At 60.6% G+C, this 125,091-nt stretch overlaps 32 protein-coding genes across 32 annotated transcripts; 13 read left to right on the plus strand and 19 right to left on the minus strand.

Annotated features, from left to right (window-relative positions):
• Positions 1 to 1,964: 1,964 nt before the first annotated feature.
• BXZ73DRAFT_107040 (uncharacterized protein) lies at positions 1,965 to 2,474 on the minus strand (the record flags this gene model as incomplete). The annotated part of the gene is made up of 4 exons (XM_048016810.1): positions 1,965 to 2,098; positions 2,158 to 2,234; positions 2,287 to 2,360; positions 2,421 to 2,474. The coding sequence occupies 4 exons, from the start codon at positions 2,472 to 2,474 to the stop codon at positions 1,965 to 1,967; spliced, it is 339 nt and encodes a 112-aa protein (XP_047872095.1).
• Positions 2,475 to 7,867: 5,393 nt separating this feature from the next.
• On the minus strand, positions 7,868 to 8,645 carry BXZ73DRAFT_55691 (uncharacterized protein; the record flags this gene model as incomplete). Its single annotated transcript, XM_048021385.1, has 2 exons — positions 7,868 to 8,458; positions 8,514 to 8,645. Coding segments are annotated over 2 exons (723 nt in total), but the record flags the coding sequence as incomplete, so codon positions are not given.
• A 3,963-nt stretch (positions 8,646 to 12,608) lies between these two features.
• On the minus strand, positions 12,609 to 13,297 carry BXZ73DRAFT_107042 (uncharacterized protein; the record flags this gene model as incomplete). The annotated part of the gene is made up of 4 exons (XM_048016811.1): positions 12,609 to 12,895; positions 12,958 to 13,072; positions 13,131 to 13,180; positions 13,261 to 13,297. 4 exons carry the CDS (start codon positions 13,295 to 13,297, stop codon positions 12,609 to 12,611), a joined length of 489 nt encoding a protein of 162 aa, XP_047872097.1.
• Positions 13,298 to 15,447: 2,150 nt separating this feature from the next.
• Positions 15,448 to 16,908, plus strand: BXZ73DRAFT_107043 (uncharacterized protein; the record flags this gene model as incomplete). Its single annotated transcript, XM_048016812.1, has 7 exons — positions 15,448 to 15,545; positions 15,599 to 15,699; positions 15,758 to 15,789; positions 15,947 to 15,994; positions 16,046 to 16,234; positions 16,384 to 16,485; positions 16,546 to 16,908. 7 exons carry the CDS (start codon positions 15,448 to 15,450, stop codon positions 16,906 to 16,908), a joined length of 933 nt encoding a protein of 310 aa, XP_047872098.1.
• An 844-nt stretch (positions 16,909 to 17,752) lies between these two features.
• Positions 17,753 to 18,045, minus strand: BXZ73DRAFT_20336 (kinase-like domain-containing protein; the record flags this gene model as incomplete). The annotated part of the gene is made up of 2 exons (XM_048017598.1): positions 17,753 to 17,863; positions 17,914 to 18,045. Coding segments are annotated over 2 exons (243 nt in total), but the record flags the coding sequence as incomplete, so codon positions are not given.
• Positions 18,046 to 20,672: 2,627 nt separating this feature from the next.
• On the plus strand, positions 20,673 to 23,524 carry BXZ73DRAFT_107045 (uncharacterized protein; the record flags this gene model as incomplete). The annotated part of the gene is made up of 7 exons (XM_048016813.1): positions 20,673 to 20,815; positions 21,415 to 21,757; positions 22,977 to 23,057; positions 23,108 to 23,133; positions 23,190 to 23,256; positions 23,315 to 23,402; positions 23,457 to 23,524. 7 exons carry the CDS (start codon positions 20,673 to 20,675, stop codon positions 23,522 to 23,524), a joined length of 816 nt encoding a protein of 271 aa, XP_047872100.1.
• Positions 23,525 to 27,420: 3,896 nt separating this feature from the next.
• On the minus strand, positions 27,421 to 28,225 carry BXZ73DRAFT_23173 (uncharacterized protein; the record flags this gene model as incomplete). The annotated part of the gene is made up of 2 exons (XM_048017671.1): positions 27,421 to 28,059; positions 28,112 to 28,225. Coding segments are annotated over 2 exons (753 nt in total), but the record flags the coding sequence as incomplete, so codon positions are not given.
• A 1,835-nt stretch (positions 28,226 to 30,060) lies between these two features.
• On the plus strand, positions 30,061 to 30,591 carry BXZ73DRAFT_107047 (uncharacterized protein; the record flags this gene model as incomplete). The annotated part of the gene is made up of 2 exons (XM_048016814.1): positions 30,061 to 30,270; positions 30,313 to 30,591. 2 exons carry the CDS (start codon positions 30,061 to 30,063, stop codon positions 30,589 to 30,591), a joined length of 489 nt encoding a protein of 162 aa, XP_047872102.1.
• An 862-nt stretch (positions 30,592 to 31,453) lies between these two features.
• BXZ73DRAFT_107048 (uncharacterized protein) lies at positions 31,454 to 35,524 on the minus strand (the record flags this gene model as incomplete). The annotated part of the gene is made up of 10 exons (XM_048016815.1): positions 31,454 to 31,807; positions 31,866 to 32,365; positions 32,428 to 32,543; positions 32,584 to 32,694; positions 32,815 to 32,915; positions 32,989 to 33,257; positions 34,130 to 34,154; positions 34,210 to 34,545; positions 34,618 to 35,227; positions 35,277 to 35,524. 10 exons carry the CDS (start codon positions 35,522 to 35,524, stop codon positions 31,454 to 31,456), a joined length of 2,670 nt encoding a protein of 889 aa, XP_047872103.1.
• A 698-nt stretch (positions 35,525 to 36,222) lies between these two features.
• Positions 36,223 to 37,935, minus strand: BXZ73DRAFT_82009 (uncharacterized protein; the record flags this gene model as incomplete). Its single annotated transcript, XM_048023625.1, has 9 exons — positions 36,223 to 36,576; positions 36,599 to 36,714; positions 36,891 to 37,037; positions 37,092 to 37,093; positions 37,150 to 37,235; positions 37,291 to 37,388; positions 37,443 to 37,504; positions 37,559 to 37,721; positions 37,896 to 37,935. 9 exons carry the CDS (start codon positions 37,933 to 37,935, stop codon positions 36,223 to 36,225), a joined length of 1,068 nt encoding a protein of 355 aa, XP_047872104.1.
• A 516-nt stretch (positions 37,936 to 38,451) lies between these two features.
• Positions 38,452 to 39,719, plus strand: BXZ73DRAFT_93006 (ATP synthase; the record flags this gene model as incomplete). Its single annotated transcript, XM_048026561.1, has 6 exons — positions 38,452 to 38,491; positions 38,547 to 38,598; positions 38,679 to 38,895; positions 39,071 to 39,241; positions 39,407 to 39,629; positions 39,694 to 39,719. 6 exons carry the CDS (start codon positions 38,452 to 38,454, stop codon positions 39,717 to 39,719), a joined length of 729 nt encoding a protein of 242 aa, XP_047872105.1.
• A 1,745-nt stretch (positions 39,720 to 41,464) lies between these two features.
• BXZ73DRAFT_107052 (kinase-like protein) lies at positions 41,465 to 44,142 on the plus strand (the record flags this gene model as incomplete). The annotated part of the gene is made up of 11 exons (XM_048016816.1): positions 41,465 to 41,681; positions 41,745 to 41,803; positions 41,892 to 41,997; positions 42,060 to 42,479; positions 42,533 to 42,601; positions 42,655 to 42,704; positions 42,756 to 42,890; positions 42,941 to 43,062; positions 43,121 to 43,236; positions 43,287 to 43,470; positions 43,527 to 44,142. The coding sequence occupies 11 exons, from the start codon at positions 41,465 to 41,467 to the stop codon at positions 44,140 to 44,142; spliced, it is 2,094 nt and encodes a 697-aa protein (XP_047872106.1).
• A 1,850-nt stretch (positions 44,143 to 45,992) lies between these two features.
• Positions 45,993 to 46,966, minus strand: BXZ73DRAFT_107053 (uncharacterized protein; the record flags this gene model as incomplete). The annotated part of the gene is made up of 3 exons (XM_048016817.1): positions 45,993 to 46,109; positions 46,181 to 46,649; positions 46,716 to 46,966. The coding sequence occupies 3 exons, from the start codon at positions 46,964 to 46,966 to the stop codon at positions 45,993 to 45,995; spliced, it is 837 nt and encodes a 278-aa protein (XP_047872107.1).
• A 233-nt stretch (positions 46,967 to 47,199) lies between these two features.
• Positions 47,200 to 48,175, minus strand: BXZ73DRAFT_107054 (uncharacterized protein; the record flags this gene model as incomplete). Its single annotated transcript, XM_048016818.1, has 3 exons — positions 47,200 to 47,334; positions 47,388 to 47,898; positions 47,964 to 48,175. 3 exons carry the CDS (start codon positions 48,173 to 48,175, stop codon positions 47,200 to 47,202), a joined length of 858 nt encoding a protein of 285 aa, XP_047872108.1.
• Positions 48,176 to 48,679: 504 nt separating this feature from the next.
• Positions 48,680 to 51,466, minus strand: BXZ73DRAFT_55657 (dynamin protein dnm1; the record flags this gene model as incomplete). The annotated part of the gene is made up of 9 exons (XM_048021381.1): positions 48,680 to 49,003; positions 49,059 to 49,553; positions 49,602 to 49,811; positions 49,860 to 50,691; positions 50,738 to 50,817; positions 50,892 to 51,189; positions 51,236 to 51,276; positions 51,330 to 51,361; positions 51,409 to 51,466. 9 exons carry the CDS (start codon positions 51,464 to 51,466, stop codon positions 48,680 to 48,682), a joined length of 2,370 nt encoding a protein of 789 aa, XP_047872109.1.
• A 766-nt stretch (positions 51,467 to 52,232) lies between these two features.
• On the plus strand, positions 52,233 to 55,702 carry BXZ73DRAFT_55675 (dipeptidyl aminopeptidase; the record flags this gene model as incomplete). The annotated part of the gene is made up of 12 exons (XM_048021383.1): positions 52,233 to 52,463; positions 52,515 to 52,713; positions 52,985 to 53,088; positions 53,143 to 53,402; positions 53,452 to 54,049; positions 54,105 to 54,307; positions 54,363 to 54,583; positions 54,630 to 54,731; positions 54,790 to 55,190; positions 55,244 to 55,268; positions 55,321 to 55,540; positions 55,597 to 55,702. The coding sequence occupies 12 exons, from the start codon at positions 52,233 to 52,235 to the stop codon at positions 55,700 to 55,702; spliced, it is 2,670 nt and encodes an 889-aa protein (XP_047872110.1).
• A 389-nt stretch (positions 55,703 to 56,091) lies between these two features.
• BXZ73DRAFT_93009 (uncharacterized protein) lies at positions 56,092 to 56,963 on the minus strand (the record flags this gene model as incomplete). The annotated part of the gene is made up of 3 exons (XM_048026562.1): positions 56,092 to 56,106; positions 56,161 to 56,498; positions 56,561 to 56,963. The coding sequence occupies 3 exons, from the start codon at positions 56,961 to 56,963 to the stop codon at positions 56,092 to 56,094; spliced, it is 756 nt and encodes a 251-aa protein (XP_047872111.1).
• Positions 56,964 to 58,200: 1,237 nt separating this feature from the next.
• On the plus strand, positions 58,201 to 59,256 carry BXZ73DRAFT_107058 (uncharacterized protein; the record flags this gene model as incomplete). The annotated part of the gene is made up of 3 exons (XM_048016819.1): positions 58,201 to 58,454; positions 58,521 to 59,019; positions 59,083 to 59,256. The coding sequence occupies 3 exons, from the start codon at positions 58,201 to 58,203 to the stop codon at positions 59,254 to 59,256; spliced, it is 927 nt and encodes a 308-aa protein (XP_047872112.1).
• Positions 59,257 to 60,496: 1,240 nt separating this feature from the next.
• Positions 60,497 to 61,625, minus strand: BXZ73DRAFT_107059 (uncharacterized protein; the record flags this gene model as incomplete). The annotated part of the gene is made up of 3 exons (XM_048016820.1): positions 60,497 to 60,709; positions 60,763 to 60,870; positions 60,897 to 61,625. The coding sequence occupies 3 exons, from the start codon at positions 61,623 to 61,625 to the stop codon at positions 60,497 to 60,499; spliced, it is 1,050 nt and encodes a 349-aa protein (XP_047872113.1).
• Positions 61,626 to 61,845: 220 nt separating this feature from the next.
• BXZ73DRAFT_82017 (integral membrane protein S linking to the trans Golgi network-domain-containing protein) lies at positions 61,846 to 62,623 on the plus strand (the record flags this gene model as incomplete). Its single annotated transcript, XM_048023626.1, has 3 exons — positions 61,846 to 62,005; positions 62,074 to 62,278; positions 62,344 to 62,623. 3 exons carry the CDS (start codon positions 61,846 to 61,848, stop codon positions 62,621 to 62,623), a joined length of 645 nt encoding a protein of 214 aa, XP_047872114.1.
• A 1,930-nt stretch (positions 62,624 to 64,553) lies between these two features.
• Positions 64,554 to 68,481, minus strand: BXZ73DRAFT_107061 (uncharacterized protein; the record flags this gene model as incomplete). Its single annotated transcript, XM_048016821.1, has 22 exons — positions 64,554 to 64,901; positions 64,980 to 65,009; positions 65,070 to 65,093; positions 65,165 to 65,212; positions 65,284 to 65,335; positions 65,396 to 65,469; positions 65,593 to 65,947; positions 66,353 to 66,568; positions 66,690 to 66,737; positions 66,773 to 66,868; positions 66,928 to 66,973; positions 67,043 to 67,056; positions 67,132 to 67,257; positions 67,332 to 67,436; positions 67,502 to 67,557; positions 67,671 to 67,711; positions 67,766 to 67,786; positions 67,876 to 68,020; positions 68,077 to 68,098; positions 68,168 to 68,216; positions 68,275 to 68,350; positions 68,416 to 68,481. 22 exons carry the CDS (start codon positions 68,479 to 68,481, stop codon positions 64,554 to 64,556), a joined length of 2,058 nt encoding a protein of 685 aa, XP_047872115.1.
• A 3,243-nt stretch (positions 68,482 to 71,724) lies between these two features.
• BXZ73DRAFT_82019 (integral membrane protein S linking to the trans Golgi network-domain-containing protein) lies at positions 71,725 to 72,508 on the minus strand (the record flags this gene model as incomplete). Its single annotated transcript, XM_048023627.1, has 3 exons — positions 71,725 to 72,004; positions 72,070 to 72,274; positions 72,349 to 72,508. 3 exons carry the CDS (start codon positions 72,506 to 72,508, stop codon positions 71,725 to 71,727), a joined length of 645 nt encoding a protein of 214 aa, XP_047872116.1.
• Positions 72,509 to 72,826: 318 nt separating this feature from the next.
• On the minus strand, positions 72,827 to 74,204 carry BXZ73DRAFT_82020 (uncharacterized protein; the record flags this gene model as incomplete). Its single annotated transcript, XM_048023628.1, has 4 exons — positions 72,827 to 72,842; positions 72,933 to 73,261; positions 73,322 to 73,898; positions 73,951 to 74,204. 4 exons carry the CDS (start codon positions 74,202 to 74,204, stop codon positions 72,827 to 72,829), a joined length of 1,176 nt encoding a protein of 391 aa, XP_047872117.1.
• Positions 74,205 to 76,061: 1,857 nt separating this feature from the next.
• BXZ73DRAFT_55687 (uncharacterized protein) lies at positions 76,062 to 76,973 on the plus strand (the record flags this gene model as incomplete). Its single annotated transcript, XM_048021384.1, has 5 exons — positions 76,062 to 76,278; positions 76,350 to 76,407; positions 76,526 to 76,627; positions 76,709 to 76,778; positions 76,860 to 76,973. 5 exons carry the CDS (start codon positions 76,062 to 76,064, stop codon positions 76,971 to 76,973), a joined length of 561 nt encoding a protein of 186 aa, XP_047872118.1.
• Positions 76,974 to 80,725: 3,752 nt separating this feature from the next.
• On the minus strand, positions 80,726 to 81,628 carry BXZ73DRAFT_55655 (uncharacterized protein; the record flags this gene model as incomplete). Its single annotated transcript, XM_048021380.1, has 2 exons — positions 80,726 to 81,073; positions 81,137 to 81,628. The coding sequence occupies 2 exons, from the start codon at positions 81,626 to 81,628 to the stop codon at positions 80,726 to 80,728; spliced, it is 840 nt and encodes a 279-aa protein (XP_047872119.1).
• Positions 81,629 to 82,450: 822 nt separating this feature from the next.
• BXZ73DRAFT_107066 (uncharacterized protein) lies at positions 82,451 to 86,442 on the minus strand (the record flags this gene model as incomplete). Its single annotated transcript, XM_048016822.1, has 6 exons — positions 82,451 to 82,507; positions 82,567 to 82,860; positions 82,966 to 83,402; positions 84,270 to 84,363; positions 84,749 to 85,156; positions 85,216 to 86,442. The coding sequence occupies 6 exons, from the start codon at positions 86,440 to 86,442 to the stop codon at positions 82,451 to 82,453; spliced, it is 2,517 nt and encodes an 838-aa protein (XP_047872120.1).
• A 1,140-nt stretch (positions 86,443 to 87,582) lies between these two features.
• BXZ73DRAFT_107067 (microtubule binding protein) lies at positions 87,583 to 89,973 on the minus strand (the record flags this gene model as incomplete). Its single annotated transcript, XM_048016823.1, has 8 exons — positions 87,583 to 87,750; positions 87,806 to 88,123; positions 88,622 to 88,817; positions 88,867 to 89,060; positions 89,162 to 89,353; positions 89,440 to 89,742; positions 89,793 to 89,889; positions 89,942 to 89,973. 8 exons carry the CDS (start codon positions 89,971 to 89,973, stop codon positions 87,583 to 87,585), a joined length of 1,500 nt encoding a protein of 499 aa, XP_047872121.1.
• Positions 89,974 to 91,236: 1,263 nt separating this feature from the next.
• BXZ73DRAFT_82024 (uncharacterized protein) lies at positions 91,237 to 92,106 on the plus strand (the record flags this gene model as incomplete). The annotated part of the gene is made up of 5 exons (XM_048023629.1): positions 91,237 to 91,437; positions 91,493 to 91,544; positions 91,611 to 91,711; positions 91,775 to 91,884; positions 91,953 to 92,106. The coding sequence occupies 5 exons, from the start codon at positions 91,237 to 91,239 to the stop codon at positions 92,104 to 92,106; spliced, it is 618 nt and encodes a 205-aa protein (XP_047872122.1).
• Positions 92,107 to 96,281: 4,175 nt separating this feature from the next.
• On the plus strand, positions 96,282 to 97,346 carry BXZ73DRAFT_107069 (Nitroreductase-like protein; the record flags this gene model as incomplete). The annotated part of the gene is made up of 3 exons (XM_048016824.1): positions 96,282 to 96,653; positions 96,709 to 96,942; positions 97,038 to 97,346. 3 exons carry the CDS (start codon positions 96,282 to 96,284, stop codon positions 97,344 to 97,346), a joined length of 915 nt encoding a protein of 304 aa, XP_047872123.1.
• A 77-nt stretch (positions 97,347 to 97,423) lies between these two features.
• On the minus strand, positions 97,424 to 99,963 carry BXZ73DRAFT_107070 (uncharacterized protein; the record flags this gene model as incomplete). The annotated part of the gene is made up of 14 exons (XM_048016825.1): positions 97,424 to 97,449; positions 97,505 to 97,629; positions 97,685 to 97,840; positions 97,918 to 98,036; positions 98,095 to 98,127; positions 98,181 to 98,297; positions 98,355 to 98,522; positions 98,572 to 98,760; positions 98,790 to 98,989; positions 99,052 to 99,154; positions 99,216 to 99,455; positions 99,507 to 99,647; positions 99,698 to 99,734; positions 99,785 to 99,963. The coding sequence occupies 14 exons, from the start codon at positions 99,961 to 99,963 to the stop codon at positions 97,424 to 97,426; spliced, it is 1,833 nt and encodes a 610-aa protein (XP_047872124.1).
• A 225-nt stretch (positions 99,964 to 100,188) lies between these two features.
• On the plus strand, positions 100,189 to 101,458 carry BXZ73DRAFT_93016 (mitochondrial carrier; the record flags this gene model as incomplete). The annotated part of the gene is made up of 7 exons (XM_048026563.1): positions 100,189 to 100,219; positions 100,279 to 100,320; positions 100,385 to 100,423; positions 100,477 to 100,598; positions 100,651 to 100,787; positions 100,848 to 101,345; positions 101,395 to 101,458. The coding sequence occupies 7 exons, from the start codon at positions 100,189 to 100,191 to the stop codon at positions 101,456 to 101,458; spliced, it is 933 nt and encodes a 310-aa protein (XP_047872125.1).
• A 284-nt stretch (positions 101,459 to 101,742) lies between these two features.
• BXZ73DRAFT_55659 (P-loop containing nucleoside triphosphate hydrolase protein) lies at positions 101,743 to 104,799 on the plus strand (the record flags this gene model as incomplete). Its single annotated transcript, XM_048021382.1, has 11 exons — positions 101,743 to 101,994; positions 102,134 to 102,218; positions 102,266 to 102,297; positions 102,353 to 102,452; positions 102,489 to 102,638; positions 102,687 to 102,788; positions 102,842 to 103,599; positions 103,652 to 103,857; positions 103,910 to 104,037; positions 104,089 to 104,602; positions 104,658 to 104,799. 11 exons carry the CDS (start codon positions 101,743 to 101,745, stop codon positions 104,797 to 104,799), a joined length of 2,469 nt encoding a protein of 822 aa, XP_047872126.1.
• Between the last annotated feature and the right edge of the window lie 20,292 nt (positions 104,800 to 125,091).

Here is a 125,091-nt window from a genome sequence, read left to right on the forward strand (position 1 = left end):
GGGACAGTTCAGTGCGCCCATACCCTTTCTATGGCGGGTGGATTGCAGCCGATGTCGGATGGGTGATCTGGGGGCGCCGCGCCAGGTGCGCACCAATGTAAATTCTGGTCAAGGTTGTGGGGGCGCTGGACGGAGGTGGAGGAGGGACGGGAAGGCATTGCGGGCTGGTAAACCATCTGGCAACGTCGAGCAGCCCGTCCGCGGAGCAAGCGTACAGCAATAACTGCGTATTTCCGCACCGCCGCTAGATGCAGCGAGATCCCCGCGCAGACGGCGCCAAAGCACGCAGGCGGAGCGGAGGGACGTGGGGGCGAACGCGGGGGCGCGCGCGACGCCGTAGCCGGCAAGGGTGGGTGCAACATCGCCGAGAGCGGTCGCCGTCGCCGAGCGCGGTCGCGGACGCTGGAACGCGATCTCCTTGACTGCGCCGGTCGAGCGTCGAGTAGGGGCCGGAGGAGGAAGTGTATCCTTTGAGCGACCGGTCCGCGAACCCGAGGTATGGACGAGTTTGCAGCAACGAGCGGTACCGCACGCGAGTGGTCGCTGCCGTGGATCGAGGCAAGTGTGGGCCGCACGCCAGTGGCCGACCTTCGCGAAGGGCGCATGAGATGTTCGCGATGCCGCGTGCGCGGCCGTAGCGAGGTCGCGCTCGTGTTCGGAGGTATAAACGACAACGTCACCCCGCTAGTGCGGCCGCATCAACTTCTTCCACCCGTTCAGAGTCGCGGCCGACGCTGGGCTGCTGGGAGTAGGTGTCCGGCCGAAGTCGTCGCATACAGAGCCACAGGTTCTGTCGGAGGTGTTGCTCCGCATACGGTGGCCCGATCTGAGGCTCTGTGGGATTGAGGGCTGCCGCGCTTGCCTCGGTTGACACCCGGCTTCGCACGAAGTTGACGCCCTCGTCGCGGCTGTCGCACACGCGCGCCCGAGCGCACAATGTCACTGCATCGGAGCTGCGCTGCCTGCAACTGACGAGATGCTCCTGCGCTCTTCTGCCAGAGAGGGCCGCCCAAGCATCGCGGTCGGCAAGAGGATGGCCCTCGATCTTGGGGACTCGTTAGCTCCGGCAAACCAAGCTGAAGATGCAGCACACACCTGAAGGCTTGATGGCTCACAGCGCAGGCCATGTTCCTCCCCGACTTCTTCCGCTCTTCGCGACCTTCGCTGACGCCTCTCCGCCAGCGGATGCGGCCACGGCGCCCTCGTTTGCCCTCGCTCAGTCGGTCGAACGGTCAGCTATCGGCTGTCGTCAGCGTGACGGGGATGCAGTCTCGCAGAGTAGAACGTACAGCGTGCAAGGGCCAGGAAATGTAGGGCGCTGACAAGGCGTAGGCAGTGCGAGCGCAGAGAGCGGATGCATAGTTGTGCTGTGCTCGTGCAAAATCCACTGCGCGTGCGTGTCCAAACTTGCGCGCGGCGCGACCTCCATGGTGTGTCTTGTGTCTGTGGAACACCGTCAGCACCGCCGCCACGACTACTGGAACCTCCCTGACACGGATCGTCCTTGCACGGGTATTCGGAACGAAACCCAGTCATCTCTGCGTCCCCACTGGAATTCGGACGCCAGACACCTGCCGCCCAATCCCCAGAACACGAATCCAGCACTGTCTGACCCCGTGGTTTGCCTGCGGTCGTGGATGCTTTCCCGCTACGGCACCACAGCAAAAGACATCGCGGCCGTGGGGAGATCGAAAGGGACGCAGGACGGGAGGCACGCACGGGAAGAAGACAAGAGCGAGGGCAGTGCGAAACGTACCTGGAGGCCCGATCTCATCCTCCGCTTGTGTGCGGCGATGTGCGTGCGGGCTTGCATCCGTCCGCAGGCGAGTGTGCAGAGGGGACGAGCTAGACCAGATAAAAAGTGGGCAGACAGAGTCGCAGAGGGTCGGCCGCCGGGGATGTTTTGCAGTTCCGGTCGGTGCGCGACCTGTGCTTCAACATCATGCTTGATCTGGAGGGCGTCGTCAGCGGGCGGTGTGGCGCGGCGCGCGGGGAGATCGCATGCTCGCGAGCGTTCCGTTCACCGAATTGACCGCGGGCCACGCGGGGCGTGGTACACAGTGGTCCCCGTCCCACTCGATCGAGCAGTGCGTCCCGCCTACGGGCGGCCGCGTCAGTCAGCGGGGCAGGCGCACGGAGGAGCGGGCGCGGACGCACTAATCGCCCGCGCGCCTGTGTCGAGCACGACGTCTTTGAGACGGGGCTTGCGCCCGAGCCGGTACGTACGCGATACGCTTGAGCCTTGATGCGTGCGTTCGCGGCGTTGCATGGGATAGCCACGCCCACAAGTCGTCGTCGGCTGGGTGTTCGATCTGGGACACGAGCTGCGTCGCGGTCTGGGTTTTGAGGGGCTGTGTTTCCTTTACCGTGGGTAGGTAAGTACCTGTGCGGGACGGTATCAGCGATAGGCGAGCGCATACAGCGGGAGAGGCGTACACGAGTGGCTCTACTGGTGTCTTGTTGAGGTCTGGCATCGTCGCCGTGACACGTCGGGAACTGCTCAGTGCACCGAACATCCTGTTCATACGGCGGGTCGATTGCAGCCGAGCTCGAGTCGATGGTTTGGGGGCGACGCACCAGGAATGCACCAGAGTAAACTCTGGCCATGGTTATGGGAGCGTTGCACATGGAGGAGGAGGAGGGACGAGAAGGCGAGAGTAGCGCTCGAGCCCTTGGCGCACTGCCTGCTGCTCAGCACGCCGGGGCTCTCGCGGCATGGATGACGCTGGACGAGGTCCACACGTCGCGTACAGGCTCAGGCTGCGCACGCGCACACGGCGGTTTGTCTTGCGTGTGCCGGGCCCGGACGATGCGCAGGAGGTCGACGTGTCCTGCATACGACTGCGACACCCCCTCGCGGACACGCGGCTGGCGGTGCTGGAACTCGTGGTGCGCAAGGAGTGGTGCGCGACGGGGGCGGCGCTCCGGGAGGCGTTCACGGAGGAGAGGTGCTGGGAGAGCGTCAGAGAGCTCTCACTCGAGCTGGAATTTGACGGGACGCTCGAGCGGGCGGCGTGCGCCGTCCTGGTGCATGGCTCTGGCTCTTGCCCTGGCGGGCCTGCTCCCCGTTGTCCCGCTGTGTGCGTATGCGTCGTAGAGAGTGCAGGGAATGTCCAATCGTAGGCTTGAGTGAGACTGTGATTAGGAGTGTGACGGGAAGTGTGCTGGCACCGACTGCGAGGAAGTAGGGCGCGCGTGCCCCGCGGAAGCGAACGAGCAGGTGTTCTATCGGGACGATGGCACGGGTGTACACTGTGTCTCGCGTTCTGCGAGAACGAATGGTCCCTCTCGAGCGCGAGCGTAGGCCAGCCATTCTCTGCTTGCACGGGATGTGAGTGTGGAATTGTGGTCTAGGAGCGTTGGGTACCTACCTCATATTCAACAGCCTGGCGCGTTGAGGGTTAGGTGCGGCCAAGGTACAGATGATTGAACGGCGACGGCGCCGTCTGGCGCGTTCTGTGCGAACACGGACGTGGTTGGGCGAAGGACGGAGTCAGTGGGGCACAGACGCTGTAGAACGATGGGGTGAGGACGGCGGGAGAGTCGGAGGGGGGAGTATTGGCTGGGAGAAGGCCTGGGAGGACGAGCGTCGAGAAGATAGATGGGCACGTACGAATATTAGGTGGCAGCAAGCAGGCTCTCATCTGCATCGTTGACCGCCCGCTCCGGGCCAGGTGACAACGACGGCCATTCGCCATTGGGGGTAGAGATACGCGTGTGGTTGGTTTGCACCCGCTAGCTGACGGGTTCTTGGGTGATATCTGGCGGCGGGGAGTGCTTCGAGGGTGTGGGGACGGTGGTCGGACGGCAGATCTGTGCGCGTTCGTTGCGAGAGTACAATGAAGGGTGGAGAGCGAAGGGTGGTCACACACGGACGTGACAGCCAATTGAGAGGCGTGCGGGAGCGGAGCGTCGATGGTCGATGGTCGACGGGTCGAATTAAGGCATCGGCGGGACGCTGGGGATGGCGGAACGTTGTCTCGATCGCTGTACGCCCTGGGACGCAACGGCGTGTAGGCGAGTGTGTTGGGCGAGGTCGTGACGCGTTGAGGGGCGGTACGCCGATGACGCGTTCTGCCGACTGCGGTGCGCCCTGCTCAAGCGCTCAAGTCCAAGGCTGGTCAGCAAGCGCCAAGCGCTGGGCGAAAGAGGCGTCACCGCAGGCGCTCGATTGCGTCATGCGAGCGAGGTGCACTCCGCGTCAAGCGAGTTCGCGCCTTCCTCGCCCTCTCGACCGCCCCGCCCTCTCTCAGCCCATCTCGTACTTGCAAGCGTCTGGGCGTCGAGAAGAACACCGAGTCCCGCCCTCTGCGTTCCAGCTCTCCGTGATCAAGGTCCGTGCCTCTTCCTTTGCACCCGACGATGTCTAACGTGAACCCGACAGGACACAGTAGCTGCACATTGGCACAGTTCGTCTACCTCCAGAACAAGCTATCACCAATGCGCTCAACGAGGTCCACGCGAGACGCGTCTTGCACCCGTCGGCCTGTGCACACGCTCTTCGTCTTCGCGGAAGTACAGCAGGGCAAGGTGCGGCACGGAGATGGATGTCTGTGGTACAAAGATCGGTGAGTCTGTCTCGCACTGGGTGGATCTACGACTACCTTCTCTGCGTCTTCCGTCCCTTTGGATCCGAGGTCATCCTCGCCAAGATCAATTCCTCGGATGAGGACGGTGTCCGACGTCCGTCTATTCCGCCTTGTTCTCGCGCCCCGAAGCTCTCGCGCGTAGTCACTGTCGAATTTTTGACGACATCTACGTCCCCCTTGTCTACCTCCCGGAACCCTGAGCCTTGTACGTGCTCCTCTCTCTGTCCTGTCTTCCCCGAAACCCATGCCGTCCCCCCAGCGACCCGAAAGACTGAGCACATTTCTGGCTGCCGGGATCGGAAACAACCTCGTCTCACGAGCTCCTCGAATCGCCCCTGACGGACCGGGTATACATCGACGCCGGCGATATCCTCCGGGCGCGGGCCGAGGCAGACGAGTTCCTTGACGATGAGCTCGGACCGCCGAAGACGCGTGAGGTTGTTCAGCAGGCTCGTGAGATGCGCCGTTCCCCGTATACCATCACCGTGAGTGCCTTCCCTGCTTCCCCCCGTCGGTGGAAAATTGCTTATGTCTTATTCTGATTCCAGGCCCGATGTCAGAACAGCGACTTGGGCAGTGGAGGAACGCTGGCGTCGAAACAACGGAGGATGGCTTCGGACATGTAATCAGACCGGACCGCGTACTTCTTGTTTGCTCGTATCCTTCGGAGACATGTTGTAACCCGTTCACTTCAACCAGGACCAGCATTTCTAACTCGAGAGGAAGCGGAGCTGGAGGATGAAATTTCGCATCTGATTGCCATCACAAGCTATTCTGTAGAATATGTTCTCTGTTCTCGCCATGTAGACGTACACGAAATAATAAAGCCCAGGACCAGTCACCCCACGTCCTCCCGTAGCCCTGCACATGCAACACCATCGCATGAAGACGCGCACGACGAAAATCTAAGGTGTGCGCGGTGTATCCGTGGGTGCTGCTGGCGAAGTGGCAGAAGCTACGTGGGCGCCACGGGCATTTCGTGTGGAGTGGCAGCGGCGTCCACCACGGGGGAATCCGCAGGGCTGTGAGACGGGGTCAGCGTCGGGAATCGCACGAATGAAGGACGGATACGAGCTTGGGTTCCGCAGCTTGGTCGTTCTGTTTATCTGATTGAGGACCTGCGGCGGAAGACGACGGGTCCAGTGGAGGGGCCCGGCACGGCGGGACCTTCGACGTGAGATCGAGGAGGCGATCTTTGCACTCGTTCACCCAGGGAATCCACGGGTTCATGTGACGGCGCCAGTCCTCCGTTCCAACGAGCTGTATGAACACGCGCTCGAGCGCTGCAACAAGCGACGGTGTGACCAGACTGCAGATGCCGTCTGAGGAATGGGAGTGGAATTGGAGTATGTCGTACAGGATCCACCGGAACCAGTAGGAGGCCTCCGGCGATACAGGCAACGACCAGTCAATTGTGTTGAGGAGCATTTCGAGGGAGGAGAGCGCGTGTGCGACGAACGGCTGGATCGCAGCGATGCCGTCGCACTCGCGGATCCTGGGCGCCGAGTCCTCGACGAGTTCCCAGATGGGGCGGATATGCTTCTGCATGAACTTGAACTCGCCGGTGAGGACGTCTTGAGAAGGCGCGTCTGCGCGTCGGAGGCCACGGTCACTGACGAGTGTTTGGATCCGGTGAGCTGCCGCGAAGGCAGCTGCGGTCACGGTGAGTGCTCTGACTTGGACGGCGTTGAAGGTGAAGTCGCAGACGCACCGAGTTGCAACGTTCCGGCGTCACGGATATTCTGGAACACGTTGTCGTACCACAATCTGTCCCATTCTGACTCTGCGCTCACGGGTTCGACAGTTCTTAGCATACTGACGAGCAGTCGGGTCCCGGTCGCTGCGTCGGGCGCCGTGGACATTTCGTGTGGAGTGGCAGCGGCGTCCGCCTCCACGCCGGGGGAATACGCAGGCCTGTGAGACGGGGTCAGCGTCGGGAATCGCACAAATGAAGGACGGATACGAGCTCGAGTTCCGCAGCTTGGTCGTTCTGTTTCTCCGATTGAGGACCTGCGGCGGAAGACGACGCGTCCGGTGGAGGCTAGGGGCCCGGCACGGCGGGACCTTCGACATGAGATCGAGGAGTCGATCTTTGCACTCGTCCACCCAGTGACTCTGCGGTCCATGTGACGCCAGTCCTCCGTTCCAACGAGCTGTATGAACACGCGCTCGAGCGTTGCAACAAGCGACGGTGTGACCAGATAGCGGATGCCGTCTGAGGAATGGGAGTGGAATCCGAGTATGTCGTACAGGATAGCACCGAACTGGCAGCAGCAGGCGTAGTCCGGTGATACAGGCAGGGACCAGTCAATCGTGCTGAGGAACTTTCAAAGGAGGAGAACGCGTGCGCGACGAACGGCTGGATCGCAGCGATGCCGTCGCACTCGCGGATCCTGGGCGCCGAGTACTCGATGAGTTGCCGGATGGGGCGGATATGCTTCCGCATGAACAAGAACTCCCCGGCGAGGACGTCTTGAGAAGGCAGGTCTGCGTGTCGGAGGCCACGGTCGCTGACGAGCGTTTGCATCCGGTGAGCTGCCACAAAGGCAGCTGCGGTCACGATCAGTGCTCTGACTTGGACAGGGTTGAAGTTGAAGTCGCAGGCGCACCAAGTTGCAACATTCTGATGTCACGGATCTCCAGGAACGTCCTGCTGAGCCACAGTTGTCCCATTCTGAGTCTGTGCTCGCAGGTTCGACCATTCTTTGCATGCTGAGGAAGAGCAGTTGGGTCCCAGTCTCGATATACTCAGATGAAGCGGGTGTGCTCGCCGGGGGGATAGCGCCTTTGTCTCCTCCACTCTCGAGCATTTCAACAGAGAATCCGCCGTACGCATGCAAGACGGGGATCGTAAACATCTTCTTCATAAAGTCTGGCCATTGAAGCTGAGACCCGTAGAGGTCCGAGAGGCGTCCAAAGGTCCATTCCCGATACGACTTGGCAACCTGTGGGTCGCTGGATAGGCACATCGCAGCCGTGTGTGCCATGCCTGTGTTTTGAGAGCTGATCAACGCCCAGTGGACTGTCTGGGCGTCCAGATCGGGTGCGCTTCGTGAGACAATGGCCTCTTCGTCGCCTTTCCATACAGTGTTGGGCTCTGGACACCTCAACGAGGATGAAAAGATCCAGAAGGCCCGTTTGCGCCTCCAGGTGACAGTTTCAAGGTAGCCCTGGCAATCGCTCTGGAGGAGGGTGAGAGAAAAAGAGCGGAGGGCGCGGATTATTGAACGATAAACGAGCGAGTAGAAACTGAGAATGACACTCCAGAGAGGGAGGAAGGCCCTGGATTGAGGCGAGAAGTAACACATCGAGGGGTTGATCGACGGGACAATGGTTGTGACGATGATGAAAAGCATGAGCATCCCAACGAACGTCGCAGTGGCGGAGAAGACATGGACGTCTGAGTGGAAGAGGAGGATGAGGAGGCCGGCGAAGAATAGAATGACGGCGACGATGAGAAGAAGTGGCACAAGCGAGATGATAGCAGGGATGTGCGCCTTGTTGAGGTTCGAGAGCCGGTAGATGCGACGTCGTGTGATTGGTGCGGAGAACCCGTACAGCCCGGTGTTGTACTCTTTGAGCCATTGCTTCACCATGATCCCGATCGTCGCTGATGACACGCTGAAAGTAAGACTGGTGAACCAGAGCGCATTCACCCAAACGGCCCAGGTCTCGGGACGAAAGGGGGTCGGCACGATGTCCCCGAACGCCAAGGCGGTAGAGTTGACGAATGAGGGATTGAGCGCAAAGCTTTTCAGCTGGGCAGAGACCTGAGTCAAGATCGCGTTGGTTTGATCGCTTGATTGAGGCTGGAGCATGGCAAAGGCGATGGTGTTGAACGCGGTGAGAGCGGCGGAGAATAGACCGTCCTGAGCAGTGGTCGCGGGTGAGGGTCGCTGCAGAGGCACGAACGTCGAGACGTACAAATGTCAAGAGGCCATCGATTTCCTTGTTCCACTGGTCGACGAGCTCGTCGCTGTACTTCTCCACCGTCTTTCTGGTCTCGTTCCACGCCGCATCAATATCCGCCTGCTTGAAATTCTTAGTAGGCAGCATCTATCGTTCAGATTATTCAGCATGTATCAATGCAAACGAGTGAGATGCGGGACGTACTATCACATCGTCGTGAATATCCGGCAGTTTCTTATCTCCTGCTGCTAGCGATGGTTCGATACGAGTCTGCGCACCCCATGAATGTCTATCTGGCTGCGGGTGAATGATGTACTCACAGGTTCGATCCCAGCAGTGTTCCGTTCCGTTCCAATCCCCTCGTTTTCCGCTTGTGGGGGCTGATCGATAGTGGGCATACGAGAGGGAAGTGGAAGCGTTTGAAATATACCTTCTTGAATTCGTGAAGAATCTCCTTCAGCAGGGCGCATATATTGTCAAGAGACGCGTTCACCTGATCGAACTTCGTGAGTCATTGTAGGGTCTGAAAAGAGTGACACACGTACTGGGGTGGTCCCGGTGGAGCGCGTATCCTCGGGGAGACGAGCGGTCTCTGAGTCTCGATGATCATCTGCGCTCGAGGTTCGTTGAAGGACGATTGCGCCGAGGTCTGGGTGTGAGTGCATCAGCCGTCGTTCGCATCATTGGGTGATTCAAGTTTGTGCGTACCGGAGCGCGGGTGAATCTTGGCAGAGACGGTCGGCGAGGGAGGCATAGTGACTGGTGAGGCTGACTGGGATGGAATTTTCCTGAGCGCTGGATCTGCGAGACGGGATGTGGGTGGGGACGTGGGCGGGGACTAGGACGAGTGAGCGGTAGGTGAGCTGAAGAGAACGACGGTCTACCCATGTTGGACGCATGGCTGACCGCGCGAACTCGGCGAGGCGACGGAGATTGAGCCCAGCATCCAGGGAGGATCATCTCAGATAGCGTTATATGAATGCTTCGTCCACGACGTGAAGTGCGAGGCGCTCCGTGCGGCGTATTCAATGCGTGCCTTGACCATGCCACCTACTCGCTGTCACAATCCAAGTCGGCGGTGTCAGCAGCTATCCCAAACCCAAGAAAGACGGTATGTACTCGAAGTCGAAGGCGGACCGGTCGATCGTGCTTCTGAGCTGCCTTGGAAAGCTCTGTGAGAAGGCGCTGGCGGTGCGACTCCACTAGTACTTCAACGAGGGTGGCACTTGTCGCAGTTCGGCGAGACGTGACGAAGCAGAGGCCTATGGTCGACGTCCGACGCTGGCCTCTGCTCGTGCATCAAATTCGCCGGCGTGGGCGCGCGGGATGGTCCGACACGAGTCCGTTTTCGCGTTCGACGTCGCACAGTTCCGCCCCCGAGGGCGCCAGAGATACGCGCCAGTGGAGACGCGCCCAGGTGGGCGGCAACGGAGCGGGAACGCGAGCGGTGCGCACCCCCGTCTGTCTCGTTTTCACGCTTTGCGCCCCGTTCAGGCGTCCACTGCCGCTTGGTGCCAGCCATCTCCTTTGCCGAATCTGCTAGTGGCGCCCACGACACGCACGACACGCGAGGATGGGATCCGGACGTGAAGAAGCTCGTCCATCCGCCTCACCCGCTTCACGCCCTCCACCGCGCACCCCGCCTCGGCCGAGCACCTGCAATCGCGGGTGCCCGGTGCTCGGTGCCGCCTTCCCCTCCTGCTTCGCCCGCCCGGCCTACCACACGTACGGTGGACACCTGCGGACGTCCACATGGGCGTCCTCTACTCGGAGATGACGATGTTGGGGTCGCCGTGAGTTCCGGCGACCACTAGCTCGGTGAGTACACCCCGTTTTGTGCTCTCCACCTTGCTCTCCTCCGCTCTTGCGCACCTCCTGCTTGTTCGCGCGAGCACGTCCGACTCCTCGTGGGTGTGGCACGGCGTCGCTGCCGGTGTCACTTGTCCCCACTCTCCGCCTCACCCTCCGCCCCCGCACACGTCCCGCTCGTGCATGCAAGCACGACCTAGCCGTGCTCTGTGCGTTTGTCCGACTCGCGGGCGCGCAGCACCACGTCTCCGTGAAGATCATCGGCAAGGCTCACAGGGAATCGATGGTCATCGAGGAGGTTGACAAGCACTTCGGCTGTTTCGAGTGCGTAGACGTTGCTGTACTCATCCAGGGATCTCCCTCATCACCTCTTAAGCCATACACGCCAGTAACGGCACCTCTTACCTGTTGAAAGCTGGTCTTGCATGTTTACCACAGCATCTCGCCGAACCCCAGCACCCGAATCCCAGCACCCGAATCGACTTCGCGGGTTCATCGTTCCCTACCCCTATCTTCCCCTCGCGCGCATCTCCGACAAGCTCACTCCAGGCCAGCTCGTGATGCTCGACCTCCGTCTCGGGTGGCAGTAATACCTCAAGCGAAGGCACGACACCATCCAGATGGACCGGCTCGGGCTCCCCTCGCACTCGGCGGACGGGCTATACAGCTGGCAAGACGCGTTCACCTCGTTCGGTGAGGGCCACGGAGGCGGCGAGCGTCACGCTAATGTACGTGGACCTGCGCACATGCTCGTCACGCGCGATCGCTTCCCCCTCGACGACTCCCGTCCCTCGTCACCTTCACCGGCGATGACACGACGACGCTCGTCGACTTCGATTCCGATCCGCCCCCCCCCGTTCCGCACGCCAGTGGACGGTCCTGAGCCACGGCGGCGGTACCGCTCTCCGTGCGTGTCTCAAACGCCAGCAGGCGCGCCCCGCCGCGGGGTTCTGGGGCGACAAAGCGTATGGGTGGAACGCTACGCACTGCAGGTCCGCATGCTCCAGTTTCTCGCCCCGCGGTCGCTGACACCGTGCGGTCTCTTTTTCCCGACAGCACTGCGATGCCGGCACGGCCTTCGAGCGTGTCTCGGGCACGGGCACGGACGTTGACGTCGAGGTGAAGCCCGCGACCTTGATCGGTCCCGCTCTGGCCCTCCAGCTTGGGGCACCAGAGCGCGGCCTAAACGAAACGCGCCACGATCATAGCGAACGCGCGCTGCTGCCTTGTGCCGTGCCGCTGCTCGTGCGCGCGGCGCGGTGTATGTCCACGGCCCCGACACCATCGCAAACGATCCTGCGGGCCTGCGTGTCAGGAGGAGTGGAGCTTAGACTCGTCAGAGGAGTTTGCAGTTAGCACATGATAGCTCGCGGCCGTGCAAGCGATGTTTTATAGTAGTATCGTGTAATGCCATGGTGTTGGGCGCACGAACCTCCACGGGTTGGATGAGCCGTACCCGAGGTAACCGTACCTGTGGTGATGCCTACGGGGTGCAGGCTACATATGTATGATCCTCGTTCGCGCACGCCCCTCCTTCTGCGCACGCGTCGGCCTTCAGAACAAGAACCGCTAACGAAGGCTGAAGCACGTGCAAATATCGAACTCCAGTGAGTATCCGGGAGAACGTTCGCGCATGTACTTATGGGTATGTGCATTTTATAGTGTATGATAAGACAGAACACGGGAAGTATCGACATGAAAGCACAGCAACAATGTACACATCTAGCATTGCTGTGTGTCGCCGACGCAATTAGTCCGCACCCTCCACTTCTGCGATAGACATCTCTGACGGCTCCGTCCGCGGCCCCACACGCGGTGACTCCTGCGTCTGCGTCTGTGAATTCTTCGTCGACATTCTACTCCGGTAGTGGCTTGCGTTTCACCCCCTTGCACATCGGCGACCTCCCGACCCGTGTGCCGTCTTCAAGCTTCTTGTTTTCTCGCATCGGCGTGGCCTTCTTCATCGCGTGACGGGCTGATAAACGGGCTCCTTCACAGGCCTCCCACCGACCTCGACCAGAGCCTCCCCGCCCATGTACGCACGTCCTGCGACGGCGCCGGGAGTTCCTCGCACACCCGCTGCCCCCGCGACAGCACCTCCGACAGCCACCGAAGCTTGCCGCGCTCGCTCCCCTCGCTTGCGGCAGACCGCGGACCCGAGAGCACGTGACCGTCCTTGAGCCTGTCGTCGGCGTCGGCGGGGTCGGCGGGCGCTCAGGGCGACGGCGGGTGTACGGCGAGCATGAGGCTCGGGGCGTCGAGGGACATGCGCGAGCCCGCCGCGGAGCGCATCCATGCGTCCTACTCGCTGTCCATGCGAAGCAGCGACGCCATCCCGGGCAGTCCCATCAGCGGGGCGGCGAGCGGAGGGGTGTGCTCGAGCGTCGCCGCCGGCGCGCCGTCTGCGATGGAGGGGGCGGAGGGGAGCGACTGGAGCGACGCGGTGCGAAGCGCGGGGGGAGTCGCGGGGAGCGGCCGGGGCGCGCCTTCGAGCTCGGCCTCGGTCGCGAGCCACGGGTGGTACAGCGCACCGAGCGACATGCGCTTGCTCGGGGAAGACGCGAGGAGCGCGCGGATGAGCTGCTCGGCTGTGGGTGTGTGCGGGGCCGAGGTCAGCTCGCGCGGCTGGGAAGAAGGAGGGCACATGCACTCTGCTCGCTCACGCCGCACTCGTACAGGAGCGTCCACCGCACCCGGCGGGTCGTGATGTTGGTATGGATGTCCGTGTTCGGCGGGTCTGCGTCGAACGGGGTGCCCTGCATGAGCTTGAGAGGAGAAAATGGTCAGCACACCCGGACAGACGCACATGGCAATGGCAATCACGCCGACGCTCCAGCTGTCGACCAGGTTCGAGTACCCGTCCGGTGTGGGCCCTGAGGAACGCGGTTGTGCGCCACGATGCCTTGAGGTGCAAACGAGGAAGAGTCCTCGAGTCGAAAGAGCGAAGTCGGACGGCGATTGCAGGCGGTTTGTTGGACGTTGGCGGGCATGGCGAGCGCGGGTGGTACCGTCAATTGGGCGCGTCCTCCGTTATCGAAAACACGCACGCCTGCGTGTCCGCCGCGGAAGGCTTGTTGGTTGGGACATCGGCTGGAATGGTGTCCGTGAACGTGTGCAGGCGCACGGGGAGGGGAATCATAGGCAGCGGGCCAGAGATCGCTATGAGGAGGTCTCGGCACCGTGCGTACGTATGTGTCGTCGTTAGCGCAGGGAGCGTCCAGTCGTAGGCCTCAGTGAGACTGCGAGTGCACTGGCACCGACTGCGAGGAAGCTGGGTACGTGTACCCTGCAGAGGCGAGTGAGCTGGGGGTAGGACGGAACGGCAGGCGTCCGATAGGGACCACGCTACGAGTGTTATGCGTCGCGTTCTGCGAGAACGAATGGTCACGCTCGAGCGCGAGCGTGTGCTGCACATTCTCTGATTGCACGAGATGTAAGCGTAGGATCTTAGTGTAGGGATGTTGTGCACCTACCTCGCACAGGGTTACATACGGCCTGGGGCGTTCAGAGTTAGGTGAGGCCGTGGTACGGATGATTGAGATGTCGTCTGGCGCGTTCCTGCGCGAACAAGGCCGATGGTAGGACATGGTTGGCGCGGAGGGCGGGCGTCGGTAGGGCACCGACGCGGTGGAATGAAGGGGTGCGGACGATGGAAGAGACAGAGGAGAAGTGTGGGCCGGGAGAAGGGCTCGGAGGATGAGAAGGCACGTACGAGTGGTCAGTCGCAAGCACGCTCTGATCTCCATCGCCGAACTCCCGCTCTGGGCCAGCTGACACCAACGGGCATTGGGAGTAGCGGCGCGTGTCTGGTTGGTTTGAACACGCTCGTTGAGGGATTCTTGGATGATGTCCGGCGGCGCCGGGGAGTGTGTCGAGGGTGTGGGGACCGTCAGACGGCCGATCTGTGCACGTTCGTTGAGAGAGCACAGCGATGCGCGGGAACTCAAGTACTCACGGACGGGACAGCCAAAGAGGCGTGCAGGAGCGGGGCGCCGATGGTCGATGGTCGACGGGTCAAGAGGCTTCGGGACGCTGGGGGTGGCAGGTTGTGTCGACCGCGGCACGCCCTGGGACGCAACGGCGTGGGGGCGCTAGTGTGTTGGGCGAGGTCTTGACGTGTCTACGGGATCCGCCGATACGTCGTGGATGAGGCGTTGTGTCGACCGCGGTGCGCCCTGCATTTGAGTCAGTCAAAGGCTGGGAGTCGGCGTGCGCCAACCGCAGGCGCTCGATTGCGTCATGCGCGCGACTCAGAATCCAGGTGCGTTCCTAAAGTCACCCTCCTCCTCCTCCTCCTCCTCCTCCTCCTCCACGCGTCGCAGTTCGGCGGGACGAGGCAGGGTCACAGCCTTCTGTGGTTGAAGCTGGCCTCGTTCTCGTGTATCACATTCGTCAAGCGTGGATGCGCGGGATGGCCCAGCGCATCTGTCCTCGCATTCGACCGGTACTACCTCGCACAGTTCTACGTACCCCCTACTATCTCTGCCGCCGCCTCGCGAACATCGACCGTGCCCTAGTGAAGACGCGCAGGGGTGAGCGGCAAGTGGGGACGTCAGAGCTGAGAGCGGTGCGCACCGTCTTCCTCTTCCTCTCCCTCCTCCATCCGCCTCACCCGCTTCCCGCCCTCCACTCGCGGGCGCCCGGTGCCCGGTGCCGTACTCTCCACCTGCTTCGCCCACCCTGCGGGGGATGTCCACCAGGGGCTCGGAGATGAGGATGTTGGGGTCCCCAGTGGCCTGAGTTACGGCGACCCCTAGCTCGGTGAGTGCGCCCCATTTTGTGCTCTCCACCTCTGCTTTGCCCCCGTCCACCTTGCCTTCCTCCCCTTTTGCGCGCGTCCTGCTCGTTCGCGCGGGCGCGTCCAGTTCGTGGATGCGGCACGCCGTCGCTGCCGGTCTTGTCCCCACCCTAGGCGGATGAGGTGTATTGCATTAGACCCGCGTCGTCCGCGGAGAGCTACGTGAGTTCTTTCCTTACTGTATGCGCATGTTGTCCTCAAGAGATGGACTTTAATCGCTGCGCATAGACACGATCGTGGAAGTGTGCGGCCGAAGCCGTGCGCAGGTACGTGTTCGCAATTTTTGAGCGCATAATACCTACCTTGAGTATGTATACCGTACACCCAGGTTACGGCTTTCTGATGAGCGAGAACGCGGACTTGGCGGAGCGATTCGCGCTGGAGGGGATCGCGTTTATTGGGCCTCCGGCGAGTGCCATCGTGAGCATGGGCTCGAACAGGTGTGTGGTTCTTCTGCGAGTAGCCGTAGCGGCGAGGCTAAGTGCGGAGACAGCGTGTCGAAGAATATCATGTCTGCTGCAGGTGTTCTGGTCGTCTCTGGCCATCACGGGAACCAGGACCTCGACTTCTTGCAGCAAGAGGCTTTGCGCATAGGTACGAAGGTCTTCATCTTCTCCTGCGCTCGCCTCCCCGCATGAGACTTGCCACATAGACTACCCTGTTCTCATCAAACCCGTCCCAAGAGTGCGCATCGTACATGCACAAGGCGAGTTCCCACAAGGCGCTTTCTTCTGCTCAACGCAAGGCGACGAAGTCGTTCGGCAACGCAGAGTGTTGGGCGGCTCCACGTTCGGCGTCGGTTTCCGCTGATTGAGACCGTTGAGGAACACTTGCTTGCAAGTCGAACACCCTGATCACCGAACTTGATGTCATCCAGCGGCAACTAGAGGTGAGCATTCGACTATTTGTACCCTTGCATTTGCTCATGACTTTTGCGCAGGTGGCAGCTGGAGATGCGCTTCTTCTCGACCAGTCCTCAATACCACTCGTCGGGCGTGCTTTCGAATCGCGCCTATACGCCGAGAACCCACGCAACTTCCTCCTCGACTCTGGCCAACTCGCCTACCTATCCACACCCACACCCACTCACATATTCACGGCTCCGCCGGGTGCATACCTCTGGGAGAACGTAGCTCTCCCTTCATGCTCGTCGCGAACACATCTGCTGTCATCGCGCCATCACTTCGTGTCGAGCAAGGATTCGAGCAAGGCACACAAATTGGCTTCTTCCAATCGTCCATGGGCACGATCGCACGGAGGCTATGAGGAAGCCGCGAGGTGCGCTGGAAGAGTACAGAGGTCGAGAACATCAAGTTCTCGAGGGCCCTCGGGGGAAACCAGGCGTTTATAGACGGAGACGTCGAGACAGGTTTCATTCCGGTAAGCCTCACCGCTCATTGCGAGGTCTGTATCGGCTGACGTTTACTCGTATTCCACGAGCTCTTCCCACCCACACCTGAACCTCCCGATGAAGCTCTCGCACAAGCCATGTCGTCCTGCGCGACGAGCCAATTCCTGCTTCCTCCAACCCTGAGACGACACTCACTTCTCGTGCTTCAACGCGACGTTTACAAGAACCATCACCCTCCAACACAGATCCCTCTCCCACCTTCTCCGTCACTCGCGCTCACCGTGGCCGCCTCCCTCCCGGACAGTTTCTCGCCCACCTTCGCTGCCGTATCCGCCGTGCTTGAGTCCCCCCTCACCTTCGCCGGCGCACGTGCCCGCACGACCATGGTCCCACCGCCCGCCCGCCGCCTCGCCCTCGCGCGCGTCCCGCTCGTCCATGCAAGCACCACCTAGCCGTGCTCTACGCGCTGCTCCGACTCCGGGCGCGCAGCACCACGTCCCCGCTTCCCCGCTGCGTTGTCCTCGCCCTCCGCCTCCGCCTCCGCCTCCGCCTCGCCCTCCACGTTGTAGTAGCATACTAATAAATATATCTTCATCTCTCACAATACCGCCTGCCGCGCCCGCGACAGCACCTCCGACCGCCGCTGGAGCTTGCCGCGCGGGCTCGAGAGCACGTGGCCGTCCTTGAGCCCGTCGGCGGCGTCGCGCACCGGCCGCGCGCTCGGGCGACGGCGGGTACACGGCGAGGATGATGCTCGGGTCGTCGAGGGACATGCACGAGCCCGCCACGGAGCGCATCGACGCGTCCTGCTCGCCGTCCATGCGGAGCAGCGACGCCGTCCCGGGAAGCCTTCGCAGGCTCATCAGCGGGGCGGCGGGCGGAGGGGTGTGCGCGGGCTCCGCCGCGGCCGCCGCGCCGTCCGAGACAGAGGGAGGGTGTGGAGCGCGGGCGGGGTCGCGGGGAGCCGCCGGGGCGCGCCTTCGACCTCGACCTCGATCGCGAGCCATGGGTGGTCCAGCGCGCTAGTAAGCGACATGTGCTTGGTCGGCGAGGATGAAGCGCTCCGCTGTGTGTGCGCCCAGCTCGCGTGACGGAGAAGAGGGAGAGGGCACGCACCCTGCTCGCTCACGTTGCACTCGTACAGGAGCTTCCACTGCACCTGGCGGGTCATGATGATCGTATGGATGTCCCCGTTCGGCGGGTCTGCGTTGAATGGGGTGCCCTGCGTGAGCCTGAGAAAAGAGAGCGGTCAGCACGCGGCCGTCGATCGCGTCTCCCGGCGGACGCACATGGCGAAATCACGCCGACGCTCCAGCTGTCGACCAGGTTCGAGTATCCGTCCGGTGTCGGGAACGCGTCGTGCACGGCCACTTCCAGCGCGAGGTATATGGGGGTGCCGGAGAACGTCTGGATGCGCGTGTTAGCAACGAGGAACTTTGCCTCACATAAATACGCACCTTGAAGATCGTCTGGGAATCCATCGGCTTCGCTAGCCCAAAGTCGGAAATCTTCACGTTGGGCGGATACTGGTCCGTCGGAAGAAATTTCTCCGGCTCCAGGTCACGGTGAACGATCCTTTGATCGTGTACGTGCTGCAGACCGTGATCAGAGGGCGATAGGTGGTAAGGTGAGACGTGCTTACCGACAGGGCGTCGCAGATCTGGTACGTGATCCGCGTCCGCTGTGATGACAGTAAGCGCATATACCAAGGCAATAAATGAGCGGAGGCGCACGCAGCCCGCGGTCTGTATTGGTGAAATACTTGAGCAAGTCTCCGCCAGAGACGAGTTCCATCACTAGACTTGCATACCAGTAGTCAGAGCTGATCTGGGGGCGTCGTCAGCGAGCGGTGCAGTGCGGCGCCGGGAGATCACATACTCGCGAACTTCCTGCTCATCGAAAAGTCGGCAACCTTGGCCGCGGCCCGGCGGAGTGGTCCCTGTCCCACTCGATAGAACAGTGTGTGCTGCCTGCGGGCGGGCGTGTTGGTCAGATGGGCGGGCGCACGAGGGAGCGGGCGCGGACGCACTGATGGCCGCGAGTCTTTGTCGAGCACGGTCATGAGCGGCCTGCGCCAGCCGGTACGTGCGCTGCACTTGAAGAGTGGATGCGCTTGATGTTCCGGTTCGCGGTGTTGCAAGTGATGGGCACGCCCCGCAAGTCGTCGTCGTCTGTTGGGTGTTCGGTCTGGGACACGAGCAGGGTCGCGCCTGTGTCTCAGGCGCTATCGCTCCGTCGTGGGGGGGACTATCGGGACGAGATCAGCGAGAGGCGAGCGCATACAGCGGCAGAGCGTACGCGGGAGGTGAGTCTGGCGATGACGTCGCCGTGACACGTCAGGGACAGTCAGTGCGCCATACCCTTTCTATGCGGGTGGATTCAGCCGATGCGGATGGATGATCTGGGGGCGCCGCGCCGGTGGCACCAAGGTAAATTCTGGTCAAGGTTGTGGGGGCCTGGACGAGGTGGAGGAGGGACGGGAAGGATGCGGGCTGGTAAACCATTGGCAACGTCGAGCGCCCGTCCGCGGAGCAAGGCGTACAGCAATAACGCGTATTTCCGCACCGCGCTAGATGCAGCGAGATCCCCGCGCCGACGGCGCCAAAGCACGCAGCGGAGGGGGAGACGCGGGGCGAACGCGGGGGCGCGCGACGCCGTAGCCGGCAAGAGGCGATGAGCAGGGGGGTCGCCATCGCCGAGCGCGTCGCGGACACTGGAAGCGATCTCACTTGACTGCGCCGGTCGAGCGTCGAGTAGGGGCCGGAGGAGGAAGGTGTAATCGCTTTGAGCGACCGGTCCACGGAACCCGAGGTTGGCAGTAACGAGCGGTGCGTACGCGAGTCGTCGCTGCCGTGGATCGAGGCAAGTGTGGGCCGCACGCCAGTGGCCGACCTTCGCGAAGGGCGCACGAGATGTTCGCGATGCCGCGTGCGCGGCCGTAGCTAGGCCGCGCTCGTGTTCGGAGTACGAACGACAACGTCAGGCCGCTGTGCGCCGCATCAACTTCTTCCACCCGCCCAGAGTCGCGGCCGACGCTGGCTGCTGGGAGTAGGTGTCGGCCGAAGTCGTCGCATACAGAGCCACGGCTTCTGTCGGAGGTGTTGCTCCGCATGCGGTGGCCCGATCTGAGGCTCTGTGGGATTGAGGGCGGCGCGCTTGCCTCTGTCGACACGGCTTACGCACCAAGTCGACGTCCTCGATTCGCGGCCGTCGCACACGCGCGCCCGAGCGCACAATGCTGCATCGGAGCTGCAGTGCCGCGACTGAAGAGACGCTCCTGCGCTCTCTGCTAGACGGGCCGCCACGCATCGCGGTCGGCAAGAGGATGGCCCTCGATCTTGGGGACTCGTTAGCTCCGGCAAACCAAGCTGAAGATGCAGCACACACCTGAAGGCTCACGGCGCAGGCCATATTCCTCCCCCGACTTCTTCCGCTCTTCGCGACCTTCGCTGACGCCTCTCCGCCAGCGTATGCGGCCACGGCGCCCTCGTTTGCCCTCGCTCAGTTGTCGAACGGCCAGCTATCGGCTGTCGTCAGCGTGGCGGGGATGCAGTCTCGCAGAGTGGAACGTACGGCGCGCAAGGGCCAGGAAATGTGGGGCGCTGGCAAGGCGTGGGCGGTGCGAGCGCGGAGGGCGGGTGCATAGTCGTGCTGTGCTCCTGCAAAATCCACAGCGCACGCGTCCGAACTTGCGCGCGGCGCGGCCTCCATGGTGTGTCTTGTGTCTGTGGAACACCGTCACACGTCGCACGACTACTGGAACCTCCCTGACACGGATCGTCCTCGCAAGAGTATTCGGCACGAAACCCAGTCATCTCTGCGTCCCCACTGGAATCCGGACGCCAGACGCCTGCCCGCCCAATCCCCAGAACACGGATCCAGCACTGTCTGACCTCCATGATTTGCCTGCGGTCGTAGATGCCTTCCCGCTACGGCACCACAGCAAAAGACATCGCGGCCGTGGGGAGATCGAAAGGACGCAGGACGGGAGGCACGCACGGGAAGAAGATAAGAGCGAGGGTGCGAAACGTACCTGGAGGCCGATCTCATCCTCCGCCTGTGTGCGGCGACGTGCGTGCGGGCTTGCATCCGGCCGCGGGCGAGTGTGCAGAGGGGACGAGCTAGACCAGATAAAAGAGGCAGACGGAGTCGCAGAGGGTCGGCCGCCGGCCATGTTTTGCAGTTCCGGTCGGTGCGCGACCTGTGCTTCAACATCATGCTTGATCTGGAGGGCGTCGTCAGCGGGCGGTGTGGCGCGGCGCGAGGAGATGGCATGCTCGCGAGCGTTCCGTTCACCGAATTGACCGCGGGCCACGCGGAGCGTAGTACACAGTGGTCCCCGTCCCACTCGATCGAGCAGTGCGTCCACCTGCGAGCAGCCGCGTCAGTCATCGGGGCAGGCGCACGAAGGGGCGGCGTGGACGCACTAATCGCCCGCGCGCCTTTGTCGAGCACGACGTCTTTGAGGCGGGGCTTGCGTCCGAGCCGGTACATGCGCGATACGCTTGAGCCGTGATGTGTGGGGGATGAGCACGCCCCGCAAGTCGTCGTCGGCCAGGTGTTCGGTCTGGGACACGAGCTGGGTCGCCGCCTGTGCCTCGAGGGGCTGTGTTTCCTCCACCGTGGGTGGGTAAGTACCTGTGCGGGACGGTATCAGCGATAGGCGAGCGCATACAGCGGAGAGGCGTACACGAGTGGCTCGAGTGTTGAGGTCTGAGGTCTAGCACCGATGACGTCGTCGTGACACGTCGGGGACAGTTCAGTGGACGGAACATCCTGTTCATACGGCGGGTCGATTGCAGCCGAGCTCGAGTGGATGGTCTGGGGGCGACGCACCAGGCATGCACCAGAGTAAATCGGCTATGGTTGCGGGAGCGCTGCACATGGAGGTGGCCAGGAGGGACGGGAAGGCGAGAGTAGCGCTCGAGCTCTGGGCCGCACTGCCTGAGGCTGCTCAGTACGCCGGGGCTTCGCGGTGTGGATGCGCTGGACGAGGTCCGCGCGTCGCTCGACGACGTGTACCGGCTCGGGCTGCGCACGCGCACACGGCGGTTCGTCTTGCGTGTGCCGGGCCCGGACGATGCGCAGGAGGTCGACGTGTCCTGCATACGACTGCGACACCCCCTCGCGGACACGCGGCTGGCGGTGCTGGAACTCGTGGTGCGCAAGGAGTGGTGCGCGACGGGGGCGGCGCTCCGGGAGGCGTTCACGGAGGAGGAGAGGTGCTGGGAGAGCGTCAGGGAGCTCTCACTCGAGCTGGAATTTGACGGGACGCTCGAGCGGGCGGCGTGCGCCGTCCTGGTGCATGGCTCTGGCTCTTGCCCTGGCGGGCCTGCTCCCCGTTGTCCCGCTGTGTGCGTATGCGTCGTAGAGAGTGCAGGGAATGTCCAATCGTAGGCTTGAGTGAGACTGTGATTAGGAGTGTGACGGGAAGTGTGCTGGCACCGACTGCGAGGAAGTAGGGCGCGCGTGCCCCGCGGAAGCGAACGAGCAGGTGTTCTATCGGGACGATGGCACGGGTGTACACTGTGTCTCGCGTTCTGCGAGAACGAATGGTCCCTCTCGAGCGCGAGCGTAGGCCAGCCATTCTCTGCTTGCACGGGATGTGAGCGTGGAATTGTGGTCTAGGAGCGTTGGGTACCTACCTCATATTCAACAGCCTGGCGCGTTGAGGGTTAGGTGCGGCCAAGGTACAGATGATTGAACGGCGACGGCGCCGTCTGGCGCGTTCTGTGCGAACACGGACGTGGTTGGGCGAAGGACGGAGTCAGTGGGGCACAGACGCTGTAGAACGATGGGGTGAGGACGGCGGGAGAGTCGGAGGGGGGAGTATTGGCTGGGAGAAGGCCTGGGAGGACGAGCGTCGAGAAGATAGATGGGCACGTACGAATATTAGGTGGCAGCAAGCAGGCTCTCATCTGCATCGTTGACCGCCCGCTCCGGGCCAGGTGACAACGACGGCCATTCGCCATTGGGGGTAGAGATACGCGTGTGGTTGGTTTGCACCCGCTAGCTGACGGGTTCTTGGGTGATATCTGGCGGCGGGGAGTGCTTCGAGGGTGTGGGGACGGTGGTCGGACGGCAGATCTGTGCGCGTTCGTTGCGAGAGTACAATGAAGGGTGGAGAGCGAAGGGTGGTCACACACGGACGTGACAGCCAATTGAGAGGCGTGCGGGAGCGGAGCGTCGATGGTCGATGGTCGACGGGTCGAATTAAGGCATCGGCGGGACGCTGGGGATGGCGGAACGTTGTCTCGATCGCTGTACGCCCTGGGACGCAACGGCGTGTAGGCGAGTGTGTTGGGCGAGGTCGTGACGCGTTGAGGGGCGGTACGCCGATGACGCGTTCTGCCGACTGCCGGTGCGCCCTGCTCAAGTCCAAGGCTGGTCAGCAAGCGCCAAGCGCTGGGCGAAAGAGGCGTCACCGCAGGCGCTCGATTGCGTCATGCGAGCGAGGTGCACTCCGCGTCAAGCGAGTTCGCGCCTTCCTCGCCCTCTCGACCGCCCCGCCCTCTCTCAGCCCATCTCGTACATGCAAGCGTCTGGGCGTCGAGAAGAACACCGAGTCCCGCCCTCTGCGTTCCAGCTCTCCGTGATCAAGGTCCGTGCCTCTTCCTTTGCACCCGACGATGTCTAACGTGAACCCGACAGGACGCAGTAGCTGTACATCCGGCACAGTTCGTCTACCTCCAGAACAAGCTATCACCAATGCGCTCAACGAGGTCCACGCGAGACGCGTCTTGCACACCGTCGGCCTGTGCACACGCGGCTTCGACCTCGCGGAGGTACGGCAGGGCAAGGTGCGGCTCTGAGATGGATGTCTGTGGTACAAAGATCGGTGAGTCTGTCTCGCACTAGGTGGAGGTACGACTACCAATTCTCTGCGTCTTCCGTCCCTCTGGATCCGAGGTCATTCTCGCCAAGATCAAGTCCTCGGATGAGGACGGTGTCCGACGTAATTCGGCCTCGTTCTCGCGCCTCGAAGCTCACTCACGCGTAGTCACTGTCGGATTCTTTAGCGACGTATACGTCCCCCTCGTTTACCTGCCGGATCCACGCACCTTGTAAGTGCCCCCCTCTCTAGCATGTCTTCCCCGACACCCATCTCCGTCCGCCCCCAGCGACCCAGAAGAGCGAGCACATTTTTCCGGCTTCCAGGATCGGAAGCAACTTGCTTGTCTCACGAGCCCCTCGGCTCACCCCTGGCGGACCGGATATACATCGACGCCGGCGATGTCCTCCGGGTGCGCTTCGAGGGAGACGAGTTCCATGAGGATGAGCCTGGACCGCCGGAGGCACATCAGGGCGTTCAACAGGCTCGTCAAGTGCGCCGTTCCCCGTATACCATCACCGTGAGTACCTTCCCTGCTTCCCCCCGTTGGTGGAAAATTGCTTATGTTTGTTCTGATTCCAGTGCCGGATGTCAGAACAGCGACTTGGCCAGTGGAGGAACGCTGGCGTCGAAACAACGGAGGATGCTACATGTAATCAGCCGGATCGCGTACTTGTTTGCTCGTATCCTTCGAGACATGTTGTAACCTCGTTCACTTCAACCAGGACAGCATTTCTAACTCGAGAGGAAGCGGAGCTGGAGGATGAAATTTCGCATCTGATTGCCATCACAAGCTATTCTGTAGAATATGTTCTCTGTTCTCGCCATATAGACGTACACGAAATAATAAGCCCAGGACCAGTCACCCCACGTCCTCCCGTAGCCCTGCACATGCAACACTATCGCATAAAGACGCGCACGACGAAAATCTAAGGTGTGCGCGGTATATCCGTGGGTGCTGCTGGCGAAGTGGCAGAAGCTGCATCGGGCGTCATGGGCATTTCGTGTGGAGTGGCAGCGGCGTCCACCACGGGGGAATCCGCAGGGCTGTGAGACGGGGTCAGCGTCGGGAATCGCACAGATGAAGGACGGATACGAGCTCGGGTTCCGCAGCTTGGTCGTTCTGTTTCTCCGATTGAGGATCTCCGGCGGAAGACGACGCGTCTGGTGGAGGGGCCCGGCACGGAGGGACCTTCGAGTGAGATCGAGGAGACGATCTTTGCACGTCTCCACCCACGAACTTCTCCGCAGGTCCATGTGACGCCATCCTCCGTTCTGACGAGCCGTATTAACACATGCTCGAGCGCTGCAACGAGCGACGGTGTGACCAGACAGCGGATGCCGTCTGAGGAATGGGAGTGGAATTCGAGTATGTCGTCCAGGATCCCGGCGTAGAACCAGGAGCAGGCGTCGTCCGGTGATACAGGCAGCGACCAGTCGATTGTGTTGAGGAGCTTTTCAAAGGAGGAGAACGCGTGCGCGACGAACGGCCGGATCGCAGCGATGCCGTCGCACTCGCGGATCCTGGGCGCCGAGTGCTGGACGAGTTCCCAGATGGAGTTGATGTGCCTGTACATGAACTTGAACTCCCCGATGAGGACGTCTTGAGAACGCAGGTCTGCGCGTCGGAGGCCACGGTCGCTGATGAGCGTTTGCATCCGGTGAGCTGCCGCGAAGGCAGCTACGGTCACGATGAGCGCTTCGACGGAGTTGAAGGTGAAGTCGCAGACGCACCGAGTCGCAACGTTCCGGTGTCACAGATATTCTGGAACGCGTCATTTTTCCACAGTTTGTCCCATTCTGAGTCTGCGCTCGCGGGTTCGACCGTTCTTAGTATACTGACGAGCAGTCGGGTCCCGGTCGCTGCGTCGGGCGCCGTGGACATTTCGTGTGGAGTGGCAGCAGCGTCCACCCCCACGGGGGAATATGCAGGGCTGTGCGAAGTTGGTGCGAAGACGCAGTGGTCAGCGTCGGGAGTCCCACAGATGGCAAGGATGGATACGAACTCGCGTTTCGGAGCTTGGTCGCTGTGTTCCCCTGATTGAGAATCTCTAGTGGAAGACAGCGCATCGGGCGGAGGGCACGGCGGGACCTTCGACCTGAGATCGAGGAGGAGATCTTGGCACCTGCGCACAGGCGTGAAACCATGCGCCTCCACTCGACTCCAGTCGTCCGTTCCAACGAGCTGTGTGAACGCGTGCTCCAGCGCTGTAACGAGCGACGGTGTGACCAGACGGCGGATGCCGTCTGAGGGATGGGAGTGCAATTCGAGTATGTTGTTCAGGATACAGCAGAAGTGGGAGGTGTTGTCCGGTGATACGGGCAACGACGAGTCAACGAGGAGTGTTTCGAAGGAGGAGAACGCGTGCGCGACGACCGGCTGGATCACAGCAATACCGTCGCACTTGCGGATCCTGGGCGCCGAGCACTTGACGAGTTCCCAGATGGAGTCGATATTCTTGTACATGGATTCGAACTCCTCGGTGAGCACGCCTTGAGAAGGCAGGTCTGCGTGTCGGAGACCACGGTCGCTGAGGAGCGTTTGCATCCGGTGAGATACTGCGAAGGCAGCTGCGGTCGCGGTGAGTGCTCTGACTTCAACGGCTTCGAAGGTGGAGTCGCAGACGCACCGAGGTGCAACGTTCCGGCGTCACTGATCTTCTGGAACGCGTCGTTTTCCCACAGTTTGTCCCATTCTGAGTCTGCGCTCGCGGGTTCGACCGTTCTTAGTATACTGACGAGCAGTCGGGTCCCGGTCGCTGCGTCGGGCGCCGTGGACATTTCGTGTGGAGTGGCAGCAGCGTCCACCCCCACGGGGGAATATGCAGGGCTGTGAGACGGGGTCAGCGTCGGGAATCGCACAAATGAAGGACGGATACGAGCTCGGGGTCCGTAGCTTGGTCGTTCTGTTTCTCCGAGTGAGGACCTGCGGCGGAAGACGACGCGTCTGGTGGAGGGGCCCGGCACGGCGGGACCTTCGACGTGAGATCGAGGAGCCGATCTTTGCACTCGTCCACCCAGCGACTCCGCGGGTCCATGTGACGCCAGTCCTCCGTTCCAACGAGCTGCATAAACACGCGCTCGAGCGCTGCAACAAGCGATGGTGTGACCAGATAGCGGATGCCGTCTGAGGAATGGGAGTGGAATTGGAGCATGTCGTCCAGGATATCATCGAACCAGTAGCAGGTGTCGTGCAGTGATACAGGCAGCGACCAGCCAATCGTGCTGAGGAACATTTCGAAGGAGGAGAACGCGTGCGCGACGAACGGCTGGATCGCAGCGACGCCATCGCACTCGCGGATCCTGGGCGCCGAGTCCTTGACGAGTTCCCGGATGGGGCGGATGTGCTTCCACATGAACTTGAACTCCCCGATGAGGACGTCTTGAGAAGGCGGGTCTGCGCGTCGGAGGCGACGGTCGCTGACGAGCTTTTGGATCCGGTGAGCTGCCACGAAGGCAGCTGCGGTCACGGTGAGCGTTCTTCGGACTTCGACGGGGTTGAAGGTGAAGTCGCGGACGCACCAAGTTGCAACGTTCCGGCGTCACTGATCTCCTGGAACGCGTCCCGTATCCACAGTTTGTCCCATTCTGAGTCTGCGTTTGCGGGTTCAACCGTTCTTTGCATGCTGAAGAGCAGTTGGGCCGCAGTCTTGTTATGCTCTGATGAAGCGGGCGTTCTAGGAAAGCTGGTGTCCTCGTCTCCTCCGCCCTCGAGCACTTCTTGAAAAGAGAACCCGCCGGCCACGTTCAAGAGGGGGGTCGTAAACATCTTCACCATAAAGTCTGGCCAATGAAGCACGGACCCGTATAGGGCCGAGAGGCGTCCGAAGGTCCATTCCCGATACGACTTTGCAACCCGTGGGTCGCTGGATAGGCAGATCGCAGACGTGTGCGCCATGCTGACGTTTTGAGAGCTGATCATCGCCCAGTGGACCGTCTGGGCGTCGAGATCGGTTGCGCTTTGTGAAAGAATGGCCTCCTCGTCGCCTTTCCATATTGAAAGAGGCTCCGGAAGCCTTCTCGAGGACAAAATGTCGCGGAAGGCCTTCCATCTGTGCTCCCAGACACTGTCCTCTGAGCACCTCAAGTAACGGGTGTGGGAAAAAGAGTGGAGGGCATATATTATTGAACCATAAACGGGCGAGTAGAAGCTGAGAATGACACTCCAGAGAGGATGGAAGGCCCTGGACTGAGGCGAAAAGTAACACATCGAGGGATAGATCGAGGGGACGATGGTTGTGACAATGATGAAAAGCAGGAGCATCCCAACGAACACCGCAGTGGCGGAGAAGACGCGGACGTCGGAGTGGAAGAGGAGGATGAGGAGGCCAGCGAAGAAGAGAACGACGGCGGCGATCAGAAAGAGAGGTACGAGCGAGATGATGAAAGGGATGTGCGCTTTATTGAGGTTCGAGAGCCGGTAGATGCGACGTCGTGTGATTGGTGCGGAGAACCCGTAGAGCCCGGTGTTGTACTCTTTGAGCCACTGCTTCACCATGATCCCAATCGTTGCCGACGACAAGCTGAACGTGAGACTAGTGAACCAGAGCGCATTCACCCAAACGGCCCAGGTCTCGGGGCGAAACGGGGTCGGCACGATGTCCTGGAACGCCAAGGCGGTGGAGTTGACAAATGAGGGATTGAGCGTGAAGCTTTTCAGCTGGGCAGAGACCTGAGTCAAGATCGCGTTGGTTTGATCGCTCGATTGAGGCTGGAGCATTGCGAAGGCAATGGTGTTGAATGCGGTAAGAGCGGCAGAGAACAGACCGTCCTGAGTGGTCGCAGGTGAGGGTCACCGCCGAGGCATGAACATCGACACGTACAAAGGTCAAGAGACCGTCGATCTCCTTGTTCCACTGGTCGACGAGCTCGTCGCTGTACTTCTCCACCGTCTTTCTCGTCTCATCCCATGCCGCATCGATCTCCGTTTGCTTGTACTTGTTAGACCGTGGCGAGATCTATGATTCAGAACGTTCAGCATATCTTGATGCAACCGAGTGAGATGCAGGACGTACTATCACATCCTCGTGTATATCCGACAGTTCTGTATCTGCTGCTGCTAGTGATGGTTCGATACGAGTCTGCGCACCCCATGAATCTCCAGTATCTGGCAGAAAGTGAACGATATACTCACGGGTTCAATCCCACCAACGTTCCTTTCCGTTCCAATACCCTCTTCTGCCGCTTGCGGGCGCTGATCAATGGTGAGCATACGAGAGGGACGTGGAAACGATCACACGACACCTTCTTGAATTCATCAAGAATCTCCTTCAGCAGGACACAGAATTTGTCAAGGGACACGTTCGCCTGATCGAACTGCATGAGCAAATTTTAGCTTCCGAAAGAGAAAAACAGTCATACTGGCAGCGTCATGGAGGAGGGTGTATCTTCAGAGAGACGAGCCGTGTTTGAGGTTTGTTGAATGGACAAATGCGCCGAGGTCTGAGTGTGAGTGTATTAGCTGCCAGTCGTTCGCCTCATTGGGTGATTCAAGTCTGTGCGTACCGGAGCGTGGGGTGAATCATTGGCAGCCTCGACGATCGGCGAGGGCGGCATAGTGAGGCTGACTGGGATGGAGGTTCCCTGAGCGCCAAATCTCGCGAGACGGGATGTGAGCAAGGACGTGGGTGGGGAGGAGGACGGGGAGTGAGCGGTAGGCGAGCTGAAGAGAACATACAGCCTACCCGTGTTAATAGACGCATGCGCTGACCGCGCAAACTCCGCCTGGCAGTTCCGCGGGACTAAGGAGAGGGCTACGGTCGACGTTGGACTCATGCTCGTGCACCACACTCGCCAAACGTGGGCGTGCCGGATGGCCCTGCACGTCCGTCTTCGCGTTCGACACTGCAGAGTTCTACCCCTCGGTCACCCACACGATGCTCGCGAGCATGGCACCAGAGATAGGCGCCAGTGGAGGGTCGGCGGGAATTGGGCGGCAAGCGGGAACGCGAGCCACCATTTTCCTCTCCCTCTCCCTCCTCTGTCTCGTTTCACGCGTCGCACCCCGTTCAGGCGTCCGGCGGCACCTGGTGCCAGCCATCTCCTTCGCCCACCCTCCTGGCGGCGCCCACGACATGCACAACATGCGAGGACATCCTTAAGCTCGTCCATCCGCCTCCCCCGCTTCGCGCCCGCCACGCACCCCCAATCGCGGGTGCCCGGTGCCCGGTGCCGTACTCCCTGGCCTGCCTCCCTGCAGGTGGACACTGGACACCTGCGACGTGTGGGTGGCGTTCAGCCGGGCGTTCTCCACTCGGAGATGAGGATGTTGGGGGCGCGATGAGTTACGGCGACCGCTAGCTCGGTGCGTACACCCCGTTTTGTGCTCTCCACCTCTGCTTGACCCCCGTCCACCTTGCTCTCCTCCGCTCTTGCGCGGGCCCTGTTCGCTCGCGCGGGCAGTGGGGCACGTCTGACTCGCGGGTGCGACACGGCGTCCCCATCACCCCGTTGCCGGTCTCCCCGCCCTCCGCCCCGCCCTCCTCCGCTCTTGCGCGCGTTTCGCTCGTCCATGCGAACCCGACCTCGCCGCGCTCTGCGCGCTCGTTCAACTCGCCGGCGCGCAGCACCACGTCCCCACCAACATCGTCGACAAGGCTCGCAGGGAATCGGTGATCATCGCGGAGGTCGAGCACAAGCACCTTGGCGGTTTCGAGTGAGTCCCGAGACCTTTAGCAGATGTTGCTGTACTCACCCAGAGACCACCCTCGTGACATCTTACGCCCTACACGCCAGCAACGGCATCTCTTGCCTGCTGAAAGCTGCACGTTGAATGGTGACCGCAGCGACCGCGAGCCGTTCGCCGAACTCCATCGTGAGCGTATGGCAAAAGCTTCTCAAACTCATCCTCGACTTCGACGCCTCCAGGTCCGTCGTTCCTCACCCCTATCTGCCCCTCGCCCACCCCAAACGCGTGCGACTCTCCCTCACGCGCATCTCCACCAAGGTCTCTTCACGCCAGCCCATGATGCTCGACCTCCGTGTGGGTCGACAGTATCCCAGATGAATGCTCGATACAACCCAGATGGACTGGCTCGGGCTCCCCTCGCACTCGGCGGACGGGCTATACAACGCGTTCACGCCGCTCGTCGAGGGCATGCCCGACCGCATGGAGGCGGCGGGCGTTGCGCTGATGTACGTGGACCTGCGCGTGTGCCTGTCGCGCGCGATCGCTTCCCCCTCCTCGACGACTCCCGGATGTCGCCCGTCACCTTCACCATCGACGACACGAAGACGCTCCGACGCTCGCCGACTTCGATCCCGATACGCGTCCACCGTTCCGCACCCCGGTGGACGGTCCTGAACGGCGGCGGCGGCACAGCTCGCCACGCGTGTCACAAACGCCGGCAGGCGCGCCCTGCCGCGAGGTTCTGGGTCGACGAAGTGGGTGGGTGGAGCGCTACGAACTGCAGGTACGCATGCTCTATTTTCTCGCCCTGCGGTCACTGACACCGTGCGGTCTCTTTCTCCCGACAGTACTGCGACGCTGGCACGGCCTCCGAGCGTGTGTCGGGTATGGACACGGGCGTCGACGTCGACGTGAGGCCCGCATTGAACGTTGAACCTTGACAGACCCCGCTCCGGTCCACCTCCAGCTTAGGGCACCAGAGCGCAGCGTAGACGGAATGCACCACGACGATAGCGAACGCGAGGTGCAGCCATGTGCCGTGCCCGTGCGCGCCGGGCGGTCCCCGGTACCGACACGGTCGCGGACAGGCCTGCTGGCCTGCGCGTCGGGAGGAGTGGGGCGTAGACTCGTCGTAGTTTGTAGTTGGCACAAGATAGCTCGCGGCCGTGCAAGTCGGCCGTGTATATATACATGCGGTGCTGTACAGTAGTACTGTGCAATGCCATAGTGTTGAGCGCACGAACTTCCACGGGTTCCCGAGGGTCCACCGTGTGTGTGTGCACAGGTTGGATGACCCGCGCCCGTACCCGAGGCACCTGCACCCGTGGTGATCCCTACCGGGTACAGGCTACATATGTATGATCCTCGTTCGCCCCACTCCCTCCTTCTGCGCACGCTGAAGCACGTCCAAATATCGTACTTCAGTGAGCATCCGGGAGAACGTTCGCGCATGTACTTATGGGTATGGGTATGTATGATAAGACAGGACGCGGAAAGTATCGGCATGAATGCACGACAGTGTGTGTCGCCAACGCAACTAGTCCGTACCATCGACGTTCGCGATAGACATCATAGACAGCTCCATCCACAGCCGCCTCGCCACACGCGGTGACTCCCCTTCAGAATCCTCCCGCTCCTGCGTCTGCGTCTGCGGCAGCAGCGACGCCCCGTCTCCTTCTCCTTCTCCTTCGTCGCCACTCTCCTCCGGCAGCGGCTTGCGCTTCACCCCCTTGCGCATCGGTGACTTCCTGACCAGTGTTTCGTCCTTGAGCGTTTTCTTTTCTCGCGCCCGCGTCGCCTCCATCGCGCGAGGCTCTAGCTCCTCTGCCGGCTCCCCCACAGGCCCCCCACCGACCTCACCCAGAGCCCCCACCGCCCATGCACCCATGTCCTGCGACAGCGCCTGGAGCTCCTCGCCCGCCACCCGCGCCCGCGACAGCACTTCCGACCGCCGCTGGAGCCTGCCGCGCCGGCTCCTCTCGCTCGCGGCGGACCGCGGGCACGACAGCACATAGCCGCCTCTTGTCGTCGTCGGCGTCGGCGTCGCGCACCGGGGTCGCGGCGTGCTCGAGCGACGGCGGGTGCACGACGAGGATGAGACTCGGGCCGTCGAGAGACCTGCACGAGCCCGCCGCGGAGCGCGTTGACGCGGCCCGCTCGCCGTCCATGCGGAGCAGTGAAGCCGTCCCGGGCGGCCTTCGCGGGGCCATCGGCGGGGCGGCGGGCGGCGGGGTGTGCGCGGGCTCTGCTGCTGGCGCGCTGTCTGCGAAGGAGGGAGCAGTGGGGGGCGACTGGAGCGACGCGGTGCGAAGCGCAGGGGGAGTCGCGGGGAGCGGCCGGGGCGCGCCTTCGAGCTCGGCCTCAGTCGCGAGCCACGGGTGGCACAGCGTACTGAGCGACATGCGCTCGCTCGGGGAAGACGCGAAGAGCGCGCGGATGAACCGCTCGGCTGTGGGTGTGTGCAGGGCTCAGGTCAGCTCGCGTGGCGAGGAAGAGGGAGGGGACACGCACCCTGCTCGCTCACGTCGCACTCGTACAGGGGCGTCCACTGCACCCGGCGGGTCGTGATGTTGGTATGGATGTCCGTGTTCGGTGGGTCTGCGTCGAACGGGGTGCCCTGCATGAGCCTGACCAGAGAGAATGGTCAGCACGCCCAGACGGACGCACATGGCAATGACAATCACACCGACGCTCCAGCTGTCGACCAGGTTCGAGTACCCGTCCGGTGTGGGCTCTGGGGAACGCCACGACGCCTTGAGGTGCAAACGAGGAATAGTCCTCGAGTCGAACGAGCGAAATCGGACGGCGATTGCAGGCGGTGTGTTGGACGTTGGCGGGCATGGCGAGCGCGGATGGTACCGTCAATTGGGCGCGTCCTCCGCTATCGAAAACACGCACGCCTGCGTATCCGCCGCGGAGGGCTCGTTGATCGGGACATCGGTTGGGATGGTGTCTGTGAACGTGTGCAGGCGCACAGGGGGGGGATCATAGGCAGCGGGCTGGAGATCGCGAGCCCTGAGCGAAGGGCGCGGCCTGTGCCATGAACTCCGCTTTGGGGAAGTGAAGCCTGACGGGCGGTGGGCCCTGCGCATTCTTGGTACGGACGACGATGGGCGACGTCAGCAGCAAAGCCAGGTCGAGGCAGTTGAACGCATAGACGCGGTAGAACGAAGGGGTGCGGACGTTGGAAAAGACGGAGGGGGGAGTGTTTGGTAGGAGAAGGGCTGGGAGGATGAGAAGGTAAATAAGCACGTACAAGTGGTTGGCCGTAAGCACGCCCTCATCTGCATCGCCGACCGCCCGCTCCGGGCCAGATGGCGACGGGAATTGGAAGAAGCGGTCTGGTTCGTTTGCACAAGTTCGCCGACGGGTTGTTGGATGATGTCTGGCGGCGGGGAGCGCGTGGGGGTTGTGGAGAGGGTGGAGGACGGCCGATCTCTTGCTGGGTGCCGCTGACTGTGGGCGTTCGTTGACAGAGCACATCGAAGCTCGGGCACTGACGGACAAGACAGACAAAGAGGCGTTCAGGAGCGGAGCGGCGATGGTCGATGGTCGCTGGAGGCGAGTGCGTTTGGCGAGGTTTCGACACATTGAGGGGCGCCGGATGAGGTGTTGTGTCGGCCACAGTGCGCCCTGCGTTCAGTCAAAGTGCGCGGAGGGTAGGGCGAGACCCGCGGGCCGACTGCGTGCGGAAAACGGGCGCTCCGCGTCACCACGGGCGCTCGATTGCGTCATACGCGCGGGAGGTGGACGAGGGCAAGTCGACTCCGCGTTGAGCGACTCCGAGCTCACCTTCCTCGCCCTCTAAACCGCCCCATGCATCTCTATCACCCCGTATCATACTTGGAAAGCATCCGGGCGTCGAGAACAACACTAAGTCCCGGCCTCTACGTTGTGGCTTTCCATGATCGAGGTCCGCGCGTCTTCCTTCACAATCGACCTACGTTAGTTCCGTCGCTGTGATCCTCGAGACTAGTATCATACAACATTCCATCTTTATCGTAATGAGCACCAAGTACAACCGTTCATTTAGCGTACAATGGATGGTATGACACCGCGGAGCGAGGGCGTCACTTCAATGGTACTGTGTACAAGACGGATGAAACAGAATTGATCGCTGTCTTACTGGCACGAATCAAGATAAAATACCCTCAGAAGACCCCCGGCATTCTCTCAAGAATTTCACGATATTGACGGACCTCGGACTTCTTACTGAATCCACCCTTGATCACGAGACGCTTCACAGGAAGTTGAGCGAAGGCCGTGTGCAGAACAAACGGGAAACGAACGCACCTTCCAGTTCTTATGAATCGCACTTTTCCGTCCCTTGATGACCCAGTCCAAGAAAGTGTCTCTGAACAGACGCAACAACCGAGGGGACATTTGTTGCGAGACGATGCGGATCAGCTCGCCCTCGGGATGGCGCGGGCGCGGGTGCGTGAGCTCCACGAACAGACCGCCGTCCGAGAAAGGACGCCAAGAATCTTGCACGTTGAGGTCAGCCTTGCGATCGGACGCGATGGGTGTGTCGTCAAACGTCCCGACGTCGACCCAGTCCGGGTCTCCGTCGTCCAAGGGGATGCTCGTCCGCGCTATCTTCCGGCAGGACGACTGGTGGACGACCCAATGCTACGTTGGAAAAATGAGCGCACGGCGTGCACGCAAGCCACGGCGGGCGGCCAAGAGGACAGAGGTACGTACCCGAGCTTGGCACTGCTTGCTGCAATAGTACGCCTTCGACGGCCCGGAGCACTTCCCCGCGCACTTTTTCAACGCTCCCATGTTCACCGCATATATGCCGCATCCCGGCGCCGCGCAGCGATACCTGTTCTCGCGCCCGGGGGCCTTCATCCTCTGCTGCTCGAACTGGCCCTGCTGCTCGACGCGGAACAGGCGGTACACGTTCCGGAGGTTCCCGAAGCCCTTGAAATGGGCGCACGCGTACAGGTCGACCCCCCAGCGCGGCGCGACAGTCTCGATCCAGATCGCGACGCGGATGACGACGCGGGGGATGAAGTCGCGCTCGGCGACCATGTTGCAGTACAGCGCGGCGTGATAGAGGAGCGAGTGCGGCGCGCGGTGCGCGACCGCGTCGCCGCGCGCGGGTTTGGTCTCGGCGTGCATCTGGAGGTAGACCCAGGCGGCGGCGGCGAGCGCGCGGAGAGCGAGGAGCTCGTCGACATTGCGCGCCCGCGACTTCTGGCCTCCCAGGTGGTAGCGGGGGTGCGGGCAGCCGCGGACGATGGTTTGCAGCAGCTCGATGATGTCCATGCCGCCGAGGATCTTTGCGGAGCGACAACCTGACATCTCACTGAGGAGGGGGCGTCAGAGAGAGCGAGATCGCTGGAAGGTGGTCATACCGAAGGGCGAACTCAAGCATCGAAGGACCGTGATCCGCATCCATCAGACCCATGAGACTGTCGATGTCGTAACCTTCTAGGTCCTTGATAGTCTCCTGATATTTTTGGTTGGCGCTGGTTGTCGCACGACAGTCGTAAAAGACCTCATCCTTGAGCGTGACGAGTGTGTCCAGCTTTCGGAATGACTTGAAGGGCCAACCAGGCAAGGTGGGAGGATCGACCTTGATGTAAGAGACGAAAGGAGCCATCATTGGGCGAGTTCAAGCGCTCAAGAAGTCCTGCGGAAAGCTCGGCCCGATTCCCACGGGGACAGGCGCCTGTGCGGCTCCATGTGGGGCGCGGACGGGGCTGGACGGGGGTGTGCACTTGATACAATAGCAGCCATCGACAGACATATGGTGGACCAAAACGGACGCACTGCGGAGTGGATGGATCCTTGCCGCCGTCCCGAGTCCCGACACTCAGAAGCCAAGCACGCGCGCGCGAGCGTGATCCGACTCGCTCGTAAAGCGCAAGCTGGGGAGCAACCGGAGGCCGCCGGACGTTCGTTTCCTGCAGATTGAGCCGGGAGCGCGAGACGACTCAAGATCGCCGGGATCTTGCGCGGGCTTACGAAGTTGAGATCCTGACCAATAGCTAGAGAGCTCGCGCAATCGAAGGAGCACGCGACACGCCCTTGTACCAGGTCAAATTCACCTCAGGCCTCAGGGACGACAGCTGCTAGTGCCTGTGAGGAGGGACCCTGAAGTACGTTGGCGAGTACCCACGTCGGAGGTGGCGGCGCGGTGGACGCGTAAGAGGGAACAGGAGGATGACTGTGCACACAGCTAGCGCTTCCACGCGGACGGTGACCGTCGCATTCTCAGGAAGGCACTCCTAGAACGCCCCGCTGTGCGGAGTTATTCTTTCAATAGAGCTAGACCTTAGAAATCGAACAACATACATGTCACATCCCTCGCTCTCCCTCTGTACTACACGGCCCGTGCCCGGTCGCCCGCACATCGTTTCTAGTGACCCCACGGTATTCAAGCTCAGGGCTCAACTCGTACTCGTTCGACCCGTCTTCGATCGCTGTCGAATCGTCGCCGATCGAGTCCGCGAGAGAGCCCAGGACCCGCTCTTTGAAGAAGACGACCGTGTTTATCCTGTCCTGATCGGCTCGCAACGGCCCATCACGCGTAGGAAGCGATGTCATCCCTGCCTGGGAGATGCGGAAATTCGTGTCCTGGAGGTTGAGGAGGAAGCGGCCGACGAGAACCGCATTCATCCTAGGGGCGTCGCGTGTGGCGTCGGTGAGAGTCTGAGAGCAGTGAAGAATATACGTACGGCTCAACGAGGAGGATGATAGAGCTGATGTCGTCAGTGGAAGACGTGAGGATCTGAGAGCACGTTAGTACGGATTCCACTTTGGGCACGAGAAGGGAAGCAGCTACAGAGCCTATCGAGAAGCCAAGATGCAGGCCGTTCATGATGAGGAGAACACTGACGAGGTGTCGCGTCAATTGGAAGTGATAGGCGCTGGAAAGAGAGGTTCGAAGGCGTACACGAAGTAAACCATTCCTAAGGACTGGTCAAAGATGCTTCGAAAGCAAAACGTGGGCAAGGAACACATACCATCTCGAAGTAGTAGGACAGAGAAGCTGTATCGCAAATTCTGCCCCGCCGCCCGAGCAATCTTGGTGGCCTTGTATGTCGCCATCCAGGTGACGACGATTACGATTAGGTCCGAGAGGATAAGGGACGATCGCGAGATGGCCGTTACTGGATGAAGCACTAGTTAGCGCGGTTTGTGGGCCAGATGAAAGCTCTACATACGTCTGGCGAAACGAGGATGTCAGCAATTCGTCAGATAGCTGAGCATCTGTACACTCACGCAGTAGAGAGGGAGTAAGACTCAGCCACGTCTTGACCACACCCCCATATAGGGTCGATGGTGACGGTGGAGTAACGAAAATCCACCTGGAATGTCGTCAAGATTGATGCCTCGACGGAATATCAGAAAGAATATACTTACGAAGTTCACGCCAACCGGGGCCATTGATAACAAAAGTACAACACCTCCAACTAGCCATGATCTCCCGCTGAGAGCAAATGCGCGGAGGGCCGAGAAGGCTAAAAGACACGAAGATGAGCGGCAACGACGTGAACGGAGTGTAGGAGACGCACAGGCCCATGGAACATAGCTGAGAATCTCGACGACTCTTGTGCCGTTCACCCACACAGCGCAGCTAAAGATGGGTCGTGAAACATACGCTCTGGGTGATGACACGTAGACAACAGACCTCGATTGCGAGAAAGGCCTGTAGTCTTGTAGTAATGTGAGGTTGTAGATCAGGACCCAGTACCGGTTGATGAGGAAAATTGCAGATGCGCCTGTTATCCTCTGGCGCCAAAAGAGATCAAGCTCTGCGTCGAGCGTGATGATATACTCGTAGCTGATTAAAGCTGCAGAAGTATTCCGTGGTCAACACATGCAGCCAACGACGACTGTGGCGCGCAGCGGCAGCGCACCGATGGTAGCAAAGGTGAAGCAATTGTAAACAAAGCTGCAATACCAAGACGTGAGAACAGCAGAAGAGACGTGCGGGAATGAGAGAACTTACACGCCTTCATACTCACTTATAAGTTCTGGGTCATAGCTCGTCTGGTCACCAGACATCGGACGGAGGAGAGAAGTCGTAGGATGGAAGCGGAGAGCATGAAGTGGGGGCGCTGATATATCGAACGACGATCCCGCACGATTACGTGCAAGACCCACGCTAAGCGCAAGGTTACGCCCCAGTAGAGCACCGGTTTATAGGCGGGGAAGACCACGAAAGCGTCGATTGGTTGCAAATTCGACCTCATTGACAGCGTCAAGAGGTCCGTGTTGATGCGCCGGCGCAAGATTATCGCTGGAAGGAGGTTACAGTGCCCCATCCTTGGTGTACGCGTGAAGCAGAAAGATCGGCGTGGTTATACATCACACAATAGCTGTGGCAGAGCATTGATGGGGGAGCTGACTAGTGGCAGAGCGGTGCGCGTCGTCGTCGCAGCGGTGGGTGGCGGAGTCGGGATCGGATTTTGCCGGCTTGACGCGTCGTGAGAGACCGGGACGCTGGTTCCCACGGATGAGGCGCCTGGACAGAGGTGCTCGCCGTGGCAGGCGACGGCCAGCACCTCTCCCCCATCCGACATGGCCTCCAGGATTGCCGCCTCCTCCCTCAGGGCCTCTGGTACGCTCGACCTCTTGCCGCTCTCCCGCTTTGCTGCTCACCCCTCTTTCCCCAGCCTCCCGTGTGCGGCCTCAGGCCGTCTCCGCCATCCCCCGCGTGGTCGCTGCGTGAGTACACGTCCCGTCGCGTCCGTCTGCCCGTTTTCCTCACACTCGGCGCGGTCTTTTTCTTTGTGTCCGTTATGCAGCCGTGGCATGGCGAGCTCCTCAAAGCCTCCCCCGGAAGAGCGCGCCGCCGAGATCATCAACACCCTCCCCTCCTCTCCTGGCCTCGTCACCAAAACCGGCACGGCCATCCTCGGTACTGGCCTGCTCGCCACCGCCATCTCCCAGGAGCTTTACGTCGTCAACGAGGAGACCGTCATCGCTGCGGGCTTCTTCATCCTCATTACCTTCATCTACCGGGTGCGTGTCTTCTCATTTTGCGTCCCTCGGCCCATCTCGCACAGTAGAGTGCAATTCTACGCCTCTGCTGCTGTTGAACGCGTGTCTCGCGGAGTTGTGTGTGGCAGCGTTGGGGAAAGCGTGCCCTATGTTCCCTTCCCGGTTTGTCTTCTAGCACTCACACATTTCCCTGCAGAGTGCCAAGGACGGCTACAGGGAATGGGCTGAGGACCACATCAACCGCTTCCGCAACATCCTCAACTCCTCCCGTTCGGAGCACACCCAGGTCGTCAAGGACCGCATTCAGTCTGTTGAACAGATGAAGGATGTCGTCTCCATCACCGAGGGTCTCTTTGCGCTCTCCAAGGTGCGTTTTCCTGGGCATGCGCGTTTTTCTCTCCCCATCGTCCTTCACATCCACACACATTCTGTCCGCATCCTATCGGCTTTGGCCCAGTTCCAGCCTTCTTGCTCCGCACAAACTCCTACCCGTGTCGTTTAGGTTAGGAACTCATTGCTGACCCCCGACCAGGAGACCGCGAAGCTCGAGAACGAGGCCTTTGTTCAGCGCCAGAAGGTCACGCTCGCCACCGAGGTCAAGTCTGTCCTCGACAGCTGGGTCCGCTTCGAGCAGCAGGCGAAGGAGTCAGAGCAGGCCGACCTTGTCAAGTCCGTCGTTGACAACGTGATGAAGAGCATCCAAGACCCCAAGGTCCAGAAGGAGGTCCTCACCAGCGCCGTGGCCGAGATCGAGCGTGAGTACCCTTTGCATTGGCGCATTGACGAGCACCCCGGGCTGATGTGTGCCGTGCGATTCAGAGCTCATCAAGAACAAGGCCATCTAGACGGCGCTGTAGACGATGTCGGTGTGTAGTACGCGTGGCAGATTATTCTATGCGAGACTACTTGTGCCGAATTGGCTGTAATCGTTGGATCACGGGTGCTTTCTCTGCGTTCGCATTTGCGCTGCGATCATGTTCCCCCATTGTGCATGTCATTCACAAGGTGGCTGTGCGGTAGAAGGCGTCGGAAAAGTCAATGCTAGTCCTAGGGACGTAACCTAATCATCAAAGACGCGGTTGGATATTTGGAAGCTCCGAGATGCTTTAAAGTAGACGGTCACACGTCCCATTCGGGAACCAGCCGCTTTCGTCTCGTCTTCCTGGACCCGGGTCTTTTTTTTTTTGGGGGGGGGGTCAATCATATCCCGCGTACGGAGTACAGGTGCGGCTTTTCTACATGGGTGACACTTGGTGGACGAGTGTTCTCAGCCTGTGGGCCTTTTTTTTTTTTGGATCCTTGTTTATTGTCCTCGAGGGCGGAGCCCTATGGTAGGCATAACATACAGTGAGTTCGTACGTAGTGTATCCCAGAACAATGGAGAGCGTCGTCTTTGCATATGCTCCCTCGGGTTGAAGGTTGTGGGCCTACATCTAAGGGCTGGTTGCACCCCCTGTCTGTTCAGAGTGCTCGTCATCTGTGTCGCAGGGCGGTCTTTTCACGTCGTCCGCGCTGTTTTTTTCCGCTCGCCTTCTCTGTTTGGTGCATATGTTTTCACCCACCCCCTTCTTTATGACAGCGCGTCCGCAAACGTGAATGTGCCATCTCTTGGTGATGGAAAGGTCTTGGTACGCCTAGAGGCGCTGCAGGAAATCGATTTCGCCTCCGCAGCGCCACCAGCGTTCATACCTCGTGCGTTCGAGCAGTATGTGGCTGCGGCTTTGCAGCACATGACACTTGGGGCATTCCGTGGGTTCACCCTTGAAGAAACGCGCTCGGAACGATCCGATGGGCGCATGATTGAATATTGAGCACCGCGCGGCAGAAGCGAGACATCGCCGCAGGCGAGTGTCCGTGCGCTCCCAGCGCAGCGCTGGTTGTGTGTTTTGGCGGGTCAAACACCCGTAACCTCAGGAAGTCGTGGCCCGCGTATGGGCGTGAGTTGCGGTATCGTCCCCGCCACTCAGACTTCAGCCGCACCGCCAGCATATGGCGCGCGAACGCCGCTGAGCACTGTTCGCGCTCCTGAGGCATGCAAGTCCGCCGCCGCTTTCGCATCTGCGTCGATCGCCTCATTCCATTCGATCCCGGTGTGCGATGGGCACCAGTGGAACACGATGCGCCGGCACGCATCTTTGTCCAGCCATTCGCGCCCTGGCCCCTGGACCCGGGTCGAAAACAAGGACGGCGATATATGGCTGCGCTGGAATGCCACGTGGCCGCATCGTGGGATTCCTGAGGGTCGAACTTGCAGTGCCAACGTCGGGTGGACGGTGTTCTTGTACTGCAACACTCATACGCGCGGTCTTTGTCCACCTCCGTTGCTAGCTGAGCAAAGCAGCACCAAAGGCATAAAGTTGTAAGTAGCTTTTGTAGCTAAAATGTGCTAACAGACCTTTGCGCCCGCCGCGGAACGTCTTTCCGGCCCGACCGCGCTCAACTTCCCCCCTGATCGCGTCTGACCTTCTGCCATCATCGCCAGACCTCAACAAGACACCACCCGAGTCACTCGCGTACACCTCTCCCACTATATGCGCTCGCCTCTCGCTGACACCGTCCCGGATAGGTACCCTAATACACCCCACCCACGATGGAGGAGACACAGCCCCTCGAGACACAGGCCGCGACCCAGCTCGTGTCCCAGACCGAACATCCGGCCGACGACGACTTGTGGGGCGTCCTCATCCCCTGCAATGCCGCGAATCCGCACATCAAGCGCGTCGACCTCTTCAAGGGCCAGCGCACGTACCGCATCGGGCGCAAGTCCCTCAACGACGTCGTGCTCGACAGAGGCTCCCGGGCCATCAGTGCGTCGGCGCCCGCTCCTCCGTGCGCCCGCCCCGCTGGCTGACACAACCGCCCGCCCGCAGGCGGCGCTCATTGCTCGATCGAGTGGGACGGGGACCCCTCCGCGCAAGCCGCGGTCAAGGTCGCCGACTTCTCCATGAACGGGACGTTCGCGAGTATCCCGATCTCGCCGCACCGTGCCGCACCGCCCGCTGACGACGCCCTCCCAGATCAACGGAAAACGGATCGAGACGAACAGCGCGATGCTCCTCCACGATGGGAACGAGCTCCGGCTCGGCACCGCCCAGGCGCCCCCGCGCGCCCACGAAGACTTCGGTGCGTCCCACGGCGCGCACACAAACCCGGGCCGCGGAGCCGTGCGCTGACGGCGCGCTCAGGGTACATCTTCAGGCTGAAGGTGGGCGCGAACACGGCGACGAGCGTCGAGAGCAGGTACGACCTACATTGCTTGCTTGGATCGGGCTCGTTCGCGCGGGTCATGAAGGCGCTCCACCGGGAGGAGAACAAGTGGTATGCGGTCAAGATCATTCAGGCGGAGATCCTGCGCAAGATCGCGTCGCCGGCGGACCGCAGGCGGGCGAAGAGCAAGGACGACGGCGTGGCCGGGGCCCGGGACACCGAACCCAAAGAAGGTGCCGTGGAAGGCGGGGCCAACGACGGCGCGCCAGCTGGGGAGGACACGGACCCGATGGCGAAGTTACCGCCGAACTTCCGGAGGGAGATCGAGATCCTGAGTCAGATGAAGCACCCACGCATATGCGAATTCAAGGAGGTCTTTTTTGAGAGCAATAGCTTGAGTAAGTCCGGCCCGGACGGTTGGTGGATCAGCTCTGACGATCCGAGTATGCAGGTCTGGTGATGGAACTCGTCTCTGGCGGAGACTTGCTCAAGTACATCACCAACACAGACCGTGGGCTGCGTGCGCCTCCGCCTCATTTGTGGCCTGGATATATGCGCTAACTATCTTCACAGCGGAGGCCGAAACGCAGCGGATCACGTACCAGATCTGCGACGCCCTTTCCGTGAGCACCTCTCTGCTTACCACCTCACCGCTCTCTGATTGCGGTCTGCAGTACGTGCACGAGCAAGGGATCGTCCACCGCGACCTGAAGCCGGAGAACATCCTCTTGACCAGCGAGGACCCGCCCAACGTGAAGATTGCCGACTTTGGGCTAGCGAAGGCGATGGATTCCGAGACGATCCTCAAGGTGCGCATCTATGCGAGGCAGAGTTCCTCGTCGCTAACACGCGCGTCCAGACGTTCTGCGGCACCCCCATATACCTTGCGCCGGAAGTGGCCGTGCACGACGCGTTCCCCACACCGGACGGGTATTCGAACCTGGTCGACAGCTGGAGCGTCGGCGTGATCGTCTTTGCCATGTGCGTTTGTCCTGGAGACGCGATAGAGGGCCGTGTGCTGACCACTCTCTTTTCTCAGGCTCACGCAGGGCACCCCGTTCGAGGAAGACCCGCCGAACGTCGACATCCATACGATCATCATGTCCCGCCAGGTGCAGTGGAAGCTGCTGTACGAGTGCGACGTGAGCGAGCAGGGTGCGTGCCCCTTCCCTCTTCCTCGTCACGCGAGCTGACCGCACACACAGCGGAGCGGTTCATCCGGGCGCTCCTCGCGTCTTCGCCGACCAAGCGCATGTCGCTCACCAGCGCGCTGGACCACCCATGGCTCGCGATCGAGGTCGAGGTCGAAGGCGCGCCCCGGCGGCTCCCGCGACCCCGCCCGCGCTCCACGCGCTCCCCTCTTTCCCCTCTGTCTCGGACGGCGCGGCGGTGGCGGAGCCCGCACACGCCCCTCCGCCCGCGGCCCCGCTGATGGGCCTGCGAAGGCTGCCCGGGACGGCGTCGCTGCTCCGCATGGACGGCGAGCAGGACGCGTCGATGCGCTCCGTGGCGGGCTCGTGCATGTCCCTCGACGACCCGAGCATCATCCTCGCCGTGTACCCGCCCTCGCCCGAGCGCGCCGCGACCCCGGTGCGCGATGCCGACGACGGGGTCAAGGACGGCCACGTGCTCTCGAGCCCGCGCGGCAAGCTCCAGCGGCGGTCGGAGGTGCTGTCGCGGGCGCGGCAGACGGGCGAGGAGCTGCCGGCGCCGTCGCAGGACATGCGTGCGTGGGCGGCGGAGGCTCTGGGCGAGGTCGGTGGGGGGCTGGTGGAGGAGCCCGAGCCTCGCGCGATGAAGGAGGCGACGCCGACACGAGAAATCAAAACGCTCAAAGACGACACACCGGCCGAGAAAGCGGCGGCGTCGCCGATGCGCCAGGGGGCGAAGCGCAAGTCGCTGTCGGAGGAGAGTGAGGACGAAGGCGAGGGATACGCGGCGTCGCTGCCGCCGCAGACGCAGGAGCAGGAGGACTCGGAAGAGGAGTCGCCGCGCGTGGTGAAGCGGCCGCGGACGGAGCTGTCGGAGATGTCTGTCGCGGACGTGGAGGGCACGGACTAGTCACGTCGGCGACGCCCAAAAGTGGTCGATCTGTACATTGTTGTCATGCTCTCGTTTTGACACTTTCCGTGTTTTGTCTTGTCGTACGCTATAGAATGCACATACCCAACCAGGATCATACATGAGCAGGCGTTTGCTCTGGTTCAAGAGAACTAGATTACAACATGTTCTCGAAGGATATGAGCAAACCAGAATTACACGGCACGGCGTGTGACCATGGACAAGAGATAGCTGCGCAATCTGTGCCTGCAGTAATGCCACCTGTGCTCGCCCTCTCCTGAGTCCTGCCCGCTTGTGACAGCAGTCAGATATGAGATTCCATCCTCCAGTTCCTCTTCCTCTTTCGAGTCAGTAAAGCCGGTCCTGGTTGAAATGGACGATGTTAAACATGATATCGAAGGATGCGAGTAAACCAAAAGTACACGACGAGGTCTGATCATACATCGGCTTTCGTTCGTCGTCGTTTCTCCACCGCGAAACCGGGCCAAGTCCCATCGAGCACTGGGGAAAGCACCAGAATTAGCAACTTTTTACCGACAGGGGGAAGCAGGGAAGGTACTCACGGTGGAGCCGGCGCACCTCACGAGCCTGTTGAACGCCCTCGTGCGCTCTCGGTGGTCCAGCCTCATCGTCATGTAGTACTCATCTGCCGCGACGCGCACCCGGAGGACATAGCCGAGGTCGAGGTAAAACCGGTCTGTCAGGGGCGAGTTGAGGAGCTCGTGAGACGAGGTTGCTTCTGATCGCGGCAGCCAGAAGTATTCTCGCTCTTTTCAGTTGCGGGGGGCGGACAGACATGGGTGTCGAGGAAGATAGGATAGAGTGAGGGGCACGTACGAGGTGCAAGGTTCCTGGAGGTAGAAAAGAGGGACGTAGATGTCGTCAAAGATCCGACAGAGACTGAACGCGAGTGAGCTTCGGGGCGCGAGAACAAGGCAGAAGGGACGTACGTCGGCCTCAAGGCCTCGTCCTCATCCGAGGATTTTGACCTTCGCAAGAATGATTCCGGATCCAAAGGGACGGAAGGCGCAGAGTTGGTAGTTGCACCTCCACCCAATTCGAGACAGACTCACTGAGCTTTTTACCGCATCCATCCATATCCGTACCGCACCTTGCCCTCCCCTACCTCCGCGAGATCGAAGACGTATATGTATGCAAAGGCCGACGTTGTGCAAGACGCGTATCGCATAGTCCTCGTTGGGCTCATTGATGATAGCATGTTCTGGAGGTAGACGAACTGTGACGGATGTATAGCTACTGTGTCCTGTCGGTTTCACGTTAGACATCGTCGGTTGCGAAGGAAGAGAGGCACGGACCACGGAGAGCTGGAACGCAGAGGGCGGGACTCTCTATTCTTCTCGAATCCCAGATGCTTTCCCAGTATGAGACGGGCTGAGAGAGCACGAGCCGGTGTAGAGCAGGAGGAGGAGGAGGAGGAGGAGGAGGAAGCGGGTGATGGGAAGGCGACTCCTCACTCGACGCGGGGTCCTGTCGGTCCACCTCACGCGTATGACGCAATCGAGCGCCCGCGGTTGCACCTCTCCGACTCTCCTCCTGCCCTCTCTAGCCCTAGGCTTGGCGCAAGCTGACCAGCCTTCGACAGAAAGCAGGGCGCACCGCGGTTGAAATGGTTGAAATGGCAACGCTTCATCTGCGGCGCCGCTTGAACTCGCCCGTGGGTCTGCGCAGAGCACGCTTACCCGCACGCCACAGCGGCCGTTCGATCTCCCACGCGCGGATGCACGCCTGCGCTGATGTTGTTGTCACCCAGACACTTTGTAAAAGGACTACACTCATAACATCAAGGACAGGGATATGCGTGTACTACATGCACTCAAGCGCAAGCGATCCTAGGGCACCACTCGGCCCTCCTGCTTGAGGAACGCCTCACGCACTCCAAACGCGTCGACCATCCTGCGCTCCAAGAGCACGAATGGATTCGGCGTGACCCAATCTGGATACAGCCTCTGCAACGTCCCCGCGCGCAGTCAGCCCTCTCTCCTTCACCCGCGCAGATAAGTTGACGAGGGCTGCTCACCAGACGACCGGGCGGCTTCTGGGCGTACGCGAGCGCGACGACCGGCCGCAGCCACACCCACGGCGACAGGTCGACCCCGAGACGTTCCGCAGACTTGCAGAACTCGAGCGCGACATGGGAGACGATCGCGCTCGGGCGCGCGGACAGGCGCTCAGCCTCCGCCGCGCACTCGGCCGCGAGGATGGTGCACCCCATCGTGTCTGAATGGCGCCATTGAGGGCTCTCGCATTCAGCGAAGGTCGCGTATGCGGCCAGTGCGTATGCGCGCGCGACGACATCGGGGGGTGCGCTCAGCGGCGCTGGCAGTCCGGGAGGCGGGGGCGGGCTAGGGGGCTGTGCGGGCGGAGGCTTGGGGCTGAGCATGGCGAAGGGCGGCAGCTCGAGTGCGTCGTGTGTCAGTGTGCGGAGGACGGCGAAGGCTTCTCCGGTGTCTGGGCAGCCGGTTTCTGTCTTCCATCCGGAGAGATACCTGTGGTGGCGGGGCAAGTGGCCCGGAGTCAGTTGTGGGCGGTCAGGGCACGATCGTGAGACGAACCTGGTGGCGAGCTCGAGCATGTAGTCCCAGTACTCCCGCTTGGTGCTGGGGAGTGACTTAAGATGGTCGATGAGCCTCCTGAAGGACAGCGCCTCACAGCGGCCCCAGCATTCGCGCAGGTGCTCGCCTGGGTCTGGTGGCGCGGATTCCGGGTAGAAGCAAACGCGCTCGATGTGGAGATGGCGAAGAAACGTGGGGTCCTCTGAGAAATGGAGAGGGGGCAGAATGCGAACGCCGTCTTCTGAGAACATGCTGAAGGATGTCAGATAGAAGTCAGTGAGCGTGTAGAGTGGCGAGTGGCGTCGTGAAGCAGTGGGCAGTGGCAGGATGTCTGGCGCTCCCCTTGCGCGAAGCACACGCTGTTGTTGTCACGAGCCACTCAGTACAACACGGGCCGAAACCGACGTGAATACAACACAACAACTTACTACCTATTCGCCACAAAGCATTCTCGTCGTAAACTCTTCTCTGCCTCGCCTACCCGCTAGTAGGAGGATGGCGTTGCAGTCTCGTCTTCCGCCATCGCTTCCGCTTGGCGCGCTCGGTCGCGCTCGACGCGCACCTTGACGGCAACGTCGTACGCCCGCAGTCGCAATCGCTTGATCTCTTCCCTGTCGAGCTAGAGTGCAGCGACGTCAGCAAAAATCACAGAATTTTCAACGCTGCACTCACTAGCCGAGCACCCTCCGAGACCCACCACATCTTGGTAAGCGCCAGTAGAGGTGCGCACTTGCACTCCTCCAGCCCGGCATCGCAGAGGCATCTTTCGCCATCAAGGCGCAAGAAGTCCGAGAGGGCCTGTCCCACCTCGAGGACCACCGGGCTCAGAAAGCCGCGGTTGAGCAGGGCGTCTGCGCACTCGACCGCCCCGCGCAGATCGCGCAAGGCGCCGCGGTTTGCGCGCCTGTAGACACGCTCCTGCATTTGAGCGCCCTTCGATGGTTGTCCGTGAGGTCCCGCGAGACCGAAGTCGCCCCGACAAACGCAAAGGTGGCAGTAGGCGGCGAGGGAGAGGGCTTGATCCGCGACGCTGCCAAGCGACTGGGGCACAGGGCCCAACCGTCTCTGCAGAAACTGGCTGGAGAACCCGGCGAGGATCGCGTTGACGCGCGAACGGCCCTCAGCGAAAGCGGTGAAGACGTCGGGATTTCCGCTGAGCGGCGTCGGCATGCCGCTCAGATACCTGGGTGGCGGTTCGAGAGTGGTCAGTCTACGAGAGACGCGGTGCATTGTAGTGGTGCTGCTTACAACACCGCGGTGTGGGTATAGGCTTCCCAAACGTCTCCGTGAGCTTCCCTGTCGATGATGTCCTCCCAGTACGACAGGGGTATCAAGAGCCGGGCATCTTTTTGTTTGGATGGATGGAGTTTGCGGATGTGAAGGTTCGTGAAGCAGTGTCGGGTGATGAAGAAGTATTTTGCCAAAGTGACCTGCGACTTGGAATCGATTGGTACGGGCATCGTGATCTGGTGGTGGACGTTGCACACGCAGCATGAAGGCGGATTTGAGCTTTTATGAAAGTGCTGCAGGCGAGCAATGGTCCTGCAAAGTCAAAATGTCAACGAGTAGGCGGGACTACAAAGCATCACAATCGGAATGGCGCACGCTCGGGTGACAGTGACGTCATCGCGGCTGGCGGATCAATGAACTTCATCGTCTACCTGGGCATTGTCAGCTCCTTTGGGTAGAAACGAGGGGAAAATGGACATACCTCGAAGGAGGATTTGACTTCTCGCGTCGTTTGCGCAAACAGGTGGCAGCGAACGCAAGCGTGAACACATATGCACATTAGTGATATTGACATAAGTGAGTGGGCGTGTATATAGTACGAGTGCTCCAGAAACAAACCAAACAGGCAGAGCGGGGTACGTAGGTCTAGCAGCTATCTGTGAACGAAAGCGTGTGCGGTGGATTATACTGGGTTCCTTGAGTGTTCTTCCTTTCCTCCGTCCCCGGTTCCCAATCTACGTAGACTTGAGCGAAACTTCGGAGAGTGTTTTGAACGCGTCTCGGTATGCGTCGAGCAACGCCTTGACGCGCGCGCGTTCCGCGACGAGCGTCTCATCCTCGTTCAAGAGCTCGCCGAACAACTCGGGCTTATACAGTGATGCCACGAGCCGGTTTTGGACCTGCTGCGACGTGTTGTTGACAAGAAGGTGCATGATCGCCTTCGGAACAAGATCCTGGATCGACTGCCGGACGATGTTGAAGTACGACTGGATGAGCGACCGAATCAGGTTAGTCTCCATCTCTTCGCGCATCGTCAACTCATTCGTCGAGTCCGAAGCCTAGGTAAATGTATGCGTTAGAAATAGGTCGTCGACGACATAGAAAGAGACGCACTGCCTCGATGTGCTTCCCGAGACTCTTCATGTCGAACGCGGCGTTGCTCCTGTCCATCCCCCGCTTCCCGGCCATCAGCCCCGTCTCGAGTGCTGGATCCGCGCCACTCACATCCCGGCCCGTCGTTGCGCTCCGCTCAGCGACACCTCCATTTCCGGGGCCGAGAGGACCAGTACCGTTCTGACCGAAGAAGTAGTTCAGGAACGTCTCCTTCGCCGTACCCGGCGCCCCAGGTGCGCCGCTTGCGGTCGACGCTCCGGAGACGTTGCGCGACGCGTTCCCGAGATGGTGCTGGTGGTGGTGCCGTGGAGGGACAGCAGTGGGGGCGGAAGGGGGAGCGGACGCGGCCCCGCTGCGGCGGTCAAGCGGGGAGCGGAGGGAACCGGTACCATTCGTGACGCCGTTTACTGGCGCTTCTTCCTCGTCATCTTCCTCGGGCGAGGATGCACCGTTGACGGACTCGGTGGACGTGATCTGGGCAGAAGAGGAGTGGTGCTGCAGCGCTCAGTAGCGTTGCAGATGGGCGCAAGGATGGTAACTCACTCGAGGGATGTTCTGTTTTGGAGGGTTCGTTATCGTGTGCGCGGCGGCGGCGGATCCTTGGATGAATGCGGGGTGATTTGTGTTGATGTATGCGGTCTGAATGTCAATCAAGCTCTGAGTGTAGTCCGTCGTGGGGCCAAGTCGCTCGCGCAGGAGCTCAGAGACAACCTCCACGAGTTGAGCGTGTAACCGCGGGAACCGCTGCAATTCCTGTGTTGTGCATGAGAATGATGTCATCAAACACAAAGCATCACATACCGCGCTCGTGCAGTTGTGACAAATCTTCACGAGCTCCTCATACACAAGCTCGACGCAACGAAGACTCGGCGCTTCCAGGAGCTTGATCTGAGGCTTCACGAGAAGGTCAAACGCGATTTCGGGCACGAAAAGACTCGGTCGTGGGCCAGTTGAGTTGCGAATCGCTGTTCGGATGTCCTGGCCATCGAGGTTGTGCGTCGCATCGATGCTGGTGAGCGCCTGACCAAAGACGTCGTTGAAGATGTAGTATATCCGTGCGCCGCCCGAGAGCTCCTTGGTCGAGATATCGACGCTCGTCCCCTCGATCGATGCCACGAAGTCGCGCGCGAATTGCGTCATGAGGCGGAGGATGAGCCCGCTCTGCTGGTTTTTGTCGCCGTAAAGCGCTGCGTCGCCGAACGAGTTCAGTTCTTGCTGCGCCTGGCCCATCAGCGTGTTTAGGCGCGCCTTCATGTCTGGAAGCTTGTCGCGGATGTGGTTCATCAGCACCTGGTTGAGCGTCTTGGCAAGGTATTTCGTGCCATTCTTGTGCGCGATGTTGCGGTACGCGTGATGGGAACGGAAGAACTCAGCTTCAGAGTCAAGCGCATCCGTCATCGGCTTCTCGTTGTTGATGTCCGCCTGGGAGCGGTTGACGACACCGATAAAGCCGAGCTTTAGGGGATACACGCGCCCGGTGAGAATGTCGAGCGCGTTGGTACCCGCGTCCATGAGGTCGAGCTTTGTCAGGACCCCAATCGTGCGCCGTCCTTGGGGGTCGACTGAACGCGCAAGCTTCAACGCTTCTGAGTTGGCGAGGTCGACGTTGGCACCAGATACCGCGAGAATGACACTACGAGGAGGTGAGCAATGGACCGACAAGTCAGAAGGAGACTTACCAGTTGGGTTTTGTGATGTAGTCGAGCACCAGGCCGCGGATTTGCTTCTCGATGTCGCTTGGCTGGTCGCCCACGGGAATCTACATATAGAGAGCATATAAGCATGTTGTCACCAAAAACCATGCTTCTTTGAGGGCGAGACGTGGGTACGCACCTTTGTGAGACCGGGTAGATCAACGAGGGTGAGGTCGAGTACATTGGGGCTGCATATGCGGAGATGGATGGGGAGCTTGCTGATACCTTTGTTCTGACCGGCGACACGGAAGGTCTCCTGCTCGATCTCTTTGCGGATGTCGTTAAAGTCGGAGAAGCGTTTGTCGATGTGGAGGAACTGGCCCCATTCGGTGTAGTCTACTGGGTGATCGGGGACGGGGGTATGGATGAGCTGGAGAACGAGAGGTCTGCGAGTAACGATTCCAGAGCCTCGAGGAAGGAAGTCGCGCCCAACGATGCTACGCGGAGGTGAGCAAGAGCAAGAGCAAAGGGAGATGGACGCACGTTTCGAGGACACTCGACTTCCCTGCAGACTGGCTTCCAACCTACAACGGCCTCAGATACGCGCGAAAAGAACGCGTTCGGCGACAGAACGTACCACAGCCAGCTGGGGCATGTCGAGCTCTCCGCCTGTACGCACGTGAGCAAAGAGAGGATAGGCGGAACAAAGTGCGCACCAAGATTGGCGAAGGTGTCCTGAAGCTTGTTGACGAGTTTGATGAGGTCTGCGTCCATGACGGGTAGAGGGGAGTGGGTCGTGAGGGTCGTGGAGGTCGTTGTACTGGAGGAAGAAACTGCGAGCCACCGACGACAGGCGGCACCGCGCCAAAACGCGTCGCCACGGCCAATAGAAGCGCCCATACGCGTGCTGGGCGTCTCCCCTGGACGCCCTCGGCTGTGACATGTGAGTGGTAGCGCCCTCACGACGGGCAACAGCCCAGCTTTGGAGCCCGAAAACGCGTAGAAAAAACCTGTCACAGGTGTCATTTCCGGCATGTATTTTTCCAGGGGAGAAAAAGGATGGGAAAGGCGAACTTTTATGTCAAGTTTGTGTGTGTCATAGAATATCCTGAAAGGTGACGTTTGAGGCGAATTTTTCGGCCCGACAGAATACAGTGCTCAGAACAAAGACAATATGATTCATTGTAAAGGCAATAGATCGTGTATAGTATGTGAGTAACAAACAAGTGAGTACAAATGATAAGTAACGCGCGTTATTGGAACGGGTACCAAAGGTCTCTTTATCGATCGTTTTCAGCACCCATAAATCAGACGGAGAAATTGCCCATTTTAGTGCCTTTTTCACACGCGCACAAAAGGCTGCAGAAAAGACACCTTTGACAAGCTTTTTCTACGCCTTTTCGGGCTCCGAAGCTGGGCCGTTGCCCGTCGTGCCTGGGGCACAGACACTGCGCGTACGCCTCCTTCGCTCCGGCTTCGACGCTCCTTTTCTCCGCTCTGCTCTTCGCTGCCGCGCCTACGCGTCACGCAGCCGCTACGCATGCCGCCAGCCCACGAAGGCCCCGGCATGGATGGCGACTTCTTCGAACGCGGCTCCTCCAACACCTCCGTATCCGCTTATCCCCCAAAGCCTGAGACGTACTATGGCGACGGACCCTTTGACCCCCCGAGCTCCGATGACGAAGCTGACCAGCTACTTGAGAAGAGCGAGGAGCGCAGCGGCCGGAGGATTGAGGAAGAGGGCGACTTGGTCATTGGAAAGCGTGACAAGGTGCGTCTCTAGGTTCTGGTATGCGCTCGCAGGCTCACTGTATGCCCAAAGAAACGTCCGGCCTCCCTCAAAGCACTCATCATCGGGCTCTTCTCGTTGATCTCCATTGCCGTCGTAATCGGTGTCTTCGCCGCGCGGTCATATACTGGCACGCCGTTCCGCATACAAGGAGTCCGCCATCTCACGATGGACCATATGTTCAACGGTACCTTCTCTCCTCACGTCAAGTCTATCAATTGGGTACCCGAAGGTGTGTTTCATCGCACAATGGCATTCATCTCTCCCGATCCACATGGCCCTGTTTCCACATGCGCGATACCGTATTCTGGAGCACTTGAAAAGTGATGCGTCCCCATCTGCTCGGAACGAAAAGACGAGTCACGCTGTGTAGCACTAGGAGACGTTGTCACCGCCTTGTTGTCGTAGAAAGCTCTACGTAGCCTATCATGACGCCAGAAGCGGAAGTTCTGCCTCGACTATGCATATAGTCGCTGAATTACATCGTTGACACTTGCTCTCAGCTGGCGACGGCGTTTTCGCTGCCATACAAGGGACAGGCATCAACCTTGTTGATCTCAAGACGAACACCTCGAGGCAGCTCGTCTCCTACTCCGACATCAAGGATGTGGGTGTCCTCCCCTCCGTGTTGTAGAGCTTGTCGGCTGATGTGAAACCACAGGAGAAAGGCCTTCCGCTCAACTGGATGACATGGTCGATCTCGTCTGATATGAAGTTTATGCTCGTTAAGGCCAACCATGTCAAGCAGTGGCGACACTCGAGCCACGGCAATTTCTATGTTCACGAGATCGCGACGAAGAAAACGCAACCTTTGCTTCCACCTTCAAACCCTCCAGTGACGTCATACGCGACATGGTCTCCTACGGGTCAGTCCATCGCCTTCGTGGCTGAGAACGATGTATATGTCTCTCCCAGTCCCTTGTGAGTCTTCATGCCCCCTAACAGTGTTGATGCTTATGACGATATGCAGTGAGACTCCTCTTCGTGTCACGACCTCAGGAAATGCCTCTCTATTCCACGGCGTCCCCGATTGGGTGTATGAGGAAGAGGTGTTCGGCGCAGACTATGCCCTCTGGTGGTCTCCGGACTCCGAAAAGCTTGTCTTCCTCCGCTTCGACGAGACCGCTGTCGACGAGTTCACCTTCCCGGTCTACAATCCCTCCGAGGATTCGTACGCTGTCGTGCCCTACCCCGATCACGTCACCATGCGCTACCCGAAACCCGGCTACCCGAACCCACTCGTCTCCGCCCACGTGTTCCGCCTGCAATCCTATCGCAACGTCCTGAGCGAAGTGACAGATGACAGTCTCGACAAGAACGTCCTTGCACAACAGGCGACCGTGCAGCTCGAATGGCAGTCTCAAGGCCATACGACCCCGGAGAACCGAATCATCGCCGAGATCGCGTGGGTGGATGACGAAGGTCTTATCATACGTGAGGTTACGCGCAATGGAGACGACGGAGCGGTAATTTCCTTCGACATGTCAACGCATACGTGGTTCCAAGGCACGACAGTACGCCGGCTGGGCAAGAACGGGGAGCAGGGCGATGATGGCTGGATTGAGGCTGTAAGCGCATACATACTGTCATGTCGCATAGCCAACTCTGATCAAATATCCATAGATCCAAGAAATCACACCTTTGCCGGAGGACTTGTGGTATCAGGAGAACGTGCCCGCGTACCTCGACATTGTTCCGACGCCGGAAGGTTTCAACCACATCGCTCTCTTTAGCCCTGCGAACAGCACCACCCCACATTTTCTCACCACTGGAGAGTGGGAGGTCACCAGCGGCATCCTCGCAGTGGATGCTAAGCGCCGTCTCGTGTGCGTATCAGTGCTTCATCCTTCATTCTCCCGGTCCTGATCAGACGCGTTCCAGCTACTTCCAGGCAGCAAAACCGTCTTCTACCCAGCGTCACATCTACTCAGTACCCCTCCCGAAGACCCCAGGTGGGGATGTCGATGAACCTACAGCCTTGACGGACGTTTCTAGCCCTGGATACTACGAGGCCGATTTCTCACCTGAAGGAGGCTTCTATGTGCTCAGCTATAAGGGTCCTCACCCGCCCTGGCAGCGCGTCAACCGCGTTGGCGACGAAGGTATGTCTCGTCCCGAGAAGGTGATGGTAGTTCTAACACATCGAAGATTTCGACTACGTTCTGAGCGAGAACTCGGCACTCAATGCCACGCTCGCAGAGTACGAAATGCCCATTGTGACGCACTCGACAATCGAGAATGACGGTTACGGTGCGTCTCGTTTTCCCCCTCTCATCTCGCGCTGACTCATCCACTGGGGGCCCCTTAGAAATGAACGTGCTCGAGATGCGTCCCCCACGCATGGACGACACCGGGCGGACCAAATACCCCGTTCTCTTCCGTGTCTACGGCGGGCCCGGGTCCCAGCTCGTCGACGTCAAGTACGGCCACGACTGGCACGACTACGTCGTTACCGAGCTCCAGTACATCGTCGTCATCGTCGACGGGCGTGGAACGGGACATCGCGGACGTCGCCTCAGAAACCCAGTCAAGAATCAGCTAGGGAAGTACGAGACAGCGGACCAGATCGCCGCTGCGAAGATATGGGCCGCGAAGGAGTATGTTGATCCGAAGAGGATCGGGATCTGGGGATGGAGTTACGGTGGCTTTATGAGCTCGAAGGTTGTGGAGGCGGATGCTGGTGTGCATTCGCTGGCTATGGCTGTTGCTGTGAGTGACATGTGCGCTTGATCTGAGCGTTTCTGATCGCTTGTCGATACCAGCCTGTCACTAGCTGGCGACTATATGGTACGCACCAGCCTCGCCTTCCCACATCGTCGGAGACTGAACGCGCCCACAGACTCGATCTACACGGAGCGCTATATGGACCTCCCCAGCGCGAACCCGGAAGGTTACGTTACCGCGTCGATCTCGAACGTCACCGGCTTCCACCATGCCGACTTCCTGCTTGCGCATGGCAGTGGGGACGACAACGTGCACTACGCCAACTCGGCCCACCTGCTCGACATGTTCACGCGCGATCGCGTGCGCAACTTCCGCTTCCGCATGTTCACCGACAGGTACGTCCGCGCGTGCGTGTGGGACATCTGAGCTGACCATGGCATTTTTTTCTCAGCGACCACAGCATTTATAAGCGCGGCGCGAACAGGGAGTTGTACGAGTTCATGACGGACTTCCTGCTCGAGAAGTGGGGCAAGGGTGGGAAGCGCCGGACGTGGTAGACCGTGGTGTTGCTCCGGTGGATGTAAGCTATAATCTCGTAACTTAGTTTGCTTGTTGAGCTAGATATAGGGACTGAGTATCATTTGCTTGCCCACCAAGCAGACGATAGTCGCGCGATCTCGCCTACACATGAGTCGCGTGGGTACTACGGCGAGAGAGGATTCTAATATCGCCTGGTTAGATGATGTAACCTCACAGAGCTCCCCGCCACTACTCACGATCAAATTGCCAACATTAAGTCGGGACTCGGCTGTGAGAACTTTACCATGGGCACCCACTCAACGGAGAGGAACGCTTTTCGCGAGTTCCGCAGAACTTTTCAAAAGGGACGAATCAATATACAGTTGTTCACTAAAGCACGGCCAATCCACTTCTCGAGTGCATCCGTTTATACGGCGAAGCCCTGTGTACGATACATGAAACCGTCGTTGAGCAGACATCCTAGGAATCTACTCACCCCATTGACCATCAACGTCTGGCCGTTGACCCAAGACGCCTCAGGGCTGACGAGGAAGTCCACCACCTTCGCGACGTCTTCCGCCTGGCCGAGACGCTTCGCCGGGTGTAGGTTCTCGAAGAACGCAATCTGCTGCTCCGTCTTGCCGTTCCGAAAGAGGTCCGTATCGATCGGTCCGGGCGCGACGACGTTGGTCGTGATGCCCTTCTGGCCGAGGTCCTTGGCGAGGACGCGCGCCATCTGCTCCACAGCGCCCTTGGTGGAGTTGTAGAGAAGGTAGTTGGGAGGGACCGTCGACGCGCGGGTGAGTGATGACGAGAAGAGGATGATACGGCTCCCTGAGTGGGCCGAAGCGGATGAGCGGTGTGAGACGACACAGCCTGGGCGCATATATACTCACCCGAAGTCAAGTGAGGGAGGGCGGACTGGATGAGGAACATGGGCCCTTTGACGTTCGTGTCGAAGGTCTTGTCGTAGGTCTCGGGAGTGACCTGGGCTATGGTGGCCATGCCTTGGATGGCCGCATTGAGGATGAGGATGTCGAGGCGGCCCCACTTGTCTACGGCCTCCTTCACGATGCGCTGGTTGGCCTCGAGGGAAGCGGCGTCGGCCTGGGAGACAATTGCCTGGCCCGCACCTTTCGAGTTGATGTCGGCAGCAACTTGAGCGGCAGCATCAGCACCAGCGACGTAGGTGATGAGGACATTCGCGCCCTTTGCAGCGAGTTGAGCGGCGATTTGAGCACCGATTGAGCGTGAAGCACCAGTAACTATAGCGACTTTTCCGGCAAGAGGAAGAGACATGGGTAGTCAGATGGGTGGGTGGGGTAGGGTGTGTAAAGCTGTGCCAAAACGGGTGAGGGAGACAGAACATAAGCAAGCTTTCTTATATACCGTCTTATCTCGACACAGCTCCATCTATCTGACGAATGAAATAACAAATTCAGTCGCACCCCACATCGATCTCCAGCAAGACGTCATGGGCCGGAACTCATGCACAGTAAACATTGATTGTTGAGGGAAAATTCAAGACCTCAAAGGCCATAGTGTGTAAGTTCTGGAGATGAATGACGGAGAACAAGGTGGATAGGTGTTACGGCAACTTGGTCGCCCCTTTCAGTGCTTGTCCACGTGATAGAATCTATAAAAGGGGATAACCCACCACCTTCTGACAACCCCTTGTGTAAGCTGAGTCCCGATTTATAACAGCGACATCGGAAGCGGAGATATGCATGATCGTTGCGTTCATTCAGGTCCCGGAGTTTCATACTGCGACATTTCGTTTGCAGATGCCAGTCTATCAGAGCGACGAAGTGGCATCAGTGCCGACGGCAAAGTCCGGGCGGCGTGGGAGGGCTTATTAACGCATTCGAGTCCTATGCTTGCCCTCATGATCTTCTCTCTCTCAATCACGGACTTGCGGTCCGAGGCTTCAGCGGCAATATCCACAAGCTAATTATGCTCTAGGGACAAGTGTTTTACGACTACCGGAACCACAAGCTTATTGAGTGTGTTCTTCTGTCCATGTACGTGAATCCCTGACTGGATCGACGTCGAGTCGAGGTGTATACACTGCGGACGTCTGCGAGTCCCTGAAGGATCCCAAGCGATGCAGGCTTGGAGTGGCGGCGTCATCTTGGTGGAATTCATGCACCCGTATACGCGAACTCATCTGCACCAGCTCGTACACCCTACCACCTCGGATCCTGCGTCTTTTCAGAGAGAAGTTCGTGCGCCTGATCACCGAGTGTCCAGTGAGCGCTCAAGGTGCTTTCCCCTTGTTCCTGTCTCGCAGCATGTGTGCCACAGAGGTTCCTGGCTTTGGAGGGCACTTTTCCGGAGACGTCGCCATTCCTTCGTGAGGGTAGACGCCCTACCTTGTCCTTGGAGCGACACATGCCCGAGTGGCTCGTGACAACAAAAGCGTGAGCTTCGCGCAGTCGGAGCGCCCAAGCATCCTGACCATCGCCCACTTTGTGTCGCCACTCACAACTCCTCTCATCCACCGTCCCCAGCTAACACCCACGAGTGCGCTTTCAGCATGTACTCAGAATATTACGACGTCCCCTCGCTCCCGCCTCTCGAGCTCTCGGACGACCCCACGTTTCTTGACCACCTCCACATCGAGCGCGTCTGTTTCTACCCGGAATTCGCGCCACCGAACCCAGACAAGCACCTGCGCGAATGTTGGTGCCGTTGCGAGGCGCTGCCTTTCAACACGCTCATCAACCATCTCAACTCGCTCCCCAGCACCAAACGGGAGTACTGGGACTACATGCTCGAGCTCGCCACCCGGTTCGTCTCGCGGCTGTGCCACTAGCACCCACAACTGACTCCGCGCCACTCGCCCCGCCACCACAGGTATCTCTCCGGATGGGGGACAGACACCGGCTGCCCGGACACCCAAGAGGCCCTCGTCGTCCTCCGCACGCTCACGCGCGACGCGCTCGAGCCCGCGCCCCCGCTCTCCCCGTCCATGCTCGCCCTCCCAGCCACCCCGCGAAGCCGTGCGCCGGCCCGCCCCCCCGCCCGGCCTGCCGCGCCCCCGACCGCACCCGCAGACGTACTCGCGCGCGCGTACGCGCTGGCGACGTACGCGGCCTACGCCGAGTGCACGACGCCGTCCGCGGCGGCGCTGCGCCACTTCGACCCGGTCGGACACTTGCTGCTCGCGGTCGCGTGCGCCGCGGAGGCCGCGCGGCTGTCGACCCCGCGGCGCCCACCGGGGACGACCGTCACGCATGTCGCGGGCGTGCTTTGCGACCTCGCGGACGGGCTCGGGCTGGAGCTCGCGCCGTGGGAGTGGCTGCGGCCGCTCGTCGGGCTCGCGCGCACGATGAGGCCTGCCGTCGTGAGATCGGTGAGTAGCGCTTTGTTCTGTTCGAGCAAGGGTGAGAGGTCTGACGTACGCCCGCGGTGTTAGCGACGCCCGACGTCGGGACAGTGGGGCGACGTGCGCATCACGCGCAGGATGGTCGCTGCGTTTGGACGGCGCGAGGCGCTCCTAAAGCAGGATGGTCGGATCGAGAGCGTGCCGACGCTGAGCGAGGAAGAGGCGGTGGGATGCTTGGGGTCCCTCGCGCTCGAGTGCATGTAGTACACCCTGTGCAAAGTGTTTCGTCCGTCCGATAATTGCATGTCGGAAAGGTGTGCTGTATGATCAGGGGCGGCCGCTCCAGGTGCGTCGGCTATCTATCCTAACATATAGGCTTCCTGCTCTGCAGGTCGTCGTTCGCAGAAAATGGCGAGAGAAGTGAGCGAGATGCGGTACGTTCGTGATGCATTACCGTTGGGCGTATTCTGCTGGGAGATCAGCCATGATGTAAGAGTGATCATACAGATACGGTATATGAATCGCCCGCGCGACTGGAGGTCTGTCCGAGGGCTTGAAGAAAGCAAGGCAGAGGAGGTTCGCCGATACGCGGCACACTAGAAACGAGAGCGAGAGGAGAAGAATAGCGCGGAACTCGGATGCCCAGCCTTGTCAGCTCTGGCGCCCCGGAACGCGAAGATAGGAAACACGAAGATAGGATTTTTGTTTTCCGATGGATAGGGCCGACGGATGGGCACATGCGTAGATAGATACGAGGATGTAAAAAATAACATATTCTGGGTGGGCATAGTGGAGGGTAGCTCGAAGAAACAGGTTGGGCTAGCACGGAGCCGCCTCGCGCCCTTTCGACATCCTGCCCGGTGAGAGGGACTCATGCCGCGCGTGCCGCAGGCTCATCGGGTGGCCGACGGAGTCGTGGTCCTGGGCTGTAGCGTGAGGCGCAGACGCATCGGGACGCGGGGAGCACGTCATGGTGGGCGCGCGCCCCGGAGGGCACACGGTGATGCACGCGGCGGCTGGGCGAGCAGGATGAGCTCGGAGTGTCCGCTCCTGGGGACGAACCATCGTCGCGACGTATGGTCCGAGTTGAAACGTTGGTCAACCGGTGATGCTGAGGGGCGCCGTTGTCCGCGCTCGTCTGGTTGGGTACGGACTGGTGCCAGGCCGCTGCCCGTGCGATTCAACTTGTGTAAACATTGTTTTAAAGATTTATCACATTTTTGGATGACGCTTGTCGCACCAGCTTCGCTTTGGTCAGTTGCATGAAAATAGTGGTACAAAAACCACGCTGTACACCACCAGTATGTAGACGAGAGAGGATGTACAAGGATCACCGCTACGGACCATCAGCGCCGTGCTTGGGTTGGGTGCGTACCCAGCCCGGTGTTTTTGAAGCTTACAAGAACTTAATACATAAGGGCTGCGGAAATCAAAGGCATCAGAGAACATCGAACAATGCAAGGGACGGTGAAAAACACACTCACTCAGACGTCCGCCGCGGGGGTCATTGGTCGACGACGGTCACGTCCCACACGCCCTCTCCACCCGCCAAGCGCTGCTCCCACAGAGACTGAAGCTTCATGTAGAAGTCAACGTCAGGGATGCTGAAGCCGAGGATGGTGCCGACCCCGGAGACGTTGAGCTTGACAGGCTCGAGCACGGCAATCCGCCTCTGCACGTCGGATGCGGCGAGCTCCTTGAGCTGCGCCATCAGGTCCTGCTATTCCGGGTCAGCGGTGCGAAAGACGACGTCAAGCGTGCGACACACACCTGGTCGATGAACCGATACTGTGAGGTGTCGAGCGTCTGGACGATCACGCGCTGCAGCGTCGCGGGGAACTCCTCGCCCGCGCCGTGGGAGGGGCGACGGTGTCCGTGCTGACGAGGCGCGTGAGCCCGCTGACGACGCCGCCCTGGCGCATGAAGGACGGGCCGAGGCGGGCGAGGAAGAGGTGGGTGATCCGCGGGGCGATCCGGGCGACGACGCGGGGAACGGACTGGCGGATCGTGCTCGCGCCGTTCTGGATGAGGTGCAGGCGGCGGAGGGCGGCGTAGGTGGTTTGGCCGGCAGGGGTGCGGAACATGGGGGCGCCGTCGACAATCTCGACGTGCTCGACGGTGTGGAGGAGGGAGGTGTGCGCGGTGAGCTCGTGGAGGTGAGGGAGGGGGACAGAGAGCGGGTGGTCGGCGGTGTGGTAGCGATGGAAGAGGAGGAGGGCGAGAGCACGGAGGGTGGGGGCGACGGCAAGGAGGAGGCGGGAGATGGAGAAGGCGAGGCCGAGGGCAGGGGCGTCGGTGGGCATGAACGTGTCCCGCATCTGGGTGAACGTCGAGCGGGATTGGTCGTGTGGTTGGCCGGGGGGGCGTCGCATTGCGCTCTGGGCGCGGTCGGTAATGTAGAGGAAGAGCACGGGCGTATCGGACGACGGTGAAGATGCGTGGAGACCCTCTAGCAGGGTCGCAAAGGCTGCGATTTGTGCAGGGCCGAAGAGGGCGACGGAGGCGTAGAGGAAGGGACGCGAGGCGGCCGCGATGTATCGCGAGGTGAGACCGAGAGCGCGTCCAGTCGATCCGTCATCAGTGCAAGCGTAAGAAAAGATCGAGTGGAGGACTTCAACCGGGCATTGATCCATCGTTGAAACGTTGAAGGAGATCGTCAACTTGACGCGGTCCACTGCCCGCACTCGCCGCCCTCAAAGTCCAAATACCCACAGCCTGGGCCGCGTCAGCGAGTGGTGACCAGCGCCTAAGCCGCAGCGGTCCGCGCGATGGGGCCGGACCGGGCACTCGGAACAAACGCCGGATGTGAGCGAGCGCGGGCAGTCGTCCGCTGTCTCCGCCAACGCGACGACCATGACGAAGTCCACCGGCTGGGATCCGGTCCTCATCCTCTCCCAGATCCTTGCCCTCCAGACCCTCCACTACCTCGCCCTCTCCCTCCTCGTCCCGCCCCTCCTCGTCATCTTCGCCGATCCCGCCTCGCTCGAGTATGAAGGCGGTGCTGCCAATGTCGGTATGCCCTCCCTCGCCCGCCGTCCGCCCCGTGCTGACCCCTCCCCCTCCCCTCCCCACACACCTCAGGGATGATCCTTGACTGGCGCGAGATGGCGGGCCGCCCGACGACCCGCGCGTTGCCCGGCGAAGGGCCCTGGAGCGCGTGGAACGCCGTCTGGAGCGGCGGCAGGCAGGTCGGGCTCGGGTCCGCGCAGCAGGGCGGCCTGCGCAGCGTCGATCCCGTCCGATGCTGGCTCATCGTCGCGTGCTGGCTGGTGGCGTCAGTCGCAGAGTACGTCTCCCTCGTCCGATCTCGCGATCGATGTCGCGCGTGTTGACCGACCGCGTTACACCCAGCGTGTACTGCCTGTATGCGCTCGTGCGGCGGCCGCGGCTGGTGCTCGACTTTGCGCTTACGCTGCTGTTCGTCCACCTGGTGCTGACGACGTACTACACGGCTGCGTTTCCGACGTCGGTCTTTTTCTGGCTCGTGGTCGGGGCCAGCACTGCGGGGACGGTCATTTTCGCGGAGCAACTGTGCGTCAAGCGGGAGATGGATGAAGGCCTGGTTGTGACGGCGCCGACGGACAACGGAGAGGACAACGTGGAGATGGGCCACCTGCTACGGCACGACTGAAGATCTCACCATCGTATCTGGATACCCACTGGCCCATGTCAGGGTGCGTCTTTTTAGGCTACCCATATTACCCCCGCGCCAATCCTCCACTAAGTCCAGCGTGCTCCCCATATAATGGGAGGCAATGCACTTTCCCCCGTTCTCCTTACACACACATACTATGGAATGAGTGGTTGCCACTGTGACGCCCTTCTCCTGTAACATTCGGTTGAATGACGATTAATCGTTCTCTGCCTGCCGGTTATTGCCTGCCAGGCCGTCGGATATCACGACGGTATGTCACGGTGCGCTTCTTGCAAGCTCACGCGTTTCGCACAGGCCTCGTTGAGTCCTCCGCAATCTTCTCTATCGGAATCTGCTCCAGCTCATCCATCTGTTACGTTCCCGTCGGTCGCGAAGCTGCTCCCGGTCCACACATGGTGTGCGATAGCCCGTTCCTTCCATGCGAGCCTGTAGGTGTGAGAGTGTGGTTACCTCACGAACTCTATCGGAGCCCTAGGACCACGGTGCTGGTGCCACTTCGCGGGTGACGAACACCTTCTCCCTAGGTCTAAAACCAGGCGCATGGTATGTGGTTCAGGTTCCGGAACTCTATCTGCTTCGACGTTCGAATGCGACCGTGCACCTCATCGAAGCAGAAGCACGTATCCTGACCCCAGTACGCCAACACCCTTGGCTGTGCACCCTGGTCTCTTCGCGCTGACGGACTTGACCCAGTCGGTCTCTGCATTCTAGGTGACCAGTCCACGCAGAATGCCCCCACGTCAAATCCCGTCCAATCTCAAACACGCGCCCGGCCGGGGCTCTCCCTCAACCTCGCGTCATTTCCACCCACTTCGGTGGCTGGGGGACCCACATCTCAAGCTCTCAAGTCTCAGGGCCTCAAGCTTCCTGTCTGCCCTCTGCACGTTCTCTTCACAAGCGATCTTCTGCTTTCGACATCACGACGTCCCTTAGACGCCCTATCCCTCCGTGACGTCACGTTCTTTCCGCTCGCCTCCGTGCTCGAACCTGTCATACGCCCGGCTAGTCTCCCTTAGGCAGCCCTTCTAGATCAAAATACAAGTACTATCAAAGCATCCGCCCGCCGAAAGCACTCGCGGCCGCAAGCGCCAGGGTCGGCCGGGGGCGCACACTGCGTCGCGCACGACGCGGTTGATGCGCACTGTACGTCTGCAGCCTGTGGCCCAGGGCGATCATCCTCATCCATCACCCCCCTGGGCGGAAACGACGCAGAGGGGGAGGGAGCTAAGAGGGCACTTGGAAGGGAGGCGGGCGGGCGAGTGCGTGCGGCCAGCCCTGGCCAGCCCGAGGGACACGCTACTCGTAGTGACGCGGGCCGCCGCGGAGAGCGTTCGTGGCCGACTTCTCGGCCCCGCACGCGTACGTACGTGCGCCCAACCGCACCCACGCTGTCGGCAAGGTAGAACGCCTGCGGTGAACACTAGTAGGACAACGAAGCGATAGCATTCTACAGCGACGAGAGACAGGAGACAAGCTAGCGGGGACGTCGACATGGGCGCACGCGTACGGCGGCACGGGCATGGGCATGAGCGTGGACGTGGACGTGAATGGTTAGGCGTGGACATGGGACGTCAATCGACAACGGCGGTAGGGTACGTACAAACAGTCGTGGCGCGGGCGTGGCACGGACGGGCTGGGGCATCTAGTAAGGTAACGGTAATAGCACGGGCTGGCCGGCGTGCGGGCACGGGCGCGGCGAGCCGGAGAGGACTGTACACGATCCGAGACGGGCAAGAGAGGGGCGTATCGCGAGAACGAGGGACGAGGCGGCGGAGCGGAGCATCGACCAGCAAGACCACACAGCACAGGAGCGGTAGTACAGCACGAAGAGTTCCTGAGTCCGGGTCCTGGAGAAGGGGTGCGCGGGGGTGTGTGGAGCACCCAGGGTGGGGTGCGAGCTATCGCTTTACGCGGCTGCGGCCGCAGCGGCGACGGCGGCAGCAACGGCGGCCTCGACTTCGGCCGGCACGGGCTCTTCGTCTTCGGGCTCCGCATCCGCGACGGGTTCTTGCTGCTGCTGCTTGACGGCGACCCACTTGTCGCTCTTGGGCTTCGTCTTGTCCTGCTCCTCCTCGGACGTGACGCTCTCCTCCGTGTCCGCGTCCGCACCGCTCGTCTGCTCGGCGTCGGAGGTCGTCGTCGAGTCCGACGACGACTCGCTCGCGACCGCCGGGGCGCTCTTGAGCCCCGCGACGCGCTTCGCCTTGCGCTCCTTCTTCTCCGCCGCGGCTGCTACCGCAGCGTCCTTCTCCGCCTGTCCACGCAACGAGTGAGCGGGGGCGCTGGCCACGGACGTACGCAAACGGAGCAGGGCGGGCCCGAGCGATCATACCTCTTTCGCGGCGGCCGCCTTCTCTTCCTTCTGTAGCGCGCGGGGGCCGGGTCAGCTCGCACGCGCGCGCGCACGGGACAAGCGACGCACCTCTTTCGCCTCGGCCTCTTCCTTCTGCGGACGGGGAGAGCGAGGTGAGTCGCCGGGGGTCGTCACGAAGACGTAAGGCGGGGAGCAGAACTCACCTCCTTGCGCGCCTTCTCCTCCGCCTCTTTCTTCTCCCGAGCTTCGCGCTGGGAGGCCGCGGCGGTGACGTCAGCACGTGCGGGCGCGAGAGACATGCTGTGGGCCGCGCGGCGCTCACCTCTTCCTTCTCCTTCTTCATCTTCTCGCGCATCTCGCGTTCGGAGACAACCCTGGTCACCGTCAGCCGAGCGCCTGGCGAGGCAGCGAGGACGGGCAAATGGGCGACTCACCAGGCGGCAACTTCGTCCACACACTCGCGAGGGCGTGTCTTGTTCCGGAGCAGGTAGCCCTGCAGCGCTGCGACCTGAGGTTGGAGGAATGTCCGTCAGCGTTCCGTTCCGCGCAGTCCAGCGCGCGCTCCGCCTCCGCCGTGGCGCACCACGCCACGAACCGCAGAGGGCGGAAGAGGTCGGCCGAAGAGACTTACGCTCAGCTCGTTCTCAGGGATCGCGTCCCCAAAGCGCTTCGCGAGCGCCGAGATCTCTTCCTCGTCCAGCGGCGGGATCCGGTGCGCGGCCGCGCGCTTCCGCTTGGACTCGGCGAGGTGCGCCGCGTCGGAGGCCTCCTTCTCTTCCTTCGTCGCCGCCTTGCCCTTGCTGTCTTCGCTCGCGACGGCGGCGGGGGCGGCTGCGGCGGGCGCGCGGGCGGGGAAGAAGCACTTGAAGATGCCCTCCGCCTGCCATTTGGTGGCGTGCTTGAAGTTCACCCAGACGTCCATCCGCCCGGGCCGGGAGAGCGCGGGGTCGAGGCGCTCGATGTGGTTCGTAGTCGCGAAGAGGAGCCTGCGCGCGAGGAAGACGGGGGACGGGTCAGCATGTAGGGCCTGGTCGGTGTGCACGCAAGCGGAGTGGGAGGCGCGGGACGGGACACGTCAGGCGAGGCGAGCGCGACACGCGTGCGTGCGAGGATCAGAACGGGGAAGGGCCCGAAGACGTGTTGGGCAGATGGGGATGGCACGACCGTGGCTACGGGCACAGGCGGAGGCGCGCCCCGCGGCGGCGCATCGGAGGCGGGAGAAGGACGCGGCGAGACGCAGGCGGCGACAGACCGAGGCGCGCGCGCGGTCCATCCCGCCCACAGCCCGAGGCCCGAGACCCGAGACCCGAGAGGATGCAGGGAAGGGCGGGGAAGGGTGCGGGGAAAGGCAGACGGGGGCCGAGACGCAATCGGAATCAAGCGCGACTCACCTGCCCTCGGCGGCCGCAACACCGTCGAGGCTGTTCAAGAGCCCGCTCAGGGAGAGCGTCGAGCCATCGCTCTCCTCCTTGTTCTTTGCGGATGCCTTGCTGCTGCTCCCGGTGCTGCTTGAGCTGCCGGCCGCGGTGGGGACGCCCGTTGAGGACTCGTCGCGCGAGATGCCCCGGGTGAAGGCCGCGTCGAGGTCTTCGAGCAGAAGGATGCATCTGCGAACGCGGGTCAGCAGGCTCCAAGCGGAGATGGTCCGGACGTAAGGAGCGCCGGCCGCGGCCACATCATTCCCGAATCCGGCGCGAAGGCCGGCGCAGGGCTGGGCAAGGTACGCACCGGGACGGGACATTGCCCATAAGCGTCGTCAATGTGTTGTCGCTCATCCTGCGCTCGCACGGTCAGTCACCTGTCGCGCACACATTCGACTGACCACTTGCCCCTTGGACGAGAGTGAAACGACGTAAATATCGAGCCCGAGCTCCCCAGCCAGGCTGTGGATCAGCGACGTCTTCCCACTGGACACGCGTGCGGAGATCAGCTGCTGAAAGCACACCGAGACGGAGAACGCGCGTACCTGCCCGGGACTCCGTGCAGCAGGTATCCGCGTCGGAACGGAATTCCTACGCAATCACAACCCCAGGACCAGTGAGCTTGGGCGTGACCCAGCGGCGCGCCGACGCTTCACGTACCTCGCTCAGCGTACCTGCGGCGCAAACGCGGCGGCGGTTAGCGTTCGCGCTCAAGACGTCAACGCGCTCAGGGTCGCGCGCAAACTCACCAATCTTCCGACGCGAGGAAGTCCTTGCAGTCCGCGAGGATCATGTCCTTCACGCCCGGCTCGAGGACGATCGAGCTCATCGGTCGCTTCTGCCGGGCGCCATTCCATCGCCAGCAGCCGTACGAGCTGGCGCGCGAGCCGAGGTGAGACCAATATTCCCCGCATGCGCCGCGCAGATCAACCGAGCGAAATCCACGTACGTGTCCGCCATGAAGATGTGCACCCGGTGCTCTGCGTCCTTCTCGTATTCCCGCTTCGCCTCGAGCACCAGCCGCTTGAGGATGTCGTTGCTCCGCGCGACGACGCTGCGAGGCGAAGCCGTCAGTACGCGTGCGTCCGCGTCGCACGGAGTCTGGGGCGGGGGGCTTACCTTATTTTGAGCTCCGCGCAGGAGCCGTAGTCTTGGAACCGCTTAGTGCGGGTTATCTGGGGGGAGATGCGCCATCAGGTCCGCGATCGCGAGGGCCCATCAGAAGAAACGTGCGGGGACGCGCGCCGCCGTCCACGGGCGAATGATAACTCTAAACGCGTGTACGCACCCTCAGCCAGTGCCCGCGGTAGTATATCGTGTGTGTCGTGTCTGCGAAGGCCCGTCAGCGCGAAGTCACTGACTCCTACCGCAGGGGAGACTTACCCATGCTCGGCACAATGGCGACTGCGCGCACAGAACGGAGACGCGGACGCGGCGATACGCACACACGTTCGGTCAGTCACGGAACGCCGCAGCGCGCGGGACCGGCTCACCTCGTCGCTTCCTGCCGTTCCCCTGCTGAAACTCGCCGTCCTCCTCGTCCTCCTCGAGATCGCCCGTCGTCTTCTGCGAGAGCCCGTGCCGGCTGACGGAGCGCGTCGTGATGTCGAACTCGCGGCTGCGCCCCCACGCGGGTTGCTGTATCCGGGTTCCCATATGAGCGTCTGCATGCCAGACCGAAAGGTGACGCTGACCTTGGACAGCCAGTGCATGAGCCTGGGTGCCGCAGCGCGCGCGTCAGCTCAATCGCCATCTGACACCGTGGGGCAGTGGGAGGGAACGCACCAGTCATATGGGTAGTCTTCTTGGCTGAAGTGCGCGGTCAAGAAGAACGCTGAAGGCGCAGGCGCGTGGGTGGGTCGACGACGCCGAAGCGGAACGGGAACGCTCACAGTCAATGAAACCATTCCAAGCCGAGACCGATGCTCTCCGCGCGGTTTCGACGGTACCGCCAATGACAACAAGTTTCTGGAAGGACACGTGGCGAGGCAGTGAGTGGAAGAAGAAAGGGGATGGGGAGGGCTGGGACTGACAAGAGTGTCCTGGATGGGGTTGCTGTTGCCGGCGAAGGGGGAGAGGAGGCCCTTGAGAGCCTGCATGGCTGCGCGTCGGGCTGGTGGATTGGGAAGGGCGGTGGAGGAGAGAGGGGGAGCGAGCGGGAGGGCTGGAAGGGTGGGCGCGGAGGGGTTTATATGTAACGGGCGTGCCTCGTGCTCGGATGAACAGCTCGTTAGTGGAAACCGACTGGCGCCCGCCTCGCTACGGTAGCGTCTGTCCCCGCGCCTCTCGTCCCGCGTACGAACACCTAAGCGCCCGTAGCCTCTTGCCATTATGGGATGAGCGCCCGTCTACGCGTGTTCCTCCAGCTGAGACAGGGAGAGGGTACGTACCTTCGCCTGCGCCTCCTCCTGACTCTGCGCGGCAGTGCCCAACCTCGCCCGCCGCCACTCTCCGCCCTGGGTGCGTATTCGCGATAATCCCGCCTAAGCGCGCCGCCTCGTGCCACCACGACGGACGGCCAACGGCAACAACAAGCCCCCTTCGAGTCGCGAGTGCCCCCCAGCCCAGCCGGGCCCAAATGCGCACCCGTCCACCGCGCCCGCCGTCGCCCGCCCGCAGGCGTCTGCGGCTGCGGAGCCCGGACCGGGTCCCCACAGCGCCGCTCGCCCGAGGTCAGCGCTGCAGAGTCGCCCGCCATCGACCCACGCGCGTGGGCCAGGATGCACCAATCCTGCGCGGTCCACCAACGTCCTCCGCGCTCCCACCCCCTCATACGCACCCGCCTCCGAGAAGGCAGCGGCCCCCCCGCATCCCGGTCCGCCCCACGACTGCGCGCTTCGCATGCGTGCGTGCGCCGTGCGCAGGGGCGGGCGTGAGGAGTCAGGCCGTGCGGCGGGTGTCGTACAAGGTACGTACGCGTCCATCCGTCCCCGTCCCCCCCTCCTCCGGGAATCAACACGCCAGGGGGAAAGCGAGGCGGGCGTGGATCCACGCCCGTGCGCGGCCCTGCGCGGCCAAACCCTCCACTGCCAGCCCGGCTGGGCTGCCGCAGGGCTCGACTCCACACTGTTGACGACCGCGCGGGGACCGCGCACGCACGACCGCATTCCAGCGCCCCCAGCCCAGATTTCAACTCCGCCCCGCCGCCCGCCCGTGATGGACCTCTGATGGCGGTCATGCGCGCCGCGGGACGTGGCCTCCACGCTCGCCCGCCACGGCCCGGCATACGTAAACGAACGGGAGTTGCACGATCGCGAGAGCCCGAGCCCCCGCCTTGCCTAATGCGCGACGGACATCGCTGAGGAAGCAGGAGCAGCAGTCACCGAAGCGGCAGAGATGGTTCGTCGAACACACACCGGAAGGCAATCCCAGCCACATAACCGAAAGTGGCATGTTGCTCTGCTCGCGCCTGTTGGTCGCCCGCTGTGAGGTACATCGCCGCGAGGCGGAAGCGACCGAACCCGAGTTGGCAGGCTGCGATCGCGCACGAGCCCAAAGACCTGCAGCGTGGACAGTGATTGCTGAACCGATGAACCGCAATCGACTCACCTCGCCCACCTTCCCTATCAACACACGAGTCCGACTCGGCCTGCATATTGTCCCACCTTCACCACCGCTCCGCCCACGGCCTTGGCCTCCGATCTTCAAAGACCGACCTCGAGTCCAAGCGTTCGCGCCCAATGTGGTAAGACTTGATACCGGACCCAACCATTGTTTCGCATCCGGCTCGTCAGAACGTCGACCTCGAGAACCCACGTCCATGTGTACAAAGCCTAGACCCCGTCCCGCGCGACTACGGTCCCGAAGGTGGGCGCAATGACTGGTCGGCGATAGTATTCAGGGGTGCGCGGGAATAGGCTGCGCGCCCCAGAATCCAAATCTTCGATCGTCATAGGCAGCCCAGAAGCCTTGGCGAAGAAGAGTAGCGTGTCCCGAGTAAATGGGTGAAAGGACCGTACCTGCCTCGTCCTCCCGAGGTCGCTCGACGTTCACTTGATCTGTGCCGCCTGTGTCACGATTTCCTGTCGCAGCACAAAGCACCTGCGGCCAGGGCGCTAATGAGATCGCCGCTGAGTTGGAGCGAGAAGAGGGCGGTCATTAATCGCCACCTTATAGGCGACGATGGGAACCTAAGGAAATGGGGGCCGAGAAGGATAATAGTCAGCGCGGGGGCCGTGCAGCGCGAATCGAGCGTTCTCGGCCTACCGAGAGGCGCGAGGTGCAGAATCACGACAATAGAACGGAACTGCAAGGAAGAATGCGGGCGTTATGGGCCCTAGATCAGTTCACAGATAGATTGAGGCGGTTGCACCGGGGACTGCCTTGACATATCGAATCCATCTGCGGAGACGCAGGCGTTCGGGCTGCGAGCAATCAGTAGGCCAGCGCGATGTGGCGCAGATATGAAAGGGCACGAGCCTGGCAAGTGCACACACGAACCCTGCACCCCGCAGGACGCTGTAGTTAATATCCAAGCTCGGAATGATCTGGTCGTGCCCAAACTTCGAATCAGATGCTCATCTGCAACATGGACCACATACCGCCATCCGACAACCACAGAACTCTGACGATCGTGCTCCACTCCTTCACTGCGAAGGTGCATCGGCGCCGTGGTCCTAGGACTTGACGGCGTTCGTGAAGTAACCACACACACATCTGCCATACGCGTGGGAGGAACGTGTTTCTGCAGAACATGCGAGGGACACGAACCAATCAGGAGAAACCTCGCGACCGATAGGTCCCCATGGACGGCAGCGATGCATGATGGATGGATGAAGATAGCTTCAGTGGCGGAACGACGAGCGGAGCGCAGAAGCAGGACGTGAACGACGGCTGGGCAATCCACGATTTCGAACGTAGCAGGGGGACCTGTGCGGGACGCGTAAGCCTGCAGACAGCGTACGATCACACACCAGCACGATTCTCGAACACATAAACCGATCGTTAGCTCCGAACAACCTCCACGCTAAATGCACGTCTACTGCTTGATCTCACGAAACGTCTTGGATGGCATGCAGGGACGGTTCGAGAAGAGGAGAAGGGGCTGTAGTCATTCAGTCACTGGTGACAGGAGAGCCGAGCCGCACCACGTCCGCCACCCTCTTGCAGCCAGAATGCATGCTGGTTGTTGACGCTTCGATCTCACACATTTTGCGTGCGTGCACGTAAGGGTGACTCTCGTTGCGGGGACGCGTGTCAATTACCGCCCATTAGAAGCCAAGTAAACTACGATCTAAGACAAGATCGGTGTGAATTCAGCAGGGAGAAGTTCAATAGACGTACCATCCTTTGGTACGCTGTGATGGATATCCGAGATGACGGTAGTGGGTCTCCAAGGATCTTCAGTCTTGCCGCAGCAGGTGGCCCATCTCCACGTTGTCCTCTCCGTTGTCCGTCGGCGCCGTCACAACCAGGCCTTCATCCATCTCCCGCTTGACGCAGAGTTGCTCCGCGAAAATGACCGTCCCCGCAGTGCTGGCCCCGACCACGAGCCAGAAAAAGACCGACGTCGGGAACGCAGCCGTGTAGTACGTCGTCAACACCAGGTGGACGAACAGCAGCGTCAGCGCAAAGTCGAGCACCAGCCGCGGCCGCCGCACGAGCGCATACAGGCAGTACACGCTGGGTGTAACGCGGTCGGTCAACACGCGCGACATCGATCGCGAGATCGGACGAGGGAGACGTACTCTGCGACCGACGCCACCAGCCAGCACGCGACGATGAGCCAGCATCGGACGGGATCAAAGCTGCGCAGGCCGCCTTGCTGCGCGGACCCGAGCCCGACCTGCCTGCCGCCGCTCCAGACGGCGTTCCACGCACTCCAGGGCCCTTCGCCGGGCAGGGCGCGGGTCGTCGGGCGGCCCGCCATCTCGCGCCAGTCAAGGATCATCCCTGGGGTGTGCGGGGAGGGGGAGGGGAGGGGGAAGGGTCAGCGCGGAGCGGACGACGGGCGAGGGAGAGCATACCGACATTGGCAGCACCGCCTTCATACTCGAGCGAGGTGGGATCGGCAAAGATGACGAGGAGGGGCGGGACGAGGAGGGAGAGGGAGAGGTAGTGAAGGGTCTGGAGGGCGAGGATCTGGGAGAGGATGAGGACCGGATCCCAGCCGGTGGGCTTGGCCATGGTCGTCGTTGGCGGAGACAGCGGACGGCTGCGCGCGCTCGCCCACATCCGGCGTCTGACCGTGCGGCACGCCCCGGTCCGGCCTTACCGGTGGGTTCAGACGTTGGACGTTAACTAGGGAAGGTTGTACGCCACCCACTAACAATATCCTCCAATGTACAGTCATTTCTGTGACCTTTCAGCAATACGCACAAGTTCCTACAACGTTCCGACACTGGATTGGTGATCTAGTACTGCAGGGACGCCTTTTGTACAAGCTTCACCGCTGCTACCTTCACCATCGCCACCATACCATTACATGCTCGGCGAATGTATTCTTTAGGACCGGAAACTTCTATAAAGTCGTGAGTGAAAAGGATACCTCGTCGGTTGTTGCGGACGTACCTGGAAAAACGGTTCCTTGCCGTACATGGTCCTCACATACAGGTGGCATTTCCACATGAGCTCCACGAACTCCTGCTTGAACAGACGGAGAATGCGAGGGGCCAGAGAGTAAGAGACAATGCGTATCATCTCTCCCTCCCTCCGACGCGGCCACGGATGTTCAAACTCCAGAAAGATACCGCCGGTGTTCCGCGCCCGCCACCGGTGCTCAGGTTTCGCGACCGGGCACTTCGAGCAGTCGCAGGGATCTTTCCCGTAGAACTCAGCCTCGTAGTACGTCTCCTCGTCGACCCAGTCCGCGTCGCCGTCGTCGTTTGCGATAGTCTCGGGCGCAGAACGGCGGCACGACACCCGGTGCATGGTCCAGTGCTATGCGGCGCAAGCCTCGCTCAGCAAGCAATCGTCGAAGAAGTGAGCGAGGACACTTACCCGGTCTTGACACTCCGTGCTGCAGTAGTACGCCTCCCACCGCCCCGCGCACGGCCCCGCGCACCTCCGGAGCGCACGCTTGTGGACCGCCTGGATCCCGCACCCCGGGGCGGCGCAGCGGTACATGTTCTCGCGCCCCTTGATCTTCCGCGCGCGGTCCGCGCCCCACTTGTCGAGCGCGGCGCGGTGCACGCGGTGCGCCGCGAGGAGGTGCACGAGGTTGCAGAACCCGGGGAGGCCGAAAGGGTCGACACCGAGGACGCCAGTGAAAGACGCGAGCCACTCGGCGACGCGGAGGACGATTGGGGGTAAGAAGCCGCGCGCGGCGAGTTCTTCGCAGAAGCAGAGGGCTCTGGTAAGCCCCGGGTGCGTGCGGGCCGAGTGAAAAGTGCCGCCGAAGATGTGGTGGTCGAGGAAGAACTGGAAGTTGGTCCAGGCGGCGGCGGCGAGCGCGCGGTTCGCGAGGAGGCGACCTGCGGGGGTGGGGTCGTCGGATTTGCCGAGGTCTTCGAGGAGCTCTCGGACTTTGCCGCCGATGGGTTGCATCGTGTCGAGCGGACAGCAGCGAGCCATTTGGCTGGACACGGGGGTTAACGAGGCACTGAGGAGGGGCTCACGGAGCGACTTACCGGACCGCCCACTCGAGCGTGAGGGGACCGTTCTTGTTCTCGGCCGCGACGCGAAGGTCCTCGATTGAGTACTGTCGGAGTAGCTGTACTGCCTCCGAGTATTTGACATCTCTGTCGAGAGAATGATCGCGATGGTCATAAAAGAGCTCATCCTTCAGAGTCACGACATCGTCGAGCTTTGGGAATTCTTTGAGCTCCCAGCGGCCCGCGGTGGGGATGTCGGCGACGACATGGCAAATCACCGGCGGAGGCATTTTGGCTTGCAGATAGCCGACGTGTATCGAGGGTTTCTGAAGACCTGAGACGAGTACTTGAAGAGCGCAGAGGAGACGAATCGATGGGAGACGGAGTTGCCGATACGAACAAAGGCTGAGCTTCAAAGTGTCGTACTGCAGACGTCCAAAGGAGTTCCCACGCCGCGGACTGTGCCGTGTCGACGTCATCGAGTGGACGATGGGATGACTGGCTTGTTCGAAGACAACAAAGGGCGAGAAGAAGATCGATATGCGTCGGGGACTGAAGTCATAAGTCGTCGCTGTCCGCCTCATTCTGTTGGTTCCTAGTGTTCCGGTGTACGCCCTCATCCGAGGCACTACCAGTATGCTTAGTCATGTATACTACGTTCCCACGCATTGTACAGTACTATGCCGCCGTATCGTCCTAGATCGATATCCAATCTATCATCCTATCCACCATCGTCGTCCTATCCGACACCCTGTCCGTCATCCGGCGTCATTTCGCCTCTACGGCTCTCTTCGTCCACTGCTCGATTCTTCACACATTCATGGGGCGGCCACATAAGACGTCGTCTCGCCTGAAATGTGTCGCAAAGTCTGGCTGGACTCCAGGTGGATACGAAAGGGTAATTTTGTCGGGTGCGCTGGACCGACACGGAGGAAGCGTGAGAAGATATCTGGCGCCTCCGAGCGCTGCGCTGTCGCCACGTTGGGAAATTTATCCCAACTCATTTTCCAACGCTAGCATGACTCCTCCCCGTTGGTATGGTTCCGAAAACTGGAAGAGCCTATTGCGCTGAATCACGACCTCATCAGCACCAACGTACGTCTCATACGCTATTGAACTTGAGCGCTAGAACGATACCAACCTGCACTCCAGGCAGCACCGGGTTGAAAGGGAAACACGCTCAAGGATATTTCGCGCGCTGATCCGCTCGGTGGGCCTTCCAATCCAGAGCTGCGCTCTTCTATTAACACCTTGAATTGCTCCGTCGCCAGTACCTTACCATATCCTACATATTCTTCAACGTGTACCTCGACCACATCGTCCTTGGAGGCTCCCGCTACTCTGATCGGCACCGCAGGCTCCTCAACAGAACCTCAACAAAGCCTGTTACTCTGCCGACCTGGCCGACATACCCGACTTCGTTCCTCGCACCTCTTTGCGCATCTCCGAATGGGTCGGGACGTCCAAGATGGCCAACAGCGGTGGGACGCGGACTCCAAAGTCAAGATCCATCTGCGCGAGGACGCGCGGCGCCCGGGTGCGGGATCAAGGCCATCCTTAGGGGATCTGCAGGCGCAGCACGGCACGTCAGGCTCATGTGAGTGAGTCTTACGAGCCTCGGCTGACGCATCGTCGCCATACAGCAATGGGATATCCACCGGGGATCGTGCTATCTTCGTCTCCAGAAGTCGTGATGGGCACTCCACACACAGTTCTCGCTGTCGGGCAGGGGTCCGGCCCGCGGACGTTGCCGGTGCAGCCCGTGAAAGTCGGGAAAGGCTCCACGTTCAATGTCGCCGGTACCCACACTACTGGGCCATCCGCTTCCCCGCTTCGTCTTCTCCTCCACGGCCGGCGGCCACATGGCCACCACACTCCCGCCGCGCTGTCCGCACATCTCGGCTCGCGGGTCTACCCGCGCATCGCAACTTCGGGCCCCACGCGATGAGTGGCTCTGACCGAAGGGAGGACTGGACCGATCGTCTGCACGCCGCTCGCACCTGGAGGCCCCGGCCAGGTCCTGCTCGGCTCGCTTGCGCTCGCGCTCCCACTCAAAAACCCTTCCGGCCCCCATTTTCCTGTCCCACCACCACCCCTCCGCTTGCCCCGCTTTTCTCCCTCTCTCTTGCACGCACCCACTCTCAGCCATGGAGCAGATCGCTGAGTCCTCCGTCATCTTCAAGGGCGACGTCCCGCCCGCCGTTCAGAGGCAGATCGTCGAGTTCTCCGACTTCCACATCAAGGACGTCAGCTTTGCGCACTCGACAGGCCAGCGCCTCGTTCTCACCGAGGCCTCCGTCCACCGACGTCCCGAGGACCGCAAGCTGCAGTCCCGCGTCGTCTACACCACCACCGTTGACCACGGTCCGTCTCTCGCTCTTTCTGGATCGCACTCGCCTGTGGGTGTGACGCATGCTCACCCCGCGTGTACATAGATATGATTAACCGGCAAAACACCATGCACGGCGGCTGCACGGCGTTCATCGTCGATGTGTCAGTATCCTCTCTCTCTCGGACATCTCTTCCTTGATCCGCGCGTCACCCGCGCAATCCCGACATTGCCGCTGACGCTCATCTCCTTGCCTCCCCGCGCGCGCGCAAACACCCACAGATGCTCGTCCGTCGGGCTCGCGTTCCTCGGCATGGTCCAAGGCAAGCCCGCCGACTTTGTCTCGCAGTCGATCGTCGCCACGTACCACGCACCCGCGCCGCTGTACGTCCCCCGCTCTCACGCCCGCTTCCATGATCGCCGGCGAGGCGCACGCGCTCACACGCCCGGGTTCGGCTTACACAGCGGCGCGAAGCTCAGCGTGGTGAGCACGACGACGTCGTTCGGCGCGCGCACGGTCGCGTCGCGAGTCGAGGTGCGCCCTCCGCCCCTGAGGACGTCCGCGCTTCTCGTGTGCTTTTCTGCTAACGCCTCGGCGCCCCGTCGCTCTCTGCAGATATGGGACGTTACCCACGGCCGACTGTGCATCTCTGGGACGCACAACAAGATGGTGCCAAAGCTGCCGACGCCGACACCAGCCGGCCTAGCGGTAGGGGGCGCAAAACTGTAGCACGGCAGGATTGTATATTTACCTATCATACTGGTGTTTCGGCTTGGTACTATGCATTTTCGTCTCTTTTGCTCTCATGACGCGCGTGCTCTTCCTCTGAGACTGTCGGCAGGTCTGACCCCAAGCGCGTTGAGAACACACACCCACTCAATGAGGAGCACTGTTCCATGCGCCGACGGTGATGCCCATAGGCATCTGCAGCGGCACATTTGGAACGACTCGGCGAATTCCGAGGTGTGGGAACATCATCGGTGGCCTCGACACAATACGACTCACGCTCTTCCCCTCATAACTTTAACCCACTACACCCAATGTCTCCCTCAGTCCATCACATCTTCGTTGACGCACTGACAAATGATTGTAACTGTGACCTACTCCGTCCAGATAGCTCTTCTGGAACAGCACCCCTCTGATACATTATTCGACGTTGATCCTGGTAATCCTTTCGTGCTCGAAGTCATCCTCCGGTATTTCATCAGGCATTATTCTTGAAAAAGCGCCACACGTGGTTCCTTTTCATTGTCCGACAGGGAACTGTCGGGATGCGAGCCTTGCAAGGCATTCAGCCTCAAAGGGCTGTATATATTCGCTTTCGGCATCTTAAAAGCGGAGCAGAACAGCGACGTGGGCGTCAGCAGCCGCGCTATTGCGATATTGATATGGTTGTCCTTTCACAGACACCTCGACATCTATGGACACTCGGCCAGCAGTAACTGCGTTTCTGGACGCGTGTCCAGTTCGCTCCGCAACGCAGTTGAGCTCGCCGCCATCCTCACTGGCACGCGCGAATTCATTCCGCCTGTCGTCACCCTGCGCGTCGCGGCATGGGTGGAGACCCTGGGGCCTCACTGCGGCGTCGATTCGTTTCATCAAGTTTGCTGTAAGATCGCGTCCCAGGAAGCCATCTTTACCGATGACTCGTTCTACAAGGCAGACCCGAACAATGCTTCCAAAACCTGCGAGCGCTGGGACGCCGACGCGTCGCGTGGCCCTCTGTTCGTGGAGTTCACGCACCCACGCTCACGCCATCCGGACGGCGAGATCATCCGCGTCCTGTCGCGGACAATGTCCCCTCTGATCTTGCGTTTATTCAGGGATCGCTCGATAGAGTTGCTGAAACAGTGCGGCTTTAATGCGGTGCGCGACGATAAAAGGGTATGTTTATTGTCCGTCTTTCCTGCGATTTCGTTCGCCGATCGTCACTCAGAAGGGCGCAAGTGTTCTCAAGGGTACATTTGCGGAGGAAGAAAGGTGGTGGAATACCAGTGACGAATGACAGGATCATAGTATACGGCACGTGCCGCATTGCTTACGAACTGCAATGAATTGCCTCCGGGCAAGAGGGATCGTGTACTTGCGACATCCACAGCTCAACCTTCTGCCCCCCGGGAGAGCGCCGATCAGATGCGGAAACACTCAACAAATATAATACAGCCAATTACACTACTAGCACACGGACAACTGGTCCATAGATCCACAGAGCGTCGTAAGAGTCGTGATAACATGGCTTCAACAACACGAATGCCTCGGACTAGCACCCCTCATCTGGGCGTGTACGGCGGGGGAGGAAGTGCCGGTTCATCCTCCGGCTCGCGGTGCGCTCCTACGACCACGACCTGCCCCTCCTCCTCCTCGTCGCTCTCCTCGTCCAGCGTTTCCTCCATCCCCTTCCCAGCAGCAACCTCTCTAAACCTCATACGCACCCCCGAATCCAGCGCACGCAAGTGCTCCCCGCGCTCGACCACCATGCTCACCGGCGCGCGCGCGCCCCGCCCACCCAAGTCCAACGGCGCCGGCGCCGCCCGTCGCGCCTCGACCGCGCCCACGTTCACGACCCTCAGCTGCGCCCTCCGCGGGCTCATCGCAGGCGAGGGCATCGGTATGGAGACAGGGTTCGGGGAGCGTGGCGGGCTCGGCAGGCGGCGTGCGCCGGTCCACTGCGCGAGGTCCGCGCGCTGGCGCGCGTCGTCGAACGTGGAGAGGTGGAACGTCGCCGCCATTGGCGTGACCGCGAACGCGCCGGGAGCGAGCAGCATCTGCGACGTACGCTCTGTCCCCGCGGCCGCGGGCGGTGGTGTCGGCAGAGGCAGCGGCGACGGGGGCAGCGGCGGGAGTTGCGCCGTGTCTGTCGTTGTCGGCTCGGAGGGCTCCGTCTCGTGCTCGTGTTCGCTCCCGCTCGCGTGCGCCTTCTTGTCGCAGCGCTCGCGCCAGTATTTCGCGTACCCGACCGACATCGGGGAGTGCACGTACGCGGGCGGGCCCACGGACGCGAGCGAGATCGGGGTGCTGTACCGGCCGGGTGCCTCGATGATGACGGGGTCCTTCGGGGGCACGGGCGGGGCTGCGTGTATGGCACGATCAGTTGCGAGAATGAAGGAGGAAGGGGGGAAACTCACGTTTGCCCACGCCGGCCTCCTGGAGCGCGCGACGGCGCTTGCGGAGGTTGTACCAGTAGCCGAGGAAAATGGCGAGGAGAACGAGGAGCACAGAGGTCGCGGCGGCGATCGCGATGAACTCTCCGCTCACCTTCGCGCTCACGGGCGCGTTTGGTAGAGGCGAAGTCGAAGTCGTTGTTGCACCCGGGGGAGGAGGGACGGAGGCCTGCTGGCGTCTGGCATGTTGGAAGGATTGGGGATGCGCTTGTGGGGGCGCGGAAAGGGTGGGCGGTTCGCGATAACGGCGCCTAATCCGTCTTAGGGGAGGCGTCATGAGGTTGCAAAATAAAGGAACAGGCCACAGGCCTGCAGAAAGAAAGAAAGGCGTCCAAGGACGGACGGGAGGAAGAAAAGTGAAAAAGGGCACGGGGGCGCGAGAGGAACCCAAGGCGGACCCAGCCGGTGTGAGGGCGAGGAGGGACGGGGGGAAGAAGCTCGCCCATCTCCTCCGCATCGCCAATATAAACCTAGGCGGTGGGCCGAGCTAGAGTTCGATGACGCTCGCGCAAGTGCGCTTCGCTTAGGACGCCGGTCAGCTCCCCGTCGCGCGCAGCGGCCGCACCGCACCGCACGCCCGGAAAGCGCACTCGCTCGTCCGTCCTCGCACCCACCAGCGAATCATGTGCCGCGCGCCCATCACGGTCGGGCTGGAGGTATTTCGAAGTGGTACCGCCTTGGACCACGAATGGCTATCGCTGCGCTGATGACGGTGGCGCATCACGGCATGCCCAGGAGCGCACTCCATTGACACTGCCGCCATTCAACGGGGCACTGCAAGATTCGAGGATGGACAGCCCAATTGCTCGCGCATCCTGGTATGCAGTGGCGAGACTGGTACGCCAGCCCGGTGGCCGTCGCAGCTACACATACCAGATCAAAGACGAAACCTGTCGGGACAAGGAGTGGCGACCATTGCATCCAGTCTGAATGATCTGCACAGGATGTTTCATATCAGCAGCGCCATGAGCGGAAAAAGAGCCTACTGCGATTGCAGATCCCTGGGCAGCCGCTGTTTGAACTGCCGGAATGTGAAAGCTATTGACGTCGAGGCCACATGAGCGGCGAACGATACGCATCACCAGACTTTCAAAAAGCAGTGAATAGATCAACAGATACTAGAGACCGCACGTAAGAGCCGCCGCGAGGACTACCTATAAGATGAGGCGATCAGAGACGAGACGTCTACTCTATGCAAAGCGTGGAAAGCAAGGTAGAATACTAGATGATGAAAACCCATAGCTCGAGGGATAAAGATAAATGACTAGAACCATCCAGAGACACGGGGCGACAGCTGCTTCCTAGCAGCCTACTCGCATATCAGCCTTCCGTATGATCATTCGAAAGAGGACAACACACCTTGCGTATCAACTTCCGCTTCCACTCTGGAACCGTCCAAAGCGCACGATACGACCCCAGGAGGTCCGGACTCAGCGACCACGTGCGCACACGGATGACTTGTCCTTGTCGGTATCGGCTCGGGTGAGGGATGTCTATGAATATTTCCGAATCTGGCCACGCCGACTGAACACAGCGATCCGGAAGGTGAACATATGGGAACTCGTTGTCGAACTGTTCCTCATCGATCCAGTCTGGGTCGTCGTCGTCTTCCGGGATGTGTTCGTCCATAGGGCCTGACTTGCAGAAGAAGCGATGTACCGCCCAGTGCTGCATGGACAGACCGTGCCACGTCAGCACTAGTGAAGCAGACGCTGGCAATCGGACACTCACCCGCTCTTGACATGCCCAGCTGCAATAGTGCGGCTTGCGCTCGGGCGGACAGCGCCCGCCACACTTTCGCAGCGCGGTGCCCGTGACGGCCTGTATGCCGCACTCCTTGACCGCGCACCGGTAGCGGTTCGGCGTCCGTTGAACCTTGGCGAGGCGCTGGCTTTCGATGTACGCGCACCGTGTCTTCCAGGTGCCGTACGCCCTCCACATGTCCGTGAACTGCTGGAACGGCCGTACGGTCTGCATGTCGGTCCCGGTGCAGCGGGCCTCGAAGGTGGCGATCCAGTCGGCGATGCGGACGACGATGTGCGGTATGGCATGCCCGACGCTGAAACGTATCGCGCCTTCTGCGCACCCGGCGGCGGCAAGGACCTCTGGGTAGGGGTGGCTGGAAGAGATGGCATTGAGGCTGTTGCGACTGCCGTGGGTCGCGCGGGTGGTGGTGAAGAATTTGCGGAACCAGAAAAAGGCGCGAGCGGCGAGAGCCTGCATGGAGATCAGCGGCTTGTATCCCTTGAGCTCCTCCAGGGGGACCTTAATGCGTGGCTTCAGCCGTGGTTCCCACAGTTGTGGAGACAGGGCGGTGAGGAGGTCGTAAGACTCGATGTGACCGAGCTTTGCGGGCTTGTCGTAGCCTGCTAGAAGTCTGGGAAGGAAATTGCGGGTCAGCTGGTGGTAGGGACAGCATGAGTTAGAGTGAAACTACCGCAAAGCAAGTTCGAGCATGGCTGGTGCTTCCATGCGCTTGCAGCCATCAACGAGGGCATCCATAGTAAGTCGGTTGTGGTCAGAGATATCCTTGTCGGGTTCATCCATGCCGACAAAGTCGAAGCAGACCTCTCGTCGGATACAGCTGAGGTCGCAGAGAGCCCTGTCTTCCCATAGAGGACGCTCCGGAAGGTTGAGGACGACTTCGTGGATGACGCCCATCGTGGTCGTTCGTTGGCGTTGGTCGGACGAGCTCTTTGCACTCTGGAGGTGGGCGCAAACTGCCACGCGCGCCCCCGGGCCGCTTGGTTGAGAACGGGCCCCTGGCACCCCTCTTCGGCGTTCTGCCCGGGACCCCGGATCCCCCATCTTCCGCCCACGACGGATCCTGTCGATCCACAAACATCCAGTCTTTTTGCATCCACTGCACACGTACCAGGCTCCAACCAGGCTCGACACGTTTCTCGCGTTACATTCCGCATAAGGATAGCAAGAAAACCAGGTCACATACATTGCCACACGAGTTCGCGGGTTCTGAGACTTCGTGAGGCGATATAAGTTGATCCGTCACAGCTCGAGCAGCGAGAGATACTACGGTAGACACCTCTATGTTGCCCACCACCTGTCATCAACCGCGAATGTGCCGTCGAGCACACTCCGCTCCTGCGCACGGAGGAATGGTGAGTGCTCGCAACTGAGGGTAGCGCCAACATATACTGCACCTTCGGCTTCCCCAGCCTGGCACTCAAAAAGCACGAGCGGAGAATCTCCGAAGACTGTTCCCGGTATTGACGTAGAATACGAGGAGGCAAGGTGGAAGAGACGACGCGGACAATCTCGCCTTCTGGATGCCGTGGGTACGGGTGCGTGAACTCGACGAATAGTTCACCGTCAGCGCGTGCACGTGAAGGCTCGCGGGGTGTAGGGGCAGATCGGGAATCTATCACCCTGTATATAGCGGCGTCGTACGTCCCCACGTCGACCCAGTCCGGGTCCCCGTCGTCTTCGGAGATGACCTAGGGAGTACCGCTGCGACAGCACACTTGGTGCATCTCCCAGTGCTGGAAGAGTATTCTCGTATCATTGAGCACGTTCACCGGAATACAGCAGCATATACACACGTTGTGCTGGCACTCGGCGCTGCAGTAGTACGACTTCCATCGCCCGAAACACCGTCCGGTGCACATCCGGAAAGCCCGCTTGTGAAGAGACTGGATGCCGCATCCGGGGGCGGCGCAACGATACATGTTCTCGCGCCCAACGATTTTGATTCTGTATTTCAGGTCGCTCTGGTCTTTCTCTGTACGGATCGCGCGGTACGTCTTCCGTAGAGCAAATAAGTCCTGGAACCCCTTGAACTTGTACGGGTCGGCGTCCCAGAGGGCCGCGGACGTTTCGAGGTAGGCGGCGACGCGCAAGGCGATGCGCGGGATGAATCCGAGCCGAACTGCGAGATCGCAGTAGTTTGCGGCACTCGAAAGGCTGGTGAGCTCCCGAGCGGAGTACAGAGAGCCGCCGAATTTTGCGTGATCGAAGTATGCGTGGAACGAAATCCAGGCTATGGCAGCGCACAGACGCTGAGTGGCGAAGAGGTCGTTTTTGCAAACGGTGGGTTCCCCAGCTTGGACGCCTTGGCTTATCTTCACAGCATCCTCAAGTATGCGTATAAGGTCACACCCCTGGATCGATTTGGTGTATTCACACCCCGAAAGTTCCCTGAAAGGAACATAGGAGTCAGTTCGAGCAACACCACTGGGGCCGCAACGTAAGGCGTGGGTTGGGAAATAGTCACCGTAGGACAAATTCGAGCATGAAGAGTGGATGACCTTCAAACGTCTTGACTCTCACTTCCTCCGGGCTGAGTTTCTCCATGCCTGATATCTCCATCGCATACCATGCATCAACAGTTCTAACAGCGTCGTTGCGATAATCGTAGAAGACCTCTTGTTTAAGCGTCACGAGTTGGTCAATTCGGTCATACCTCTTGCACGGCCACGTTTCTGGAGTGTCGGCTACGACGTGGTGAGCGAACGGGGGCATCAGGGCAGTCTGGATCTGCAAAGTGAGTAAAGAAAGGAGAGGAAAGGAGGCGCCAGCAGCTGCACGCTTTAGCACTTACATCTTCCCACGCCGCGCCCTCGTCCGACCAGCACGTAGACTCCCGCGCACAGTGCATTATCCGGAAACATTTGCCAGGGGACTCCTAATCAGCAGGCGAGTATTTCAGGGAGACATACGCGCCAATATGCGATGCTGTTTATGCCTAATCATGTTGTCGGCCTGCTTGTCCCCGGGCGCGGGCGAAGCTGCAACAGCATTATGCCTTCGCATCCCGGGGAGCAGTTCCCGGTACGCTTCCGCGAAACGCGTTTCTGGATCGCCTGAATGCCACATCATGGCGCAGCGCGACGATACATGTTCTCACGCGAGCGGATCTTGAGGTTGCTCGCCGCGTCCGATCGCTTCTGGTATATCCCGAACGTGTGGTACCCTTCCGCAGGGCCGAGAATGGAGTGAGTCTTGTATGTGTTTACGGATCAGCGCGCCACCGCGGATGAGGGTTTCTGGCGACGCGGCGACGCGTATAGCGACACGCGGGATGGCGAGCTCGGAGATGCATGAAGTACATCTATGTCACCACAGCGATCACGCGGCGGCCGGCTTCGAGGTCGATGCTGTGCACGCGAGGGTAAGTGAATGCCATTCCGAACGGAAATGCATTAGGTTAAAGCGAAAACACTATGTAATGTATGTTTTGACGAATATCACAAAAACAAGAAACTACACTCGCGACGCGACAAAACCGTCGAAGTCCCGCACAGAAGCAAACCGCAGCTCCCCCTCCCGCAACCCCACAAACAGCCGTGGCCCGACCCGCGCATCCAGCTTCCGCCATCCGCGCACATCGCCGCCGCCGCCGCCGCCTTTCCCATTCCCTTGACCCCCATCCTGGGCACACCCGCGAGGGAGGCGCGCTTCCGCGGCCCACCAGTCGAACGCGCCGATGGCGTCGAGGTCGGGGTCGAAGTCGGCACTCCCCGCAAAGGTGCCGCCCAACGGGCCACCCCCGCGCGCAACAGGTTCCGAGTCGATGGGGCACGAACTCGCGCTGACGCGGAGCGCGAGGAGGCAGAGGTTCGGGAGCGCGCCGGGAAGCGCGCGCAGGAGACATGCCAGGACGCGCGCAGGGTCGTTCGGACGCGCGCCCGCCGTCTCCACGGGTGGTCCCACACCGGTCTGCACGTTGGGGAAGCTTCGTACATCGATCGCGAGCGCGAAGAGAGATGAGCAGCCCGGCGTGGAGAGCGCGTCCTGGAAGTGGGTGAGTACTGCTAGTACCACCTCAAGGACGACGCCTGCGCGGGACTCACCAGCCAGCTTGCGTGCTCCGGGGGTATCGCGCCGTCGTCGATGACGACCAGTTCGAGGTAGCGCAGACGCGGCATCTCGGGCGCGTAGAGCCGCCAGAAGGGCAGCTCGCAAGAGGCCGTCATCCGGAGCGCGAGCCGCCGCGGGGACGCCGCGCCGAACACCTCCGCCAGGGGTTCCGGGTCCGCTGGGTGCTCCGGCGTGAGGGTGAGATTGAGCTCGAGCGCGCGCACGGGCCGCGAGATTTGTAGTGAGCGTAGGGAGGGGATGTCGCCACACAGGACGTCGAGACTCCCTTGTTCGGGCTCTTCCGATGGTATCGCCGGAGGTGAATCTGGTGGGAGCCACCAGCTCCGCGGAGAGACCTCGCTCTGGGAGGGAGGGTAAGACACCTCGGTGAGCTGCAGCACGCGCAGCGCGGGGAACAGTGTTGGGAGGATGTTCCGAGGTGGTGGATTCTGGCACCTCGTCAGCACGAGCGTGTGTAGGTTCGGCATGACGGGTAGGTGCATGCTGGAGGTGACGCTGCCTTCTGGTGGGTGCGTCACCCACTGCGAGTCGACGACCAGGCGCTGCAGGGTTTCGGCGCTGCAAAGTCGGGACAGAGCCGACTGTGTGTCATCGCCGAGCGAATGCAGGTCGAGCGACTTGAGGCAGGGGAGGGATACGAGTGCGGGAATGAGGCGGGCCTCGAGACCGAGCCACAAATCTGCATCCGGAAGGATGAGCGTGGCGAGCGCAGTTGCGTGCGGGAGGAGATGTGCGAGGGAAGCAATAGAGGCCAAAAATTGCTCTGTGGGAGCGTGCGCGACTTGACGGAGGAGTGTTAGATGTCGGAGGTACGGCATGCGGGAGAGGTCGGCGAGCATGAACAAGCAAAACTTGGTGAGGTGTGGGGCGGAGGCGAAGCGCACGTTGGAGACTGCTTGGCGGACCGCCCTGTCTCGAAGGAAGTAACAAGTGGACCCATAGATGAGTGCGTCATATGGAGGTAGATGGAGGAGGAATTCAGCCAGGATGTCGGTGTTAAGGACTGGTGGGGACTTCGGGGTGTACATGCTGCGGCTGAGTCCAGTGTTGCTGCGTAGTGGGCGAGGAGATGGGTGGTTGAAGTAATCCTCGTCGATCCGCTTCCGCTTGAGAGCGTGGCGCTTGCATATTTGAGAATGGGAGGGAGCGGTGCTGAGGCGGAGGTTCGAGCGCGCGAGAGGATATACATCCGCGGTCATGACGACAGCGAACGTACCGCGACGGCTTCAGGCGTAATGGTGGGACGCGGCATCGACATCCGCTCTTTATTAGAGAAAAGAGGGGCTTTCCCTTCCCTGTCGGCGGGCCTGAGACACTTAGGCTCGATCTGGTCCTGCATCTGTATTTGCACCGGGAGAGAGAGCCGCGGATCGGGGAACGCGCACCGGGCTGCAAGCCATGGTCGGCTGGCTGGCGACGAGCAAAGCAGCGAAGGCTGTGGCCACCCGGTTCGAACACAACACCCGCAAAACAATTTGCGCCGCACCGCTGCCAGGGGGCTGCGGGTATGACCATACGCTCGCCGCAGCCCAGCCGCAGGTTGTCCATCCCCGAGGGAGTAGAGACTTGGCCCGTTGCCGCCGGAAGAATTCGAAGGACGGACTTGCACACCACCGCGACATGGAGTCCGCGTCGGAAGACGGAAAGAAAAAGGGAAAAGGGGGCATGACGAAAGCGGTGCATCGGGATCTATCGCGGTGGCAGTGAGTACGGGCCGGCCGACAGCCTCGGACACCCCGATAGAAAGGGGCTTTTTGCTGCATGCAAGGTGGCCGTGGCGCACGGTGAGCGGACGTGCGATGTCGGCGGGGGCGAGAACAGCCAGGCGCTGGAGCGTACCAAGAACGCGTCCATCGCAGGCTAGAGGCGCGCTCGAGAAGTCTTGGCTGTTGGCATGATTGGACGAAAGCGGTCGATGGGTGCACAGCATGAGGCCGTGTTGGTCCCCAGGCTGCGCACCCACAATCCACTGCGCAGATTGTAACAAAGACCAGGAGCACAGAAGACCATCTGCGCACAGCTCGCGTGGTCATGGGTACAATGGCTGAGTTGACGCCCATAACGCTGTGTATTCGAGACGAGAGACTGCATCGACCTGTTGACCTGAGACGACGCAAGTCTTCTCCGGGCACAGCGCAAATCAGAACCGCAAACGGACACATACATTTCATTTTGGATAATCGAACACACCAACCTACGGCCCGTTTTCCCCCGAGTTTCCACCTCCTGTTCCATCCTGCAAGATCGCCGAGCAGCGACACTGTAGCCCACATTTCACCTCTGGCAACCTGCGCTCCGAAACTCTCCGTTTCGCCATGGCAGCCGCGACGGCCCGGCACTTAGGCATCGAGGAGTGCAGCGGCCTTGCGCGCGTTCGCCCGGACCGCCTCGACCTGCAGCTCGAGTTGCCGGATCTGCGCGCGGCAATCGCGGGTCTCCTCACGCGCCGCGTATAGCTCCTCCGTCAGCCGCGCGTTCTCCGCTTTCAACGCAGATACCGCCGAGTCCTAGGGCGCGGGGTCGCGTGAGCTTAGGTCAAGCAGAAAAGGGTGGAGGACTTACGTCGGTCGAGGCCTGGCGCGTCATAGGCGTGGACCTCGATGCAGAGACGGGTTCTGAAATCGAGGGAATGGATGCTACAGGGGGAGCAGCGGCCGGTGGAGGCGCAGTCATCGTCCTCGAAGGGGTCGGGGCGGGTGCGGGTGTAGAGATTGAAGAAGACGGTGGAAGCGAAACTGGTGTGGCGCCCGTAGAAATGGAGCCGTCCTCAAGGGAGACGAGGTTTGGAGGTGCGGTCTTGCCGGAGAAAAATTCCGCGGAGGTAAGCGAAGGCTCGGCGGACGGTGCAGGTGGGAAGATGTCGGATTGGAAAGAATCAGACTGAAAGAAAGAGTCAGCTGTGTAAAAAACTGCGCAAGATTTGCAAGACAGTCAATGGGAGGAGACGTCTCCTTTCAACTCATCCAGTCTGCTCCCCCATCGCGCATCGCCTCCATCTGTGGGTGTCCACTCCTTTGCAGCTTCTCCGTGAGCAATCGCAACAGGCGCGCACAACGCGCACGGCGGAAGACCAGTCCAACTAATTCCTCACCCGCACGAATGGCACATCCTCGTTCCTCCTCGTCGCTCGCCTACGGCCGGGCATCTGCTTCAGGCACAACGCCTCTGCGCGGCCGATGTGCAGCGGTCTGTACCTATCGCGCAAGGAGATAGGTGACCTTTTCATCGCATGTTCTTCATGCCTACGCCATAGGTCCGTCCGCACCACAGCTCGCCGATAGCGAGATTAGGGGCCTCCCCTTTCCAGCCTCCCCCCAACAGGGGTGACAGAGCGAGGCGCGTGTACCACTCTGACTACACAGGGAGCAAAGAACACACCTTGCGGGGAACGATGAAGCCGATGGCTTCAATAGAGGACGCCGCGACCTTGAAGGCGCGCGCGATTTCGCAGTCGGAGACGCTGAGGCCACGGCGAGGAAGGAAACACATGCCGCGCTGGGGGTCCGAGGACTTGTACTCGGAGAGCGGGAAGAGGTTGTCGTTTTCGTACTCGTAGTAGCGGATGTTGCCGTCGCTGCCCCAGGCGGTCAGCGGTGGGACGTGATCAGTATGCAAAGACTTACCCCTTGCCGGCAAGGAAAAGGATGTTGTTGTCGGTCCAAAACGGCATGAGAACGCCGGACGTCTGGTCGATGGTCATCATCTTGACGTTGCTGAGACTGCCGGTCTCCCAGAGCGCGATCTGGCGGTCACTCATCTTGCTGAACCCGGTCGTCGCGAGGCGATCCTTGTCGCCCATCCAGACTACGCGCGCGCCCTACGAAAAGATACCGGTGGAAGGATGAGATCCAGCACGGAAAGGCGCGGAGTGCACGCGATTGCGGCGCACGCGATCGCGGCATGGGTAAGAGCGCGTACCTTGATACCACCGTGGCCCTCGGTGAGGCGAACGGGCTCTCCGCCGGTACGCGGGTCGAAAATGCGGATCTTGCGGTCGCGAGAGGTGGTGGCGAGGAGCGTACCGGACGGGTTGAAGCACAAGCTCTGTATGGCGTCGGCGTGGCCGCCGAGAACGGACTTGGCGGCCTCAGGGGCAGCGAGGTCCCATAGCTTGACTACGTGGTCGCCGGTAGAGGTCGCGATGACATTGTTTGCGGTGGGGTGGAAGAGGACGTGGCCGACGCGGCGGGGGATACGTCGATGCGGGCGACAGGGTCAAAGTCGGTGGGCTCCCAGTTCTCGAGGCCCCAGCCCTCAAAAATATCGGGGTCGACCTTCCATATCATGGTCTTGCCATCCTCGCCGGCGGAGGCGACGATGGAGTCGTTGAACGGCGACCAGTCGGTGTCGAGGACAGGGGCAGTGTGACTGCGGGCGAGGGGGACGATGTCGGGGAGCTTGTACGGGAAGCCGGTCGGGAGGGGCGCGAAGGGGTTGGGGAGGGGCAGAATGGCGAATGCGCCGCCGCCGGATGACTGCCAGTTGAGAGAGACGTAGCGCTGCGAGGGGCGGATGAGCGGGGGCCGTGGGCGCGGTCCAAAGCACGCACAGTGGACGCCGCGACAACGTTGGTGTCCCAGGCAGAGTTGGTGACCTTGACGTTGTCATAGCCGTACTCTTTCTTGCCCGTCTGCCCAAAGACATGGCTGGGAGCGAGTGAATATGGAGAGCGCGTGGGGAGACCAGAGCGGTGCGCACCGATACTTGGAGGCCCGGACGAAGCGCGACATCGTGTCCTCCGGCGAGCGAGTGGGAGAGTAAGGCTTGCGCTGAGGGCGCGGGCGAGAGCGGGATGGTGGTGGTGGTGGTGGTGGTGGTGGTGGTGGTGAGGCAGAGCAGAGGACGACGAGCAATCAGCGATGCACGGTGCAGACGCGACCCTGCGCGTCGTCCAGATCCCGCATCGCAACCCTAACCCCGTCGCCCATCCCTCGCGGCGTACTACTTACGTGCAGCAGGTCTTGCCAGATGTTTACCCCATCTACTCAAGTCGTTCTGGCCCTACCCTCAGCGAGCTCTGCTCTGAAAGACAATCGAAACTCGGGAGTGATTTCACGTGACTTTAACGTCTCCTGCAGTGGAACCACTCTGGACAGCGATGTCTCTACTTTGTCAACGTTCCCCGGACTCGCAAAGGCTGGCCATTCAAGCGTTTCAACAAGCTCGTTACACTCGTCACGCTCAAAGAGTTAATGGTTGACTATCTCGATAGGTCCATGGATAGCGACGCTAGGTACACGGAAACCATGAAAAAACTCGAAGACATCTCGGCCGAAGACCTCACTGGGATCGGCGTTGCGAACGAGGACGGACTTCTCACGCTTGGATTCGTTCTCTGGTAAACATATTTGCTCCCAATCTCGTCGCGTCATTCACCTGCCGTGACATCTGTAGAGAACTCGCGGGGTACAGCAAAGCAAGTTACCGATATGAGTGTCAAAGTGATGTTTAAGCCGCGCAGATGACCTACCGTACGCTCTACTACTCGATCGTCTGGGTTACTTTTGCCATTTCCCCCGACCACACGGACTCCCCTGGTACTAGAAGGAAGGCTGCCCACGGACCAGGCGTCTCCGCCGCCGAAGTTACTCGGCGCCACTGCTTCCGGCCTTCAAGCAGTTGTCTTCAGGTTCCGTGCGTAGACCGGATATCAAACACCCGCCGCTACACACTATCGTGCACTCCGTTTCATCTCCCCCAGCGATGAAGGAACTTTTGCGCGGGCGGCTGTGCGGCGTCGGGGGCCCGTTTGTGGGGAATCTTGACAGATGTGACAGACAGACGGGCGAAGGATGCCGGTGAGTGTCTGCATTTGAATGGGGGGGGCGATGCAAGGAGGAAGGAGCTGATGTTTGTATTTTTGATTGTTCAGTCCCTTTCAAAACGTGCCTTTCGGTCTAGTGGGAGTGTATATAAAGCTGACGAGAACATTGGCAGCGGGCACCACCTCCCTCCACCTTCAACTTTCACGACCCACGAAGATCGTTCACAGCATGCTCTCCGCCTTTACCCTTCTCGTCGCGTTCCTTGCCGCGCCTGTGCACGCCTTCGTTCCCGCGACGCCGACGAACGACGTCGCCTCGCTCGACAGCTTTCCCGACGGAAACCTGCAGGCGTTCTGGAACCCGCCCGGGCGGTTCGACGGTATCACGAAAATCGTGTCGCCCAAGCCGAACACGACCAAGTCCGAGATCGTGCGTCGGGCCTCCTTGAATTTTAATCCTTTCGGGTTGCTGACTTGGTGACCAGGGCGCTTTCGTGAACTTCAACGACGCGATGGGCGAGAGCGCGACTGATGCTTGTACGTGCAACCGACGCGGCTCCGAGAACGTGTGCAACGGTGCTGATATGCGACGCGGTCGTGCAGCGGTGACGCCTTGGATTGCGTTTGTTTCGTGTGATAACACCGGGAACGCGGCAGATGAGGACGTCCTTACGCGCGCACATGAGCTTGGTGCGATCGGCGCGGTTAGTCGGGTGTCCTACGTCTATATATGACACTCGAGACTGATCTGACCGTTCCGCATGCAGCTACTATACTCAGAGAGCGAAGCGACGTGCGCGCTCGACGCGTCTTTCGAGAACCCGGGCTACGACGTGCACACGCTCCTGCCGGCCCCGGACGTGATCAACAACCTCCCGTGGGTCTCACCTCGCGCTAACGTGCGCGCTGCCACAATCTAACCGCGCCATGTGCCTGGAACTACAGGTTCCTTCTAGATGCGTTCAACAAGATCGACGCGATCTACCGCAACTTCGACGCCGCCACTCTTGCGACGGAGCAGCAGAACATCTCGATGGCCGTCCCTGGGTTTTTTGACATCGACACGGGCTACATCCTCGGGAGCCTTTTCTACCTGTAGAATGCCCCCGTCCGAGGTAAATTAACTTCTGAGTACGGACAGTTGGACCATGCTTGCATTTGAATTAAGGGGCCCGTGGAATCTTGTCTAGGACTGAGCAGTGCGAGTGTGACCGCCAGCCGGCAGTTGGAAGCCACCCACGGCGACTCGCGGCCGCGCGAGTCTTCCCAATGCCATTGACATTGCACGTATGCCGGGATGCTTGAGATAAGTGCAGACCCTGGCCGCGGAGCAGAAGGAGGACCTAGGTACGTCCGCACCTCGACTAGATGTACGGGGTTGCATTCCCGGAATCGCGCATCCCAGGGCACAAACTCTAAAGTTCGTTACACACGTGTACGCCGCCGCCGCCGCCTCGTCCGCCGCCTGCTCTCGCTCCACACGCGCATCTCGGTGACCTTCATATCTGCCCTCTCGCCTCCCGTTTATCCTGACGCCAAGAGTCGGAGATGACGCGTGGAAACCCTTCGTGGGCCTGTTGCGTGCACGTACGCCCTCCATGTGACGAACGCGTCCGCGTCCTACCTCCTTCCGTACCTCGCCGGCCCCACCAGCCGCGTCCCTGTGGGGGCGCAAGTGCTCGCGCTCCGCGCGGTGGCGGACGCTGGCTTCCGGCGCGTGCGAGTGAGGCTGCAGCTTCCTCGCCCGGAACGCGCATGCGGGTAGGGCCAATGGCCGAAGGAGGTCGAGCCGTAGCCGAACACGGCGAAATTGAGAGGCAAGCTTTTTTTTCCGCGTTCGAAGAGGTGGTGTGAGCGTCGAAGTAGAGGTGGAGACCTTTCAATAATTTGTCGCGGGATGGTCCGATGGCTGGGGCACGGACTTCGAAGTTCACGTTCCTAGACTTGTACGCTGGAATGGGAGGCCATATGTCCTCTGTCGCTTGTGTGTGTTTCGAGGTATTTTCCTTGCAAAATGGTACTGGTATCGGAAGGCTTCTATGAACTTCAGTACGCTTGCGGGACTCATGGAAGTCAGAGAAGCCATATGTGCGTCATGAACGTTGTCTTAATACAAGCAGTAATACAGGGAGCACCAGCTGGGTCACAGACGATCCGTCGCATTCACTTCCTCTTCTGCGCATCAAAACCTCCAAAGATATCCAAATAAACGCATCAACACCTTCTTCCGTGTTGCCTATGTACTGCGACCCTGATGAACGCCAACTTGCGTTTAAATGAGAGGAACGTGGGCCCACCATTCACGGCGACACATGCAAATAAGACACCGCGCATGCTAAACGTTACCACGAGTGCTTCACCAGCTTGGCCGACGTTTCCACCACTCGCGCTCCGCGTCGGAGGGTTTCGAGCTTCGTGCCGACCACACTCACCACCTCGTCCCACCTATCCATCTCCTTAGTGCGTGGATTCATTTCGTGTCCTTGGCTTTGATTATTGTCGCCGCCACGGAACCACGCAATAATGACATCAACGCGACGGAGTGCCGAAAGCCTCGGTGTTCCCAATTCCCGCACAAGGATGTCGAACGGGGCGAGACTCTCGGGTTGCCTCTGCAGGAGCCCTTTGTCGTCCGACGCGCGGAGCGTGAGCGTGAGCGTTTCGAGTGCCTGGAAGCTGGTCGCGCTCTCGCCTTTTGGTGCGATGACGTCGGAGAGACGAAGGAGGAGCCCGCGATGCACGTGAGGGTCTGCCGCTTTGTTCGAAGGGTGGTGGTGAAGACTCAGCGATCTCAAGGCAGGGCACGCTCCGAGTATACTGGGGAGTCTCTCTGTTGGCGCGGATTCAGTTCCGACGAGTGGAAGTGCGCGTGTGGAAACATACCTTCAATCCCTATCTCTGAGTTGATAAAAAGAGTGGAGATGACGATGTCGAGTGTTGTCAAGTGTTGGCCGCGAATACGCGAGTCAGGAGACGATCGTATGTGATAGAGCCTGCGACGTGGAATGTAAGACACTCAAGACGATTGATTTCCGGCGGACCGGCCGGGTACGTAACGATGGCTCGGGACAGAGATCGCCACCATGCCAATAGGTTGGGATCAGGGTAAATTAGGGGGAATATTTTGAGGCGTGGTTTGAATGTGGCACTGTCAAAAACGGTCATGACTGTGGGAGGATACGTGAGCCAGCGATTGGTGTGCGAAAGGGAAAGTTCTTCGACAGACGTGAGTCCGCCTATGCCACTAAGGAGCGGGGCTACAAGTTCCATGTCGACATGGGAAGCAATGAAGCTCCGTAGATTGATGAGGTGGGAGAGGTCAAACCTTTGAGGTAGGGGATGTTTATCTCGAGTTTCTTTGCTTATGCCCTCGCCGGGAGCCACTAATAGCACGCCGATGAGATGAAGCGAGCGGATCAGAGTCGCTATGGATGGCGAAAGTACAACCGTGTGGAGGAACGCTTGGACGTCAGGATAGGGGTCAGGGTCTTCGAATATCTTGAGGGTAGCGTTGCTAATGCGTAGTTTTGATCGTGGGCATAGGGGCGAATTGGAACCTGTGTCGATGCATGCAAGAAGGGTGGCCCAGTCATCGTGGAGATGGTCGACTACGAGGTCGGTAAGCTCATGTGGGAGTCGAGGCTTCGCGTAGAGCGACATGTTGCGAATGGCTGGAAAAATGTCAGCCTGGGTCATCATGGAATGTATCCTCTAGTGAAAGCTCACGGTGAATGGGCTAGCGGTGTGTGGCAACTCGCACTGGATCATCTCCATCGGCGCTTTGCAGGCACAGGCTGGGTCGACCGGCATCGGCCGGCGGCACGTCTGGCACACGGCTGCGCACGTTGCTTTCGCCGGCGGCCGCTCCTACCAGGCATCTCCTCGCCACCCTATAGATCCGCATATCCCAGACTGCTTCCCGTTCGTCTGCAGACTGCTCGCCTTGAAACAAGAAGCGGCCAGCGATGTCATGGGCGTCATACACACCTTAGAGCTCAAGATCCTTGGGTTCTACTATGAAGTATCCCCACCGAGGAGATTTCCCGCAAGAAACGCACCGTTACAGTTCCTACTTTCTCAGGTCCATCCTGTTCGCGTTCTGACGTTTTTCTTCGCCCGGAAAACCCGCATGGTTCAAAGCAACGATCGCTGCTCGGATCACAGTTCCTGGCGCTTTCGATGGTTATGACCACCAAACGAAGGAGCGCAGGCCCCGTCCTACGTCCCTACGTCAATGACTCAATCTGCTCCCATTGTACGCCTTCGATTTTGCCATCGCAGCCATGGCGTACATGCGATTAGATGCCGCGCGAAGCCGTGGCGATCGCTGCGCCGAGAACACCGATGGGCCGCTGATCTACAATGCCGCGCACTTTGCCATTGAAATTCATCGCCGGAGACGACTTCGTCCCTCGCGTCGCCTTGCGCATCGCCGACTGGGTCGGGACGTGTCTCCCGTGGGCATCGATATTTGGATCACACCGGTCTTTGAACAGATTTCGGCACTGTGAAACGTATATCGCTCGTACCAAACGGGAGCGGCGTAACGTGCATTACAGGATCAAGACCTACCGCTGCAAGAACATGTCCGCACTGAAACGTGTATAATTGCAGCGCGGCGTGTGAAGCTCGCGTGAGTTCTCGATCCACGCCTCACGATTTCTACGCCCAGTGCTCAGGTGTCATCTATCAGGACTGAGTAGTCCTGCCGGGTATCGTCGCCGGAGGTTATCGCAGATGATGACGGAAATCCGGGCTGGGAGGACGTCGATACCATGTACGTATGACGTTGAAGGGTGATCCTGCGCCTGCAGCAGCCCAGGCAATCCGCAATGGGTTGTGCATAGTAGAGCTCATGCGTCCGCGCCCGCCCCGCCGACAGGAAGCTTAAGGCGAACCTCCCACTCCGGCGTTTTTGCGGCTCAAATTCAGGAAGCTCTCAATCGACCTTATCCTGCGCTGCAGCCGAAATGCGGCGCGGGAGGCAAGAAGGTGCGCTCCACACGTGATGAATCCGTTCCCAGTATCGTCGTGCAGAAGCCTAATATCCGTGGAACTTGAGTATGTCATTTCGCTTAGTCAGCAGCTGACTCACCGGACTCGCACCTCGCACTAGGGCCAGCCGCAGTTCGCACACAGGCCAGATTCAGACGCGTCCCTCTCTACAACCTTGTCGTCCGTGTCGACATAACCGACAGTGAGTCCTACGTCAGCACGCATTTGTTGCGCTCTGTATCTGATGTTCCTGAAGTCAATACACATTTGCGTACGCTCATGACGTCGTCAGAATCTACGCGCAAAGGGCATGCCTCGGACGGTGCAACACTTCCGAGCGCGAGGCCCCAGGCTCGCGGAGGCACGTTCTCTGGCGTACTCCCAATCGTGGGCGCCGTAGTTGTCCTCCTGCTCGCCTTCCTCTTCAACACCGAACCGTTCCAGCAGGCCTTCAACACCGCCCAAACCTCCGCCTCCTCAGATGTCTCTTCGACTGGAACATCCGATGCGTTCCTCGCCGCCGTCAAAACACGCCGGTCGATCTACACTATCACCTCGGAATCGCCCATCCCTGACGACAAGGTCGTGCAGATCGTGCCGACGCCGTCAAACACGTCCCGTCCTCCTTCAACGCGCAGTCGTCCCGCGTGCGTGCGCTGGTTTTCCTCTCACGACCACGCTGACGTGGTGCCTGCCACGCGCTCAGGCCGTCGTGCTCTTCGGCGACGCCCACCAGAAGCTGTGGCAGATCGTCCTCCATACGCTCAAGCCCAAAGTCTCCCCCGAGCAGTACGAGATGACCGAAGCCAAGGTCACGAGCAGCTTCGCCGCCGGCCACGGCACCGTCCTGTTCTTCGAGGACTCCGCCCCGGTCACCGCGCTCCAGACCGCGTACCCGTCCTACGCCGACAAGTTCCCCGGCTGGGCGCAGCACACTAGTGTGCGTCCCGTCTCTCCTATGCTCACCGGGCCCTCCCACGCGCGGTGTGCACCGCGCATTCTTGTCCGCTCGCTGACCTTCTGCGCAAACGACAGGGCATGCTCCAGTTCATTGTTTGGACCACGCTCGAAAACGAGGGCCTCGGCGCGTCGCTGCAACACTACGCGCCGCTCATCACCCCTCAGGTCCTCGCCGCCTGGGGTCTGCCCGACACGTGGGAGCTCGTCGCACAGATGCCGTTCGGGACGCCATCCGCACCACCGGGCGAGAAGACATTTTCGCCCGTCGAGGACCGGATCAAGTTTTCGGTGTATCGTAGAGTGTCCACTGCTTGGGATGCGTGGCGGTCACCGGATAGAAGCGCGCGTTCATTCGAGATTGAAAAGTCATGTGGTCAGATTTAGTTTGTAGCGTTCCAGTCGTTGATGTACATTCCTCTCGTTATTACACCTCCACATATCCCTGAGAGTCCCACTGACACTCACGCCTGGAGTTCGACATAGTTGGCTGTCGCATCACCGAGTCAGAGAGCAGCAAACCACGGAGCCAGGAGCCAACGTACCAGGGAACAAGCCGACGCTGCCGTGAGGATCCATGCCGGACCACCAGTCGTCAGAGGTGGCTTCGATCTGCGTGATCCTGTCGCCTTCCTTGAACGAAATCTCGTTGTCCTCGCCCGCGTCGTAGCTACAGAGGTCGTCAGCGTCGGCAAAGGAGGGTCATTCGAGTCGAAAGCACGCACTCGTACAGGGCGACGGCCCACGAGCCGAGGTCTTCTTCCGCAGCGGGCTCAGGTTCAGGCTCCGCGGCGGCTTGGGGCGGAGGCGGCGCGGGAGGTGGAGCGGCGAGGCGGCGGAGAGGGCGGCGGAGGGGTGGCAGGTGCTGCGACCTCTTGCGACTCGACAATCTCAACGTAGTTGGCTACATGCGATGTAAGAGACGATCACCACGTGGTGACCGGCAAGGTTGACGTACCAGGGGAAGAGACCCTGCTTGCCATCGGGACCGACGCCAGACCACCAGCCTTCGTCGAGCTGCTCGATCTGCTCGATGAGCTCACCCTCGTTGAGGTCCATCTCATTGTCTTCTTGGGCCTGAGGACGAGCTAGGGGTCAGTCTCGGCCGAGGAAGAATGACCTTCGGAATGCGCACCTCGTACGAGTACTGGACAATCGCACAGACACCCTGGCCGACGACAGCCTCAGGGCGTGCGCAGGCTCAGGTTCCGGCTCTGACACTGGCTCCGTCATGACAGCCGCGGTCATCACCGCGCCAGCAGAGAGACCGACCGCGGCGGCGGCCGCGACAGGAGCGACAGGCGGCGGGGGAGGCGGAGGCGGAGGCGGAGGCGGAGGCTAAGAGACGCAGAGCATAAATAAGTCTTATCAAACGTAAGTGAAGGAGAACCTTACCGGGGGCGGAGGCGGCGCGACTTCTGCCTCGGGCTCGGACTCGTGCATGGCCGGCGGTGGAGGTGGAGGTGGAGGCGGAGGCGGAGGCGAAGGCGGAGGGGCAGGTTCCGCAGCGGGAAAGGCCGCTGGAAGAGGTCGGCTCGCGGTTGGGAGAGGGGCGGGAGGCGGCTTTCACAAGCATGAGCACCGTACGACGATCCGCCAAAGTGGTACTCACTGGAGCCTCGTACTCTTCCTCCTCCTCTTCAGGCTCAGACGCTCTCGGTGGCAAAGGTGCTCTGATCGGGGCGGCAGAGGCAGCTGGCGGACGGAAGGCAGGGGCGGGTGGAGGCATAGGCTGGCTGCCCAATGCCGTTTGCGCGCGGGTCTCCTCATCTTGTTGTTGCTTCTTCGCGAGAGCTTGACGCTCCGTCCAGGTCAGCTTCTTCGCGCCACCAGCCCAGCACCAGGTTTGGGCGGGGCAGTCGCGGTCTCCGATTCGGTCTGGCGAGTGGCGAAGGGGTTAACAAGCCTCTTGGGTTGCAGCTTGATGGGCGTGTATGCGGTCCCCACAGGTCCAATCTTGTCGTCTTCGGCCGGCTTCGTAGGCGTGACAGACGAAACAACGGGTGCAGAGGCGGCAGGGGAGAACCTGGCTGCAGGCTGCCGCGTATCGTCACTTCACCGCAAATGCAAGATCAAACTACCAATCACTCACCGAAGGCGCAGGAGCCGTAGGTTTCGGGATGGTTGCGGGCGGGCGAGACGCAGCTGGCGGGGGCGGAGGAGGCGCGAAACTGCTGTCTTCTCTGCCCATGCGTCTGCGGGAGCTCTGCTCACAGCCGGAGCAAGCCGTCCAAACGCTCCGCCTGCTGCGGGTACAGGTCGCGCAGCCGTTGGGGGGACGGGACGGGACGCAGCGGGGAGAGGCTTGGACGCAGCGGAGGCGGGCGGGGGCGCAGCGGCACGGAGAGCGTTGATATCAACCTTGCCCACGGGGATGTAGGCTGTCCCAACGGGAGCGATGGGCTCGAACTTGCGCGGGGCTTCCTTCTGGGCGGTGTAGTTGACGCCAGAGGCGGCCTCGACACGAGACATAATGAGCTCGGGAGTGACATCCTCCTGTATGCGCGTTTGGAATGCGAAGACGAGTCGATAACCATATTTGCGTACCTCGTTTCGGGCGCTGATTACGACGTGGGTCCCGCGGAGGAATCTTGCCACTGCGCTGGAGTGGGTGTGGAAGAGACCCTTTCGGGCCTCTGGGACACCGTCACCGCACCAATTGATCTGGACGAACTTGGGGAGCGTGCTCTGAACCGGGCGTTAGTGTGCTGGACGTAATGCAGATCGCGCGAACGTACATTGGGATCCTTCACGCGCGCGAACGCATACTGCATGCTGACGGACGGGTTGGGACCGAGAACGGGCGGAGAACGATAGGGACGCACCGGCCGTCGGAGAATTCCTCCTGAAGCTCCTCGAGACCTCCATCTCCAGTCGCCTGGACTTTGAGGTCGTTGGTGCCCTTGTCGTAGGTGAAGATCGCCCAATCTACACCACGGGCGTTGACTACGTTCTGGTACGCCTCCGAGAGTTCCCTGCCGGACAGGTTCACTTGAAGAGACATCGGGGCGACGCTCACCTGAACGTTCGGTTTTGTATCGGGGAAGGCGAGAGGCGAGAGGAGAGGCGAGGGTGGTGGTGGAAGGGAAGCAAGCTGCAAGAGCTGGGCGCAGCTGCGCTCGCTGGGCGGCACGCGGAGGGTGATGATGTCGTGGGCGCTTGGACCTCCGTGTCGGACCTCATCCGAACTGGACCTCCCCTCCTCTTCCGCATCCCGGACCCGCGCGCCATGTCCGATGCCCCGGACAGCAAGCTTATGGGTGAGCGCATCGCTTGGCGTATCTCACTCATTTTTCGCTGAGTAACTGAATGCTCACAGAGGTCAGCCCCGCCGTCGACTTCCTCGCTGGAACGGTGGCCGGTATGTTGGAGCTCATTCAGGACTTGAACCGGTGGCCTGCAAGCTGAGATTGGACACTGTGCAGGAATGGCGGCGGTTGCTGTGGGATACCCGTTTGACACCGGTGCGTTATCTTGTCCCCTTCAGCGTGCAGTCGAAATCGAACATGTTCTGCAGTCAAAGTGCGCTTCCAGAGTCCGCACATTGCGTCCAAGTACCGCTCTACCTTTCATGCTTTCTTTACGATTGTACGCGAAGAACGAATACGAGGCCTCTACCGCGGTATTGCTGCCCCACTCGTAAGCTCCTCCCTCTGTTGCCTCGCACGCCCATCATCTCACTCGCCCACAGGCCGGCGCCCCGCCTCTGAATGGGATAGTCTTTTCGTCGTACCGCTCTCTTTTGCGCGCTCAGTTAGACGATGATAACGCGACTCCTACACTCACCCAAATAAACCTCGCAGGTGCAGGAACCGGCATCCTCTCATCGTACGTCTCCATTCGCCTCTGTTCTCCACTTCGACCGACCTTTCGCTCGCGCTCTTTAAGGTTGATCACCACCCCCGCCGAGCTCATCAAGGTGCACCAACAGAGTCTCGTCCGCACCCCCACCTCCCCGCCACAGAGCGATCTGGACGTCATCCGGCACATATGGCGCACGCACGGCCTACGCGGCTTCTACCGCGGCATCACCGCGACCGCGCTCCGTGACATTGGATATGGCGCATACTTCACGGCCTACGAGGCCACACTCCGCTACTGGCCGCGCCCGCATGCGCCACACGCGCCCGCGAAGACGCGCGAGGGTGAGGTCGAGGCTGCCGTCGCGTCGCACTCGTGGACCGCGCTCCTCACCGCGAGTGGCATCGCGGGGGTCGCGGGGTGGATCGTGACCTTCCCGTTCGACGTGGTCAAGACGCGCGTGCAGAGTACTGTCGCGGCAGAGCCAGGGAATCCGTACCGGACGACGTGGACGACGATCGTTGCTTCGTATCGCGCAGAAGGCGTGGGCGTGTTCTTCCGCGGACTTGCACCGACACTCGTAAGGTGCGTCTCCCTAGCACGCTGCAAAACCTTTCTGACGGAGCATATGAAGAGCGATCCCAGTAAATATGGTAACGTTTGCGACCTTCGAGGCCGTAATTCACGGATTCTCGTAGTAGTATCGTGCTTCGGGCCTGTACTATACCAACGACACCTTATAATGGACGCAGAACGATACCTCAGACTTGAATTTCCAAACTTGTCGGCAGGGCGTGTCGAGTCGTCGCCCGCCCGACGAAAGATCTGGGAAGTTCCACCAAGCGCCAGTGGATTGTGACCGGGGGACGCGCGCGCCTATATATTAAGCACCTTGGCTGCGACCGCTGCCATCTCTCCTCCTCCTCCTCCTCCTCCATTGCTTTGAAAGTTCACTGCTCCATCTGCATTTCCCACCTCTTTCATGCTCAGAAAACAGCTCGCACGTCCACAACTCGCTCTTGTCTCACGTCTCCCCATCGCTCAGCCAGGACTCTCAGCTCTTCCCCGCCGCGCCCCACTTTCCCGACTTTCACCATGCATTTCAATAGCATCACGACCTGCCCTCATCTCGGCCCGAGGATATGCACAGGGACCCCCTGGCGGAGGTATGGGCGGGTTCCCCGGGTTTCAGATGGGGCAACAGCGGCAGAAAGGTGATGCTTTGAAGGAATTTGTAAGTCCTCTCTTCATCCTTCCATATATGCACCCCTGCTACGCACCGTGAGCCGTGCACTCCATCTTCGAGCCATGAATGCTCGCTTTTTCCCGCCTTATTTTCTATAATGTTTGTAGAACTGACCGGCCTTTGGCAGAGCGTCGATCTCACAGAGCTCGCGAGGAATGGCAAGCTCGACCCTACTATCGGCCGCGACGAGGAGATTCGGCGGACCATCCAAAGTGAGCACTACTCTCGTGTTCTCCTGCGTCATGCTTATGTTCCGCAGTCCTCTCTCGTCGCACCAAGTCGAATCCGGTTGTGAGTCCCAGATTCGTGATACCGCACCAGCTCTTGCTCACATACCGTTGTGTAGCTCATCGGCCCGCCTGGTGTCGGAAAGACTGCGATCCTCGAAGGGCTTTCGCAGCGCATTGTCGCGAAGGAAGTCCCAGAGGTATGCTCTGTAGATGGCTGTATGCGTGTTCTTGTCTGATGTCACGCGCCTGCAGTCCTCCAAAACAAGCGCGTACTCTCGATCGACCTCGCCGCGATCATGGCCGGCTCGGGGATCCGCGGTGCGTTCGAGGAGAAGTTCAAGTCTCTCATTAAGGACATCGAGGACGAGGCGCGAAATGTCATCTGTTTCATTGACGAGCTTCGTACGTGTGCTTTTCGTCGTGCCTCTTCGCGTTCTCATTGTTCTACAGACACGCTCTTCAATCTTGGTAAGGCTGAAGGCAGCATCGACGCTGGTCAAATGATCAAACCCGCTCTCGCGCGCGGTCTCCAGCTTGTTGGCGCAACAACACGTATGTCTGCTCTGGCCGTGGTCCCCTGTTCGCTTGCTGACCGCGCAACGCAGCCGATGAGTACCGCAAGACGATCGGAAAGGACGCAGCGCTTGAGCGGCGATTCCAGCCTGTGCAAATTGAAGAGCCGTCAGTTGAAGCTACCATCTCCATCCTCCGCGGCCTCAAGCCACGCTACGAAGTCCACCACGGAGTCGGCATTTCTGACTCCGCGCTCGTCACCGCAGCTGTCTACTCATCACGCTACATCTCCGACCGCTTCCTGCCAGACAAAGCGATCGACCTCGTCGACGAGGCCGCGTCCGCGCTCCGACTCGCGCAGGAGAGCAAGCCCGACGAGCTCGAGGCGCTCGACCGCGAGATCATGACGCTCGAGATCGAGCGCGAGTCACTCCGGAACGAGAACGACGTCTTCAGCGTCGAGCGGCGCGGCGCGGTCGAGGCCAAGCTCAAGCAGAGGCGTGAGGAGGCGGAGAAGCTGACCGCGGTGTGGCAAGGCGAACGCGCGCGGCTGGAGAAGAACAAGGAGCTTAAGGAGCGCCTTGAGGAGGCCAAGCGCGAGCTCGAGATCGCGCAACGTCAGGGCCAGTACGAAAAGGCGTCGAGGTTGCGGTTCGCGACTATCCCAGAACTCGAGCGACAGTTGCCGACGGAGAGCGAGCGGGAGAAGGTCGACGGGGAGAACGTGGAGGGTTCTTTGGCGATGCTGCACGATCGGGTGACGAGCGCGGACATTGCGCGTGTTGTGGCGAAGGCGACTGGAATCCCTGTCCAGAGCTTGCTGAAGGGAGAAAGGGAGAAACTCGTCCATGTACGTTCATCTTTGATCTGGGCGCATCCCGAAGGGCTAACAGTTTTTGTAGATGGAGGACGCCCTGAGAAGGCGCGTCGTCGGCCAGGACCACGTCGTCGAGGCAGTCAGCGATGCTGTTCGTATCTCCCGGGCTGGTCTCCAGGCACCCAATCGCCCGGTCGCTTCCTTCCTTTTCCTCGGTCCGACTGGTGTTGGCAAGACCGAGCTGTGCAAGGCGCTCGCATCTTTCCTGTTCAACGATGAGCAGCGGGGCTTGTAAGTTGCTGTGTCTCTTTCCTCGCTTTATCGTACTCAAATAGTCTTGCAGAATCAGCATCAACATGTCGGAGTACCACGACCGCCATACGATCTCTCGCCTCATCGGTGCGGCACCCGGATATGTTGGGTTCGAAGAAGGGGGTCAGCTCACTGAAGCCGTCCGTCGCCGGCCTTACGGTAGGTTTCTATTTGTTGTGTTTGATAGTCCCGTCTGATGAGCGCCGCTAGCTGTGATCCTGCTTGACGAGCTTGAGAAGGCGCACAAGGACGTCGCCATGATCCTCCTACAGATCCTCGATGAGGGCAGCATCACCGACTCGCAGGGGCGCAAGGTCGACTTCAAGAACACAATCGTCTGCCTCACCTCGAACATCGGCTCCGACATCCTTGCCCATCCTTCCGCGTCGAATGAAGATGGCGTCGTGAGGCCCGAGGCACGCGACGAAGTGATTGAGCGCACAACAGAGTACTTCCCCCCCGAGCTCCTCAACCGCCTGGACTCGATGCTTGTTTTCAACAAGCTCTCGAAGGCGTCCATCCTGCAGGTCGTCGACCTCCGCCTAGCGGACGTTGCTGAGCGTCTGAAGCCGCGGCGGATTACGATGGACGTGGACGGTGCGGCACGGGAGTGGTTGATGAAGCACGGGTATTCGGAGACGTACGGTGCGCGGGCGATCGCGCGTATTGTACGCACGGAGGTGCTCTTCCCGCTCGCACAGAAGCTGCTTCGCGGGACGATTAGGTATGTAAACCTGCTCTTGAGGCTCTGGAAGCGTGCTTATTGCGCACCTGCTCAGGGACGGGGACAGGGTCCGGATCCGCGTGTCTGAGAACGCGGACACGCTTGACATCAAGGACAATTTCCCGACAGACCCGACGATTGCACAGTCGACAGCACCGCTGGTTCCCACCGAGCCCGATGCTGATGAGGGCGTGTAGAGGTCGTAGAGGTTGGATGCGGAGTTGATATACTGTACACACTCATAGTTTACCCGTCACTACTCATTGTATTCCTAGCGTAGAACGAGTCTGCCGTAGTTGTCTCGTTCCACCCTTCCTGATCAGGAATGTCGGCATCACCACCCAGTGATTTCCTCGAGGTCTGCCAGGTTGGAGTAGATCGTCTTGAGCTTTGCATAAGAGAGGCCTTTTTTTAGGTCCGGAGGGTAAGAGCTGCATGAGGGGTAGAACTAGCGCCCACCCAAAAGGGCGCGAACCATCGCGCACATGGACTGTGGGTGCCTCACACAGCATAGTTGCCATGTGCGCGATGGTGCGCGCACATCCGTAGACAGTGTCTGCGATCCATCGGGCACATGGAGCATAGTTGCGAGCGCAGCGAGCAATTCAGTGCTTAGGGCGTGAACGGCGATACAAACAATGACAAACAGAACGTTTAGCGCCCTCCTCCGAAATGCCCACTTCGCCTCTGTTTGATGGAGTTCTCATGTATATGTATCTCTTTCCATGTAGAAACATCTAAAACGTAGTTCAAATGCGCTATACTCTCTGCATGCCGATTATTGTGTGATAAAAGTGCGAGCACGTCGAGATATTTGAGGAATGCCTTCTGGGTGGTTGTATCATGTGTATGGTTGAGGTTCTGGCGATCACATGATCCTGCTCATGCCACAGACGCGACGTCGGACGCCCCAAGGCTCAAGCGCACCACCGTACTTTGTCCGACGTACCGCTGTGGTCAACTGTCAACCACTATGGGTCTCAAAGATGACGAGGTATATATTGACTGGTGGGACATGTCGATTTATTGTCATCACCCCACCCCGCTCATCCATCAGCAAAACGAGGGGCGGCCGATCGAGCGCTGTGGCGCCTGGCGAAAGCGGATGATGTCAGCTCAGCAGACGCCAGACATCGTCGGACCGGATGCCCAATGATCGGACACGATCGACTTGCGTAGTGTAGGGCTCTGCTCGACTGGTGATAATCTGGTAAGACATTTGTTGAGAGAGCACTGGGGAGCCAGATGTACTATGATAGATGAAACTTATTCCTATGTTTCGGGGGAGAGTAGACGCGAGCGACGTAGCGAGCGGAGCGAGCGGAGGAGCGTTGCGGCTACGGGTGAAGAGAGTGCACTCGAAAAGTGGCAAGATCTGGGGGTTTCCCCGCCAGAGACCTTTCGACTTTATGCAGTCTCATCAGGCCTATATTCGAGTATGTCAGTTGGTGTACTAATACTTGCAAATGGATCAGGTCACGGTCTACTTACCGTAATCGCAACGATCTCATTCGTTTGCTATTCTCGTACGTCGCAGTCAGCATGTCCGACCGGGATATGTATGTCCGATCGGGGATTGACTCAGCTATTTCCAATTGGTAGATTGGCAATTGGTTATAAATAGCCGCTTCTGGAATGTCCTAGAACATGACGTCAGTGATCACCTGATATGATGTCATGGGTCCCGTGATTGATCACGTGATCCGTCCCGTTAGGTTATATAGAAGAGCTCCAGGGTCAGTGGTTCGCCAAATAAGCGCCCAGTGACGCGGAATGAGCACACAGAGTAATTACTATAAAAGGAAAACACGGGAAGGACAGGGCACACAGTGGAGGACAGTGAATGCACACATTACTATAATAGGAAAGCACAGGGAGAGGATACTGCACATATTACTAAAAGAGGAAAGAGAAGGAGCACCTGCAAGATGCAAGGGGGAGAGTGGTGATTGCCAAAAGAGGACAGCTAGAAAGACACAACAGGACACATGATGTGTGGGCCTTGCATGGAGTCGAAGCACGGTCCAGGACCGCGGCTGCGCTGCAGGGAACAACAGAACACGTGATCAGCGGAGAGCGCGCGGAGAGCGCGGTCCAGGACCGCGGTCGGACTCCGCGCAGGGCTCACATGTCACGTGTCTAGTTGCCCGCTGCTGCACGGCCGCGGTCCAGGACCGCACTCGGGCTCCGCGCGAGGCCAACTGATCACATGATCAATGGGCCTCACGCGCAGAGCGCGGTCCAGGACCGCGCCGTGGAGCAGCAGACAACAGGACACGTGACCAGTGGGCCTCGCGCGGAGAGCGCGGTCCTGGACCGCACTCGGGCTCCTCGGGAGGCTAACTGATCACGTGTTGAACTCCCTCGCTGCCGCGCCGCCGCGGTCCTGGACCGCGCTCTGCGTGCGAGGCCCATTGATCATGTGATCAGTTAGCCTCGCGTGGAGCCTAAGTGCGGTCCAGGACCGCGGCCGTGCAGCAGCAGGCAACTAGACACGTGACATGTGAGCCCTGCGCGGAGTCCGATCGCGGTCCTGGACCGCGCTCTCCGCGCGAGGCCACTGGTCACGTGATGTATGTGTCTCGCGCGCAGAGCGTGGTCCTGGACCGCAGCCGCGCTGAGGCGAGCCCTGACATTTTAGAGACTGCACAAGAGCCTGCAAGATGTGCGCGCGGATATACGTGCGTAGAACCAGGTGCCGCCGAAAGGGGCAGGTGGGAATGCCCGCGGATGCCCGCGCGTAATCCAGCTGGGCAATCAGAGGTATGCCCACCCACTCCTCGTGTCATCTATCCCCTTCACACCATCCATTCTCCGCGATCTTAGTCTCTTTCGACCTGTATTGCCTCCCCCTTTCTATTGACGCCTCTCACACGTTGATACGCCCCGAACTCGCCACATAGCTGTCCGAGCCCCGAAGAGTCGCCCAGGGAGCCTAGGGGAGGGGAAACCTGACGCATCTCCGCTGGTTTTCATGGTAAGCTCTTCGTTCTTGTTGCGCTCGCAAGCCCTCGTTTTCCCCATTCTATAGTGCCAAGCGCGAACGATTTGTGCCGCGGGACGCCCTGGAACGTTGCGCTCGAAGACGCAGTCTCCTCCTCCCCATCCCGACATCTCCCACCCTATTGGTCCGCAACACCGCCGCCGATTCTTGCGCGGCCGGACTCGTTCTCTGCGCGTTATTAGTGGCTTTCAAACGTCCCCCTCCGCGGTGTGGAGCGTGCCGTCGTCGTTGACCTACGTCGTGATCACTGCCGCCCTCGACACAGATCACCCTCTAGCCGACCACCACCCCGCCCCTCCATGAGTTTTCCCCCGTTCGAGGGCGTATGGGCCTTTTTTGTGCGTGAATCTCCCCTCTTTCCAATGAGCCATCTCGTCTCACCATCCACCCCACCGTTGTCGCACTGCGCGTCGTCTTCTGCGACAGAAGAGCGCCCATCCGGCTGCCAACTTCATGCCCTCGTCTCTCGACGGCCCGAAGCTCGTTTTCTACACGAGCAGGTTCTTTCTCTTACCATTGTCAAGGCCTTTCAGGCGCACATTTACGTGCGCAGGTACGCCCAACCTCTCGTTCGCGACAGCCCCCACATCACCGCCCTCCACACCATCTGCACCCTCCTCGGCCCTGGCGATTTTGATCACCACGGCTTAATATCTCATCCGTTCCGCACGCGTTTTTGTACGTTGTCTCCCCTCTTCACGCCGCATTGAACGCGCCCTTACCGCCGCCAAGACGCGCAGCCGTTCACCTGCGGCTGCCGCTTCTCTCTCCCCACCGCTTCCAGCCATCCTCAGGATGAACTCGACGCGCCGCCCCACCATTTCCGCTCCGATCGCGCTGCAATTTTTTCGTTGACAGCCCTCGTCGACCCCTTTCGATCGCGCTCGCCACCGTCTTGCAGGCCACGCTCGTTCGCCCGCTGTGCGCTGCCCAAGAGAGCTTACTGCTAGCGCCCCGTTCCCCCGCCTTCCGGTGCTCGATCTCGCCCGTCTCGCCGCCGTAGATGACGTAGCCAGGACCACTCGACGCGCGTCGTCAAGACCTTTCGAACGCCTTTCTGGCCGTAGGATTCGGAGAGGATTTGCGTTGGTGGTGTCGGGATCTGCGTATGTGCACCTCGCCTTCTCCCTTCCTCCTGCATCCCCCAGTCCCGCCCTCGCCTCTCGCTCGTTCCGAGTCCGTTCACCACGCAATTAGGCGCGTATGTGCGCGTCGACCTCCCCATTCGAACGCTGCCTTGCGCGTCGCGATCCGTGCGCTCCACGAACTCCGGCAAGACATCCTCCAATGTGCTCGCCGTGCTTCCTTCAATATACGCCACTGTCTTTGCCACGCCGTACCGCCGCCCTACCTATACCATTCATGCTCGTGAAGGGCACGTTCAACGCCGCTCAATCGTTAAACGCAGCCTCTCACGTTCCCGTCCTCCTCTCCAGACCTCTCCGCCTCGCCCTCACCCATGTTGCCCCCACATCCCCCGCCTCGCCCTCGTCCACGTCGTTCACAACACCCGCCCACGTCAACCGCGTTGCCTGCGTCGCCCGCCACGCCCTCGCACGTCCTGGCCCCCACGTCGCCGTTGCCTCATCGCGCTCGCGCTCGCGGCCGCTCTGTGGGGTCGCGGTGAGCTCCCGCGGCTCCGATACCTTTTGGTGAGTTCTCCTCTGCCACTCGCTGCGTCTTTCTCGCCCACCTGTCCTCCTCCAGCTCCACCTCGTCCTGTACCTCGTCCTCTGCCTCCTCCACCTCGCGTCGCCCTCGGCCCACCTGCCCTCCGCTTCATCGGCAGGATCCGCCTCGCGTAGCCCACCACCACCTCCGCGTCCTCAGCGGCACGCCTCTCCCGCATCTCCCGTCTCGCCCGCGCCTCGCGTTTCACCCACGTCGCCCGCAGCCCGCAGCCCGCGTCGCCAACATCCTGTGCGCGCGGACGTCCGGGAATAGAGCAAGGTGTCGCCGAGACGACGTGGGAATGCGCGCGGATGCCCGCGCATAATCCAGCTGGGCAGTCAGAGGTATGTCCACACGCTCCTCACGCCATCCATCCCCTTCCCGCCGTCCGTTCGCCATGATCTTGGTGTCGTTCGATCTGTCCTACTCCCCCCTCTCTATCAAGGCCCTTCACGCGTCGATACACCCCAAACTCGCCACATGGTCGTCCGAGCACACGAGAGGGAGCCCAGGGAGCCCAGGCTAGGGAAGACCTTGACGTATCTCCGCCAGTTTTCATGGTAAGCTCTTCGTTCTTGTTGCGCTCGAACACGCTCGTCCCCCCGTTGTATAGTGCCATGCACGAACGATTTACGCCGCTGGACGCCCCGGGATGTCGCGCTCGAAGACGCAGTCCCCCTCCTCCCCATCCCGACATCTCCCACCCAATTCCTCCGCGAAACCACCACCGATTCTTGTGCGGACGGACGCGTTCTGTGCTCGTCGTCAGTGGCTTTCATGCGCGCCCCTCCGCGTCGTTGAGCGTGCCGTCGTCGTGGAACTACGTCTCGATCACGACCGCCCTCAACACGGAGGTCGCCCTCGAGCCGACTGTCACCCCGTCCCTCCACGAGTTCCTCACCTTTTGTGGGACGCATAGGCTTGTTTTGTGCGTTCATTTCCCCTCTTTTCAATGAGCCATCCCGTCCCACCATCTGCCCCGCCGTTGTCGCACTGCGCGTCGTCTTTTGCAACAGAAGAGCCCCCACCCCGGTGCCAACTTGATGCCCTCGTCCCCCGACGGTTCGGAGCCCGTTTGCGACGCGGCCGGGTTCGTTCTCTTACCATCCTCAAGGCCTTTCTGACGCACCCTTGTGCGCGCCGGTACTTCCAGCCCTTCGTTCGCGACAGTCGCCACATTATCGCCCTCCACCCCATCTGCACCCTCCTCGACCATGGCCATTTTGACCACAACGACCCAGTCTATCATCCGTTCCGCACGCGATTTGGTAGTTTTATCCCCTGATCATGCTACATTGAATGCGCCCTTATCGCCGCCAAGACGTGCAGCCATACACCTAAGGGAGCCGCTTCCATCTCCCCGCCGCTTCCAGTCATCCTCAGGCATAATCGATGCGCCGCCCCATCATTTCCGCTCCGATCGCGTTGGAAGCTGGGGCGTTGCTAGCCCTCGTCAACCCCTTTCGATCGCGCCCGCTACCATCTCACCTGTCGCACTCACTCGCCCACTGTGCGCTGTGCAAGAGCGCCTGCGGCTGGCCCTCCCTTCCCCTCTTCCCGGTGCTCGATCTCGCCCACCTCGCCACCGTAGAAGACGCGTCCGGCATCATTCGATGCGCGTCGTCGAACGCTTTCGAACGCGCTCTTGGCCGTAAAGATCGGAGGACATTTGCGTCAGGGATGCCAGAATCTGTGTACGTCTGCCTTGTCTTCTCCCATCCTCCTGCGTCTCCCGGTCCTGCCCTCGCATCTCGCCCATCCTGACTTCTCTCGCACGAAAGCACCGCCGTTTTCAAGCTCTCATCATAGGCTTCCCGGCAAGTGCTTACACGTCGCGATCGGCGCCCAAGTACTTCCCCAACGCCTCCAGAACCTTCGCGCCCCTTCACATGCTCCTCCAGCCGACTATCGCCTGGTTCCCCTGCAAGTTCGCAATAGTCCGCCGCCCGTCCGGGTTCGTTTTGTGCGCGCTTTTCACCTCTTTCCGACGAGCCGACCCGTTCCGCGATCCGCCCCACCATTGTCCCTTGCGCGTTGTCTTGTACGACAGAAGAGCGCCCCTTGCGCCGCCGACTTGACACTCCCTTCTCTCGACGGTTCGGAGCTCGTTTGAGACGTGGGTGGGTTCTTTTTCTTCTCGTCGTCAAGCCCTTTCCGACGCACCCTTCCGCGCGCCGGCACGCCCAGCTCATCTCCTGCAACAGCCGCGGCATTTTCGCCCCGTTCTTGCTGTCTGGCCTCCGCATTCCACCACTGTTTCGACCGCCGCCACGACCCATCGCGTCCGTTTGACGTGCGGTTTGGATAGAAGGGGGTTTTCTAAGAACCCATTCGAGTTAGGGCCCCACGCCAAATACCTTAGGGCAAGCACAGGCGCCACACGTCTTGCCCTAAGGGGGTAAGGGCTAGGAACAAGCACCTCAGAGTCGATAGGGTACTGGTCGACTGCAGGGTTTGCACTTGAGAGAGAAACAAGATTGTTGTGAGGAAGACCTATGGACAGACACATGTTTTGTGTCATGTTTGCCACTTAGGAAACAGATTGCCGGTGTTCATCGCACCGCACCAGTGTTCATCGCACCACCAGTGTCATCGCACCGCACCAGTGTTCATCGCAACCACTAAAAACCTAGAAACGGGCGGTTGACCGCAGGTTTCAAGTATCAGATGGACACAGTGCTGTGAAACCAGAGGCAGACCGCATCTTTTGCGCTTTATAGAGAAACAAGATCGTTGTAAGCGAACCCTATGTTTCTTATTCCCCTGGTACGGTCCATGCTTAAAGCGACCCCCCACCCAGCAACAACTAGTGACCCTGGTACCAGGCTGACGACCACAGCCCTCTGCCAAGTTTGGTGGTCATCGGTGCACTTGTCGTAGCTGTGACCGTCGACTTCTAGTGCAATTGGTTCCCCAGCTTGCATCGACCGTACCTCCTCGGTGTGTGCTCCGTTCGTCCTGAAACCTGGTGCGCTGGATAGCTGTGAGTCGTGGCTATCCACCGTCCTAAGATCGGGCCAGATTTCGCGTGTTTTCCTCCTTACAGGGACTTGTAATGCGTCGCTCGACCGACCGGTCGTACCGCAGTCCTGGAGTACTGGTGTCAGCTTGTTTGTGTCACAGTGTGCGACCGAACGGGACATAGAAGAGGGCTTCTTCAAAGGGGATCTGGGTAAGCACTGGAGGAGGGCTAGAAAATAGCGCCATTTTTGAATCACGATTGAGATCTACGATAGAAGCGAGGCTGCGATGAGCTTCTAAAGCACAGAATGTTGGCTATCGAATGCCCGGATGGATCGCGCACATTGAGACCCAGATTATTCCAAGCTTTTTTTTCCGCATTTTTCTGAGCCCGTACGTTGTAGAGGTTGAAACGGGCCGTGTATCCCAGAAATTGTGGGTGGTTGAATGCGCGCGATAGAAGGGGGTTTTCGAAAGGCCAGCAGCCTTAGGGGTACACCAGGCACCGGTAGGGCTAGCATGAGCACCAGTACTTCAGCCTTGGTGCCAACGTTTGAACATGCCCGGAAATCCAGCCATGTAGCAAAGCGGTGCGAGTGCTCAATGTGGAGAGACGAGCGTGGTGAACATGTGCGGGATCCCGGGCATGTTGGAGAGCACTGCCACGGCTGGTACAGAGGAGGGATTGCAACGTTTATTAGACACATAATACATCGCCTGGAAGCTCAATCTAAGCATTCAAGCGCAGGTCGGCTTCGGTCTGCTGTAGGCACAGTAAATTGTTGGCTATCAAACGTGCGCAACGGATCGTGCGCATTGAAGCCCTGGATTACTTCAAGCATGTTCCGCATTTTTCTGCATTTTTCTCATATTTATTTGTGTCGTTCTGGGCCCTTTACGTTTCTTATCCCTATGGTACCGTCCATCCTTGAAGCGACCCCCTACCCAGCGACGATGAGCGAACCTGGTACCACGCTCACCACCTCAGTACCCAAGAATGTTTTTCTAACGACCCTCTGCCAAGTTCGGTGGCCGTCGGTGCGCTTGTCGTCGCTGTGGCTGTCGACGTGCGAACGAGTTATATAGAACAGCTATAGGGCCGTCGAGTTGGACAGAGGTCTGCGTGAAGGCATTTCCTAGAAAGGAAACAGCAGTGTCATGTGACTACCACCCCCCTTTTGGTATGGGATATCTGTATTTAGACATGTTTATTCTGCATCATATTTCGCACACAGAAAGCTAACATGTATGTCTACTGATTCCCCAAGTTTGAACGAAATTGGCGGAAGGCTTGTCGAGATACGAGCTGGTCATTGTCGCGGCTTTAAGCGCCCGTTATTGATCGCGCACAGCCACCAGCGCCGGCCATTGGCGTGCACCCACCGTGTTGTCCGTCTAATTGAGCATGTGTGGATGTGATGATCCCCTTGCATATGTGTGTTGAACCCCTCTTTCACACACCACCTCACAAGTCACAATCCGTGCTATCCCTGTAAATTGGTGGAGTGGTCTCCACCAGCGGTCTGGTACTGGTTTTGGTGCCCAACTGCACAGCCTCAGATATACAAGATCACTGTGGTGGTGTTTACCTGTGCCCCTCAAGGCCTTTGTCACACTTCATTATAACTATGTGTTATTTTCACAATCTAATCTCCATGCTGTCTTATTTGAATCACAAACAACATTGGGACTTTTCTCTGCCATAATCCAGTGATAGTGGGTTACAGGTATCTCTATTTGCAGTCTGTGAGTGTGTGAAACCCCTCTTTTGCTGGACTGGGGTTAGGGTTATTAACATTAGGTTTAGCCTGGTGCGAGCCATGCGAGCCTCCAGGCTAAACCTAATGTTAATAACCCTAACCCCAGTCCAGCAAAAGAGGGGTTTCACACACTCACAGACTGCAAATAGAGATACCTGTAACCCACTATCACTGGATTATGGCAGAGAAAAGTCCCAATGTTGTTTGTGATTCAAATAAGACAGCATGGAGAATTGTTATCAATTAATTCAAATTGGGACAGATGGAAGGACACTATTACCTGAGCATCCTCAAGGCCTCACTGGGGATCTTGGTCTCTCACGCTAAATAGGCACTGGAGTCAACACCAGAACAGTGAAGGACTCTGTATGGCTTAAGTGGATGGCCTTACAGGTGCAAAAGGAGGCATGAGAAACTGTTTGTAGTGCTCTCAGAATGGTTTTGGACAGCCAGATGACATCAGTCTGTCTTCATCGGTTGGAACAATTACGACGGGCAACGGCTCAGCTTTTGTGAGGACTGGGACTCACACACCAAGTACAGGAACAGTTCGGAGCCTCGAGTATAGATACAAGCACAATGCGATGCCTCCGCGATCGCACGCGCGCATTTTGCTGCGCACGCCGAGCCTCTATCTGTTCCGCTCACGCCGGACTATCCCGGCGCTCCCTCTTCCCCTCTCTTCTCGTTGATCTCATTGTGTTTGTTTATTTGGAGGACGGCTTCATTACATGACAACCTACTATACAGTTCTGGCGCTGACCTCGTATATATGGACATCTGCTCCGACCTGTAGTAGGTAGCTTTTCGGGTTACGACTGTCTCCTACACACTGTCCCGTGCCGTCTCGTTCTTCACATGTTCGCCTCGCCTCGACCAGCATCTCTTCTCGACACTCTCGACACTCTCGACACATTCGACACTACACCAAGGCGGCGACCTCACAGCTTTCTAGCCCGAAAAGGCTTAGAAAAAGGGTGGGAAAGGCAAACTTGTATGTCTAGTTTGTGTGTGTCATAGAGTATCCTGAAAGTTGACGTTGTGGGCGAATGTTTTCCCACGACAGAATACTGTGCTTAGAAAAAAGATAATAGAATTCATGTTAAAGGCTATAGTATCTGAAAAACAAGCAAGTGAGTACCTTCCCACAGGCCTATCTCTGAGACCCAGAGCCCTGCCCAGAGACCGACCGATGCCCTACCAACCGTGCTCTGAGGTCCAGAGCCCTGACCAGAAGCCGACCGATGCCCCACCAACCGTGCTTTGAGCTCCAGAGCCCTGCCCAGAGGCCGACCGATGCCCCCACCAACAGTGCTCTGGGCCCCAGAGCCCTGCCCAGAGGCGGACTGGTGCCCCACCAACCGTGCTTTGAGCTCCAGAGCCCTGACCAGAAGCCAACCGATGCCCTACCAACCGTGCTCTGAGCTCCAGAGCCCTGCCCAGAGGCGGACTGGTGCCCCACCAACCGTGCTTTGAGCTCCAGAGCCCTGACCAGAAGCCGACCGATGCCCTACCAACCGTGCTCTGAGCTCCAGAGCCCTGCCCAGAGGCCGACCGATGCCCCACCAACTGCGCTCTGGGCCCCAGAGCCCTGCCCAGAGGCCGACCGATGCCCTACCAACCGTGCTCTGGGCCCCAGAGCCCTGACCAGGAGCCGACCGATGCCCCACCAACCGTGCTCTGGGCCCCAGAATCTTGGCCAGCAGCCGACCGTTGTGCTCCAGCCAACATCCCCTGGCCCATACATGCTCTGCAGCTCATCTCTGCATGTAAAGCATGCACTGCGCCTCACACTGGCAAATTGCAATCATCCCATAGACCTTGCTCTAGGCTCCAGAGCCCTGACCAGAAGCCGACCGATGCCCCACCAACGGCGCTCTGAGCTCCAGAGCCCTGACCAGAAGCCGACCGATGCCCCACCAACGGCGCTCTGGGCCCCAGAGCCCTGCCCAGAGGCCGACCGATGCCCTACAAACCGTGCTTTGAGCTCCAGAGCCCTGCCCAGAGACGGACCGGAGCCCCACCAACGGCGCTCTGGGCCCCAGAATCTTGGCCAGCAGCCGACCGTTGTGCTCCAGCCAACATCCCCTGGCCCATACATGCTCTGCAGCTCATCTCTGCATGTAGGGCATGCACTGCGCCTCACCCTGGCAAATTGCAATCATCCCATAAACCTTGCTCTAGGCTCCAGAGCCCTGACCAGAAGCCGACCGATGCCCTACCAACGGTGCGCTGAGGTCCAGAGCCCTGACCAGAAGCCGACCGATGCCCTACCAACGGTGCGCTGAGGTCCAGAGCCCTGCCCAGAGGCCGACCGGAGCCCCACCAACCGTGCTTTGAGCTCCAGAGCCCTGACCAGAAGCGGACCGATGCCCTACCAACCGTGCTCTGAGCTCCAGAGCCCTGCCCAGAGGCCGACCGATGCCCCACCAACTGCGCTCTGGGCCCCAGAGCCCTGACCAGAAGCGGACCGATGCCCTACCAACCGTGCTCTGAGCTCCAGAGCCCTGCCCAGAGGCCGACCGATGCCCCACCAACTGCGCTCTGGGCCCCAGAGCCCTGCCCAGAGGCCGACCGATGCCCTACCAACCGTGCTCTGGGCCCCAGAGCCCTGACCAGGAGCCGACCGATGCCCCACCAACCGTGCTCTGGGCCCCAGAATCTTGGCCAGCAGCCGACCGTTGTGCTCCAGCCAACATCCCCTGGCCCATACATGCTCTGCAGCTCATCTCTGCATGTAGGGCATGCACTGCGCCTCACCCTGGCAAATTGCAATCATCCCATAGACCTTGCTCTAGGCTCCAGAGCCCTGACCAGAAGCCGACCGATGCCCTACCAACAGTGCTCTGGGCCCCAGAGCCCTGCCCAGAGGCGGACTGGTGCCCCACCAACCGTGCTTTGAGCTCCAGAGCCCTGACCAGAAGCCGACCGATGCCCCACCAACGGCGCTCTGGGCCCCAGAGCCCTGCCCAGAGGCCGACCGATGCCCTACCAACCGTGCTCTGGGCCCCAGAGCCCTGACCAGGAGCTGACCGATGCCCCACCAACCGTGCTCTGGGCCCCAGAATCTTGGCCAGCAGCCGACCGTTGTGCTCCAGCCAACATCCCCTGGCCCATACATGCTCTGCAGCTCATCTCTGCATGTAGGGCATGCACTGCGCCTCACCCTGGCAAATTGCAATCATCCCATAGACCTTGCTCTAGGCTCCAGAGCCCTGACCAGAAGCCGACCGATGCCCTACCAACAGTGCTCTGGGCCCCAGAGCCCTGCCCAGAGGCCGACCGGAGCCCCACCAACCGTGCTTTGAGCTCCAGAGCCCTGACCAGAAGCGGACCGATGCCCTACCAACCGTGCTCTGAGCTCCAGAGCCCTGCCCAGAGGCCGACCGATGCCCCACCAACTGCGCTCTGGGCCCCAGAGCCCTGCCCAGAGGCCGACCGATGCCCTACCAACCGTGCTCTGGGCCCCAGAGCCCTGACCAGGAGCCGACCGATGCCCCACCAACCGTGCTCTGGGCCCCAGAATCTTGGCCAGCAGCCGACCGTTGTACTCCAGCCAACATCCCCTGGCCCATACATGCTCTGCAGCTCATCTCTGCATGTAGGGCATGCACTGCGCCTCACCCTGGCAAATTGCAATCATCCCATAGACCTTGCTCTAAGCTCCAGAGCCCTGACCAGAAGCCGACCGATGCCCCACCAACGGCGCTCTGAGCTCCAGAGCCCTGACCAGAGGCCGACCGATGCCCCACCAACCGTGCTCTGGGCCCCAGAATCTTGGCCAGCAGCCGACCGTTGTGCTCCAGCCAACATCCCCTGGCCCATACATGCTCTGCAGCTCATCTCTGCATGTAGGGCATGCACTGCGCCTCACCCTGGCAAATTGCAATCATCCCATAGACCTTGCTCTAGGCTCCAGAGCCCTGACCAGAAGCCGACCGATGCCCTACCAACAGTGCTTTGAGCTCCAGAGCCCTGACCAGAAGCCGACCGATGCCCTACCAACGGTGCGCTGAGGTCCAGAGCCCTGACCAGAAGCCGACCGATGCCCTACCAACGGTGCGCTGAGGTCCAGAGCCCTGCCCAGCATCCGACCGATGCCCTACCAACCGAGCTTTGAGCTCCAGAGCCCTGCCCAGAGACGGACCGATGCACCACCAACGGCGCTCTGAGCTCCAGAGCCCTGACCAGAGGCCGACCGGAGCCCCACCAACCGTGCTTTGAGCTCCAGAGCCCTGACCAGAAGCCGACCGATGCCCTACCAACGGTGCGCTGAGGTCCAGAGCCCTGCCCAGCATCCGACCGATGCCCTACCAACCGAGCTTTGAGCTCCAGAGCCCTGCCCAGAGACGGACCGGAGCCCCACCAACGGCGCTCTGGGCCCCAGAGCCCTGACCAGAAGCCGACCGATGCCCCACCAACCGTGCTTTGAGCTCCAGAGCCCTGACCAGAAGCCGACCGATGCCCTACCAACGGTGCGCTGAGGTCCAGAGCCCTGCCCAGAGGCCGACCGGAGCCCCACCAACCGTGCTTTGAGCTCCAGAGCCCTGACCAGAAGCGGACCGATGCCCTACCAACCGTGCTCTGAGCTCCAGAGCCCTGCCCAGAGGCCGACCGATGCCCCACCAACTGCGCTCTGGGCCCCAGAGCCCTGCCCAGAGGCCGACCGATGCCCTACCAACCGTGCTCTGGGCCCCAGAGCCCTGACCAGGAGATAACCGATGCCCCACCAACCGTGCTCTGGGCCCCAGAATCTTGGCCAGCAGCCGACCGTTGTGCTCCAGCCAACATCCCCTGGCCCATACATGCTCTGCAGCTCATCTCTGCATGTAGGGCATGCACTGCGCCTCACCCTGGCAAATTGCAATCATCCCATAGACCTTGCTCTAGGCTCCAGAGCCCTGACCAGAAGCCGACCGATGCCCTACCAACAGTGCTCTGGGCCCCAGAGCCCTGCCCAGAGGCGGACTGGTGCCCCACCAACCGTGCTTTGAGCTCCAGAGCCCTGACCGGAAGCCGACCGATGCCCTACCAACGGTGCGCTGAGGTCCAGAGCCCTGCCCAGCATCCGACCGATGCCCTACCAACCGAGCTTTGAGCTCCAGAGCCCTGCCCAGAGACGGACCGGAGCCCCACCAACGGCGCTCTGTGCCCCAGAGCCCTGACCAGAAGCCGACCGATGCCCCACCAACCGTGCTTTGAGCTCCAGAGCCCTGACCAGAAGCCGACCGATGCCCTACCAACGGTGCGCTGAGCTCCAGAGCCCTGACCAGAAGCCGACCGATGCCCCACCAACGGCGCTCTGAGCTCCAGAGCCCTGACCAGAGGCCGACCGGAGCCCCACCAACCGTGCGCTGAGGTCCAGAGCCCTGCCCAGCATCCGACCGATGCCCTACCAACCGAGCTTTGAGCTCCAGAGCCCTGCCCAGAGACGGACCGGAGCCCCACCAACGGCGCTCTGGGCCCCAGAGCCCTGACCAGAAGCCGACCGATGCCCCACCAACCGTGCTTTGAGCTCCAGAGCCCTGACCAGAAGCCGACCGATGCCCTACCAACGGTGCGCTGAGGTCCAGAGCCCTGCCCAGAGGCCGACCGGAGCCCCACCAACCGTGCTTTGAGCTCCAGAGCCCTGACCAGAAGCGGACCGATGCCCTACCAACCGTGCTCTGAGCTCCAGAGCCCTGCCCAGAGGCCGACCGATGCCCTACCAACGGTGCGCTGAGGTCCAGAGCCCTGCCCAGCATCCGACCGATGCCCTACCAACCGAGCTTTGAGCTCCAGAGCCCTGCCCAGAGACGGACCGGAGCCCCACCAACGGCGCTCTGTGCCCCAGAGCCCTGACCAGAAGCCGACCGATGCCCCACCAACCGTGCTTTGAGCTCCAGAGCCCTGACCAGAAGCCGACCGATGCCCTACCAACGGTGCGCTGAGCTCCAGAGCCCTGACCAGAAGCCGACCGATGCCCCACCAACGGCGCTCTGAGCTCCAGAGCCCTGACCAGAGGCCGACCGGAGCCCCACCAACCGTGCGCTGAGGTCCAGAGCCCTGCCCAGCATCCGACCGATGCCCTACCAACCGAGCTTTGAGCTCCAGAGCCCTGCCCAGAGACGGACCGGAGCCCCACCAACTGCGCTCTGGGCCCCAGAGCCCTGACCAGAAGCCGACCGATGCCCCACCAACCGTGCTTTGAGCTCCAGAGCCCTGACCAGAAGCCGACCGATGCCCTACCAACGGTGCGCTGAGGTCCAGAGCCCTGCCCAGAGGCCGACCGGAGCCCCACCAACCGTGCTTTGAGCTCCAGAGCCCTGACCAGAAGCGGACCGATGCCCTACCAACCGTGCTCTGAGCTCCAGAGCCCTGCCCAGAGGCCGACCGATGCCCTACCAACGGTGCGCTGAGGTCCAGAGCCCTGCCCAGCATCCGACCGATGCCCTACCAACCGAGCTTTGAGCTCCAGAGCCCTGCCCAGAGACGGACCGGAGCCCCACCAACGGCGCTCTGTGCCCCAGAGCCCTGACCAGAAGCCGACCGATGCCCCACCAACCGTGCTTTGAGCTCCAGAGCCCTGACCAGAAGCCGACCGATGCCCTACCAACGGTGCGCTGAGGTCCAGAGCCCTGCCCAGAGGCCGACCGGAGCCCCACCAACCGTGCTTTGAGCTCCAGAGCCCTGACCAGAAGCGGACCGATGCCCTACCAACCGTGCTCTGAGCTCCAGAGCCCTGCCCAGAGGCCGACCGATGCCCCACCAACCGTGCTCTGGGCCCCAGAATCTTGGCCAGCAGCCGACCGTTGTGCTCCAGCCAACATCCCCTGGCCCATACATGCTCTGCAGCTCATCTCTGCATGTAGGGCATGCACTGCGCCTCACCCTGGCAAATTGCAATCATCCCATAGACCTTGCTCTAGGCTCCAGAGCCCTGCCCAGAGGCCGACCGATGCCCTACCAACCGTGCTTTGAGCTCCAGAGCCCTGCCCAGAGGCCGACCGATGCCCTACCAACGGTGCGCTGAGGTCCAGAGCCCTGCCCAGCATCCGACCGATGCCCTACCAACCGAGCTTTGAGCTCCAGAGCCCTGCCCAGAGACGGACCGGAGCCCCACCAACGGCGCTCTGTGCCCCAGAGCCCTGACCAGAAGCCGACCGATGCCCCACCAACCGTGCTTTGAGCTCCAGAGCCCTGACCAGAAGCCGACCGATGCCCTACCAACGGTGCGCTGAGCTCCAGAGCCCTGACCAGAAGCCGACCGATGCCCCACCAACGGCGCTCTGAGCTCCAGAGCCCTGACCAGAGGCCGACCGGAGCCCCACCAACCGTGCGCTGAGGTCCAGAGCCCTGCCCAGCATCCGACCGATGCCCTACCAACCGAGCTTTGAGCTCCAGAGCCCTGCCCAGAGACGGACCGGAGCCCCACCAACTGCGCTCTGGGCCCCAGAGCCCTGACCAGAAGCCGACCGATGCCCCACCAACCGTGCTTTGAGCTCCAGAGCCCTGACCAGAAGCCGACCGATGCCCTACCAACGGTGCGCTGAGGTCCAGAGCCCTGCCCAGAGGCCGACCGGAGCCCCACCAACCGTGCTTTGAGCTCCAGAGCCCTGACCAGAAGCGGACCGATGCCCTACCAACCGTGCTCTGAGCTCCAGAGCCCTGCCCAGAGGCCGACCGATGCCCTACCAACGGTGCGCTGAGGTCCAGAGCCCTGCCCAGCATCCGACCGATGCCCTACCAACCGAGCTTTGAGCTCCAGAGCCCTGCCCAGAGACGGACCGGAGCCCCACCAACGGCGCTCTGTGCCCCAGAGCCCTGACCAGAAGCCGACCGATGCCCCACCAACCGTGCTTTGAGCTCCAGAGCCCTGACCAGAAGCCGACCGATGCCCTACCAACGGTGCGCTGAGGTCCAGAGCCCTGCCCAGAGGCCGACCGGAGCCCCACCAACCGTGCTTTGAGCTCCAGAGCCCTGACCAGAAGCGGACCGATGCCCTACCAACCGTGCTCTGAGCTCCAGAGCCCTGCCCAGAGGCCGACCGATGCCCCACCAACCGTGCTCTGGCCCCAGAATCTTGGCCAGCAGCCGACCGTTGTGCTCCAGCCAACATCCCCTGGCCCATACATGCTCTGCAGCTCATCTCTGCATGTAGGGCATGCACTGCGCCTCACCCTGGCAAATTGCAATCATCCCATAGACCTTGCTCTAGGCTCCAGAGCCCTGCCAGAGGCCGACCGATGCCCTACCAACCGTGCTTTGAGCTCCAGAGCCCTGCCCAGAGACGGACCGGAGCCCCACCAACGCGCTGAGGTCCAGAGCCCTGCCCAGAGGCCGACCGATGCCCCACCAACCGTGCTCTGGGCCCCAGAATCTTGGCCAGCAGCCCGACCGTTGTGCTCCAGCCAACATCCCCTGGCCCATACATCTCTGCAGCTCATCTCTGCATGTAAAGCATGCACTGCGCCTCACACTGGCAAATTGCAATCATCCCATAGACCTTGCTCTAAGCTCCAGAGCCCTGCCCAGAGACGGACCGGAGCCCCACCAACGGCGCTCTGGGCCCCAGAGCCCTGCCCAGAGGCCGACCGATGCCCTACCAACCGTGCTTTGAGCTCCAGAGCCCTGCCCAGAGGCGGACCGGAGCCCCACCAACCGTGCTTTGAGCTCCAGAGCCCTGACCAGAAGCCGACCGATGCCCCACCAACGGCGCTCTGGGCCCCAGAGCCCTGCCCAGAGGCCGACCGATGCCCTACCAACCGTGCTTTGAGCTCCAGAGCCTTGCCCAGAGGCGGACCGGAGCCCCACCAACCGTGCTTTGAGCTTCAGAGCCCTGACCAGAAGCCGACCGATGCCCTACCAACCGTGCTTTGAGCTCCAGAGCCCTGCCCAGAGGCCGACCGATGCCCCACCAACCGTGCTCTGGGCCCCAGAATCTTGGCCAGCAGCCGACCGTTGTGCTCCAGCCAACATCCCCTGGCCCATACATGCTCTGCAGCTCATCTCTGCATGTAGGGCATGCACTGCGCCTCACCCTGGCAAATTGCAATCATCCCATAGACCTTGCTCTAAGCTCCAGAGCCCTGACCAGAAGCCGACCGATGCCCCACCAACGGCGCTCTGAGCTCCAGAGCCCTGACCAGAGGCCGACCGGAGCCCCACCAACCGTGCTTTGAGCTCCAGAGCCCTGACCAGAAGCGGACCGATGCCCCACCAACGGTGTGCTGAGGTCCAGAGCCCTGCCCAGCATCCGACCGATGCCCCACCAACGGCGCTCTGGGCCCCAGAGCCCTGACCAGAAGCCGACCGATGCCCCACCAACCGTGCTCTGGGCCCCAGAATCTTGGCCAGCAGCCGACCGTTGTGCTCCAGCCAACATCCCCTGGCCCACAGGTGCTCTGCAGCTCGTCACTGCATGTAGGGCATGCACTGCGCCTCAGAGATGCATCTGTAGCTGCCGATAGGCTATCGCAACGGATGCACCAAGGAAATCACCTGTGCTCAGTTGAATGGGTTCTGAAGTATGAGCAGTTCTTATGCTTGTCCCTCGCTTTCAAGTACTGTCACATTGACTTGAATATAGTTCAGGTACTATCATCAGCACGATCCACAGAGGCTAAGCACATGTACGCTCACCATACACGCTCTCTTGCACATTGCAGACAGTATCTCCATCGTCGGGCCTGTCTGGACGAGCTGGGCATTCATCATGGAACACTTCTGCACTCGGTCCCGCAATCAAGAACCGCCGATATCCACACTCTAGCCTGAATCGATACGTCCTCGACCACTCCCGACTCTCGCAAATCTGCCTTATATATGGCGAAGGCGTTCATAATCAGCTGCGCAAGAATGCACCGCAACCGGAGACTGGTGTACATATTCCTGGATGTAAGCCTTTGTTTCGCCCACAACCCATACACCACACCGCTACATAAAACACCGTCTTTACAGATGAGGACTACGTATTACTCCCCTCACGCCGCATCATCCCTATCCGCCAGGACGAGGGCGCCCTCAGGAAGATCATTGGCGCTCTCGTGACACGATTCGGCTCAGCAACCCACGCGGTTCTTCGACAAGCAATCCCGGATGAAGTAGAAGAATGGGGCAAGATTCGTGTCCGCAATGACGGAGACACAATGCGCGCATCACTCGTCGGGATCTCTCAGGTCGATGGGAGCTACAGTAGTGATTTGCCAGGTGCATCCATTGTGACAGCCGGTGCGGATGCATCTGGTGCCGGCCGGCCCGGTTGCGCTCGACACCGCCTTCCCCAAGCGCGCTCGCGCACCCTTGGGACAGCGTCGCACCCAGATGTCCGGACACCGGCGCCTCAGGCGCCGCCACCCGAGCTCGCTGTCTCCGACAGTGAGCTCGCCTCCCTCTTTGCTTCACACCACATCTTGTATATGATTGGTGATAAAAATATATTTATTAGTAAACTACTACATAAGTGTGCTAGTAAGTAATACCATGCCCCTCGGGACAAGGCGGAGGACGTGGGCGACCGTGAACGCGGGAGACGCGGAGGCGGGCGACGCGAAGGCAAGCGATGCAGAGGAGAGGGACGCGGAGGGCTGGGACGAGGCGGAGTAGGTGGTGGGCGACGCGGGCGGGGGTGTGCGGTGCGAAGGGGGAGGAGGCGCAGAGCAACAAGGGCGGGCGACGCGAGCGGAGGAGACGACGCCGGCGGGGGAGGCGACGCCGGCGGAGGAGGTGACGTCGGCGGAGGCAGAGGAGGGCAGCGCGGGCGGAAGTGGACGAGCCGGAGGAGGCGGGCAACGCGGAGGAGGAGGACGCGGAGGAGGAGGAGGAGGAGGAGGAGCGCGGACGCGGGGGGCCGGGACGAGGCGAAGGAGGGGGAGCCTAGCGAGGCGCATAGATGCGGGTGGCGGGAGGCGGCGCGGACGCGGACGCGGGCGACATGGAGGTGGGTGATGACGCGGAGGTGGGCGACGCGCGTTGAGGAGGAGGGCCGCGTGGAGGCGGGCGAGACGGAGGAGGGCGACATGGAGGTGCGGGAGGCGGAGGAGGGGTGTGCGGGCGCAGGCGGGCAGCGCGAAGGTGGGCGGAGAGCAGCGCGGAGGTGGGCAACGGGGAGGAGG

The sequence above is a fragment of the Epithele typhae genome, assembly GCF_022376455.1.
Source record: "Epithele typhae strain CBS 203.58 chromosome Unknown BXZ73scaffold_98, whole genome shotgun sequence".
Classification (NCBI taxonomy): domain Eukaryota; kingdom Fungi; phylum Basidiomycota; class Agaricomycetes; order Polyporales; family Epitheliaceae; genus Epithele; species Epithele typhae.